The sequence below is a fragment of the Leucoraja erinacea genome, chromosome 14, assembly GCF_028641065.1.
Source record: "Leucoraja erinacea ecotype New England chromosome 14, Leri_hhj_1, whole genome shotgun sequence".
NCBI classification, from domain to species: Eukaryota; Metazoa; Chordata; class Chondrichthyes; order Rajiformes; family Rajidae; genus Leucoraja; species Leucoraja erinaceus.
The window spans coordinates 23,623,166-23,767,344 of record NC_073390.1 but is presented as its reverse complement, the minus strand read 5'-3'; the positions used below and the strand labels follow the sequence as shown (position 1 = coordinate 23,767,344).

Genomic DNA, 144,179 nt, shown 5'->3' with positions numbered 1-144,179 from the left:
AATGTACAAACTCCATACAGATAGCACAGATGGTCAGGATCGAACTCTGGTCTCTGGCAAAGTTGCAAAGCTGTAGCTCCACTGCTGCACCACCAAGCCGCTCAGTGTGGTTGTCTCTTGCTGTCTTCTCAATTCAAGAACAATTGGAGATGACATTAAACTTAGGCGTGGTCAGAGGTGTCGACATAAATAAAATCAAAGGTAATGGGGGTTCTACAAAAAAATGGGGAGCAGGTTCAGATCAACTGTGTGACTTATTTTACTATTATTGAGTGGTTGAAGGGGTTGGGAGACAGAGTACTCTTGTCCTTCAGTAGACACAACATTTTGGAGTAACTCAGCGGGTCAGGCAGCATCTCTGGCGAAATGGAAGAGGTGATGTTTCATGATGGGAGCCTTCTTTAGACTGAATGTAGAGGTGAGGGGGAGGGGGGAGGGGGCGGGGCGGGGGGTCTAGAAAAGAAAAGGTCAGAACATTTACCGGCCAGCAACAGATGACCTCAGGAAGGGTGGAGCCCATCATGGTCCATTGTTGGCTGGGGAAGGTGCGATAACAAGAGGAACACAAGGATGTGAACAGTGGAACTGACTAGGGGGGGGGGGGGAGGGGGGGGGGGGAGGGGGGAAGGAGAGAGATGCAAGGGTTACTTGAATTAGCAAATTCAATGTTCATACCATAGGGTTGTAAGTTGCCCAAGCAAAATATGAGGTGCTGTTCCTCCACTTTGTGCCTGACCTCACTCTGACAGTGGGGGAGGCCCAGGCCAGGAAGCCAGTATGGGAATGGGAAGGGGAGTTAAAATATTTGGCAACTGGGAGATCGCGTAGGCCAAGCGGACTGAGCGTAAGTGTTCAGCGAGACGATCGGCAAGTGTCTGCTTGGTCTTCCTGATATATATGAATTTCCTTGTTCTTTTGCTGCTGTAGTGTTGGTCAGAAGCGCTCCTTGGCCATAACGACTCACATGCTTTGATCATATTGATCAAGGCTTTGGTATAGTTCGGTACAGCATGGAAACCGGCCCTTCCACCAGGTCCACGTCGACCAGCGATCACCCGCTCACACTAGTTCTATGTTATTCCACTCTCCACACACCAGGTGCAATTTACAGAAACCAATCAACCTGCAAACCCGCCCGTTTTTGGGATGTGGCAGCCTCACCAACAGTCTGTGTGTCCTTTCTGCTGTTTTTATTATTTTAGTATGTTCTAAAAGTGACCTCGACGGAGATGCGATTTTCTCCGTGTCGCATCTCCCCCCCCCAAACCCCCTTTGCGGCCTAACAACGTGAAGTAGTGCGGTGAGACCGTCGGTTGCGGCGCGGACTTACCATCGCTGATCCTTTGCCGATTATTTTAAGTATGTTCTGACCGCGGGGCCTGTGGACCTTCACACCATGAAGCCACCGGTCTCCGGTAAGAAGTGGCCGACTCGGGAGCTCCATGCCGCAGAGTGTTCCAATACGTCCCGAGTTTCGATCATCCCGACGAGAGGGCTTGAACATCGGACCATCGGCAGCGGCAAGTGCGGAGGGTTCAAGGCCCCGCCCGTGGATGAACAAAGAGGAAGATTACTGAACTTTATTGCCTTCCATCACAGTGAGGAATGTTGATTCCACTGTGGTGGATGTTTATGTTAAACTTTATTTTATTGTGTCTTTTCACTTAGTGTGGCTCTATGGCAACTCAAATTTCACTGTACCTTAGTTGGATAAGTGATAAAAAACGCGGACTCGAACTTGAACTTGAAACACAGACAGCACCATAGTCCACACACAGACAGCACCCGAGGCCAGGATCGAACCCCGGGTCTGTGATGCTGTGAGGTAGCAGCACCACCTGCTGCATCAGTGTAAGTGACAGAGGAATTGTCATTTCAGTTGGGCAGAACATGTTGTGTGGCACTCTCTGAATACCAGCTGCCAAGTTCTCTGTGGAGTCCTTCATCTATGTCCATGGCCACTGACTAACAGCCCTTCGATCTCAGAGATTGTGGCATCTTAATTTAGTTTATTGTCACGTGTACTGAGGTACAGTGAAAAGCTTTCTTGTTGCGTGCTATCCAGTCAGTGGAAAGACAATGATTACAACCAAGTCGTCCACAGAGTACAGATACAGGATAAAGGAAATAATATAGTGCAAGATAAAGTCCGATTAAAGATAGGCCGATTGCTTCCAATGAGGTAGATGGAAGGTCAGGACCGCTCTCTAGTTGGTGATAGGATGATTCAGATGCCTGATAACAGCCGGGAAGAAACTATCCGTGAATCTTTGTGCATATTGATTGCCGCGTTTCACAGTAACACACTTCAGCATTACTTCCCTTTCCTTCCTTCAGGGAAACGGCTACTGAAGTGAATAGTGACAGGGTGTGATTGATGACTGATGAAATGGGTGCAATATTGATTGCCGTCCATTTCAAGGCTTTGATTGTGGAACTCCAGGAGTTCAGTCGTCACGTCGAACCGGCTACTGATTTAATTTCTCCCTCTGCTAACGGTGTGCGACCTGAACAGCCTTCCCTCCTTTGCAAACATTGCACAAACGGAGGCGCTTCAGCAAATGCTTCCCATTTGGTATTTAACCATCACCCCTCCTGAAGGTTCCTAGTGAATCTGGCTTCCAGTTGCCATTCCTACTCTGCACTCTAGTTGGCAGCAGCTTGCTGTACAGTGATCTTGATCCCATCTCTGGTTACTGACTGTAGACACAAGAAACGGCAGATGCAGGAACCTTGAACAAAACACGAAGATAATGAGTAGCAAACTCATGACAACTACCCTTCCCATTCCCACATTGACCTTTCTGTCCTGGGCCTCCTCCGTTGCTGGAGTGAGGACACATGTAAACTGGAGGAACAGCACCTCATATTCCGTTTGGGTAGCTTCCAACCCAACGGTATGAACATTGAATTTGCCAACTGCAGGTGATACCCCGCACGCCAATGCACATCACCTCATCACCCTAATTCCTTTCCCTCCTCCATCTCTCCCTTTCATCTCCCACTTTGTCCCTGTCCCCTTCCATCCCCCCCCCCCCCCCCCCCCCCCCCCCCCCCCCCCCGGCTTTTTACATTTCGTTCCTCTTCTCTCCTTATCTGACACCCTTTTGTCTCCTTTTCACCTCCAGCCTTTGTCACTAACTCCACCCATCTTCCAATCCCCCCCCCCTCCCCTTTCCTGTATCCACCTATCACTTGCTGCTCCCCACTACTACAATCGGTCTGAAGAAGCTCCCGACCCGATATGTCATCTGTCCATTTTTCTCCACAGATGCTGCCTGACCCGCTGAGTTACTCCAGCACTTTGTGTTTTGTTCTGGACACTAACTCTCTAAGTTATAAACATTACTTGGAGCTATGCAGATCAGTGTCGTGTTGCTCTCGGTAGCCCAGGTCCTCCTGTGCCATTGCAGCATGATCCAGCATGGAAACAGGCCTTACAGCCCACTGATTCCACACCAACCATTGATCACCCATTCACACTACTTCTACCACCCCCCCCCCCCCCCCCCCCCACCCCCCACCTCCCCCCCACACACACACACACATTAGGGGCCAATTAATCCACAAACCCACGTGCCTTTGGGATGTGGGAGGTGTAAACCAGCATCTGCAGTTCCTTCCTAAACCCACTCGGTCACTGGGAGAATGTGCAAACTCCACACAGACCCGACCCGAAATCTCACCCATTCCTTCTCTCCAGAGATGCTGCCCGTCCCGCTGAGTTACTCCAGCATTTTGTGTCTATCCTCACAGACAGTACCCAAAGTCAGGATCGAACCTGGGGTCTCTGATGCCGTGAGGCAGGGGCTCTACCCACTGTGCCAATTGATCCTGCCAGCATTTTCTCACCAATCCTGCAATCTTTCATCCAGTAGTTGCACTGTAAAGACATTCATTTTGTTAAAGTTTTTAAAGTCATTTTAACACAAAAATGCGCACTACAGCTTAATGTTCTCCTTTAGATTAATCACCATATGGAAAACGCATCTCTAATATTTTATTGAATCAGCATGTTGCTTCATTGTTTCTCTGTAATTTTCTAATTGCCTGACTCTGAGTTGGTTGTATTGAGTCAGGTCATCTGCCAATCCAAGTGCCTATCCTTGTCTTGGATGGAGGTCAAGGGGCAGTTTCACGTCGGAAGGGTGTGATATCCCGTCCAACACATCAGTCCTGTTGAGCTTAAACGTATAGTATATCTAATCTGTTTTGGAATAGATAGGGTAAATGCACAGCCTTTTACCCAGGGTAGTGGAAGCCAGAACCATGGGACATTGGTTTAAGGTGAGAGTGGGAATCAGTCGGAAGAAGGGTTCTGACCTAAACGTCATCTACCCATGTTCTGCAGAGATGCTGCCTGACCTACTGAGTTACTCCAGCACTTTTGTCACATAAAACATGCTGGGTTTTCATCCACTTGTGTAACGTACCCACGTCCAGTTACTCCAGTGCTTTGTGTTCCACGCAAATGTGTACAAGATCATGAGAGGAATAGATAGGGTAAATGCACGGCCTTTTACCCAGAGTGGGGGAATCAAGAACCAGAGGGCATCGCTTTAAGGTGAGGGGGGGGCAAGATTTAATAGGAACCTGAGGGGCAACTTTTTTAAACAGAGGGTGGTAGGTGTATGGAACGAGCTCCCAGAGGAGGCCTGCCAGAGGTAGGCATGGTGGCACAGCAGTAGAGCTGCTTCCTTACAGCGCCAGAGACCCAGGTTCGATCCTGATCATGGTTTAGGACCAAAGTATATCACTGACATGCTTCCACTATATAAGCCTTCTAGACCGCTAAGATCTTCTGAAACCAATCTGTTAGTGATTCCCAGAGTAAATACAAAACATGGGAAAGCAGGATTTAGTTACTATGCAACAAATAGCTGGAATAAACTTCCTGAAGATTTAAGACTTGCCTCAACTTTGACCACTTTTAAAACAAGACTGAAAACTTTTATGTTTACTTTCAGCTAAATCTTAACTACATTGCACTTTTAACTTTTGCACTTTTTATAATGCATTTTTAATTTTGCTTTTCTTTTCTTTTAATTCTTCTATTTTATTTCATTTTATTATTTCATTTTATTGTATGACATGTTTTTATGTGAAGCACTTTGAGTCTGCCTCGTGTATGAAATGTGCTATATAAATAAAGTTGCCTTGCCTTGCCTTGCCTTTGTCTGCACGGAGTTTGTACGTTCTCCCCGTGAGCTGCGTGGGTTTTCTCTGAGATCTTTGGTTTCCTCCCACACTCCAAACTTGTAGTTTAATTGGCTTGTTATCAATGTAAAATTGTCCCTAGTGTGTGCAGTAGGGTAGTGTGAATGTGTGGGGGTCGCTGCTCGTGGTGGACTTAGTGGGACGAAGGGCCTGTTTCCGCGCTGTATCTCTAAAGTAGGTAATTGAGGTGTGTTCTATCGCAATGTTTAAGAAACATTAAGACAGATACATGGATAGGACAGGCTTAGAGGGAACCTGTAGGAACGGCTGGTTTATACTGAAGTTAGCTGGCGTAACAACCGGGCAGGCACCATCTCTGGAGAAAAGGAATAGGTGATGCTTCGGGTGGTTGGGTTCTGACCCTAAACATCACTTTTAGGTTAGTTTAGAGATGCAGTGGGGAAACGTGCCCTTCGGCCCATCGAGTCAGGGCTGACCAGCGATCCCTGACCACTTACATCATCCAACACACACGAGGGACAATGTATAATTATATCAAGCCAATTAACTTCAAAACTTGTACGGCTTTGGGGTGGGGTGGGACGTACAAACTCCGTGTAGACAAGCACCTGTACATGGATAGAACAGGTTTAGAGGAATATGGGTCACACCTAGGCAGGATGGGGCATGTTGGTCGGCATGAACTGAAGGGCTCGTTTTTCCGCTCTGTGAGTCTGTGACAAGCTGGCCCAATGGTGGAACATTTGCTGAGGTTGGGCTTGACGCCAAAATTAGCAAAGTCTTTATTCATTTTGTATTTCCAAATGGCTTCTGGATCTCTGCAGGACTCGTGTCGTGATATTGTGGCGCTGGTTGACTGAAAACATTCCCTCAGCCTGTTTTCAAAAGTTGCACATCAGCAAACTCCTTGCTGAACACCTGCGAGGTGTGACAGATGCAGCAAGCTCGGCAAAACTCCCCTGTTCAATTTAATCAGCAATCCGAATGAATTTCTGTACTCGTGACTGATTAACTGAAAAAAATCAAATGTTTGCTTTATTTTCGACTTTAGAGATATAGCGTGGAAACAGGTGCTTTGGCCCGCCGTGTCCATGCCGACCAGCGATAGTCCCGTACACTCACACTATCCTACACACTAGGGTCAATTTACAATTTTACCTAAGCCAATTAACCTACAAACCTGCACGTCTTTGGAGTGTTGGAGGAAACCGGAGCACCTGGAGAAAACCCACTTGGTCACAGAGAGAATGTCCAAACTCCGCACAGACAGCACCCGTAGTCAGGATCGAACCGGGGTCTCTGGCGCTGTGAGGTAGCAACTCCACTGCTGCGCCACTGTGCCGCCCCCACATGCAGCTCACAGCCAAGCTGAACACTGGCCTTCTGCACTAGCTATTGCCCCGACCTGAAACTTATGGTTAAAATATGATGTGCATTTGATGGTTCTGGGCCTGCACTCACTGGAGTTTAGAGAGAGGAGGGGGACCTCATTGAAACTTACAGAATAGTGAAAGGCCTTGATAGTGTGGATGTGGAGAGGATATTTCCACTGGTGGGAGAACCTAAGTCCAGAGGGCACAGCCTCATAAGAAAAAGATGTACCTTTAGAATGGCGATAAGGTGGTGGAGGCCAAGTCATAGGGTATTTTTAAAGTGGAGATTGATAGACTCTTAATTAATAATAATAATAATAATAATAATAATAATAATAATCTTTATTACAGACTTGAGGTCCACACAAGGGGCAACATTAAATTAAAAAAATACATTGCATATTAAATATCATAAAGTACATATGAAATCTTAGTATATCACTTATAAAAGCATCATAAATTATATATATTTAAAAACACAATGCATAAGTTAAAAATCCAGATTAAAAGAATGATCAATGTTCTACAATGAGACAACGATACCAGTGTCTCCACAGCTGGGATTCGTAGCGTGTAGTGCTAACCCTTATGTTTGACAAGGCCACAATAATTACATTATTCGAGTCATTTATCCTGCAAATGAATTTATACATGTGATGTCTTAGGATAGCTTCTAAAGTACTGACTCCTGCAGCCACAAACATATTACTGGCACTACACCGTCTAGGTTTCCTTAGCAGTGTTCTTATCGCATAGTTATATGCCACCTTTAGCCTCTGCAAACTTGTCTTTCCATAGTTCGACCAGAGGTGCGCAGTGTAGAGTGGTGTGCAGTATGCTCCAAATAGCGACATCTTCACCACATCTGCACACGCACCAAATTTACGCAAGAGAATATTCGCCTGTACATACAGCAGGCGTCGTTGCCTATAAATATCCTCATCATCTGTCATTTGTTCTGTAATAATATGCCCTAGATATTTTACCTTATTACATACACTAAGATTATTGTCAGACAATTTAAAATCAGGACATTTTAGACATTTATCCTCTTTGGTTCTACAGATCATAACAGCACTCTTACTAGCATTATATTTACTGGCATGTTCCACACCATACACAGAACATATAGTAAGGAGCTGCTGGAGACCAGCGCTAGATGGACTAAAGACTACAAGATCATCTGTATACATAATATGGTTCACTAAAATATTACCAATCACGCACCCAGTGTTACAGAGGCTTTCATTTGTTTATACAGATCATCAATATATAGATTAAAAAGGACTGGGGCCAAAATTCCCCCTTGTCTAACATCATTGCTAACCCCAAATGGGGCTGAGACCCTATTGCCCCATTTTATTTGCATAGTCTGGTGGGCATACCAGGAGGCCAAAATTCTAACAATGTATTTAGGCACCCCTCTTTGACTCATTTTACCAAACAGCTTTCTGGGATTAACACGGTCAAAGGCTTTGGAAACATCAATAAAGCACACAAGGATTGAAGAGTTTTTGCCTCTATATTTGTTTACAATCTCCTTTAGTAAAGGTGTCAATGGTTACGGGGAGAATGCAGGTGAATGGGGTTGAGAGGGAAAAAATAGATCAGCCATGATCGAATGGCGGAGTAGGCTCGAATGCCCAAATAGCCTAATTCTGCTCCTATGAATAATTAACATGAAACCTCACCTATCCATGTTCTTCAGGGATACTGCCTGACCCGGTGAGTTACTCCAGCACTTTGTTATTTTTTTCATAAACCAGCATCTGCAGTTCCTTGTGTCTAGGTATTACCCTCTGATGGTTTAGGTTTATTATTATCATATATACCGAGGTACAATGAAAAACTTTGTTTCACATGCTATCAGATTAGACAATACTATACATAAATACCATCAAGTCAAACTCAAGGTAGACCAAAGGGGAAGATACAGAGTGCAGAATAAAATTCTCAGCATTATCAGAGGAACATGGAATGTAGAACATCATAAGACCAGGCCCTTTGGCCCACAATGTCTATGCCAAACATGATGCCTAAACCAACTTTTATCTGTAACTAGACCAAGTGGCCCCTCTAATCACCCCCCTTGATATTAATGCATGGAAGACGGCAGGCACACAGACCCATCGTGACTTCATCAGCAAACAGACAGTTTTGTCCGATTTTTGAACATTTTCATTAATAACTCGAGAAATACAGCATGAAATTTTCAGACAAGGCAATTTCGGACTCCACAGGAAAAATCTCTACCAGAATATGTAAAAATCTTACCGTTAGCGCATTGTTTTTTCGAGAAGATGTGATTATACACAAACAAACACACACACACACACACACACACACATCCACATACAAGATCAGACTTTTTTAAGTATAACAAGGTTTATAATAGAGATGGACACAAAGTGTTGGAGTAACCGTGGGTCAGGCAGCATCCCTGGAGTAATTGGATAGGTGATGTTTCGGGTCGGCATTCTTTTTCACACTCATATCCATTTTCTCCAGAGATGCTGCCTGATGTGGTTTCACCACCATTTTGTGTCTATATCTGCAGGTAATCCTTATCCCTCCATTCCCTACATATCCATTTGCCTATCCAAAAATCTCTTATCTGCCTCCACCACAACCTGTGGCAGCTTGTTCCAGGCACCCGCCATCCTATGTGTGGTAAATTTCCAAAACACAAACAACAACTAGCCCCGCTCATTTCCTTTAAACTTTGCCCCTCTCACCTTAAAGCTATGTCCACGAGCCTTTGATTTCAGTATTCAGTATTTACTTTAATGTCATTTTAACTGAGTACTTACATACACAGATGAAACGAAAAAATTGTTTCTCAATCAGTTCCCGTCAGTGCAGTTAATAAAAAACAGAATAAATACATATAGCTTTAAAAATTAAAATTACCATATCTAAAAAATTGAAATAAAAACAGACATTCAGACCGAACAGCGGCTTTGCTTTGACAGGTGCCGAGCTGTCAAAGTATGGGCGAGGTGAGATGCGTTGGTGTATGATATATGGGGAGGGGACCAGTCTTATTGCCTGTGGGAAGAAGCTGTGTAGCATCCTGCTGGTTTTGCAGCTGATGCTCCTGTACCTCTTCCCAGATGGCTGAATGGAGAAGATGTGGTGTGATGGATGATAGGGGTCCTTGATAATGGAGATGGCTCTGCTGATGCTCCGCTTCTGATAGATCTCCAACAGGAAAGGGAGTGGGGCACCAATGATCCTACTGGCTGTCTTCACTATCCTGTTAAGTTGGTTTTGCTCATAAGCCTTGCAGCTCCCAAACCAGGAAGTGATGCCGTAGGTCAATGTGCTCTCCATGGTGCCCCTGTAGAAGGTACTTAGATGAACAGTAGGGGGACCTGCTTTTCTTAGTCTCCAGAGGGGGTGGAGCCGCTGCTGTGCTCTTTTGATGACTGCTGTGGTGTTGGTCGTAGAGGTCAGGTCGTCCGTCAGGTGAAGTCCCAAGAACTTCACACTGCTGACCCTCTCCACAGCAGCACCATCAATATGCAGCGGTGTGTGATGGTGTTTTCCAGCCCACCTGAAATCGATCACCATTTCCTTTGTCTTTTCCACATTGAGGGTGAGATGTCCACCATGGGCAATATGGTTCTGACAGTCTACCCTATATATGCCGATAGGTGCAGAGCTTCAAAATATTAGGTTTCTCTGTCCCCCTGTGGCTCCGGTTAAAATGATTTGGTTTTGAGTTCCCCTGCTGTCAGGGCACTGCACATTTCTCTGCTGGGATGTGGTGCCCCATTAAAGTGAGGCAGTGTGGACAGTCTCTGCACAGATCCCAGACGAGCTGAGAGAACAGCATCAATGCAACAGCTCACGAATTACAGCAGGGGTGTGTGGGAACTGGCACTCCAGGTGAAACACTCTTCCTGCTGCGTTTGTCCACTTGCAGCATCAAAAATCACAGCTCCAGAGGCATTTTCATGCTTTGCCACATCCCATAGAGTCACACAGCATGTCCATGTTGACCAAGATGCTCATTCTACTCTAGTGCCACCTGCCTGCATTTGGGCCACATCCCTCTAAACCTTTCCTATCCATGTACCTGTCCAAATACCTTTTGAATGTTGTTATAGAACCTGCCTCAACTACCTATGCGGAAAAAGTTGCCCCTCGGGTTCCGATTAAGTTTTTCCTCTCTCACCTTCAACCTATTTCCTCTGGCTTTTGATTCCACTACTCTGAGTAAAAAAACTCTGCATATTCACCCTATCTATTCCCCTCATGATTTTATACACCACTACAAGATCACCCTTCAGCCTCCTGCGCTCCAAGTGATACAGTCCCAGCCGGCCCAAACTCACTATATAGCTCAGGCCCTCGAGTCCTGGCAACATCCTTATACACACCTTCCTGAATAACTTCAGGTGTCTGTGCCTGACAGAAATAATTAGCTGCTCACACTTCACATTGTGTCGATGTTGAGAACATATGGGCTCTGAGACACAAGAACATAAGACCAAGGAGCAAAATTAGGCCATTCGGTACGGAGTTTGTATGTTCACCCAGTGACCACTTGTTTTTTTCTCCAGGTGCTCCGGTTTCTTGCCACACTCCAAAGGTGTTCGGGTTTGTAGGTCAATTGGCTTATCCAAATTGTAAATTGTCCCTGGTGTGTAGGGTAGTGCTAGTGTACGGGGTGATCGCTGGTCAGAGCGGACTTGGTGGGCTGAAGGGCATGTTTCCGCGCTGTATCTCTAAAGTAGAATAAAAGTGAAGAAGACCGGAGCACTTGGATGAAGCCCACACGGTCACATGGAGATTGTGCAAACTCCACAGAGACAGCATGCAAGGTCATGGTTGAACCTGGGTCTCTGGCGCTGTGAGGCAGTGACTCTACCATCTGTGCCACAATGCTACCCTGGCTACCTGTAGTACCACAGCAAATGCTCTTCAGAGGTTCTTCATTGGTTGTGAACTTCTTTAGGCTGTACAACAGGTAGTGCAAAGGGAATAATGACCAGATTATAAAACACCTCGTTATGGCCATTGCATCTTAAGGTTAGGTTTATTATTATCGTGCGTACCTAGGTATAGTAAAAAGCTTTCCATTACATGTTATCTAATCAAATGATATAATACTATACGTAAATACAATTGAACTAAACACGGGTACAAAAGTTAGAGCAAAGGGGAAGATACAGAGTGCAGAATATACTTCTCAGCATTGTAGCACATCAGTTCCATAGAGAAAATCCAATGTCCGCAATGGGGTCAAGGTGAATCGGACAGTACCCTAGCTTATGGAAAGACCGTTCAGAAGGTTGATAACAGAGGAGAATAAGCTGTTCCTCGTGCATGCTTTCATGCTTCTGTACCTCCTACCGGTTGGGAGTAGGGAGAAGAAGGAACAACCAGCATGGGGCATCTTTGAGTATGTTGGCTGCATTTCAGAAGCAGTGTGAAGTGTAGATGCACTTTCTCTGGAGCTGCAATACTATATTCTGCACTCTTTCCTTTCTTTTTTGCACTTCCTGATGCTCTTGTATGTGGTATGACTTGACTGAGGCGTGTGTCAGTACGTGTACATGTGCATATGTCTGTGTGCGTGTACGTGTGTGTGTGTACATGTATGTGTATGTGTGTATGTATGTGTGTGTGTGTATGTATGTGTGTGTGTATGCATACATGTGTGTGTGTATGTGTGTGTTCAATAGTTCAATATTCTTTTATGTCACATGCACCATTTAAGGTACAGTGATATTTGATTTACCATACAGTCATACCAGCAAAAAAGCAACAAGCCACACAACTACATTAAAGTCAACATAAACATCCACCACAGTGACTCCCCCTGATTCCTCACTGTGATGGAAGGCAATAAAGTCTTATCTTCTTTCCTCCTTATTCTCCCGCAGATGGGGCAGTCGAACCATCCGCAGTCGGAGAGATTGAAGCTCCCGCAGCCGGCGGTTGAAGCTTCCCGCGATCGGGGCGGTCGAAACTCCTGCGGTTGGAGCTCCCAAAGTCGGCCCGTAACCATGGGACCACGAGTTCCATGACCGCAGGCGCCTGCGGTTGGAGCTGTCTAAGTCGATCACCAGCAAGAGGCCGCCAGCTCCTCAATGTTAGGTCGCAGCGCGGACGGAGATACGATACGGGAAAAAATCGTAACTCCATCGAGGAAAGAGATTTTAAAAAGTTTCCTCCAATCCCCCCACCTGTCCACCGCCCACATAATACAAAGCTAAAGATTCACTAAAACACACATTTAACAACAGACTAAAAACAACAAAGAAAAAAAAGGATGAGACACATGTACAGTGGGTGTACGGCACCACCCAGTGTACATGTGTATGTGTCTCTGTGTGTGTACATATGTCTGTGAATGTGTACATGTGTACGTGTCTATGTGTGTACGTGACTGTATACATGTATACGTCTGTGTATATACATGTGTGTGAACGTGTGTGTGTGTACATGTATGTGCCTGTGTGTGTACATGTGTGTGTGTGTCTGTGTGTGTGTACATGTGTACGTATCTGTGTGTAGGTACGTGTGTGTGAGTGTGTATATGTGTACGTGTCTGTGTGTGTACATGTGTACGTGCCTATGTGTGTGTGTATACGTGTGTGTGTACATGTGTATGTGCCTATGTTTTTGTGTGTACCTGTATACATCTCTGTGTGTGCGTACGTGTGTATACATGTGTACGTGTCTGTGTGTATACATGTGTACGTGTCTGTGTGTGTACACGTGTCTGTGTCTCTGTGTGTGTAGGTGTGTGTGTACACGTGTGTGCATGTGTACATACGTCTATGGGTGTGTATGTGTGTGTGCATGTGTGTGTGTGTATGTGTGTGTGCATGTGTGTGTGTGTGTGTGTGTCTGTGTGTGTGTGTACGTGTGTGTGTGTATGTGTGTGTGTATGTACGTGTGTGTGTGTGTGTGTGTGTGTGTGTGTGTGTAAATGTGATTAAGTGTGTGCGGAGATGTGTGCCGTTGGTATCTCTATGTGTATGTGTGTTCCACAGCCCAGGATTGTGGGTGTATGCAGAACGTGTCTATGTGTGTGTGTGTGCGAAGCGTGTGAGTGTGTATGGGAGGGTACGGGGCTAGAGTGTGTGTAAATGTGATAAAGCCTGGCGGAGATGTGGCCGTTGGTATCTCATTGGTGTCCCACAGCCCAGGATTGGACTTCTGCAGAACAGGTGGTGGGGTGTGGGGCAGAAACGAGAGGAGTGTATGGGAGGGTGCGGGGCAGCAGGAGTTGTGGGGGAGTGGATGCTCTGTCCTCACACTGTTATCACAGGGAGAGAGAGGGAGCCGGGAACTCTGCAATCTGAACATCACGTTATTGCCATTGATGCAATAAAAAACCCTTGCAAAGTGACGGGTCCTTCAGCAGAAGAAGACACATCAGGCAGAACTTGGATAGGTGTCGTTTTGGGTTGAGCCCTTTCTTCAGACTCCAGACTTCCAGTCCAAACCCGAAACTTTACCAATTCCTTTTCTCCAGAGATACTGCCTGACCCGCTGACTTACTGCAGAACTTTGTCATTTGTTGGTAAATCAGCATCTACATTGCCTGTGTCTCTAATCCTTTAGAACATAGAACAGTGCAGCACAATTGGCCCTTTGGCCCACAATAACTGTGCCGAACATGATGCCAAAACCCTCTTATCTACCTGCATATGATGCATATCCCTCCATTCCCTGCATGTCCATGAACCAGAGGAACCAATCTATGTCTGTCCAGCCTCTCCCTGTAGCTAGTGTCCTCTAATCCAGGCATCATACTGGTGAGCCCACTGGCATTGTCTGGCCTCAGATATAAATGTCCAGTAGCTCTCCCGTTACACTCAGCTCCTGGTACTCAGGAGATTGTGAAAGACATTAATCTCTGGAACAAGCTTTCAGCAAGGATAAGTGCATTGTAACCTGATGCTCACAGCACATTTACACACTGCAGTGTACAGGCTGCCCACTGCCAGGCTCCCTGCCATGAGGCAACAGGGAGATTCAAACAGAAACAGCACGTCTCATCTCAATGGTTCAATGGTATTTTATTCATCATGTATGCAACAGACACAGTGAAATTCTTTTTGCATTTCAATTGATTGATCGATGACACTTTATTGACACGTGTATCGGCTGTAGTGAAATTATTTGTTTTGCGTACAATGCACAAGTATGCAAAGTGTCGCCACATAAAGGACGCCAACAAAGTTACTAAAATATTCAATATAGTCCCTCTTCCTTCTCCCGCCACCAACCCCCTCTCCTCCCCACTTCCCCCCAATGCTGGGTCCCTCTCCGTTCTAGGCGGCGGGTCCTAGATCGGTTGACCCCTGGCACTCCCCCAGGTGATGGTTCTCCGATGACCCTCCACTCTGTCTGACGATCCTCCTCTCTCTGAGACGGCCCTCTTCGCCGGTGGCTGAGTGCTTCAGTAGGGCTGTGTGGTGCTTGCCTATGTGCTACACATATACTACATGCTCGCCTATGTTACACATGCAAGCGCCGCCATATTTTGGCGCCATTGCTAAATTCCAAACTCTAGTCGGCCTGTGAGCAGGTGAAGTACTGGAGCAGTTCCTGCGAACCGACATCCCTCTCCTCTCCTCGCCCAGTCATCTTTGTGCCCTGGTGCTCAGGGCGTCTCATGCAGATGACCATGGAGGCTGGAGGCATTACCCTGGGTCGCCCTCCTACCGACATCTCCAGCTCTCTCCCAGTTACACCGTCAAATCCACCATCGGGTGGGTACCCAGTCCCGCCGACCCATGTTCCTATTCAAAGTAGACGTCCCTATTCATGTACCTGTTCCAAATGTCTTCGAGACATAATTGTACCCATAAGAACATGACATTGGATCAGAATTACGCCAGGCAGCCCATCAAGTCCACTACACCATTCAATCACAGCTGATACCTTTCCCTCTCAACCCTATTCTTCCTGTAACTTTTGACACCCTTTCTAATCGAATACCTGGCAATCTCCGCTTTAACTTGATCTTCACAGCCGTCTGTGGCAATGAATTCCACAGGTTCACCCCACCCTCCGGCTGAAGAAATTCCTCCTCATCTCCATTCCAAAGGAACTTCATTTTATTCTGAAGCTGTGGCCTCTGGTCTTAGACTCACTCACTAGTGGAAACATTCTCCCCACGTCTACTCTATCTATAAACTCAATTGTACAAAACTGCGTTGCTGCTACGAGTAAGAATTTCCTTGTTCCATTTCGAGACACATGCCAAATAATCTCTCTTGTCTCTTCTCTCTCTCTCCCACTTGCCTTGTGAATGCATTTTCAGCACCTTTGCTGTTGTATTTGCAATTCTGCAGTGATGTTCGTCTGTACACTGTGGATGGCTAGATTGTAATCATGTATAGACTTCCCCTTGACTGGTTAGCTTGCCATACAAATAACTGTTCAATAATACACTAATTGTGACAACATATGACAATAATAAACACATGACAATAATAAACTAAACTAAAAATTGTACAGATAAAAATGAAAATGTTATAGGAGCTTCGGGTCTCCAGTACTTGGTGTTTTGCTCAAAATTCCAGCATCTGCAGTTCCTTGCAAAGATTATAGAGGAGCGGTTCCTTGTGTCTGCATGTAACAGACACACTACAACCTTAGCTCCATGCTGCCCCTCACAGGTTGGTATGTTCATGACAAGAGGTGAGAGAAATGGGGAATTATCACCACCTGCTGGCAAGGCTGTGCAAGTGTTGGCCATTCGCAGCTGGGTTATTCACGAGCAAGAAACAAGGAACTGCATAAACTGCTGGTTTATACCAAAGTGCTCGAGTAACACAGTGGGTCAGGCAGCATCTCTGGGTAGCAGGAATGGGTGACGTTTTGGGTCGAGAACCTTCTTCCGACTGGTCATTCATTTCTTCTATCCAGAGATGCTGCCTGTCCTGCTGAGTCACCCTTCTGCAGACTGACGTTTTGGGTCACCCATCACCCATCCTTTTTCTCCAGAAATGCTGCCTGCTAAGCTATAAGCCAGGATGTAGTCCAGATCTTCCAACCTACCTTTTTTGGGACATTGGACTTTTTCTCTGTAACTGTCATGTCATGCTATATCACTATACTCTGCTCTCTGGTATCTTTCTCTTTGTGCTACCTCTTGTACTTATAGATGGCGCGATTGTACTAATGTATAGTGTGATTTGACTGGATAACACACAAACCAATGCTTCTCACTTCTCTCTGCTCATATAACAATAATATACCAATACCAAATGATTAATATAGTCATGGAGTGATACAGCATGGAAGCAAGCCCTTCGGCCCTACTTGCCCATGCTGAGCAACATGCCCCATCTACATTAGTCCCACCTGCCTGCTTTTAGCCCCTATCCATCTAAACCTATCCTATCCATGTCCATGTCTAAATGTTTCTTAAACATTGTGATAATACCTGCCTCAAGTACCTCCTCTGACAGCTCATCCCATTCATCCACCACCCTTCGTATTAAAAAAGTTTCTATTAAATCTTTACCCCCTCCCCCTCACCTTAAACCTATGTCCTCTGCTTCCGATTCCCCTACTCAGGGTAAAAGACTGTGCATTTTCCTTATCTATTCTTCTCTTGATCTTGTACACCTCCATAAACTCAACCCTCATCCTCTTATGCTCCAAGGAATGAAGTCTTAGTCTGAGTCCTGGTCTCCATATAAATGCCCAAATCACAATAAAAACACAATTAACTCCGTAAATTAATAAAACCCAAGGGTCTTGTTAGCTTTCTCAATCATTTGTTCGTTGTTTTCAGTTTTCTCACTTTTCCGCCTTATTCCCAAGGACCCCATTTTAATTGGGTCTCCAAGGATTAAGCATGAAGCAGAGTTCTCTCACCTGGCCCCTGCACAGGTAAAGGACTCAGGTGTGTATCCCGGGTGTATTGCCTCAGAGCAGGGAGCTGGTGCCCGCGACTCCCCCAGTTCTGAAGCTGCATCTTATCCACAACTTCTTCATCCACAATCCATCCCAGATTCAGGGACAGTTTCTTCCCAGCTGTTATCAGGCAAGTGAACCATCTTTCCACCAGCTAGAGAGCGGTCCTGACCTCCCATCTATCTCATTGGAAACCCATGGACCATTCTTAATCAGACTTTACCTTGCATTAAACGTTATTCCCTTTATGCTGTATCTGTATATTATGGATGGCTTGATTGTAATCACATATAGTCTTTTCACTGACTGCAAAACATGCCATAAAATGTTTTCACTATATCACTAAACTGAACTAAACTAGGGTTCCACAGAAAAGCTCTACCAAATGCACAATCAGAAGAGCGATGGGAGCGAAGGAAATATAAGCGTCTTTCGGTCATAAAGTGATACTAATTCAGACACTACTGCCCAAGCTGACCAACACGCCCCCATTTCCTTCGCTCCATAGATGCTGCCCCACCTGCTGAGTTTCTGGCCAGCTTTCCTTCTGTAACCTTCCGATTCTCCAGCATCTGCAATTCCCTGTTAAACACTTAAATGTTGCGACTAGTACCTGCTTACCAAATGCACCATCTCGAAGAGCAGCTCGTTCTGTACATCCTTGGAGTCCTTTGTGATACTAAAAAAGTTACCCCTCAGCTGTTCCTAACACGCACCATCCCCCCCCCCCCCCCCCCCCCCCCCCCCTCACCTTAATCCTATTTCCTTCTGGTTCTTCATCCCCTACTCTGGCAAAAGACTCTGCATAACCTGATCTATTCCTCGCATGATTTTGTACACCTGTATGAGATCACCCCTCATCCGCTTGCACTCTTTTGTTACTGGTTTATTAGTTCATGGGATCTGGATGAGTAATTTTCCATTCCTATCTGCCTCCTTAACTTTGTATGTAACATTCTGTACCTCAGGTATCCCCACCTGCCTTTGAATTTCCTGTTGACAATCCAGTTATGGTGAATGTCCTGTGGGTATTCACTCTAAGCCTCTGAATTTCCTGTTGACAATCCAGTTATGGTGAATGTCCTGTGGGTATTCACTCTAAGGTCCCTTTTTCTCCTCACAGCCTTCAGTAACCTTTCAATTGTTTATTCCCCAAACTAGCATAATTTCCACAGCCAGAGAGTCATACAGTGTGGAAACAGGCCCTTCGGCCCGACTTTCCCAAGCCAACCAACATGCCCCATCTACATTAGTGCCACCTGTCTGCATTTGGCCCGCATACCACTAAACCTTTCCTATCCATCTACCTATCTAAATGCTTCCTAAATATTACGATAGTGCTGCTATAGTCAGATGTGGCCACAAATCTGTGGGCACACATTGAAAGTAATTTGGTGCAGGATCGTTTAGGTTTGTTTAGAAATGCAGCCTAGAAACAGGCCCTTCGGCCCACCGAGACCTCACTGACTATCGATCACACCATTCACACTAGTTCTATGTTTTCCCATGTTCTCATCCCTCTCCCTATACACCAGGGAAATATTACAGGTGGACAATTCATCCACAGACCCGCACATTCTTGGCTTGTGGGGAGAATCCAGAGCACCCAGACGAAACACACGTGGTCACAGGGAGAATGTGCAAACTAAACACAGACAGAACCCGAGATCAGGATTGAACCTGGATCTCTGGCGCTGTGAGGCAACCATTCTACCTGCTGCACCAACATCTCCATACTGACCAAGATGCCCATCCACGATAATCCCATTTGCCGACATTTGCCCCATAAACCTTCCCTGTCCAGTGGAGGGTTAGAAGGATCTATTCCACACAGAGAGTTGAAGGAGTCTGTATCTGACTGCCTGCAAGGGGGGGGGGAGAAGATAAGCCCCCCGCTCTCCATTTAAATAGTACTTGGCTGTATAGTTTAATAACCGTGAGCTTCAGGGCAACAAACCCAGAGACTTTAGAGATACAGCGCAGAAACAGGCCCTTCAGCCCACCGAGTCCACGCCGACCAGCGATCACCCCATAACACTCTCCTGCACATAAGGACAATTTACTGAAGCCAATTAACCTACAAACCAATATGTCCTTGGAGCGTGGGAGGCAACTGGAGCATTTAGAGAAAACCCATGTGGTCACAGGGAGTATATATAAACACCATACACACAGCACCCGTAGTCAGGATTAAACCTGGGACACTGGCTCGGTGAGGCAGCAACTCAACCCCTGCACTGCTGTGCCGCCCAAATGGTGGGATTAGGCTGGAGAACTCTTTCTCAGAGAACATGTTAGACCCTTGCTGTATTATAAATCTCATCCTATTTGTTTCCCTGACTATGTTGATTGAATGTAGAAGCCATTGTCTGGGGTCCTTTCGAGTTATATTATGGAAGCAGGCTCTTCGGCCCAATTTCTCCATACTGACCCATCTGTGTTAATCCCATTAGACTGCCTTTAGTTTAGTTTATTGTTACATGTACCGAGGTATAATGACGGGTTTGTTTTGGGTGCTATCCAGTCAGCAGAAAGACTAAACATCATTGCAATTTGTCCCATGTCCCACTAAACCCTTCCTATCTAAATGTCTTTCAAATACTGTTATTGTACCTGCCTCTAACACTTACTCTGGCAGCTCGTTCCACTTACCCACCACCCTCTGGGTAGTAAATCTGCCCCTATGCTTCCCTTTCAAATCTTTCCCCTCTCACCTTAAACCTTAGACTACTCTGAAAAGGTGACTATCGGTTCTGTCTACACCTTTTGTATTTATGTTATGCTGGTCGGCATGGACTAGGTGGGCTGAAGGGCCTGTTTTTGTGCTGTATCCCTAAAGTCTAAAGACATTGAGATTGGCCGTGGATAACAATGGAGCAAGAGAGATACAGTGAATGGATACATTGGAACAGCGAATGGATACAGTGAGTGAAGGGACAAGGGATTGCAGATGTCTGAAGGGCTGAAGGCCTTTTCCTGGGCTACAGGAATACTGTAGGAATACAAGGTACAGGATACTGAGTTGGATGATCAGCCATGATCATATTGAATGGCGGTGCAGGCTCGAAGGGCCGAATGGACTACTCCTGCACCTATTTTCTATGTTTCTATGTTTCTATACTGTATTGTTCCAGATTCAGAGACAGTTTCTTTCCAGCTGTCATCAGGCAACTGATCCATCCTCTCACCAACTAGAGAGCAGTGCTGATCTCCCATCTACCTCATTGGAGACCCTTGAACTATTTTCAATCAGACTTTACTGGACATTATCTTGCACTAAATTTCATTCCCTTTATCCTGTATCTGTACACAGTGGACGGCTCGATTGTAGTCTTTTCACTGACTGGATAGCAAGCAAAAAAAGCTTTCCCCTGTACCTCAGTGCATTGACAATAATAAACTAAGCAAAACTAAGCCAGTCTGAAGGAGGGTCCTGACCCGAAATGTCACCCATCCTTTATCCTCGGATGCCCAGGAATGAAGAAGATTGCAAAAAGTGGTGAACACTGCCCGGTCCATCACGGGTACTGGCCTCCCACCATCAAGGGAATCCACAGGAGTTGCTGCCTCAAAAAGGCAGTCACACACTCATTTCACTCCCTTGGGGAAGAAGGTACAGGAAACTGAAAACCGTGACCTCCAGGTTCAGGAACAGTTTCTTCCCAGCAACCATCAGGCTATTAAACACTGCAACCTCCAAATAGGTTCTGAATTACATAAACTTATATATGTGTGTGTATATATATATATATATATATATATATGTATGTGTATGTGTGTATATATATACACACACATATATATATATATGTATATACACACATACTGTATTCATAATATATATATATATATATATATATATATATATATATATATATACTGAATTTTTTTTTGGTGCTATTTAGTATAGGTTTTTACAGATTACTATGTTTACATATTCTGATGTGCTGTTGCAAGTAAGAATTTCATTGGTCCATTTCAGGGCATCTATCTATCTTCTATACATAACTAAAGCTCTGATCTTGTGCTCTCCGGTTTGCGTGGTTTTTCTATTTGTACAAAAACGGTACATAATCGCGTTGTGATTTTTCGCCAGCTCACTCGCCGTTCTGCTGTGCTGCAAGTGCACCAAGTTTCGTTCTGATCGGTGGCATGTTGTAAAAGTTAGCGAGGTTTAAAGATCGTAAAAACCGCGCATGCGCAGATCGATCTCCTCTCCTGCCAGTCAGCGCCATGCGGATTAGTCTCTTTTGTCACTCCGCTGGATGGTCCGCCCCTTCCTGCACCATCGCGTCTTTACTGGAGCTGAGGGAGGCCGGCGGAGGTCTCCAACCGGACACAATTTTCAGAGGGGCTGGAAGTGGCTCCAAATGTCGCCAAACGGAAAGTGGCAGATCTGATCCTGGTGGAGGAGAGCGTCCAGCGCCCGCTGTGAGTCCCAAATGCACCGCAATGCCTCACAGCCCCAGCCCCTTCCCCTCTGGTCCCCCTGATGGCTCCCCCCCTCCCCCATGGCTGGCTCTTCTCCATCTTTTCTCCGAGCTCTCCCCCCACCCCCACACACCCCCCACAATCCCCCCCGCCCGCACTCCAGTGTGGTTGTAGCTGCTGGTGCTTCCGGGCCAATCCGAGGCATGGATCTGGGGGCACCGATGGCTGATGCACGTCTGGGGCATGCAAGAAGGGAGCGGAGTGGCAACCTCGAGATCCTGGGGAGAGATAGAGGGGGAGGAGAGGGGTTAGAGGGAGAGGAGGGGAGTAGGGAGGGGATTTAGGGATGGAGGGAGTGACTGAGGGTAGGGGAAAGGATAGATAAGGGAGGGATTGGGAGAGGGTAGGAGGAGAGGGAAATCAAGAGAGAGGAGGTGAGGAGGGAGAGTGGGAGGATGGGGCAGGGCTGAGGAGAGGGGGAGGTGGGGGATAAAGGGATAGGAGTGGGGTACGAAGGGGAGAGGAGTTATGGAGGGAGTGACTGAGGGTAGGGGAAAGGAGGGAGATAGGTGAGGGGGAATTGGGGAGGGGAAAGAAGAGAGAGGGTGAAGAGGAGGGGGATAGACTGCTTGGGATGGGAGGAAATTAGGTGCGCTTGTGCAGTTGGGGGCTATGGGTGAGTGGTGGAATATTGCGTTGGGGGACCAAGCCCCCCCGTGTAACAGGGACCCAACGGGTCCCACTTCGTCTAGTATGACAATAAAACACTCGTGCCTCTTGATCTCCAGAAATGCTGCCTGACCTGCTGAGTTACTCTAGCACTTTGCGTCGAAACTAATAGGAAGTGAACTGTCCTAGGTTCTGTGTCTGAAAATAAGACGTGTGGGAAGGAAAAGTTTCAGCTGGTGGTCTATTCTGGAGTCTGGGCTCCTGATGACGGGTGGCCTGCCCCTTTAAGAGGCAGCGAGGATACCCTCCTGAGGTCGGTGCCGAGCGCCTCCGAGCGGAGCCGAGCTGAACTCAGCGCGCCCGGGCGGGAGCGGGAGCGGGACGGACTGATGGCTGGCAGCCCGGCTCCACGTTCGCCTCTCAAAGTGATCTTCCTGTATGCCGGCATCTCCCTCCGTCCCCTTTAAACCTCGCCGCCCATCCTCCCGCGCCCACCCCACTGCAAACCGAATCAAATGTGGATTGTGAGGAGTTTAATCCTGAGGAAGGGAGCGCTTATGCTGCAGTGTCTCTGTGGCAAGACGCGGAAGACGAGCACCCGTCGCAGCGGTGAGTGAGGGGGTGAGGGAGCGCGCCACGGGGGTGAGGGAGCGCCGGCTCCATGGAGCAACCACTCGCTGTCACAATTTAGCCACTCACTGTATCCACTCATTGTCACAATGTATCGGCACGCTGTCACAATTGAGTTACAAACTGTATCCATCACTGTATCCACTCGATGTATCCACACGCTGTTACAATGTATCCACACACTTACAATGTATCCACGCACTGTTGCAATTGATTTACTCTCTGTATTCACTCACGGTCATAATTTATCTATGCACTGCATGGACTAGCTTTTATAATGTGTCTCCACACACTGTATCCACTCACCGTATCCATTTACTGATAGAATATATTGACTAACTATATCGAAATTACTGGAGCAACTCAGCACAATAACAAAGTTATTTTCCCCACAGGATATAAAACTAGTCTTTTTAAAATACTTTGAAGTTTAGTTTTGTTGCTGCAAACTCAAAGTGCAAAGGCTGTATGTGTTTGGACAAGTGTCAATAGAAGTGACTGCTCGTCAATTTCAATGACCACCCACGGTGGAACTAACGGACTGTGTCAATGGTGTTAGATTACTGCAGGGAGGTTACATGGAAACCTAGACTGTTTATTCACAAGACAGCTTTTTTCCTGCTTGTCATTTTCCAAATTTCAATTAGGTTTTTAGTTCCTAATCAAAATCATGTTCTAACTACTTGAAGGCAGCAGCAGTGGATGAGGTTTCTAAGAAAGCATACAGGTAGTTTGGCTCTAAGCGATAGGTGTATTTCTAAGAAAGCTTGCATTATAAGAAGCCTCATTATAACAAATAATCGCATTCGTGGTGAAAAGGGGCCAGATTTCAGATCATGAGATTTTCAAAAATAAATGCCTTTCCAATAGAAATGTTTATTTTGTTAAGGTAAACTAAATAGAATATATTTGCATGTGTCAAGAGAAGTGGGCACAATGTGCTGGAGTTATTAGGCAGGCCTGGCTGTATCTCTGGAGAATGTGGATAGGGAACATGCCTATCCATGTTCTCCAGAGATGTTGCTTGACCCACTAAGTTACTCCAGCACTTTTGTGCTTTTTTAATTGTAAACCAACATCTGCAGTTCCTTGTGCCCACTACTGTCATTAGAAGTGATCAATTGTCAATTTCTATGGTGACCTGCAATGAATCAGTTGGATTGTGTTGGAGAGGCAATGCTGCCTGATTACCGCGGGGAGAAACTGAGACTTTTATTTATAAGACAGCTTTTTTCTGCTTGTCAATTTTCAACTTTAAACTAGTTCTCCAGTTCCCAGTTCTGCTATGATGGGAGTCCTGCAATACCCTCGCTCACTGCTCCCCCTCTGTGATACCTGCTGTACCCCAACTTTATGACCATGTTTTACCCCCTGACTCGCTATCACAGCCACATGCATTTCCTGACCGTTTGCCTGTACCTCCATCTTGTGCTTTGTGGCTTCCATCTCTCGTTTCAGACCTCCCAGTTTGGACACAACCCATATTACAGGTACTGACCGTCATTCCACCACTTTTTAGTTTAGTTTAGCGATGCAGCATAGAAACAGGCCCTTTGGCCCACCGTCCAGGCTGAACAGCAATCCCCGCATATTAACACTATCCTATACACAGTAGGGACAATTTTTACATTTACCAAGCCAATTTATCTGTATTCCTATATATCTTTGGAGTGTGGGAGGAAACTGAAGCTCTCGGAGAAAACCCACACAGTCGGGGGGAGAACATACAAACTTCGTACAGACAGCATCAGTAGTCGGGATTGAACCCAGGTCTGCGGCGCTGCAAGCGCTGTAAGGCAGCAACTCTACTGCTGCGCCACCATGCTGCTTCTTGCAGAAGTTCCCCTTTTGCTACCTGTGTACCACACTGGCCGTCATGCGCCGGCAACAGCAGGCCCTCATTCTGACTCTCCCACAGCTCCAGGCCTTGCTCACCCAGACCTGCAAAGCCTCCCAACTTTACCTCATTCTAAAGCAGATCCACTCCTTCAATAGACACTTCCTTGCTTGTAGCTCCAGAGATGCTGCCTGACCCATGGAGTTACTCCAGCACTTTGTATCTATCTTGATGTTATGACCCATTTGCTTTCTACCCAATTCATAGTGTGGAAACGTGAAAGCAGAATTCTCTGCATGGAATAAGCCAGTGGATCTTGCTCCAACTGGAGTGATCCCAGTAATGTGCGGTACTTAAAGGATTCGGGATGACTCTGTGTACAAGATTTGCAGAGTAAACCTGGCTGTAGTAAGCAATAAGGAAGACAAATGATATGTTCCCATTCTTTCTCAAAGGTTGGATCCTAATGTGGTTTTGCCAAAAATTACCCCATGATTACTGTATAACCTCAGTAACATATCTCTTGATCAATCCTCTGCCTATCAGAAAGGTTATAAACTAATTTAGTTTAGTTTAGAGATACAACATGGAAACAGGCCCTTTGGTCCACTGAGGCCATGCCAACCAGTGATCACCAGTTCACACACAGTTCTACATCGGTGAGACCAAGCATACGCTTGGCGATCGCTTCGCCCAACACCTCCACTCAGTTCACAATAACCAACCTGATCTCCCGGTGGCTCAGCACTTCAACTCCCCCTCCCATTCCAAATCTGACCTTTCTGTCCTGGGCCTCCTCCATGGCCAGAGTGAAGCCCACCGTAAATTGGAGGAGCAGCAGCTCATATTTCGCTTGGGTAGTTTACACCCCAGCGGTATGAACATTGACTTCTCCAATTTTAGGTAGTCCCTGCTTTCTCCTTCTTTTCCCTCCCCTTCCCAGCCCTCCCACAGCCCTCTGTCTCCGTCTCTTTCTTTCTTCTTCCTGCCCCTCCACCCCTACCCCCACATCAGTCTGAAGAAGGGTCTTGACCAGAAACATCGCCTATTTCCTTCACCCCATAGATGCTGCCTCACCCGTTGAGTTTCTCCAGCATTTTTGTCTACCTTCGATTTTCCAGCATATGCTGTTCCTTCTTAAACATTTTGTCTCCCAGTTCACACTAGTTCTATCCAACACACTGGGGACAATTTATAGAAGCCAATTAACCAACAAGCCTGCACGACTTTGGGATGTGGAAACTCAAGCAGGGAGAAAACGCACACGGTCACAGGGAGATTATATAAACCATACAGACAGCACCCATGGTCAGGATCGAACCTGGGTCTCCGGCGCTGTCAGGCAGCAACTCTACCACTGTGCCGCCCTTGTCTCACTATTGTTTCTGTTTCTTACCCTCTCTTACCTTCGATCAACTGGGCAGAAATAATTTGGAATAATAGAACATAGAACATAGCACTGGCCCTTAGCCCACAATTTCTGTGCTGAATATGATGCCAAGTTTAAATAATCTCCTCCACCTGCAAGTGATCCATATCCCTCCCTGCATATCCATGTGCCTATCTAAAAGCATCTTAAGTGCCACTGTCGGACCTGCCTCCACTACCACCCCTGGCATCACGTTCAAGGCACCCATCCCCTCCTGTGTAAAATAAACTTGCCCATACAACTTTTATACTTTGCCCCTTTCATTTTTTCCACCCTGGAAAAAAAGCTTCTGTCTGCCGACCCTATCTACACCTCTCATGTAGTAGATAGGGTCCCATCAACCTCCACTCCAGAAAAACCAATCCAAGTCTGGTCAAGTTCTGCTTATAGCAAATACCCTCTAATCCAGCAGCATTCTGGTAAATCTCTTCTGCACCTTCAAGATTCTTCAGGATAGGAATTACTCGTATTTGGAAGAAAACGGGTGAATTAGGGACAGTCAGCACGTCTTTGTCTGGGCTGGTCATGTCTTACACATTTGACTGTTTGTTGGGGAGGTGATGAAGGTGAGCGTAGGGTTGTAGGTGGTGTCTACATGGATGATAGTAATTGAACCCTAACATTCAAGTTTAGACCTTTGTTAGGTAAGAAAACAAGATTAATTAACAATCTAATGGTGAGAAAGGCTGTCATATTGCAGAAAGAGTGCATGTTTGTGATAGTAAATTTGCAGATGATGCTAAAGTGGGTGGTATCGCAGACAGCGGAGAGGGTTATCAAAAAATACAATAGTATCTTGGTGGGCTGGGCAAGTGGGCTGAGGAATGGCTAATGGAGTTTAATACAGATAAGTGCAAGACGTATCATTTTGGGACAGGACTTCTACAGTGAATATTAGGGTTCCGGGGAGTTTTGTGGAGCAGAGGGGAAAGCTTTAATAGGAACCTGAAGGGCAATGTTTTCACTCAGTGGGTCATGGCAATATGGAATGATCTGCCAGAGGAGGTAGTTGAGGTACTGTAACAACATTTAAAAGACATTTGGACAGGTTCATGGATAGGAAGAGAATTTAGAGGGATATTGGCCAAATGCGGCCAAATAGGACTAGTGTAGTTGGAACACCTTGGATGGTGTGGATGTTGGGCTGTATGACTAGTGTGGAATTTTACTCCAAGCTCACAGTTATATATTTCAGTATAAATTGTTCTTAAATTGAAAGTTTGGAATAATGGGTGGATTTGTGGAAATAGATTGGGGTGGCAGGGTGGCAGAGTGGCACAGAGGTTGCGTTGCTGCCTTACAGCGCCAGAGACCCAGATTTGATCCTGACTATGGGTGCCGTCTGTATAGAGTTTGTACGTTCTCCCTGTGACCGCATGGGTTTTCTTTTCTCCGGGTGCTCCATTTTCCTCCCACACTCCGAGGACAGACAGATTTGTAGGCTAATTGGCTTAGCTAAAATTGTAAATTGTCCCGAGTGTGTAGGATACTGCTAGTGTATGGGGTGATCATTGGTCGGCATGGATTCGATGGGCCGAAGGGCCAGTTTCTGCACTGTATCTCTAAAGTCTAAAAATTGGGAGATCAGATTGAAAAATATGATGGTAGATGAGAGCTGGTAAACATATTGGGTGGGAATCCCATTATACAAGGGGCTTGGATGGGGTGGAATTTCTTAAGCACGTGCAGGAGAGTTTATTCTTATGCATTGTATTCTTATTTTTATATATTGATGCCCCAACTACTGACACTGGACCTCCTGTTGGGGAATCAGGTACAGTAAGTAACTGAAGTAGGGGAGCACTTTGGGGCTAGTGACCATGTTTCTATTGGTTTTAAAGTAGTTATAGACAAAGACAGGACTTGCAAGAAATAAAAAGCAAAGTGTTGGAAGAACTCAGCAGGTCATGCAGCATCTGTGTAGGGAAATCACAGCGCTAGAGATCCCGGTTCGATCCTGACTACAGATGCAGTCTGTGTGGAGTTTGCATGTTCTCCCTGTGACCTCATGGGTTTTTCTCTGGGTGCTCTGGTTTCCTCACACATCCCAAAGACGTGCGGGTTTGTAGGTTAATTGGCCTCAGTAAATTGCCCCTAAAGTGTAGGAAGTGGAGGCAAATGTGGGATAACATAGAACTAGTGTGAACGGGTGATCAATGGTTGGCGTGGGCCGATGGGCTCGTTTCAATGCTGCACCTCTAAACAACACTCTAACCAAGCTTTTTGTTTAAAATTGAAATTTTGGATAACAAGATGTGAAGCGCATTATTTAGTTAAAGATGTTGTGGTATTTGGTTACTTAATATTATAGTGTTGAAAAGTAGCCTGAGTAAACCATGTGGTAAATACACTGTGGAACTAAATGGAAAAAACTTGGGACCCTGTTTATGTTGACAACACAGTATGGGCAGCTGCGTTGAACTATTTATACACGGTTAAAAAGAAAGTGTGAATGTATAACTGCCGTAGACAATCACACAAATAAATTAAGATGCTGGAAATCAAACGAGAAATGGAAAGTGCTCATAGAAAGAACAGCTCATGTTTCAGATCATCGATTTTTTAAATTAAAACTGGGGAAAGAGAATCATAAGATAACAAAACATAGCAGCAGAATTAAGCCATTTGGCCCATCACGTCTGCTCCACCATTGGATCAGGGCTGATCTATCTTTCCATCTCAACCCCATTCTCCTCATAACCCTTGATTCCCATCCTAATCCGAAACCTATCAATCTCCGCTTTATAAATTCCCAAAGTCCGATTCCAATAGGACAACGGGAATATAAAACTTGGCATTATCAAACCGTGCTCGGGCTGCGCCTGGAGTATGGTGTGCAGTTCTGCTCACCCCATTGCAGGAAGGCTTCGGAGAGGGTGCAGAGGAGCTTTATCAGAACGCTGCCTGGATTAGAGGATATTAGCTTCAGGCAGAGGTTGGATAGTTTTCTCTGGAGCATCAGAGGTTGAAGGGAAACCTGATAGAAGTATCCAACATTATGTGAGGAATAGATTGGGTAGACAGAACCTTTTTTTTCCTATGATAGACTGGAGGGCATAGTTTTATGGCCAGAGAGGGGAAGTTTAAAGGAAATGTGTGGGGCAAGTTGATTTGTACAGAAAGAATTGGGTGACTGAAACGTACTGCCATGGGTGGTGGTGGAGGCAGATATGATACAAATCTGGCACAGTGGCGCAGTGGTAGAGACCCTGCTGTCTGCACAAATTTGTACATTCTCCTTGTGACCGCATGGGTTTTCTCCAGGTGCCCCGGTTTCCACCCACACTCCAAAGACGTGCAGGTTTGCAGGTTAATTGGCTTCGGTAAAATTGTAAATTGTCCCTAGTGTGAAGGATAGTGCTAGTGTATGGGGTGATCGCTGGTTAGTGCGGAGTTGGTGAGCCCAAGGGCCTGTTTCCGTGATGTATAGTGAAAGTCTAAAGTCTACTGAGTTACACGTGACAATAAAGTTCCATTGTTTAGTTTAGAGATACTGCGTGAAACAGGCCACGCTGATGAAACTCTACCACTGCGCCACAATGCCGCACTACCCAGCACAATAAAGCACATCTGAAGCTTTGTTTCATGTTCCCCATTACAAATGTGGGCTCTTAATTTTGCATTTATTAAGTTACCTTAATTTGAATTCCCCCAGCGGCCAGGGTGAGATTTGAAGGTATATTTTCAGACCATCAGTGCCAGATCTACGAGTTACTGCTCGGGTAATATACTCCTCTGCTGTTGTACCCTCAGCCCTGCACTGAATTGTGATGTCACGGTGTTGGGTTTTGCTTTATAATGGCATTAATTGTAATTGGATGAATTGCAAAGAGCCTCGGGATATTTTTACTGTGTGAAAGGCTCAATCTATATCATTAGAGGTTGTGTGTGAAGGTAGTAAATTGCCCTCATGACAGCAGGGAGGAGTAATATCTGTGCTATAATTGGCATTTGTTCTCAGTGGAAATATGATGTGGTGATCAACAGGGTGTGAAATATTCTCGCTGCACTCGACTAAAACGCTTCACTGAAAACCTTGTAAACAATGCGATTTCCCCTGCCCCTGGGAACTGAGGCTAATGTAGAGCGCCTACCCTGCTGACAATTCAAGGAGTGTGTGTGACCAGCCTTCTGTTTCCGCGAACATTCGGGGGATAAAAAACCCTCAAACATAAACAAAAGTGTTTTCTTAAATTCTCTGGACGAGGACAGGAGGAACTGCAGATGCTGGAATCTTGAGCAAAGGACCAAGTGCTGGAGGAACTCTCTCCATAGATGCTGCCTGGGCAAAACGCCCTTTAGCCCAGCGATCCCATGCTGACCAAGGTGCCCCACGAATACTAGTCCCACCAGCCCGCCTTTTACCATATCCTGCTACACCTTTCCTATCTGTATACCTATCCAAATGGCTTTGAACATATGTCAGGTAACATCTTTGAAGAACATGGATAGGTGACGTTACAGGTCAGGGTCCCTTTTTGAGACTGATTGTAGAGTCGGAAAAACTTCTCTGGGGGGAATGGACAGGCGATGATTCAGGTTGGGACCCTTCTTCAGTCTGATGGATTAGGTGGGAGCAAGTTGGAAAAGAGACGCGGGGCAGGACAAAGCCTGGCAAGTGATGGGTGGAAGAAGGAACTGCAGGTGCTGATATACACTGAAGATTGACAAAAACGTCTGGAGTAAGGCAGCATCTCTGGAGGAAAGGAATAGGTGACGTTTTGGGTTGAGAACCTCCTTGAGAAGTGATAGGTGGATACAGGTAGGAGGATTTAGATTGGCACACATCCTATTCTTTCCTGATCTGCGACCATTTTCTCTAAGTTACTTCTTGAGCCTTTGTTATTTTCTCCACTCATCTGCTAAACAATCCCACCCTCACCTCATTCAAACCATCATCGTGCCTCTTCTCTCCTTATCCCACAATTTGTCTTTTCATCACTAGCTTTGTCCAACCATCTGTGAATAAACCCCCCCCCCCCCCCCCCTCCCCTCACCTGTATCCACCTATCACCTGCCAGGGTTTGTATCGCCCCTACTACACTTCCAGCTTTCTTAACCCCCCCCCCCCCCCCCCCCCCCAGCCCGACTACAATCAGTCTGAAGAAGGATCCAGTCCCAAAACATCATCTATCCATGTCCTTCAATTATGCTGCTTGACCTGTTGAGATACTCCATCACTTGGTGTTTTTTTTTGTAAACTGGCATCTGCAGTTCCTCACATCCACCTATCATTCAGGTGACACAGTGGAGCAGCGGTAGAGTTAGTGCCTCACAGTGCGAGTGACTCGGGTGCGATCCTGACCGGGTGCTGTCTGTACGGAGTTTTACATTCTTTCTGTTACCATGTAGGTTTTCTCCGGGTGCTCCGGTTTCCTCTCACATGCCAAAGACGTGTGCGTTTGTGGGTTAATTGGCCTCTGCAAATTGAAAATTATCCCTAGTGTGTAGGATAGTACTAGCGTATGGGGTGATTGCTGGTCGGTGCGGACTCGGTGGGCCAAAGATCCTGTTTCTGCGCTGTATCTCTAAAGTCCACTGAAAAGCAAACATTAGCAACATTTCCCTGCACATTTCCATCTGTAAAGTAAAGACTTGTCAGGTTTTGCCTCACGCCTTTATCTCTCTTCCAACTTTCTTTCATTCCCTACTCCGTCAGTCCAAAGGGTCCGATGTGAAACGTCGCCTGTCCATTCCCTCCACAGATACTGCCTGACCCTCTTAGTTCCTCCAGCACTTTGTGTTTGTTTGTTTATTCACTGATGGCATCTGAGCTTTGTAAGCAAGGCCTCAAGGCCTCAAGGCCTGCATTCACTAGCCATCCCCAAACAGCCCTGAGGCGTTGTGGGCCTCTGACTTGTTTTACTGCAGAAACAAAGAATTGCAGATACTGGTTTAGAACTACAAAGTGCTGGAGTATATCAGCAGGTGAAGCAGCATCTCTGGAGAAAAAGGATGGGTGATGTTTCGGGTTGCGACCCTTCTTCATTCTGGGCCATCAGCATTTAAAAATAAAAAGGGAAATTGGCCAAAATGGGGAGTTGCCTCAACACAACTCTCTCATGATGGTGGATGTCAGAGCCAATGGATGATAGTCATTAAGGCACTCTGCTCCACCTGGACTCACACCTATTCCTCTCCTCCCCTCCCACCCACATTCCTTGTTCTAGCTTCACAATTCACAACTCTTTAATCCTTATGTCTCACACCTTCTGCCTTTTCATCCCTGGCCTTTGTCCAACCATCTACCTATCAAAACCTCCCTCACCTGTATCCACTACAGGCCTTGTCCTGCTCCCACCTCACTTCCATCTTCCTCTGCCCCGACTTCACAGTCAGTCTGAAGAAGGGTTCTGACCCAAAACGCCTCCTACCTGTGTTCTCCAGAGATGTTACCTGGCCTGTGTTAAAAGACATTTGGACAGGTACACAGATAGGAAGGGTGTAGAAGGACATGGGCCAACCGCGGACAGGTGGGACCAGCATGCGTGGGCACCTTGGTCAGCAAGGACAAGCTGGGCCGAAGGGCCTGTTTCCATGCTATATGACTCCATGACCCAATGACGCACAGAGTTACTCCAGCGCTTTGTGTCGTTCTTTTCTAACCCCAGCTCCCCAGCCCAGATGATCTGGTCTTGTTTATCAACCTCCTGCATGGGATTTTGTCAAAAGCCTGATGCAAATCCAAACATACCACATCCGCCAATTCCTCCCAGATTTATTTTGCTCGTCACATCCGAGAAAAATCCCTGCAGATTAATCAAACGAAATGTTCTTTTCTAAACTGATACCAACTCTGCTCAAACTCCTATTCTTTTTCTGTCTTTCTATTCTGTTTTTTTTTTTATAAACCAGCATCTGCAGTTCCTTGTTTCTATACCTGACCTTAGTTGTTGCTTTGATACCATGTTACTTGGCTCTCTAGGTACTATTGTTATGTCCTGTCTCATCGAAAGAAGCTATTCAACTGTAATCCATACTGGCAGCTGGAGTCTGTAGGAAAGTAGAAACAAAGACACAAAGTTTAGTTTAGTTTAGAGATACACCGCAGAAACAGGTCTTTCTGACCACTGAGCGTGCCACCCAGCAGTCACCCCGTACACTAGCACTATCCGACACGCTAGGAACAATTTACAGAGACCTAATAACTGACAAACCTGGATGGTGGGAGGAAGTCACTGGTCCGTGCAGTCTCTGTGGGCTGAAGGGCCTGTTTCCATGCTAAACTAGGATGCAGATTGCAAAGCCAGAGGGAGGAAATTGGCAAGGAACTGCCGATTGCCGGTTTACACAAAAAGACACAGAGTGCTGGAGTAACTCAGCAGGACAGGCAGTATCTCTGGAGGACAAAGATAGTCATTATGTGTCCTTCAGCCTGAAGAAGAGTTCTGACCCGAAAAGTCACAAATCCATGTTCTCTCGAGTCAGTCAGTTGGTGGACTGGGTAGGTTAGGAGGCTGTAGTAGTCCACAGCTGGCCAGCAGAGGTGGACATCATTGTTCCATCCCATCAGGACATCATTGTTCCATCCCATCAGCCAAATTCAGGAGCTGATTTAACCCAGCATAGTTTAGTTTATCTACTGGGTTAGATTGTGGATTCAGAATGAAAGCGGGGCCTGGGAGATTTTCCAGAATGTTCTTGCCTCGACCCTCGAGGACAGATTCACAGCAAACACATGACGTGTGGAGTGTGCACTAATTAATTCACTGGGGATGGACAAGGCATGGCGTGTAGCAACAGGGTTGTGCATTTGTATTTGCATTTTCATATACTAACCTTGCAGAGATTTGTAACTGTAATCCAGCCCAACACACAGACTAGACTCCCCACTCCATCTTTACTTCACGCTGCCTCGGAAAAGCAGCTGGCATAATGCAGGATGTCCCACCCTGGTCGTTCCTCCTTCTCCCTGCTCCCATCAGGCAGAAAGTACAGAAGCTTGAAAGCGCGCACCACCAGACTGAGGAACAGCTTCTTTCCTTCCATTATCAGACTTCTGAATGCTCCTTCCATAAGCTTGGGAACTGTCCGATTCCCCTCTACCCCATTGCGGACTTTAGACTTTGTCTCTGGAACCGATGCGCTACAATGCTGAGAACTATATTCTGCACTCTGTATCTTCCCCTTTGCTCTCTATCTATTGTACATGAGTTTGAACTGATTGTATCTACGTATGGAATATCTGATCTTTTTGGATAACAAGCAAATCAAAGCTTTTCACTGTACCTCAGTACACGGGACAATAATAAACCTGAACCTGATTAAAAGTTGATGGATGGTAAATTACTGAGTTGTTTGCAGAGGAGATGTTAACCCCTCCTCCAAGTATCACCATACCTTCAGTTACCAAACCCTCAAGATCTGTAATTCCCATCTTGGTATTGGTTTGTTATTGTCCCACATACTGATATCCAATGAAAACATTTGTGTGGTATCCAGTGAATCCATACTGTACTTGATGTACTACACATCTTGAACTTCTCTTACGCACTCTCTCAATCTCACTCTTCCTGTGTGGAATGAGCTTCCAGTGGAAGTGGTGGAGGCAGGTTCGATTTTATCATTTAAAAATAAATTGGATAGGTATATGGACGGGAAAGGAATGGAGGGTTATGGTCTGAGTGCAGGTAGATGGGACTAGGTGAGAGTAAGTGTTCGGCATGGACTAGAAGGGCCGAGATGGCCTGTTTCTGTGCTGTAATTGTTATATGGTTACATAAGGAGACCAGCTTCATAACACTGGTTTCCTTTCGCTAAGTTATTGGACATCTATCCAAGGTTAGATCCTAGTGTGTCCTGGCCTGATTGTTGTCTGAGAATTCTCTTGCAACAGTGTAAATTGTACATTTTGATAAGTGTGCAGGATAGTGCTCGTGCAGGTGATCGATGGTGGGTTGAAAGGCCCGTTTCCACGCTGTATCTCTTGTCTAAAGTAAAGTCTAAGCATTTCATAAGGCCATAAAGTTCATTTATTGTCAAATACACCAATTGGTGCAGTGAAATTTCACTAGCCAGGTCAGTCATACAATTTAAAAAAGCAACAGAATCAAAAAACACATTTTAACATAAACATCCATCACAGTGACTCCTAACATTCCTCACTGAACCACCCTACCAAGGGATTGGACACACTAGATGCAGGAAAAATGTTCCCGATATTCGGAGAGTCGGGACCAGGGGCCACAGTTTAAGAATAAGTGGTAAGCCATTTAGATCTGAGATGAGGGACAAACCTTTTCACACAGAGAGTTGTGAATTTGTGGAGTTCTCTGCCTCAGAAGGCAATGGATGCCGATTCACTGGATGCATTCAAAAGAGAGTTAGATAGAGCTTTTAAGGCTAGAGGAATCAAGGGGGGAGAAGGCAGGAAGGCGGTACTGATTGGGGATGATCAGCCATGATCACATCGAATGGTGGTGCTGGCTTGTAGAGCCGAATGGCCTACTCCTGCACCTATGTCTATGTGCCTTTGTAACGAGAGAGCAGTTCTGAGCTACCATCTACCTCATGGGAGACCCTCAGATGGCAGGAGAATGGGGCTGAGATAGGAAAATAGATCAGCCATGATTGAATGGTGGAGTAGACTTGATGGGCTGAATGACCTAATTCTGCTCCAATAACATGAATTCATGAACTAATTGGCTTCGGGAAAAAAGGGGTCAATTGTCCCTAGTGTGTAGGACAGTGGCAGTGTACGTGGTGATGGCTGGTCAGCGCGGACTTGTTGGGCAGAAGGGCCTGTTACCGCGCTGTATCTGTAAAGTCTAAAGGCTGAACCCTGCGGAGTATTTCCAACATTTTGAGATTTAAGCATTCAAAGATTCAAGGAACCGCAGATGCTGGTCTACAGAAAATAAGGACACAAAGTTCTGGAGTAATTCAACGGGTCAGGCAGCATCTGTGGAAGGAATCGACAGACGACATTTTAGATCTTCAATCTGATGGGGGGGGGGGGGGGGTAAAGATGGTAGGGAGTGCCTGTCGCTCCATTTTACAACTAGATCAAGATGTGGTCCACTGGGAAACATCTCTTCACTGGAACAACACCACAGAGGCCACAGTCTCTCTCTCTCTCTCTCTCTCTCGAGCACAATCCCGAGTGTCAGTGAGCGGAGAGATGGGCTGCTCAGCTCTCCCTGCCTGCGCCGCAGGTGCATGTGAGGCTGCAGGTTTGGGTTGCTGATCAACACGGGTGGAAGACAGCCGTGCAGGTTGCGTTGGAGTGAAGCAGGGTGCTGTCTTTGTGGCAGTGGGATTACGCCACATCCCCCACCCCCTCTGGTACACGGCACCCACCAAACTCGGCCACTCTGCACGGGTTTTAGAACAGGGTTACCCTCCATCAACTGAGCCTGGAGCCGGCGTTAGCGATGCAGCTACCTGTCCCAGGTGAGTCCGTCTTGTTTTGTCTTGCTGTAGAAGTAGAGGTGTTTCCATCCAGTGTTATACAGCAACAGAAACTGTCCCCACCAGTACTGTACCCCAGTGTTATACAGCGACAGACCCATCCCCACCAGTACTGTATCCCAGTGCAAAACAATGTGGAAGCAGGCCCATCGGCCCACCGAGTCTACGGCACCCAGTGATCACCTATCATTGCAGTTCCTTTCCACACAACGATCACCGATACACCAGTTAAAACTATACGCACTATGGGACAATTTAAAACTAAACTAAACACAGAGGGCAGGATGATTGCATCAATGTTACACCAAAGCTACTTTATCAACTTGGAAAGATGATTTGGGCTGAATTCAATCTGTTGTTCCTCAAGTGGACACAAGAGGGTAGCAGAGGTTTAGTTTTGGGTCCTGCTACTTCTTCTTCTTGCGTATGGCGTGCACAGCCTAAAGTTGTAGGACAACTTGTCCTATTTGATCTAATTTGATTGTGTGCACCGGGTTGATTGCATTTGTCGAAACAGGGCGGACCACGTGAAGGTTGCAATCTCCCACCCCCGTTTTGGGTTCAACAGATGGTGATAACATGGCATGACTATAAATAGGGAGACACAAGGAACTGCAAGGATGCTGCTTTACCAGAAAAAGACACAACGTGCTGGAGTAATTCAGAGGGTCAGGCAGCACCTTTGGAGAACATGGGTAGGGCGTTTTGGGTCGGGATCATTTTTCCAACTGATGGGGAGAGTCTAGAACTAGAGGTCATAAACTCAGAATTAAAAGACGTTCTTTTAGGAAGGAGATGAGGAGAGACTTCTTTAGTCAGAGGGTGGTGAATCTGTGGAATTATTTGCCGCAGAAGGCCATGGAGACCATGTCAGTGGATATTTTTAAGGCAGAGGTAGGTAGACTCTTGATTAGTATGGGTCAGAGGTTATGGGGAGAAGGCAGGAGAATGGGGTTACGAGAGAGAGAGAGATAGATCAGCCATGATTGAATGACGGAGTAGACATGATGGGCCGAATGGCCAAATTCTACTATTCCTTGTGACATAACCTTGTGAGAGAGGAGAGGGAAAGGGTAGGGCAAGATTTGGCATGTGATAGGTGAAAAAGGAAAAAAACAACAACGAACTGCAGATACTGGTTTACAAAAAAAAGACACAAAGTGCTGGATTAACTCAGCGGGTCAAGCAGCATCTCTGGAGAACATGGATAGGTGATGTTTCAGTTCAGGACTTGTCTTCAGACGTACTGGAAACCTATCCATGTTCTCCAGTGATGCTGCCTGACCTGCTGAGTTACTACTTTAGGCCTTTTTATGATTTAAGAGGGCAGAAAGGAGCTTGTCCAATGTCATACAGAGTGGAAACAAGCCCTTTGGTGCAACTTGCCCACACCAGCCAACATGTCCCACTACACTAGTCCCACCTACCTGTGTTTGGCCCATATCCCTCCAAACCTGTCCTATCCATGTCCCTGTCCAAATGTTTCTTAAACATTGCTATAGTGGCTGCCTCAACTTCCTCCTATGGGAGCTTGTTCCATACACTTGCCATCCTCTGTGTGAAAAACACAAATCATGCATAAATGTGCATAAATCATAATAAATTGCAATATAATTTACATAAATCACACAACTTCTGCAAGACAATAAAAAGAAAAGACGAGTGTAAGAATGAGCAAGACATTAGTGCAAAACACAAGGTGAAAACAAGTGCAAGAGCAGATCTGTAGTGTTCCGTTGCCGAGATATGATTAGGGTCGTGCGGGTCGGCGCAAGAACCCGATGGTTGTAGTAAAGTAACTGTCCCTGATCCTGGTGGTGTGGGACTTCAGGCTTCTGACATCTTCAGCGCATATGATGAGAGTGAACGATTAGAACATAGAACAGTGCAGCACAGGAACAGGCCCTTCGGCCCACAATGTCTGTTCCAAACATGATGCCCAGTTATACTGGTCACATTTGCCTGTACATGATGCATATCCTTCTATTCACTACACTGCCATGTGCCTATCTGAAAGCCCCTTAAACACCCCTATCGTATCTGCCTCCACCACCACCACCACCAATGTGTTCCAGGCTCCCGTCACTCTCAGTGTAAAAAATCTTGTCCGGCACATCTCCATTAAACCTCCCCCCTCTCACCTTATAGCTATACCCTCTCGTGTTGGACATTTCCACCCTGGGAGAAAGGTTCTGACCGTCTATCCTCGTGAGTTTAGTTTAGTTTAGAGACGCAGCGTGGAAACAGACCAGACAGCCCACCAAGTCCACAAAAACCAACAATCATAGAAACATAGAACATAGAAACATAGAAATTAGGTGCAGTAGGCCATTCGGCCCTTCCAGCCTGCACCGCCATTCAATATGATCATTGCTGATCATCCAACTCAGTATCCCGTACCTGCCTTCTCTCCATACCCCCTGATCCCCTTAGCCACAAGGGCCACATCTAACTCCCTCTTAAATATAGCCAATGAACTGGCCTCAACTACCCTCTGTGGCAGAGAGTTCCAGAGATTCACCACTCTCTGTGTGAAAAAAGTTTTTCTCATCTCGGTTTTAAAGGATTTCCCCCTTATCCTTAAGCTGTGACCCCTTGTCCTGGACTTCCCTAACATCGGGAACAATCACTGCTACTCTCGTTCTATCCTACACATTATCTATGGTATCCCACTTTCACATCCACTCCCTACACACTAGGGACAGTTTACAATGTGCAGACGGCCAATTAACCTGCAAACCTGCGCATCTTTGGGATGTGGGAGGAAACCGGAGCACTCGAGGATAACCCATGTGGCACAGAGAGAACATGCAAACTCCACAAAGGCAACACCCGTGGTCAGGATCGAACCTGGGCCTCTGGCCCTGTGTGGCAGCAACTCTACCACTGCGCCACTGTGCCGATCTGATTCATCCCAATAGACAATAGGTGCAGGAGTAGGCCATTTGGCCCTTCGAGCCAGCACCGCCATTCAATGTGATCATGGCTGATTGGTCCGATTAGTTCTGTACAATCTTACCTCAGCAACAAAACACTGTGTATGACCTCTTGCACTACAATAGATTTGTTTTCAAATGCAATTTGTTTCTACCAGCACTATCTTTTTAACTGTGGTGTGATTTATGCAAATTATATTATAATATATTATAATATATGCAAGTTTATAATTTATGTAGAATTTATGCTTTTGTGTGTTGTCTGGGTCTACTTGCGTTTGATGCTGCTGCAAACAAGTGTTTCATTGTACCTGTGCCAGATGTGATCTTGCATTGTATAATTGGCAATGAATTGATTTGGATTTCCACCTAATATGAATGAATGAGGAGTGAGTTACTGCATGAGCTTTTATAAACAGAAGGAATGCATGGGAATGGATTTGATGTTTCAAAGGGGTTACAACTTATGTTTCTCTTGGTTAGACACAAGTGCTGGAGTAACTCAGCAGGTCAGGCAGCATCTCTGGGGGAAAAAAAACGAAATGTCACCCATCCTATTTTTTTCCAGCGATGCTGCCTGACCCACTGAGATACACCAGCATTTAATGCCCATCTTCAGTATAAACCAGCATCTGTAGTTCCATTCTGCACATGTTTCTCTTAGAGTTTTGCACTGCCCACTAAAGCACTCTGCCACATGACAACAGGCCCTTTGGCCTAACTCATCCTTGACATTGAAGGTATCTACCAGAGCTAGTCTCATTTGCCTGAACTTGGCCCGCATCCTTCTAAACCTTTTCGAATCTTAAAGGGCAGCAGAGAAGCAGAGCTGTTGGAGCTGCTGCCTCAAAAAGCCAGAGACCTGGGTTCAATCCTGACCTTGGACGTTGTCCGTGTGGAGTTTGAATGTTCTCCCCGTGACCGCGAGGGTTTCCTCTGGGTGTTCTGGTTTCCTCCAATATCCTAAAGACGTGTGGGTATGAAGGTTAACTGGCCTCTGTAAATCTCCTTTAATGTGTAGGGCAGTTGATGCAAATGTGGGAAAGTGATGGGTTATCGTTGATTGGCATGGACACGATGGGCTGAAGGGCCTTGTTTCCATGCTGTATCTCTGAACTAAACTAAAAACAGCAGCAGATTTAAACGACTTGGCTGATCCATGTGATCTCAGTATTCCCGTAATTGGTGGCAAGATAGCAAGCACAGCCACCCACACACAATGTTCCTGAGCTACCAAAATGAATTTTAATTATTGGAAAAAACAGCCTGAAAATCGGGTGCTAGTTTGTGCCTGGCTTTGTATGGAGAGTATTGTGGCCTTTAATTACCTAAGCATCAGACAACATTTCACGCGAATGAAGGGGGTCCTGCGGGGGGTGAGGGGGGGGGGACGCAGAGAAAGAGGGGGGAAGCGGGCGAGGGGATCAATCTGGGACCCAGTGGGTTGGGTGTGGTGGCTCGATGGGGCGAATGGCCTACTCCTGCACCTATTGTCTATTTAATAGGAATCTGAGGGGAGACTTTTCCCACACAAAGCGGGTGGGTATATGGGGCGAGTTACCAGAGGAGGTAGTTGAGGCAGATACTATAACAGCATTTAAAAGACATGGATAGGAAAGGTTTAGAGAGATATGGGCCAAATGCAGGCGCGTGGGAGTAGTGTAGATGGTGCTTGGGTAGGTTGGCTTGAAGAGCCTGTTTCGTTGCTGTATGATTCTGTGACTCCAATCACTTGTTTTAAAGCAGGAACAGGCTCATCAGAGAGCAGGAGGTGTGACTAATTTATTAGTTTCAAGCAAGGGCATTCAGCCGATAAAAGTGATCAATGAGAGCCAGAGGAAGGAGTTTTGGGTCCTGTTTTGGGTGTCTGGTTCTCTGTATCCTACAGTCCCCACCTGTCAGAAAACGGTGGTATTTTTGCCAATTAATATCTGGTCTTGGCTGCAGTAGATCCACATATAGTGGAATCACTGTCATTTATACCACTACACCGCTGCTGGTGGAGCTGCTGCCTCACGTGAGCTGGGTTCAGGCCTCATCTCTCGGGTGCAGTCTGAGTGTGAGGAAGCTGTACATTCTCCCTGTGACCTCGTGGCTTTCCTCCCACACCAAAACAGCAACAGGTTTAATTGGCTGCTGTGCATTGCCTCGAGTGCGTAGGCGAGTGGTGGAATCTAGGTGGTGTAATGGAAGGTGGGTGGATAATGGGTAAAGGGAAGATCAGTAGTGAATGGAATCTGGCAGTTTGCTGGCATCGAATCTCTGGTCTGAAATGACTTGTCATGTCATGAGAAAAATATGGACATTTTGAGTGAGAAGCATTGATTAATTGATTTAACATTATTTTTCATACAATTTTGACTTCATTACATTTTATATCTTCTGAGATGTTGACTGCACCAATAGGATTATATCCTCTAGCTGCATAGGAGGTTATGATTCTGTATGGAAAGGCGGCATAACCTCCTGGCAGGTAGATCTGCTGCCTCACGGTGCCAGAGACCCGGGTTCAATCCTGACCTCGGATGCTGTCTGTGGGTGGAGTTTGCACATTCTCCCCCCTGTGACCGCGTGGGTTTCCTGCGGGTGTTCCGGTTTGCACCCACATTCCAAAGACGTGCAAGTGTGTAGGTTAGTAAATTGGCTCTCTGTAAATTGCCCCTAGTGTGTCGGGAGTGAATGAAACAGTGGGATAACATAAAAGTACATCACAGCTTTTGCTTTAGAACTCCATTCAAGACCGTAGAGAGTTGTGGACACAGCCCAGCCATCCACAGTCACAAGTCACAGGCCAACCTTCACACAGCCGTGGCAAGGCCACCAACATAATCAAGGACGAGTCTCAGCCTGGACACTCCCTCTTCTCCCCTCTCTCCAATTAGGCAGGAGGTACAGAAGTGTGAAACATTTTTTGTGGAAATGAAAATGTCAGATGGAATTTTCGCACTGTGTAAACATTGTATATATTTATTACTTGGACAGGGGCCACAGAGTGGCACGGGTGGGGGACTGTTTGGTGAAATTGACAAATGTAAAAAAAATTGTACTGGAAAAACTTGTATAGTCTCCGAAAATGTCGGATGAATTTTGTTTGTTTGAATGGTTCAGGAATTGTAAATATTTATCAATTGAATAAAGTCTATTTTGAAATTTAAAAAAAAATAATAATAATAAAAAGAAGTGTGAAAACGCACACCTCCAGATTCAGGGACAGTTTCTTTTCAGGCAACTGAACCAAATCTCTCACCGACTGGAGAGCAGACCTGACCTCTCACCTGTGCCCCTGTCCCACTTAGGAAACCTGAACGGAAACCCTGAGGCGCAAAGTCTCCAGAGGTTTCCGTTCAGGTTTCCTAAGTGGGACAGCGGGAATAACTCTTTAGAAAACTTGAACCATGTTTAATCAGACTTTTATGGACTTTATCTTGCACTAAACGTTATTCCCTTTATCACGTATCAGTACACTGTGGACGTCTCGATTGTAATCACGCATAGTCTTTCCACTGGTGCACAAAAATGCTGTAGAAACTCAGCGGGTGCAGCAGCATCTATGGAGCGAAGGAAATAGGTAACGTTTCGGGCCGAAACCCTTCTTCAGACTGAGTGTTTCCACTGACTGGATAGCACGCAACAAAAGGCTTTTCGCCATATCGCGGTACAGGTGACAATAATAAACCAAAGGAAACTAACCAAGTGTGAACGGGTGGTCGGCGTGGGCTCAAGGGCCTGTCTCCACGCTGTGTATTTCAATCAATCAATCAATAAGATTGAAGGAAGATAGACACAAAAAGCTGGAGTAACTAAAAAAAGCGGAACTCGACCCCGAAGACCCGAAACGCCTCGACGCGAAACTCCAGAGATGCTGCCTATTCCGTTGAGTTAGTTACTCCAGCTATCTTCGGTTTAAACAAGCGTCAGCAGTTCCTTCTTACACAGATTTACAGACGTGTTACGACTGCGTGCCTCGTCAGGATCAGCAGTTTGTGCTTGTTGTCCTCCGGACTTTGTGAAAAGTGTGAAGATGCCCCGGTCACACGACAAAGCAAAGAGTGGTGCCGGAGTCTGGTCCGTGATGTGCATCTCAATTGAGATTGTCTAGACAGTGTTGGAATGTCCTCTCCGTCGTGCTGATCACATTAGGAATAGGGGAATCGAGAACCAGAGGACATAGGTTTAAGGAGAGAGGGGGGGAGGGGGGGAGGAGGTTTGATAGGAATCTGAGAGACAACCTTTTCACACAAAGGGTGGTTGGTGTATGGAACGAGCTGCCAGAGGAGGCAGGTGCTATGGCAACGTTTAAGTAACATTTCGACAGGTACATGGATAGGGCAGGTTTGGAGGGAAATGTACCAAACGCAGGCAGATGGGTCTAGTCATGGTCTAGTGTAGATGGGGCATGTTGGGCGGCGTGGGCAAGTTGGGCCGAAGGACCTAGTTCCGTGCTGTGAGACTCTGTGACAAGTCCACAGGCACCGGCCTTCCCCGTCGCACCATTGCAGTGGTACCCATTCATACAACACCTTCACACTGGCCACTTGTCACATTCTGGCCTGCTACAGACCCCTGGTACATTCAAGTATCGTCTTCCTTTCAGCAGCCCCTGGCACTGAGGTCCATTTGCTCCCCCTCCAGTCCTTAGGTGTGAATTCACTCGGGTTAGAGTCATACAGCACTAATGGGCGGCACAATGGTGCAGTTACTGCCTCGCCGAGACCTGGGTTTGATCCCGGTGCTGTCTATGGATTTGTACATTCTCCCTGTTTCCATGTGGGTTTTCTCCGGTTTCCTCCCACACCCGTGATTTGTATAAATAATTAGCTTCGGTACAAATTGTAAATGTTGTCTCTAGTGTGTGTGTGTAGGATAGTGATCGTGCACGATGGGCCGAATGGCCGGTTTCCGTGCTGGCTCTCTAAAGTTTAAAGTCTAAAACAAGCCCTTCAGCCCAACTAAACATTTCACCATTTACCCTGCATCTGTACACTGTGGACAACGTCATTGTAAACATGTATAGTCTTGCCGATGACTGGACATCACGCGACAATCATTGTACCTCGCTACACGTGACAATTAAAAAAAACGAACTAACTTTATCCATAGCGACCAAGTTGCCCCATGTAAACAAGTCCCATTTACCCACATTTTGCCAACAGGCGTCTTAACCTTTCCTATTCATGTACCTGTCCAAATGTCTTTTCAATGTTGTTATAGAACCTGCCTCATCTATCTCCTCTGGCAGCTCCTTCAAAGTACCCACCACCCTCTGAGTTAATAAAGTTGCCCCATCAGGTTCCCATTAAATATTTCCCCCTCTCACCCTAAAGCTATGGTGTCTGGTTCTTAAGCTCCTGAGATGCTGACTGACCCGCTGAGTTACTCCAGCACTTTGTGTCTTTCATAGGAACATAGAAAAATGTGCAGGAAGAGGCCCTTAGGCCCTTCGAACCAGCACCGCCATTCATTGTGATCATGGCTGATAGTCCCCAATCAATAACCCGTGCCTGCCTTCTCCCCATATCCCTTGATTCCACTAGTCCCTAGAGTTCTATCTGACTCTCTCCTAGACAGGTGATTTGCAGAGGAAGGGTTGAGAGGGCCGCGGTCCAAATGGGACTTGGCCGGCACGCACAGTCTTTTATCCATTGGGTAATCTTGTCAGGGTAAATCTTCCGTTACTGAGTCGGAATTGTGGGCGACCAGAGCCCACATCCGCCTCCTCCCGTGACCCAGATGTAACTCTCTGATTCACGATTAAAAACTAAACGGTGCTTTCATGCTCGCTGCCTCGGTCCTCTGTCAACCTTGGCACTGAGGGCGGCGGCGCGGTAGAGTTCCTGCCTTACAGCGCCAGAGACCCGTGTTCGATCCCGACTCCAGGTGCTGTTCGTATGGAGTTTGTGCGTTCTCCCTGTGATCGCGTGTTTTTTTTTCTCCGGGTGCAAAGGTTCCTCTCCACATACTCCAAAGACGTACAATTTTGTAGGTTAATCGGCTTCTGTAAATTGTAAATTGTCCCTAGTATATAGCATAGTGCTGGTGTCCGGGGTGATCGCTGGTCGGCGTGGACTCAGTCGGCCCGTTTCTGCGCTGTTTCTCTAAACCAAACAAACAAACCAAAACAATAATTTCCACCCGGTAGATCACAGCAAAATCATCCGATCAGAGTTAAAAGTAAAATATAACTAAATCTCAAAAAGAGTCTGGAGAAATGTCACCTCCCATGTTTGAACCCAGTTCACCCGAGATGCTGCCTGGACCTGCTGCGTTACTCCAGCACCTGGTGACTTCTCGTAAACCACCTTGTGTCTAGGTTTAAGCAATTTTTCAAGTTAGAGACGCGAGGAACTGCAGATGCTAGTTTACAAAAATAAACACACAGTCCTGTAGTGCCTTCAGTCTGAAGAAGGGTGCCGATCCGAAACGTCACCTATCCTCTCCACAGACGCTGCCTGACCCGCTGAGTCACTCCAGAACTTGGTGCCCCTCCCCCCCCCCCCCCCCCCCCGTAAACCAGCATCTGGAGTTACTTGAATCTTTGAATTTTTAAATCTCCAAATGTTGGAAATACCCAGTAGGTTTCGGCCAGTCCTAGTGAGGCGGAGAGAGAGAGTTGACATTTCGGTCCAATGTCCTGTCCGGCGGTGGAGCTGTCTGACTTACTAAAAGCGCTCAGCATCTGCAGTATTTAACTTTGGGGGTTCGTCTTCCAGCGAATTAAACACCCGACGTGTGTATGTATCTCCCTGTGTCGGTCCTTTCCGTCCGCGGACTGTGGTGTAGGATGTGTGGCAGGGTACGTCTATGTGATGGGATCTGTGTGTGTCTGTGTCTGTGTCTGTGTGTGACTCTCCGCGGCTTCTGCGCTAGAAATCTTATACGTGCGCCCTTTCCTCCTCGTCTGGCGTGTGCGTGCCTGGATGGGGAAGGAGGGATGAGAGTGGTGAAGAGAGCGGGGGTGGAGAGGGATCTAAGTAAGGAATTGATTCCAAGATTGGGATGAGAATAGTGATATTTTTTTTTTGCCCGGCGCCGCTGCAGTTCTCCTCTCTGCCTTTTGGCACCTGCCTCTGTCACGGTTGCTTCATCCGAATCTCACTCACGTACAATTGCGTAGCAGCGCCGGGAGAGAGAGAGAGAGCTGCGAAAATAAAAGGGCAAGACGAGACGGGACAGGAGCGGAAAAGCGGCTGTGTCGGCGGGGGCGGCTGCGGCACCCTTTCCTTGCCAAGAACCGTCTTTGATTTGTCCAAGATGCCATGGAGCGGCCCACGGCAAGCCGTTTCTGTAGTCGACTTCTGAAACCGGTCCCCGGATTCAATGCGCTTTTGAGGAGCTCCGATCTCGGGATTACACCTGGGGCTGCCCGCCATCTGGAGGACAAGAAGTTGGGAGATCTCACCAAACCAACTAGGTCCAAAGGAGGTCAACTGAACCCGACCGAGTCCATCCGAGGTCAATTTAACCCAAGCAGGTCCAAGTGAGGTCAGCTGAACTCACATTGGTCCAACCGAGGTTAGCAGAACCCAACCTGGTCCATCGGAGATCATCTCAATTTAACCAGGTCCACCCGAGGTCCGCCTCGCTCCATCCAGGTGCAGCCAAGGTCTGCCACAACCCCAGGAACTATGCGTGATCCGACCTTGCGGAGTTGCCGTGCCCGGATCGGCGCGGAGGATGTCCAGGGATAGCATCGCTCACACCCCCGTGTACACCGCCCCGGACTGCAGCCAGGACCCGCTCTGATGGACGCGGGGTGGGCGCGGACCCTGGGCTAGAGCCGCCGAGGGTTGCAGGAGGACCCGTCGCTGTGACTTTTCTTTCTCTCTCTCTATCTCTCTCCCTCTACCGTTCTCTCCGGTCGTGTCCAGCGAGGTGCTAGCCCATGCCGGGGAGCCCACGGGGCGGCTGAAGGGCGGGGGATGTATGCGCTACTGCCTGCTCCGGCCCCCGCTCGCTGCCGCTGCCGCTTCCCCTGCCCCTGATCCCGCAGCGGCCACTCGAGCCCCCGAGGCCGGGCCATGGCCGCGGCTCTCGCCAGCTCTCTCATCCGGCAGAAGCGGCAGGCGAGGGAGAACAACGCGGACCGAGTGTCGGTCACCAAGCGCCGGAGCAGCCCGAACAAAGCCAAGAAGTCGCTCTGCGAGAGGCACGGTCTCGGCGTCTTCTCCAAAGTCCGCTTCTGTAGCGGCAAGAAAAGGCCGGTCCGTAAAAAAACAGGTGGGTGGGGGTGGGGATGGACAAGGTTTGGGCGACCAGCCCCACGGCTCGGGTAGGGTGGGTGCTGGCCTTGGTGTACAGGTTGCATTGACTTTCCCCAGGCTGGGCACTACCTGAGGTGTGCATAGATATACACACAATAGGTGCAGGATTGGGCCATTCGGCCATTCGAGCCAGCACTGCCATTCAATGTGATGGCTGATCATGTGATCAGTACCCCGTTCCTGCCTTCTCCCCATATCCCTTGATTCCGCTAGCCCTAAGAGCTCTATCTCTATCTAACTATTTTATGAATGTATCCAGTGAATCGTCCTCCACTGCCTTCTGAGGCAGAAAATTCCACAAATTCACAACTCTGTGTGTGAAAAAGATTTTCCTCAACTCGGTTCTAAATGTCCAACCCCTTATTCTTAAACTGTGGCCCTTGGCTCTGGACTCCCCCAACATCGGGAACATGTTTCCTGCATCTAGCGTGTCCTTTCCCTTAATAATGTTATATGTTTCAATAAGATTCCCTCTCATCCGTCTAAATTTCAGTGAGTACAAGCCCAGTCTCTCCATTCTTTCATCATATGTCACAAGTCCCGCCATCCCGGGGATTAACCTCGTGAATCTACGCTGCACTCCCTCAATAGCAAGAATGTCCTTCCTTAAATTAGGAGACCAAAACTACACACAATACTCCAGATGTGTTCTCACCAGGGCCCTTTATAACTGCAGAACTCCAACTGCTCCTATACTCAACTCCTCTCGTTATGAAGGCTAACATGCCATTAGCTTTCTTTACTGCCTGTTGTACATACCTGTATGTTTACTTTCAGTGACAGATGTACTAGGACACCCAGGTCTAATTGTACTTCCCCTTTTCCTAACCTGACACCATTCAGATAATAATCTGCCTTCCCGTTCTTGGCTCCAAAGTGGATAACCTCACATTTATCCACATTATGCTGCATCTGCCATGCATCCGCCCACTCACCCAACCTGTCCAAGTCACTCTGCATCCTCATAACATCTTCTGCACAGTTCACACTGGCACCAGCTTTGTGTCATCAGCAAATTTGCTAATGTTACTTTTAATTCCTTCATATTAAATCATTAATGTATATTGTAAATAGCTGCGGTCCCAGCACCGAGCCTTGCGGCATCCCACTAGTCACTGCCTGCCATTCTGAAAGGAACCCTTTAATCCCTACTCTTTGTTTCCTTCTGCCAACCAATTTTCTATCCATGTCAATACCCTACCTCCAATACCATGTGCTCTAATTTTGCCCACTAATCTCCTGTGTTGGACCTTATCAAAGGCTTTCTGAAAGTCCAGGTACACTACATCCACTGACTCTCCCATGTCCATTTTACTTGTTACATCCTCAAAAAATTCCAGAAGATTTGTCAAGCATGATTTCCCCTTCGTAAATACTGTTGGGCGAGGCTAGTGTTGGCTTGTGTGTGGGCCATATACTAAGGGTGGTCAGCCTGCCCAAGGTGTGTGGCTTGGTTTGTGTCGGGGCTGGTATTAGCTGAGATGTGAGCCCCGCTCTGGGTGTGTGTCGGGGTCAGTGTTGGGATGGATATGCACCCTGTTGCGGTTTTGGTTGGGTCGGTGTTACAATGGATGTGTGCATTGCAGCTGGTGTGTATGCATTGCTTTGCACTACGTCTTGTTCAAAAGATGGGCTAGGGGTGTGCCCCGCACTGAAGGTATTGTGTGCCCCCTCTCCAGGGTGTGTAATTGGGACGGGCAACCTCCCTAGAGTGGTCAAATGGGATGGGCAGCTCTGAGCAAGAGTGGTGGTTGTGCAGGGCAAGGGTGTGATGGACATCGGCATCTGTGCAAGGTCTGCCCAACCTGATCCAATCTGGCACAGTGGCACAGCAGAAGAGTTGCCGCCTTTCAGCTCCAGAGGTCCAGGTTCGATCCTGATTACGGGTGCTGTCTGTACGGAATTTGCCCATTCTCTCTGTGACCGCGTGGGTTTCCCCCAGGTGCTCCGGTTTCCTCCCACACTCCAAAAATGTGCAGGTTTGTAGGTTAATTGGCTTCTGTAATTTGTCCTTGGTGTCTAGAATAGAACTAGTGCAAATGGGTGATCGTGGTCGGCACAGACTCAGTGGGCCGAAGGGCCTGTTTCCACGCTGCGTCTCTAAACTAAAGCTGAGGCAGTGTGTTGGAGTGGGTGATCAGCTGATCCTGGGCTGGAGATAGCTGGACATCCCCTCCTGACACGTGTAGTCCCAGGAGAGGCCAGGGAAGGTCTACCTACCCTCTCAGAGAGAATGGGTGGCTTGGTGGAGCACACTGAGGGGTGAGTGTTGGTCAGCGTGTGAATGGAGGAAGTAATATGAGGAAGCTTTATGGTACGGCACTCACTGCTATCACAATACACAGTGCCTGTTGTGTGGGCAGCACACACAAGTGAACAGGCCACTGCTGTTTGAAGGCAATCATCTCATAGGATCACATTGCACAGAAATAGGCCCTTCAGTCCAACTTACCCACACTGACCAACCTCACCTACACTAACCCCACTTGCCTGCATTTTCCCCATATCCCTCTAAACCCATCGTATCCATGTACCTGTCCAAATGGTTTTAAATATTGTGAGATTCCCTGCCTCAACTACCTCCTCTGGCAGCTGGTTCCATACACCTACTATTTTACACGCATAAAATACCCTTTGCATAAAAAAGAGTTCACCTTAAACCTATTTCCTCTGATTCTTTCGATTCTAAAGATATATATCGCGGAAATAGGCCCTTCGGCCCGCCAGGTCCGTGCTAACCAGTGCACCCGCACCCATGCACGAGTTTTATCCTACACACGAGGGACAATTTATAGAAACCAAGATACAAACCTGCACGTCTTTGGAGTGCAGGAGAAATCCTGAGCAAAGCCACGTGGTACAGACAGCAACCACAGTCAGGATTGAACTCGGGTCTCTGGCACTGTAAGGCAACAACTCTACTGCTGTGCCACTCTGCTGCCCCTCTGGTTCTAAATTCCCCTACTCTGGGGTAAAAACGGAGCATCTAACCTATCTATTCCAACCCTATGTAATACATCTGCACCGTGTGGGATTGATGGCTCCTAGATTCTGGTCTCATCAATGCATTGGCAGTCGCAGGGTTTATCATCATTGGGGTTGTGTTGAGACCAGGAGCAGAATAGTACTTAAGAAGGAACTGCAGATGCTGGAAAATCGAAGGTAGACAAAAGTGCTGGAGAAACTCAGAGGCAACGTTTTGGGCCGAAACCCTTCTTCAGACAAAATAGTACTTGTCCACTTCTATTCTTATCTGTATGTGGCTCAGCATTGCTATCTTTCTGCATTAGTGTTGGCCTTGTTAAATGCGTGGAGACTGGAACCTGACCAGGGTGATAATGTGTGTGGTTTTTGGTTGACTGGTTTATACTGCATTGTTTAAAATGAGAAGGAAGGGAACAAAAGCTGCCTGATGATTGCTCATGTCATCACCAGCATAGGCATGCAGTTGTCAGGCTTGCCATGTTTCTGACCGGAGTTTCTTGTTATTAGTTCTCTGCGGCCAGGTTTAGTTTAGTTTATTGTCACGTGTACTGAGGTACCGTTGTGTGCTATCCATTCAGTGGAAATATTTTGGATGTGTGCTTTGCACGTACCAGTAGTGCAGCGGGTAGTGCTGCTGCCTCTCTGCGCCAGAGACCACAGTTCGATCCTGACCTCGGGTGCTGTCTGTGTGTGGTGTTTCCACGCTTTCCCTGTGACCGAGTGGGTTTCCTCGTACATCCCAAAGACGTGTGGGTTTATGGGTTACTTGGCCCTAGTGTGTAGGGAGTGGATGAGAAAGTGGAACAACATAGAACTGGTATAAACCGGCGATGCCAGAGACCCACGTTCGATTCCGACCTGGGATGCTGACTGAGTGGAGTTTGCACGTTTTTTTCTGTGACCTTGTGGGTTTTCTCCGGGTGCTCCTATTTCCTCAACGTGGATTTTCTAATTTCTCACTTGACAACAGCTGGTAACCTCAGGTAGAGGGTATAGGAATCTGAAAACTGTGACCACCAGGTTCAAGAATAGCTTCATCCTAACATCAGAAAGGCTCTTGAACACTCCACAGCACTAACCTCAACTATGAACTTCCATAGACTGTCTGTGGCTGCATTAAGGACTTTGGGATTTTTTGCACTAGTATTGTGGTTAATAAATGATTGGGGTTTTTTTTAAGATTATCTAGGTGTACTGCATTTACAGTTTATTAAGATGCAGCAAAAATTTAATTTGTAGAAACAAAGAACTGCAGATGTTGGTTTATACCAAAGATAGACACAAAGTACTGGAGTAACTCAGTGTTATGCAGCATCTCTGGAATAAAAGGATGGGCAATGTTCAGTTCTGTATTGCTTATTGTCACGTGTAACGAGGTACAGTGAAAAGCTTTTGTTGCATGCTAACCAGTCAGCAGAAAAACAATACATGATTACGATTGATCAATTAACAGTGTATAGATACATAATAAGCGAATGCCTTTTAGTACAAGGTAAAGCCAGCAAAGTCCGAACAAGGATAGCCCGAGGGCCACCAAAGAGGTAGATAGTAATTCAGCACTGCTCTTTAGTTGTGGTGGGATGATTCAGTGGCCTGATAACAGCTGGGAAGAAACTGTCCCTGAACCTGGCGGTGTGCGTTTTCACACTTCTATACCTGTTGCCTGATGGAAGAGGGGAGAAGAGGGAGTGGCCAAGGTGCGACTCATCCTTGATTATACTGCTGGCCTTGCCACGGCAGCGTGAGGTATAAATGGAGTCCATAGAAAGGAGGTTGGTTTGTGTGATAGTCAGAGCTGCATCCACAATTCGCTGCAATTGCTTGTGGTCTTGGATGGAGCTGTTCCCAAACAAAGCTGTGATGCAACCTGTTTAAAATGTTTTCTGTGGTGCATCTGTAGACGTTGGTGAGAGTTGTAGGGGACATGTCAAACCTCCTAATATTTCTAAGGAGCTAGAGGCGCTGGTGTGCTTTCTCGGTTGTTGCTTCAATATGGGTGGTCCAGGAGAAGTTGTTTGCGATATTGACTCTGAGGAATTTGAAGTTTTCAACCATCTCTACTCCAGCGCCATCAATGCAAACTGGTGTATTTGTACCGCTTCGCTTCCTGAAGTCGATCACTATCTCCTTTGTCTTGCTGATGTTGAGAGAGAGGTTGTTGGCTCGACACCAGGTCACGATGTTCTCAATCTCCTTCCTGTACTCCATCTCATCATTGTTTAATATCCAGCCCACAATGGTGGTGTTGTCTGCGAATTTGAAAATTGAATTGGATTTGTACACGGCTGCATGTTCATGGGTATACAAGGAGTAAAGGAGGTGGCTGAGAACGCAACCTCTGGAGCTCCCGTGTTGAGGATTATTGTGGAGGATGATTTGTCCCTTGTCCTCACTGGTTGGGGGTCTGTTGGCAGGTAGTCGATGTTTCAGGTCGGGACCATTCTTCAGACTCTGAAGAAGGTCTTCAGGATGAAGAATGAGCTGGCCTGAAACGTCACCCATCCTTTTCCTTCTGAGATGTTGCCTGACTCGCTGGGTTGCACCAGCACTTTGTGTCTATCTCAAGAATTTAATTGTCAGTTGTCGGTACATATGGCAATGATTTTGGACATTGAACCGCATAGACCCAGTTCCTATGCTAATGTTCACATAATGACTAATCCTCAGCCCCCCCCCCCCCCTTTGCCTGTTTAAAACTATCCTTCCCTCTGTGGATTGGGAATCACACACAGCAGAGCAATCAGTGATAGCAATGTAGGCTCATGAATCAGGCAGCTGCCAATCCATCTGCAATCCACCTACCAAATCATTACGCCCACATCACCCATAACTCAGAAGCTCAAATTTTATTTTGACATTTCCTCCAGTGAAGAAATGTAGGAGATTTTTTTTACTCTAAGTGTGCTGATTATAGTCATGGAGTCATAGAGTATGGAAACTGTCTCTTCAGCCCAACTTGCCCACACTGACCAACATGCCTCATCTATCTAATTCCACTTGCCAGCATTTAGCCCCTATCCCTGACCTCTCCATGTACCTTTCTAGTTGCTTCCTAAAAGCTGCAATCCTCCCTGACTCAACAACCTCCTATACACCGTTCTACGCACTCACCACCCTTTGAGTGAAAAAGTTACCCTTCAGATTCCTATGAAATCTCTTCTTCAGTCTGAAGAAGGGTCTCGACCCAAAACGTTGCCCGTTCCTTCTCTCCTGAGATCCTGCCTGACCCGCTGAGTTACTCCAGCATTTTGTGGTGTCTGTAGGGAGAGGAAATGGGCCCTTCAGCCCAACGAGTCCACGCCGACCAGCGATCAACCTATACAGGAGCAACCCAGAGTGCCCAGAATGGACAGCCAGGGTGGTGGTGGAGGCAGATACCATATTGGTGTTTGTGTCTCCATTCTGGTCAATGTTGATTTGGAGGAACGGACAAGCTGGGAAAGATAAGGGCCAATTACTTGTCTCCTGCACGACAAGCTCTGGGTGATCAGATGAAAGCTTTGAATGTGATACACCAACTCTCAGATGATCGCACCATTTCCCTGGACGTTCTTGAGTCCATCTGTTCCTGTTTGGTTGCCGTGACCCCAGCTTTAATTGAAGTTGGGAGGAATTTAATTGCCTCGGAGACTGTTTGTGCCTTTGCCAAGAATTGGTGTGAAGTTGTAGTTTAGTTTGACTTGTAGTTTAGTTTTAGTTTGGTGTGATCCCCACACAGTAACACTATCCTACACCCACTAGGGACAATTTACTATTTTACCAAGCCAATTAGCTTACAAACCTGCATGTCTTTGGAGTGTGCAAGGAAACCGGAGCTCCCGGAGAAAACTCACGCAGGTCACAGGGAGAATGTACACACTCTGTACAGATAGCATCCAGAGTCAGGATCAAACCCGGGTTTCTGGCGCTGTAAGGCAGCAACTCTACTGCTGTGCCACCTTGCTGCCCATTGCAATGTTCTAAGTGCAAAATTCATTGTTCTGTTGTCTGTGCATATGTTAATTACGGTAAGCACTCTTGACTTGACTCTTAACGCTTGACTATGCCAATATGGGAAAAATGCTGGAGTCGGTTATTAAAGATGGGATAGCAGCACATTTGTAAAGTGGTGAATTCATTGGACAAAGTCAGCATGGATTTATGAAAGGTAAATAGTAAGATTAAACGAGAACTTACCAGTTCGAAGTTTCATCGTTATTTTATGAGGAGTACGTTGAGAGAATACGTGAAGAACCCCGCCAGGATGCATGCGTGCCATTCTTCAAAGCAGCGGTGTGAAATCACAGATAACTTTAATGACTGAACATAGTAAGATTAGAGAAGAAAATACCAGCTGAGTATATGATCAAGGGTGGGAGCGGAGGGCACGTATTCCCACAACGTACTCCTCATAAAATAACGATCAAACTTCGAAATGGTAAGTTCTCGTTTAATCTTACTATTTTACTTCGGAGTCACGTGAGTGACTACGTGAAGATTTCAAAGCTCTGTGATTTCATGCTGTGGAAACGAGTCCATGCATCACATCTGCCTTAATTGACTGTGGGAGGAATTGTGTTAACATGTTTAGACATGAATCCAACATTGAAATCCATGATAAATTGTTAACAACAAATTATAGCCCCTATTTATGGGGTGAAATTATATTACAGAATTTAAAATTGGCTCTGCAAAGTTCCAGTTTAACTACTGGTTTGTGGTAGAATAGTTGGAACATTTTCCCCTGATCCATCCTGCTGTCTCGAGGATTTGGTTCATTGGTACATCCAACTCCATAGCTGCCGATGTAGTTGCAGCCCTGGTGGAATAAGATTTGAATATGTTAGTATCCACCCCAGCTGTTGTTAAAACCTGTTTCAGCCATCTGGAAATAGTTTGAACCGACACTTTTTTGTGGATTGTTTGTGGCTGATTAGTAGTGCCATCTCATAGCCTCAGATGTTTTTGGTGTTCTCCATATAGAACAATAATTGTCTTATTATACAGACGCTATCTGTAGGGTAATCCCTAAATTCTATTTTGAGGCCTGATGATCCCGGTCTGTTCTGTTTGACTAATTTGTAATATGAAACGTTATATTCCTGTTGAAGAAGTCATATTGTCCAGCCTTAACTTGTGTACAACTGTACCCTTAATGCCGTGACCAAAGCCATCAGCATGACTGTTTTGTGCATCAGTCATTGCAGGGACAGAGCTGTTGCTGGACGTTAGCAACGTTAGGGCAATACTTATATCCCATTTTAGAGGGTACCTGGTTCTTGGGGGATTGATATTAAAAATTCCCCTCATAAGTTTGGTTACCAGGGGTGAGTCCCAACAGAATGACACTGATCCTCGCCATAGATATGTTGAAAGGGCACTTCTGGCGTAGTTAATGGCCTGTAACTGAGCCCCTCGTCATAATGGAGGCCTGCCAGGAATTCCAGAACAGACGTTATGTTCATTGAACTGTAGGTGATGTTGTTTCTGTGACAATATATCTCCCATTTCCTGATGTATACCAGATATAGTTTTTTGGTGAACTGTCTGTGGCCCGCTGAGATAATGTTCAATGTTCGGTCCGCCAGTCCCAGTTGCAGTAGAGGTTCCTTTAGACTCTACAAATTGATAGGTTTGTTGTTTTTGACATGGATGGGTTCCCCTGTTACGGGATGCACCAATAATCTGGTTGTTTCTGATGGTGATGCATGGTTAAAACCCATGTCAAGTATCACAGGGAACCATGGTTAAATAGGCCAATCGGCACTACCAATTAACTGACGCTGAGTCTTGTTGTATTTTTCGTAATACCCGACTGATGATGCAGAAAAGGAGAGAATGCATAGATAAACAATTGCCCCCTCAATGCAGTGAAAAGCATCTGTCCCTGCTGTCCCAGGGTCTGGTTCCCAAGAAACACAGTTTGGTAACAGATTGTCTTATTTTATTGAATTTGTGTGACCTGATGTCTGTCACTGAATTTTGGGTTACCTGGTAGGTAAGTAGTTGATATTCCAATATTTCTCTGGATACACCATTACCAAATTGTATTAGTCAGATTGTCACTCTGTAGTCTAACATGCTGGTGATTTATCCCAGAGCAGTATGACTTTAGGCCATAGAACGCACCCCACATTTATAGGTAGTTTATGCCCAGTGTCTGTGATAATGATGCCTCCTGTGCCTTTCATCTACCTCCACAGATGGAGATGGAAATTGGTAGTACCCCAACCAAGCGCACTGGCATCAGTTTGTAGCTTCACTAAGGGTTTGTTGATAACGATAGGGTTGGAACAATGCCGAATGTTATCCCTCCACCATTTTAATTCCATAAGCTTTGATTGGTGGCTTATTGGTCTGTCGAAATGACCAGTATTAACTTTGAGTGTTTGTATTTTTGCCCTTTGTAGATTTTTGGTAATACAAAGGTCCAAATTGTGTGGCTGGAAAGGCAGACACTATATGCCAATTATACTTGCTACCAATCTGATAGATGGTTCACTGATGTCAGTGGGGTTGTTGCAGGCCTCAGTTAAGACTGTAGCCTTGTCCTTTGGTAAAGTCACTGACATGTGAGCTGTCAATAGTGAACCCCAAATAATCCATAATGTTGGTAGGCGTTAGTTTAGATTTAACTGGATGGATGATAACCCCAGTTTTCACCCAATTGTATGGTGGCTGTTACAGCTAGTTAGGCCAACTCCAAAGTTATGCCCACAATTAGTATGATCATATGATTATGTATTTGGTAGAGCTCTATACAGCCAGAGCTGCCCCATCCAGTTGAATTTTTAAAAATCATGTTTGTGATCAGTCCGTGTAGGCACTGAATAGTAAGCATCTTTTAGGTCGATGCTAGCCATGGAATAGCCTTTGGAAATCAGTCCTTTAGCAGTTACCAGTTCCCATTTTGTACTGAATATATAGTACAATGTATTCAATTTGGTCAATTCGATGATGATGCGACTGTCACCATCTATATTGTTTTGGTAAAGATATAAGACACAAATTCCAGCCAATCATGTTGGGTTTACCCATTACCCCTTTTGCACAATTCAATGGTATATCCCTGGATACTGCTTAGGATATAAGTGTCTGTAGTTGATATACACCATGTATCCAAAAGAGTGTAATCTTCCACCAATGTGTGTATTATCCACTCTTCCTATCATTTGTAAGGGACCCGACCCACCTACCTCCATTGTTACCAGTGGAAGTTTGCTTCTTCTGTGTGGTCTTTGTGGAGGTTGAGGCGCCGGTGTCTGGGTTTGTTTTTGGGTTGGGGGTTTGCGCATCTTCCAGGAAGGCCGGTCTGGGCTATGGTCTAAAAGACCGCTGTCCTGTATGCCCGGCCTTTGAGCTTTCACCAGCTTCTCTTGTTCTGCTGGTGGGTGCATAAGGGTGCTGTCTTTGGCTGTAGGAGATCCTTAATGTTGTCGCCTTTATGAGCCCCAGGGCTTTCCTAAGTCCTGCTCCGACATGTTTCCAGATGCTATTTCCACGACTGGAACATTCAGGGATGCGCAGTTTCCTGGTCCCAAGTATTTTGCAGTGGTGTCCATCGTGGTCTGGCTGTATGTATTTGGACACCATGACCAGTAGATTTTGCCTTCCTCCACCCCCTGCACACTTGCAGTTTTGTTCGTCAAACCCCTCTTCAGGGTCAGCCCAGAATTGACCCCCCAGTACTCCCCTCTGACGAGGGAGATGCACTGTGCAGCCCTACGTAAGGTGCTGTTGTGGGTGTTTTTTATATCCCCACGGTGACTAGACTCCTTCCTGGAGTCTGTCATGTTGGAGCTCGGCTCCATAAGCCGCTCCAACCGGCTCCAGCGCTCACGGTCGCTGGCCGCCCAAAGTCGGACTCATCAGTCCTCGACTCTTTTGGTTTTCTTCTTGCCTTCCCGCCCAGACGCAGTGTTTACTCTGGCCGGTACGGGTGATTCCTGTGCCGCCGGCCGCTGCTGGCGTCCGCAACTCCGCGGTCTTCCCCCGCCAGCTCTGGTCGACTTCTTTGCCTTGTGCATGTTTCCCCCACCTGTAGAACAGTATGGGAACAATAAAGACCGCAGTATCACTTACCTGCAGGTCCAGGCTTAAAACTTGCCGTTAAGGGGGGAACGTCCTTCCACCCTTCCTCCTGCCATTTTGACTTGTCAAAGCCAATGGCTCTGTTCTGTATAGTCTCCCGCCCAGCCATAGTGTTTAATCTGGCCGGTGCGGGAGCGAAGTCGGGCACAGCTGTTCCCTTACGGGTGATTCCTGTGCCGCCTGCCGTTGTTTGCACAGCTCTCCATGTTTCCCCACCTGTGAAACAGTATGGGGAGAATAAAGACCGCAGTTTCACTTACCTGCAGGTCCAGGTTTAAACTGTCGCTACGGGGGAACGTCGTTCCACCCCGCCTCCTGCCGTTTTGACTTGTCAAAGTCGACGGCCCCATTCTGAATAGTCTCCCACCCGGCCGTGGTGTTCTGGCCGGCGCGGGACCAAAAGTCAGCACAGCTGATCCCACTTACGGGGCTTGTGCCTTCAGCTGCTGCTGACTCCCGCAACTTCACGGTCCTCCCCAGCCAGCTTCACTCGCAGCACTTGTGGACACTATTTTGTCCAGCTTCCCCCCCCCCTGTGTAAAAACAGCGCGGGGACAAAAACTACTGCAGAGTAAGTCACTTACCTGCAGGTCGCGGTTTCAAACTTACCGCTGCGAGGGAACGCTCCACCCCGCCTGTCGTTTCACAAGCGTGAAAGCGATATGACACGCATGCGTCCTAGCGGGGTTATAGAATTTTATAGAATTTTTCGAGGATGTAACTAGTAGAGTGGATAAGGGAGAACCAGTGGATGTGTTATATCTGGACTTTCAGAAGGCTTTCGACAAGGTCCCACATAAGAGATTAGTATACAAACTTAAAGCACACGGTATCGGGGGTTCAGTATTGATGTGGATAGAGAACTGGATGGCAGACAGGAAGCAAAGAGTAGGAGTAAACGGGTCCTTTTCAGAATGGCAGGCAGTGACTAGTGGGGTACCGCAAGGCTCAGTGCTGGGACCCCAGCTATTTACAATATATATTAATGATCTGGATGAGGGAATTGAATGCAACGTCTCCAAGTTTGCGGATGGCACAAAGCTGGGGGGCAGTGTTAGCTGTGAGGAGGATGCTAGGAGGCTGCAAGGTGACTTGGATAGGTTGGGTGAGTGGGCAAATGCATGGCAGATGCAGTATAATGTGGATAAATGTGAGGTTATCCACTTTGGTGGCAAAAACAGGAAAGTAGACTATTATCTAAATGGTGGCTGATTAGGAAAAGGGGAGATGCAACGAGACCTGGGTGTCATGGTACACTAGTCATTGAAAGTAGGAATGCAGGTGCAGCAGGCAATGAAAGTATGTTAGCATTCATAGCAAAAGGATTTGAGTATAAGAGCAGGGAGGTTCTACTGCAATTGTACAGGGTCTTGGTGAGACCACACCTGGAGTATTGCGTACAGTTTTGATCTCCCAATCTGAGGAAAGACATTCTTGCCATAGAGGGAGTACCGAGAAGGTTCACCAGACTGATTCCTGGGATGGCAGGACTTTCATATGAAGAAAGACTGGATAGACTCGGCTTGTACACACTAGAATTCAGAAGATTGAGGGGGGATCTTATAGAAACTTACAAAATTCTTAAGGGGTTGGACAGGCTAGATGCAGGAAGATTATTCCCGATGTTGGGGAAGTCCAGAACTAGGGGGTCACAGTTTAAGGATAAGAGGGAAATCTTTTAGGACCGAGATGAGAAAATCATTTTTTACACAGAGAATGGTGAATCTGTGGAATTCTCTGCCACAGAAGGTAGTTGAGGCCAGTTCATTGGCTATTTTTAAGAGGGAGTTAGATGTGGCTCTTGTGGCTAAAGGGATCAGGGGGTATGGAGAGAAGGCAGGGATGGGATACTGAGTTGGATGATCAGCCATGATCATATCGAATGGCGGTGCAGGCTCGAAGGGCTGAATGGCCTACTCCGGCACCGATTTTCTATGTTTCTATGTCTATGTTTCTATGTTTGCAATTCCCCATTTTTCCCCTTTTTACTTTGTATAGTTTGGAGAGAGTGTGACATGCTTTCGGCCCACCGAATCCACATAGAACATTGATCACCAGTTCACACAAGTTCTATATCATCCCGCTTTTGCATCCTACGCTAGGGACATTTCACAGGCGCCAATTAACCTTCAAACCTGTACATCTTTAGGACGCGGAAGGAAACCAGCGAACTTGGAGAAAACCCATGTGGTCACAGGGAGAATGTGCAAACTCCGTACAAACAGCACTTGTAAGTCAGGATCGAACTAGGGTCTCTGGCACTGTAAGACAGCAATTCTACCACTATGCCAATGTGTCACATTATGTTGACATTTCCCCAGGGTGTACATGCCAAAGAATCGAGAGCTTGTTCCATTGCTGCACTGTTTAGTTTAGAGATACAGTGCGGAAACAGGTCCTTCGGCCCACCGAGTCCACACCGACCATTCTGCAACGCTACTGCTGTGCCACTGTGTTACATTGTGCTGACATTTTCCCAGGGTGGAAATGTCATAGACGAGAGGGCCAGTTCCTGTGCTGTGCAGTTCTATGAGAAAGGTCACACATGGAACCGAGGCACCAAATTTGGCTGTACGGGATGTTGTCCGTGCCAGCTGTGTTGATATTTGCCATTGTGTGTTGCTGGAGGTAAGCAGAAAGCCTTTATCTGCGTTTTACTGAATGCACCTTCCAACATGCCACTCTCTTCACTTGCTTGAATTCCATTAAAGCTCTCAGAATAGAGCATCCCTCTAAAGACCCGACACAATTCTCCAGTTATATAAAACAAAATGATTTTAGACAGGATTCACTCAGACATGGAACGCATTGTATAATTCATTTAATAATCCAAATGCTTTCTAGCAGATAGATGACTGTTAATGCACCACCATTCCAATTTGGCTTCAGTGCTTTGATCAGTATCTGGGGTCAAGTACATGGCAGTCTGATGTGCAAAGATTAGTTCTCTGAATGTTTGGTCTTTTTTTTTTGGACAGCTCTCTCAGCATTTTATCCCAGGTTTTTCCAGAGAGCTGTGATGGCCTTTGAACTGCCCCTCCAGATGCAGACCTAGTTTCCCTCTGCCCTGACTCAGTCTGAAGAAAGATCTCGACCCGAAGTGTCACTTATTCCTTTTCTCCAGTGACGCTGCTTGACCCGCTGAATTACTCCAGCACAGTGTCCATCTTCGAAGCCCCTCCAGATAGTTAGCTCTCGAACCATGAAGGTATGAAAACGACATTGAAGAGACATTAGGGTCGGTACATGGATAGGAGAAGGATATGTGTCAATTATGCGTAGGTGGGACTAGTACAGATGGGACATCTTGGTCAACATGGACAAGTTTGGCCAAAAGGCCCGTTTCCATGCTGCATGATTCTATAGCTCGCACGTGGACCCTTGTGTAAGTCGGATGTTAGATAGGCCGGAAACGGAAGTGCTACTGCGCATGTGTATATTCACTATTCGACGGAGAGACCGGGGGGGGGGGAGCTCCGACACGGAGACCACGGGAGGAGCTCCAACATGGAGACCACGTGGATGTCAGTGGGCTTAAAAAATTGCTTACGCAGGTGCGAGTTTACGTTAGTCGCCTATTACCTAAGTAGGGGAGTGCCTATATTCAATCCTGGTTTAGGAAATATGTAGTTCACCATCGATGTGATCAGAGGGAATCTCGAGGTACACTGATGTTTTGGTCAGAATCACAATCTTAGCTGTTGTCAGTAAGCACTGAATCTTGGGGTACCCTGCGCAATGGTCAATACGCACTAAATCTCTGGGTGCACTTGTAGATGAATCCAGGGTACATTGAATCTTGGGGTGCACTGTAGCTGTGATTGTGGTGGACTGAATATTGGGGCTGCGATCAGTTTAGGGATACACTGGTCCATGTACACTGGATTTTAGGGTGCACTGTTGCACTCAGTGTACACTGAATCTTGGGGTGCATTACGTTGTATCTTAGGGTACAATGTTGGTGAGATCAGTGTAAACCGAGTCGGGGTACACTGTTGCATGTTGGGGTGCCCTTACTACAGTCAGTGGATGCAGTATTGTGTAGCCCACTGTTGCTGTGATTAGTGTTGCTATCATCCTTGACTGCGTTGCTCTGTGTGGATTGAACTCTTGGCTTTGTGGGTTCTGTGGTTAATGTGGCCTTAATATGAAGTGACACTGTTGCTGTATTCCATCTACACTGAGCATTAGGGCGTGTAGCATTAACCAGCGTGTATGCATCTCGGGGAGCAGTGACGTGACCAGTGTTTACTGAATTTGGGGGTACATCATTGCAACAGTTTACAGGATTTGGGATTACTCTGAAATTAGTGTTAATCTCCAAGATTGCGGTGGACTGAATATTCGGGCTGTGGTCAGTTTAGAGGTACTCTGGTCAGGGTACACTAAATTTGGGGTGCACTCTTGCGGTCAATGTACACTGAATTTTAGGGTACACTGTACACTCATTGATAATCTCTGAGAAAGTGACATTTAATCATTCATTCAATTGTCCAGCCCTCTGCCAAATGCAGTCTATTTTTCTTGCCTTCTGCTTCAGTACGGTGCAATTTATTTGCAAAATTGGCTCTGATCCCATGGATGTTGTGAATCTGATTTCTGTGCTGGCTCTACGCCAGGTTTGATTGCAAATCCGAAAGGACTTTTTGATTTGTTTTTTCTTCCGCCTTAATTGGCTTAAAGTCTTAAAACGTGTGTTTTTCTGTCTCAGAAGACAGCAAGACTTCGGCTGTGGTTTAGTGCCTGTTTATCACAAAACAAGAGGCATCTCAATGGAAAAGTCTTCTTGACTGTTGTTGTGTGTGTGTGTATTCACTGATGTTCCCCATCTGCTCCAGATCTGCGACAGTGCAGGCAGCAATTCTCATTCACAATTAAGCTTCTTGCTGTGTTTTTAATCCATCAAAGTCATACAGCACGGAAACAGGCCCTTCGGCCCAACTCGTCCTTGCTGACCAAAATGCCCCATCCAAACTAATCCCATTTGCCTGCATTTGACCCATATCCAATTCAACCTTCGCTATCCATGTACCTGTCCAAATATCTTCTAAATGTTGCCTCAAATACTTCATTTGGCAGCTTGTTCCACATAGCCTCCACCTTCCGAGTGCAAAAGCTGCCCCTCGGGTTCCTATCTTTGCCCTTTTGATTTAAACCTCTACCATCTGGTTCTTGCTTTCACAATTTACGAACACCAATTATCCTACAATCCCGCATGGGGGCACGTCTTTGGGGTGTGGGAGGAAACCGAGGCACCCAGAAGAAGCTTTATTCCTATCTATGACCATTAGAGTTTTATACACATCTACAAGATCTCCTCTCATCCTCCTGTGCTCCAAGGAATGAAGTCCTTGCCGGCCCGACCTCTCACAATAGCTCAGGCCCTCATAAATCTTCTTGCACTTTTGCCATGTTATTGCCATCTTTCTTCTAACAGGCTGACTAAAACTGAACACAATACTCCAAGTGTGGCTTCACCAACGTCTTGTACAACTGTAACATGTCATCCCAACTTCTATACGCAATTCCCTGACTTATGAAGGCCAACATGCCGAAAGCTTTCTTCACCTTGTGATGCCACTTTCAGAAAACCATGTACCTGCACTCCTAGATCCCTCTGCAATACAACACTCCCCAGGGTCCTGTCATTCACTGTGAAAGTCCTGCCCTGGTTTGACTTCCCAAATTGCAACACCTCACATCAGGTGAGGATTTTGACGGGGGTGGTTAATAGAGACAGCAAGAAATTGGAGAGAATTGTGGACGCAGCCCAGAACATCACACAAACCAACCTCCCTTCCCTTGACTCCATCTACACTTTGCACTATCTAGGTAAGGCTACCAGGATAATCAAGGACCAGTCTCACCCCGGTCACTCTCTCTTCTCCCCTCTCCCATCAGGCAAGAGGTGCAGAAGTTTGAAAACGCACACCTCCAGATTCAGGGACAGTTTCTTCCCAGCTGCTTATAGGCAACTGAACCGACCTATCACAAACTAGAGAACGGTCCTGACCTCCCATCTAACTCATTGGAGACCTTTGGACTATCTTTGTCGGAATTTGCTGGACTTTATCTTGCACTAAACATTATTCCCTTTATCTTGTATCTATACACTGTGGACAGCTTGATTGTAATCATGTATAATCTTTCCGCTGACTGGATAGCACGCAACAAAAAAGCTTTTCATTGTGCATCGGTACACTTGGCAATAAACTAAACTAAAAGATTGCCTCCAGATAAGGAGTATATGCCTCTGGGTTCTATGTCCCACAACAGAATTATGAACCTCAGGTATTCTCTCTGGTCTAGACTTGGTTAAAATCATGCAAGATTTCAATGGTGACAAGAAAATGTCTTTCTCCGAGCTAGGTGATGCTCTGAAAATGTCGCGGCATTGTAGCGCTGAAATGATTGCTTCCTGGACTTGCTGAATGAAAATGTATCACCATCTGTTGTACTTGATTCTGACAGCTATCTTCTTCATTTCCCTGCAAGGTTTCACACATCATCCGTGTGCACAGTTAGTCACTGTCTGCTGAAAGACCAAGGGTTTGGTGTGAGTTAGCAGCATAGAGCCAGACTTTTATCACTGGGCTTCCCTACGGTGTTCTGGCTGCGTATTCCAGGAACAATTCCACATGTGCATTGCTGTGGCTCACTGTTTATGACTTTCAATGAAAAACAAGAATAGTTTTCACAGATGCTGGAAACCCGAAATAAAAACAAACTCTCAGCAGGTGGGGCAGCGTCTGCGGATGGAGAAACCGCTAAGTTTTCACGTTTCGGTTCCTTTGTCTGAACTGAGAGAGAGAGATAATCGATGTAGAACCAGGGAACTGCAGGTGCTGGTTTACAAAAAAAAGCCACATTGTGCTGGAGTAATTCTGCAGGTAAGGCAGCGTTCCTGGAGAACATGGATAGGTGACGTTTTGGGTTGGGACCCTTCTTCACTCAGCGGGTCAGGCAGCAGAACTGAAACGGCACCCACAGTGCATTCTGGAAATATTCAGACACCTTCACTTTTTCCACATTTTGTTACATTACAGCCTTATTTTAAATTGGATTAAATTCATTTTTTATATCACAATTTTTTTTTTTAATACCCAATACCCCATAATAAAAAAACAAAAACAGGTGTTTAGAAATATTTGCAAAGTAATTAAAAATAAATAACTAAAATATCACATTTACATAAGTTTTCAGACCCTTTACTCAGTACTTTGTTGAGGCACCTTTGGCAGCGATTACAGCCTGAAGTTTTCTTGGGTATGACGCTACAAGCTTGGCCCACCTGTATTTGGGTAATTTCTCCCATTCTTCTCTGCAGATCCTCTCAAGTTCTGTCAGGTTGGATGGGGAGCGTTGATGCACAGCTATTTTCAGGTCCCTCCCGAGATATTTGATTGGGTTCAAGTCCAGGCTCTGGCTGGGCCACTCCAGGTCATTCACAGACTAGTCATGAAGCCTGTGCTGTCCTGCGCTGTCTTGGCTGTGTACTTCGGGTTGTTGTCCTGTTGGAAGGTGAACCTCTGCCCCAGTCTGAGGTCCTTAACGCTCTGGGGCAGGTTTTCATCAAATATCTCTTTGTACTTTGCTCTGTTCCTTTCCCTCAATCCTGACTGGTCTCCTAGTTCCTGCCACTGAAAAATCCCCACAGCATGATGCTGCCACCACCATGCTTCACCGTAGGTATGGTATTGGCATGACACTTGACATTCAGGCCAAGGAGTTCAATCTTGGTTTTATCAGACCAGAGAATCTTGTTTAGGTGCCTTTTGGCAAACTCCAAGCAGGGTGTCATGTGCCTTTTACTTCCGTCGGCCACTCTACCATAAAGACCTGATTGGTGGAGTGCTGCAGATATAGTTGCCCTTCTGGAAGTTTCTCCCATCTCCACAGAGGAACCCTGGTGCTCTGTCAGAGTGACCATCGGGTTCTTGGTCACCTCCCTGACCAAGGTCCATCTCCCGCGATTGCTCAGTTTGGCCGGACGGCCAGCTCTATGAAGAGTCCTGGTAGTTCCAAAGTTCTTCCATTTAAGAATGACTGAGGCCACTGTGCTCTTCGGGACCTGCAATGCTGCAGAAATTGTTTTATCAAGGTGTAGAAACATCTTAAGGATAATCAACGGCAACAGGATGCACCAAAGCTCAATTTTGAGCGTCATAGCAAACGGTCTAAATACTTAAATTAATGTGATATTTCAGTAATTTATTTTTAATTACTTTGCATAAACTTCTAAACACCTTTCATTTTTTTATTATGTATTGTGTGTAGATTGATTTAAAAAAAAAGAGAATTTAATCCATTTTAGAATAAGCCTAATGTAACAAAATGTGGAAAAAGTGGTCTGAATAGTTTCTGAATGCACTGTATCCATGATCTCCAGTGATGCTGCCTGACCCACTGAGTTACTTCAGCACATTGTGTCTTGTTTAGAGAGATAACCAAGTTGGTTTATAGTAGCATTGTGGAAGGATAGTGAAACAAAAGGATCGATAGGGTGAGGCTAAATTTGGTTGTTCTCTATTAACAAGTCATGGCCAGGTGCGCTGAGGAATGGTTGATAGAATTTAACAGCAGATAGAAGATAGGATGGTTAAAAAGGCTTTTGGCACATTGGCCTTCATCAGTTAAGAGTATTTAGTATAGAAGTTGAGAGGTCATGTTTCAGTTGTAGAATATGTTGTTGGTGCCACATTTAGGTAGTGTTCAGTTATGGGCACCATGTTAAAGGAAAGATGTTGTCAGGAATGGGTACAGAAAAGATTTACGAGGATGTTACCAGGACTAAAGGGTCTGAGCTATATGGAGAGGTTGAGTAGGCTGGGACTCTATTCCTTGCAGCACAAGAGGATGAAGGGTGATCTTATAGAGGAATAGATCACGTAGATTCACAGTCTGTTGCCAAGAATAGGTGAACCGGAGACCAGAGGACATCGGTTTAAGGTGAAGGGGAAAATAATTAATAGGAACCTGAGGGGTAAATTTTACACACAAAGGGTGGTAGGTGTATGGAACAAGCTGCCAGAGGAGGTAGTTGGGACTATCCCAACATTTAAGAAACAGTTAGGCAGGTACATGGATCGGACAGGTTTGTAGAGATCAGGACCAAACGTGGGAACGTGGGACTAATGTAGTTAGGACATTTTGGCCAGTGTGGACATGTTGGTACGAAGGGCCTGTTTCCACGTTCTATCACTCTATGGGTCTATGACTCTATTACATAGAGAAAGAAGCACAATGTGCTTGTAATGGCCGCAATTGAACCATTTGTACTTGACCTATCAGAGATATTCCTTTTTGAATGATTGAAAGACACAGTATGGAAATAGGCCCTTCATCCAACCGTCCATGCTGGCTATTGATAATCCCACTTTCATATCCACTCTGCACACGCTACGGGCAATTTATTGAAGGGCCTAATAATCTACAAACCCGCACATCTTTGGGATGTTGGAGGAAACCACAGCACCTGCAGAAAACCCAGTGGTCTCAGGGAGAACGTGTAAACTCCACATAGATAGCACCCGAGGCCAGGATCAAACCTGTCTCTGGCGCGGTGAGGCAGCAGCAGCTGTGCCTTTTCTGCTACCAGTCCTTCTCCACCTTCTTTGCTGCTGTAAATGAACTTGTTTTCCCTTCTTTCCCAGGTCTGCCGAAGGTTTCAGACCTGAAGCATTAACCATTTCCCTCTCACTAGTCCAACATTCATGCTCCAGTCTATCTGACCTTCTGTTGAATCCGTCTTCTAACTCAATCCAATGAATTTATTCTCATCTATCTATTATAGTAAAACTCTCATCTTGTTTCATCGTGTGTGTGTGCGTGTGTGCGTGCGTGTTCTCTCTGATTCGGTGATGTTGTCAAATTATGCCAAAACAGTACACGATAGCGCTACAACTATTGGACCACCTTACAATTGTCATGTGGTGGTTTGTATCAACTTTTGTTCAGATTCATGTTATATTACACGTTATTCACATTTTTTAAATTTCAAAACCCCAATTGAAGAAAAGTGTTCTTCCGTTTGCACTGTCACTTACAGTTATCAATGGGATTGTAGCCCTGCTCGCTACAATGTTGCTATCCCAGGACACTGAGTCCTGCCAGCCCTAGCAAGCAAAGATCCTAGAGGAGCTCTATAATCTTTGCTAGCAAGTGCAATTGCAAGCTACAATTTTGCAATCACTTTTTTTTATATTCCTGCCAGCAAGTAATTTTTTTTAAAAGTTTAATGGGGGAGGGTGAATAAGGGGAAATGAGCCGCCCCTGCGCAGTTGGGGGCTATGGGTTAGTGCTGGAATATTGCATTGGGGGAACGGCTTGCATTGGGGGACAAGGCCTCCCATGTGACAGGGACCCAACGGTATCTATTAACACTGTCACAAAACTTTGGGTGGGCAGCATTTTAACTTTTATGTACAGTTCTGGTCATTCCGTTACAGAAAGGATGTACAGGCTTTGGAGAGGGTGCAGAAGAGGGCTATCAGAAGGCTGCCTGGATTAAAGAGTCTTGGCTATAAAAGAGGGATCAAGATTTTCTTTAAACATTCTCCCTCTGACCTTAAAGCCAAGCCTTCGAGTCTGACATTTCCACCCTGGGGAAAAAAATGGTTCTGACTGTCAATCTGAAGAAGGGTCCTGAACCAGCCTATCCATGTTCTCCAGGGATGCTGCCTGACCCACTGAGTTCCCCCAGCAGTTTGTGATCTGTACAAGATTCTAGCATCTGCAGTTCCTTGTGTCTCTATATACTTTTGACATTCAATGATATTACCATTATTGAGCTCCTACTACCAACATCTTTGTGGTCACAATTGACCATATACTCAACTGGACCAGTTACATGCTGTGACTCCAAGAGCAGCTCAACAGTTCGAGTGATACAGCGTCAGACAGGCTATTCGGCCAACTTGCTCATGTCAACCAGATTTTAGAGCTGGTTTGGAAATTGACAAGAAGAAAAAAAATACTGTGTTGGGACATAAAATAGTCATGGAAAAAAAATATTTCATGTAACCTTCCTGCAGCAATCAGACATCATTGTCTCTGAAGAACAAAGTGTGTCCGTTTCACTGCGGGTGACCATTGAAATCGGTAAACAATTGCTTCTGTTGACACTTGTGGAATGATACTCTATTACACAATGCAACATAAAGCCTTTAGTATTTTTGGCTTGCAATAATGAAAATAAACATTCAGGTGTTAAGCAGAACTTTATGTTTCAAAATTCTGTAGAAAAATAAACTCTGTTCCACTTTATTTCTGTTTCACTCTCCACAGATACTGCCTGACCTGCTGAGTGTTTCCAACATATTTTTGGTTATTGTCTCAGATTTTAAGCATCTGGGTTTAAAAAATGTTTTTCGCTTTATCCATGTACTTATTTTTTTTAATGTAAAATGTGATGTGTTCTAATGCTATGTCTCTCTTTCTCTTTATTGCAAACTGATGTGCTGTCATGACGAGCAGTTTGTACAGGTGAGTAGACTTTCTTTGTCCTGCGCAGTGAATGCCGTGACTTTTTGGCTATATATGACCTGGGTGCGGTGGGGGTAGATGTGAGTGCGACGTGCAAATTTAACCAAACCCTCTGGATCATGGCCCTTACAAGATGAGTTTCATTGCGGCCAGCTTAATACTTTATTGCTGGCATTCACTTGCATGAGGGAGGGAGGGGCAGAACAAGGAGCCTACCATTGTTCACAGAGCCCATCCCAACCTCCAATGGTCACCCTACTCCTTCCCCCTCCATTGTACGCTCATATCTCATCTCCAGATTCCTCCCAATTCCCTGCTATCCACCCTTTTCACCCTTCCCCATGTCTCCCCCTTAGGCTTTGCCTTTCACTCCTCTTCTCTCCATATCTGACATCCCTTTGTGTCAGTTTTGCCTCTGTCCTTTGTCACTTACTCCACCTATCTGCCTACCATTGCCCCCACCCCCCTCCCTCCCCCCTCACCTGTATCCACCTGGAATGTTGTCTGTCCATCCCCTCCACAGATGTTTCTCCAGCACTGTTTTTTTTACTCAAGATTCCAGCACCTGTAGCTCCTTGTGTCTAAACCATTCAAAACAACTGGGCTACTCCCCATCTAAGCTAGTGCCATTTGTCTGTGTTGACCCATAACTCCCTGAACCTTTCCTACCCATGTACAGGTCCACCACCGATTTTCAAGCAACTGGTGGTTTAATCCGGACAAGATTACATTTTCCTTCTTGCTTTCTCTACCCTCTACGCAAGGCCAGACTTGCTTTGTCTTAGTTCATGTGTCTGATCCAATGTCAAGCTTACACCCATTGAATTACAGCACGGAAACGATCCCTTCGGCCCACTTTGCCCATGCCAACTTTAGCCGATATCATCAGTTTGTATCCCTGGAAGCCCTTCCTATCTCCATGCTGTATCTCTGTACGAGGGTCTGAATTGCATTTCAGTTGGTGCGGTCCGTCCGAGATCATAGTTCTCTCTGTTTCTATCTTCCCGCAGACCCAGAGCTAAAAGGTATCGTGACGAGGTTATTCAGCCAACAGGGCTTCTATCTACAAATGCAGCCGGATGGAAGCATCAATGGCACAAAGGATGAAAACAGTAATTACAGTAAGTCACTTGCACCCTCCACTCTCTCACCAGACCAGGTGCCCATACTGACTGGCACAGTAGCACGGCGGTAGAGTTGCTGCCTCACAACGCCAGAGACCCAGGTTTGATCCTGACTACGGGTGCTGTCCGTATGGAGTTTGTACATTCTCCCTGTAACCATGTGGGTATTCTCCAGCTGCTCCGGTTTCCTCCCACATCCCGTGGGTTTTTCACACAGAGGGTGGTGAATGCCTTTGAAGCACTGCCATGGGTAGTGGTGGAGGCAAATACGACGGTTGCGTTTGTGAGACTTGGGGCAGGCACAAGGATATGATGGGAATGGGGGGATATGGATTATGTGCAGGCAGGTAAGAGTTGGTCTTGACATCATGTTCGGCACAGACATTGTAGGCTGACGGACCGGTTCCTGTGCTGTTCTATTCTATGTTTGGTAGGGAGAGGGGTTGGCCAGGGAAAAGATGAAGGGGTTGAGATGATGGGCAGGAAGGGGGCTTTGCCAATGGGAAGAAGAAGCGATTTGAAGGGGTTCGACTGGTTGGAAAGACTTTGCTCGTTGGTAGGGGGCTTGTCTGGTGGGCAGGAGCAGTGAAGGATGGGGAAGGTGCAGGACAGTTTGTTGGGTAATTGGCAGGGGAGGCGTTATCCCTTTGGTACAAATGACGCTGGGCTGTAGATAATATGGTGGATTGCATTTCTCAATGAGGTGGAAGGGCGCTTTGATAGAATCATAGTTATACAGCATGGAAAGAGACCCTTCGGCCCAACTAGCCCACACCGCCAACATGCCCTATCTATACTAGTCCCACCTGCTTGTATTTGGCCCATATCCCTGGAAACCTGCCCTATACATGTACCTGTCTAAATGTTTCTTAAAGGTTGCAATAGTACTTGCCTCAACTACCTCCTCTGGCAGCCCAATCCATACCCTAACCACCCTTTGTGTAAAAAAAAAAAATCACCCCTCAGTTTCCTATTAATTCCCCCCCCCCCCCCCCCTCCCCACCATAAACCTATGTCCTCTGCTTCTCGATTCTCTACTCTGGGCAAGAGACTCTGTGTATTTACCTGATCTATTCCTTGCATGATTTGGTACACCTCTATAACATCACCCCTCATCCTCCTGTACACAAGCTTCTGCTCGTTGGTTGAGGGATGGTTACACTGAGAGGGGGCGTTAAACCAGCAGCCTCGTTTATTGCATCACCAGCGTGTCTTCACTTCCAGAGTGTTTAGTTTGACCGTAAAGCCTTTGGGAAGTCCTGAGGCAGAGTGAGACACCATGAATTGGCTATTAATAGTTTGTTCTTCCCTTCCATTCTCTCCGCAGCGACTCATTAATCAGCCCTGACGCTTGGATTCCTTCCATTGACCTGACAGTTTTCCAGTCTGTTTCACATCTGACTGGGAATACTTACATTTTCACAACTGTTTAAATTTTAAAACCTATTGCCATCAGCGAGAGTTTATCTAGCCAGTGGTAATAGTTAAACTTGTTTCCATGACAATAGGGTTTGGCCAGCCTGCAGTTGTTAAAACTTCATCCTTGAAATGCCTGTCTCACACTAAAGACACACTGGGCGGTAAGGTGGCGCAGCTGGTAGAGCCACTGCCTCCCAGCACCAGCGACCTGGGTTCAATCATGGTCAATTTAAGTTAGAAATTGACACAAAAATAGAGGTACAGGAAGAGGATGGTGCATTATTAGTGCGGGTAGACACAAGTTCAAGTTCAAGTTCGTTCAAGTGAGTTTATTGTCATGTGTCCCTGTATAGGACAATGAAATTCTTGCTTTGCTTCGGCACACAGAACATAGTAGGCATTTACTACAAAACAGATAAGTGTGTCCATATACCATAATATAAATTCAGTTTCCTATTAATTTAATTTATAGCACAAAGTCCTGGAGTAACTCAGTGGGTCAGACATCATTAGGAGAGAATGGAGAGGTGATGTTTTGGGTTGAGACCCTTCTTCTGACACATTTTATCCATTTTCTCCAGAGTTGCCGCATGACGCGCTGAGTGATACCAGGATTTTGTGTCTAACTGTGGTATGAACCAGCATCTGCAGTTCTTTTTTTATTACACTATTAGGGAGGGGCTGATAAAGGCCTGTGGTGAGAGTGAGACAGGGGGATTAATTTTGAACTGAAGCAGGGCTCAGGAGAAGGTAGGACACTGGGATGAGATTGGAATTGATTCGTGCCTGCATGGATGAGAATGGATCCATGGGATTAGATTGGAATTGGTGGAGAGAGTGTGGATGAAGGATGGGACAATGGGATTTGTTTGGAATCCCTTAGAGTGGCACAGTGGTAGAATTGCTGCCTCACAGCACCAGAGACTTGGGGTTGATCCTGACTATGGGTGCTATCTGTATGGAGTTCGTACCTTCTTCCTGGGACTGCGTGGGTTTTCTCCGGGTGCTCTGGTTTCCTCCCACACTCCAAAGCCGTGCAGGTTTATAGGTTAAATGGCCCCTGTAAATTGTAAATTGTTTGTAGCATGTAGGATAATGCTAGTCTACGGGGTGATCGCTGGACGGCGCGCTCTCGTTGGGCCGAAGGGCCTGTTCCCGCGCTATATCTCAAGGGTCCAAGGTAAAGTAATTGATTGAAGTCTGCATGGGTGTGAATGGACCTGTGGTGCCTGACCCACTGAGTTACTCTAGCATTTTGTGTCTATCTTCGGTATAAACCAGCATCTGTAGTTCCTTCCTGCTCAGTGCTTCACAGATGACGCCATTATCTCATCCTTATTTCTGGATCTGAACCCTTGCCACTATTTGTGGAGAGATTTGTTTCTGGCGATGACACATACCAACGGAAGAAGTCTGTCTGTGTGTGAATGACTGTTCACCCGAACCCTGTACCAATATGTTTCAATTTGCCAGCTGAACACATCGGTTGTTACAAAACATTCCTTTCCCCCTTGGCCAATGTAGATTGCACCCAGTGTCATACAGCATAGAAACAGGCCATTCAGCCCACCAAGCTCACACTGATCCACAACCACCCATTTACATCAATCCTACGCTACTAACTATTCTCCCGACATACTCATCAATTCTCCATGGATCCCATCGCTCATAGTCATAATGCACAAAACAGGCCCTTCGGCCCAACTTTTTCATGCCGACCAAGATGTCTCATCTAGGCTAGTCCCATCTGACAGCATTTTGCCCATACACTCTAAATCTTTCATATCCACGTCCCTTTCCGTGTGTCTTTTAAATGTTTTTATATTACCTGCCTCAACTACTTCCTCTGGCAGCTTGTTCCATAAACCCATCACACTTTGTGTAGAAAAGGTTGCCATTCACGTGCTTACTAAATCTTTCCCCCTCCTCGCACCTTAAACCTATCTTCTCTGGTTCTTGATTCCCCTACTCTGGGAAAAAGTGTTTGTGCATCTACCCTATCTATTCCCCACATGATTTTACACACAGCTATAAGATCGCCCCTCAGCCTCATGCACTCCAAGGAATAAACCTACACAACCTTTCCCTATCTATCTACTCAGTTACACCTAAGTGGCTTGTTTATATGGAATATCCTTTTTTGGGGGGTTGGTGGTGGTGATTGTGTGATTTAGAAATGGACTACTCAGCCAACAGTAGGGTTAGCAAGTATTACACTGGGAAAATCTTTATTTGCTGAGGGATACTCTGAAGGATCTCTTGCCCAGAGTACAGGAACCAAGAACTCGAGGACATAGGTTTAAGGTGAGGGGGGAAAAGATTTACTTGGAACCTGAGGGGTAACATTTCACACAGAGGGAGGTGGGTATGATTTGATTTTTTTTTTTGATTTTGACGTTATTAATCCCCTTCTTCAGGGGAAATTCAGATGTCCTTGCAGCACACTAATAAAAATACAACATAGCATTCAAGGAGTTCAACACCGAAACACAAAAACATCCCCCACAGTGGTTCCCACTGTGGAGGAAGGCACAAAGCCCAGTCCCCAACCTCTTGTCCACCCAGAGTCGTGCCTATATATGGAACGAGCTGCCAGAAGAAGTAGTTGGGGCAGGTACTATCGCAATGTTTAAGAAACATTTGGACAGGTACATGGCTAGGACAGGTTTAGAGGTATCTGGGCCAAATGCAGGCAGGTGGGACTATTGTAGATGGGGCATATTTGGCAGCATGGGCATGCTGGGGTAAAGGGCCTGTTTCCTTGCTGTATGACTCTATATAGGGCAAACACAGGCAAATGGGACCAGCTTAGATGGGGGATCTTGGTCGGCATGAACGAGTTGGGCTGTATGGCTCTATTCCATGGTGTACAGCTCTATTTGCATACGTCTACTGGTGCACCCTGCAAATCATACTGTCAGCTTGCACCACAGTTTGGCTTGTGAACAGCTCTACCAAGATTTCAAGAAATTGCAGAGCTGTGGATGTAGCCCAGCCCATCACATAGACCAGTGCTGACTTCATCTCCACTTTAAACTGCCTTGGAAAAACAGCCAACATAATCAAAGACTTGTCCCATCCCAGCCATTCTTTCTCCACCCTGCTCCCGTCCAGCAGAAGGTACAGAAGCTTGAAAGCGTGCACCGCCAGACTCAAGAACAGCTTCTTCCCCTCTGTTATCAGGCTTCTGAATGCTCGTTCCATAAGCTAGGGTACATCGATTCACCTCGACCCCATTGCGGACATTGAACTTTGTCTCTGCAACTGGTGCGCTACAAATCTGAGAACTATATCTTGCACTCTGTATCTTCCCCTTTGCTCTACTTATTGTACTTGAGTTTGACTGGATTGTATTTATGTGTAATATTATCTGATCTGATTATATAGCATCCAAGACAAAGCCTTACACTGTACTTCAGTACATGTGAAAATAATAAACCTAAACCTATGACTCGTAACTCATCGGGTCAGGCAGCATCTCTGGAGAAGATGGTTAAGTGATGTATTGGGTCAAGGCTCTTAATCAGAATGATGGAACCAATAACCTTGATGTGGATTGTGTGAATAGAACCCTGACCATAAACGTTTGACGTGGCACAGCTGTAGAGCTGCTGCCTCACAGCACCAGAGGCTCGGGCTCAAACCTGACCTTGGGCGCTGTCTGTACGTAGTTTTCACGTTCAGTGACCACGTGGGTTTCTTCCAGGTGCTCCGGTTTCCTCCCACATTCCAAAGATGTGCAGGTTTGACGGTTAATTGGCTTGTGTAAAATCGTAAATTTTCCCTAGTGTGTAGGGCAGTGCTAGTGTACGGGGTGATTGTTGGTCGGTATCAACTCGATGGGCCGAAGTAAAGGGCTGTCCCACTGCGGCGACCTAATCTGCCAGTTTAGACAAGTTTGCCCTCGACTCAAGCTCGCAGCATGGTCGACACATGGTCCTATGAGGGCACTGGAACTCTCCTTCATGCTCGAGGGAAGTTCCCGCCTACTCGCGGCCTCAGTTAGGTCGCGGAAAATTTGTCAGCATGTTGAAAAGTTTTCCGCGAGTAAAAATTGGTCGGCATGGTTCTTTTGAACTCGTAGTGCAGCGGAGTGGGGCCGCTATGTAGTTACAGACAGTCGAGGGCAGCCGAAGGCAATCTACCTCGCTGACCGGGCATTTTAATTGGCTCATTGGAGGATTCAGGAACAAGGAAAACCAACCAGTAGGTTAAATGCCCGCTAAACTTTATTATAAATATTTATCTCCACTCCTTCTCTGCCCCCTCCCCCTCCTTCCCCCCCCCCCCCCCCCCCCCCCCCTGCACTCTCTAAAGAACTTACCGTTATTGTGCAGTCGTCTTTCACCTTCCTCTTCATCATGGGTGTGAATTTCAGTCAGTGTTCCCCCACTTTCCCTGGCCCCCGCCTTTGCTGTGTGTGTGTGTGTGTGTGTGTGTGTGTGTGTGTGTGTGTGTGTGTGTGTGTGTGTGTGTGTGTGTGTGTGTGTGTGTGTGTGTGTGTGTGTGTGTGTGTGTGTGTGTGTGTGTGTGTGTGTGTGTGTGTGTGTGTGCGCACACGCGATCGGTCAATCCAGCTCGCGGTTTCATCGCAGACGGTCGATCCAGCTCGAAGTTTTTCAGGCGAGTGCCCTCGAGCTTGTCGATCAAAGACACTCTTCTGAACTCACGGATTAGGTCGCCGCAGTGGGACAGCCCCTGAACTGTTTCCATGCTGTATCACTAAAGTCTAAAATCAGTTGTCCATGTTCTCCACAGATGCTGCCTGACCTTCTGAGTTACTCCAGCACTTTATGTCTTTTTGTGTAAACCAGCATCTGCAGTTCCTTGTTCCTTCCAGTGACTCTATCTCGGACCTGGATGTGTGTTTGGGAACCTTAATGCAGGGGGAGCTGTGATTGCCAGCAAGTTGCTGGTGGTTTTCATATCTGTAAGAAGCAGAGATTTCCCCGAGTTCTGGACAACATTAGCAGCGGCACTTTCTTGGAATCCTTCCCCCAGGAGACTGCAATATGCTTTCACTTCCCTAGTGATGAAGAGTTTCAGCTGGAGTTCAGGCAGCAACACCCACGCATCTTTCACAAAACCATGTTGCTGTCACTCGGCTGTGCTCCAGACACTGCGGCTGAGAACTGGAGCTGCTGAAAGATAGAAGCTTACAGTGCAGGAGAGAAATCCCTGTGCCTTGGTTAGTTTAGTTTAGAGATACAGCACGGAGGAAGGTCCACCGGGTCCACGATCCCATACACTAGCACTATCCTACACACTAGGGACAATTCACAATTCTTACCGAAGCCAATTAACCTACAAACCTGTGTCTTTGGAGTGTGGGAGGAAACCAGAGCACCCGGAGAAAACCCAGTCACAGGGCGAACGTACAAACTCCGTACAGACAGCGCCCGTCGTCAGGATTGAACCCATGTCTCTGGTGCTGTGAGGCAGCCACTCTGCCGCTGTGCCGCCCATGAATATTTAAATTCAACAATTTTGTAACCTTCGGAGGATCAGAATAGTGAGCTGCTGTTTTCAGGAAAGCCAGCTGTGGGGTAACTAACTCAAGATGGAAGCTTTTGTTTAATTGCCTGTGAGTGTTCAAAAGTCACATCGAGACAGTTTAATTGTCATAGGCTCCGCGAGTGGAACAAAGAAATTCTTGCTGCAGCTTTACAGGCACAATGTGAGGATGTTGCCAGGACTCAAGGGCCTGTGCTAGCGGAGAGGCTGTGCGGGCGAGGGCTTCATTTCTTGGAACGCAGGAGGCTGAGGGATGATCTATGAGGGGTAAAATCATGAGGGGAATAGAAAGGATAGATGCACAGAATAATTTGCCCAGAGTAGGGGAATCAAGGTGTAAGCTAATAGGGGCACGATTTAATTTGAACCTGAGGGACAACCTTTTCACACAGAGGATGGTGGGGAAAGGTCAGTACCTATAACCCACTTGATTACATTACAACAATCCACCTACCTGGACCTTTAACATAATCACAGGCTCAGTAAACAAAATTGTGATATGAATTGAGCCATGATGTAAATTAACTGTGATCTAATCGAATGATGGGACATATTTATATTTACAGCCAGGACTTCATTCCTTGGTATGCAGGAGACTGAGGGGTGATCTTATAGGTGTACATAAAATCACTAGGGGAATGGATAGGGTGAATGCACAGAGCCTTTCACTCAGGGAAGGGGAATCTGAACTAGGCGACATAGGTTGAAGGTGAGAGGGGAAAGATTTAGTAGGAACATGAGGGGCAACTTTTCCACTCACAGGGTTGTGGATATATGGAACAAAATGCCAGAGGAGGTAGTTAAGACAAGTACTATAACAGCATTTAAAAGCCACATGGACAGGAACATGGATAGGAAAGGCTGAGAGGGAAGACAAAGTGCTGGAGTAACTCATCAGGTCAAGCAGCATCTCTGGAGAACATGGATCTTTCCCTCTCTTTTATTTATTTATTTATTTATTTATATTTTTTATTAGAAGTACAATAATGTAGCACATAAGTACCTAATGCATTTCGTTGTCTCTGTACTGTACACTGACAATGACAATTAAAATTGAATCTGAATCTAATACATATGAGATATTACAGTTTATGTACAACTTAACATGTTTCAAATTTAACAGAATAGAACAGATCTTTCCCTCTCAACCCCATTCTCTTGTCATCTCCCCATGGCCACTGAGACCCTTACTAATGAAGAACCAGTCAATCTCTGTTTTAAAAATATCCAATGACGGCCTCTACAGTCACAGATTCACCACCAGAGGGGTATGGGCCAAACGCAGGCAAACGGGACCAGCTTAGATGGGGCATCTTGGACGGCATAGATGAGCTGGGCTGAAGGGCCTATTTCCATGCTGTGTGACTGTCTATGATTATATTTGAGGGGTTGATTGGCCATCTCCTGGTCTTGAACATGGTCTTTGCCTCGCCCCCTTACCAATGAGCATTTGGCCATAATAAGATCCAGTTAGTTATCAGTGCCACCAATTCCCATCTCATTAAACGATCAGATTCATGCAGCATACTGCATAATGAGTTAATTTGCAATTTAGCCCAGTGTTGATGCTTCTGACTGTGATGGGTGAGGAGAGAGTGGAGGCAATGATTCGCTTTGTGTAAAAGTGGATGGCTTCTAATTAGATTAACCCTACGAGTGGCCCTGGGTTCTCGTCATTAATCAGGGATGCAATTAAAGAGCTGGGAGGAGGTTCTGTAGCTCTGCTGTCTGTGAGTCTGGCCGGCAATGATAAGATTATGCCGCAACACCACAGATTTACTGCTGCGTATCTTCCTGAACATGCAGTGCAGGCTTGCTTTGAGTGTGCGGGGAACGGAACAACATTTTGCATGCGATAGCCCAAAAAGGTTAGAGGGTAAAGATTTAATATATACCTGAGGGGAAACGTTTACGCATCCCACAAGGGTGGCACAGTGGCGCAGCAGGTAGAGTTGCTGCCTTACAGCACCAGAGACCTGGGTTCGATCCTGGCTACAGGTGTGTCTGTACGGAGTTTGTATGTACTCCTTGTGACTGCGTGGGTTTTCTCCGGGTGCTCTGGTTTCTTCCCACACTCTTCTTCCCACAAAGACGTGCAGGATTTATAGGTTAAATGGCTTCTGTAAATTGTCCCTTGTGTGTAGGATAGTATTAGTGTATGGGGTGATTGCTGATCGGTGCAGAGTCGGTGGGCCGATGGGCCTGTTTCCGTGCTATATCTCTAAAGTCTAAAGGACAGAGAAGGACAGCCTAAATGTAGATTTGCTAGAGATACAACAGGCCCTTTGGCCCATCGAGTCCACACCAACCATCGGTCACCTGTTCACACTTGTTCTATGTTATGCCACTTTCTCATCCACTCCCTACACGTTAGCGGCAATTTGCAGAGGTCAATTAACCTACAAAACCGCACGTCTTTGGTAATGTGGGAGGAAGCTGGAGCATTCGTGGTCACAGGGAGAACGTGCAAACTCTTTCATTCAGTAGGTGGTGGCTGTATGGAACGAGCTGCCAGAGGAGATAATTGAAGCAGTTACTATGACAACATTTAAAAGACCTTTGAATAAGTACATGGTTAGAAAAGGTTTAGAGGGATATGAGCCAAATGCAGGTAAATGGAACTAGCTTAGATGGAGTATATTGGTTGGCATGGTTGAGTTGGGCTATAATGCCTCTTTCTGTGCTGTATGCCTATAAATCTCAGAGGATATTCTTGAGTCTGGCTGTTCCTGCTTGGTTGCTGTGTCCCCAACTTTAGGTAGAGTTGGGATAAGCTTAATTGCCTGGAAGACTGTTCTTTCGGGCAATTAAGATGAACACTCTTAATTGTTCTCCTTAAGATAGATTAGCCTGTGTGTCTTTTGAGTGTGGGAGGAAACCAGAGCACCCAGAAAAAAACTCACGCAGGGAAAACTTGCAAGAAGAGGGATAACATTTCCGACTAGGTTCTAAGTATGAATTTCATTGTTCTGTTGCCGGTGCATATGACAATTAAACACACTTCACTCGACTCTTGACTACAGCAACATGTTTGCAATTAATAGTTTTCCCTTTTCCCAGAGTTGAAATGTCAAAGACTAGTGGGCATAGCTTTAAGGTGAGAGGGGCAAAGTTTAAATGAGATGTGCGGGCAGGTTTTTTCACACAGAGGGTGGCGGGTGCCTGGAACATGTTGCCAGGGATGGTGGTGGAGGCAGAGAGATTTACTTTAGAGATACAGTGCGGAAACAGGCCCTTCGTCTCACCGAGTCCCGCCAACCAGCGATCATCCCGTACACTATCCTACACATTAGGGACAATTTACAATTTTACTGAAGCCAATTAACCTACTAACCTGTATATCTTTTGAGTGTGGGAGGAAACTGGAGCACCCGGAAAAAAAACTCACGCAGGGAAAATGTGCAAACTCAATACAGACAGCAGCCATGGTCAGGATTGAACCCGGGTCTCTGGTGTTGTGAGGCAGCAACTCTACCGCTGTGTCACTGTGCTGCCCTGTTGATACCATGGGTGTTGGGGATGCCACTATCGGTTAGTATCAGGAGTAGGTAACCACCACACTGATGAATGGCTCTGTCCTTTTCCAGCTCTGTTCAACCTGATCCCTGTGGGACTGCGGGTGGTGGCGATACAAGGTGTGAAGTCTGGCCTCTACGTGGCCATGAACGGCGAAGGACTTCTCTACAACTCGGTGAGTGCATCCTCCTCTTTGCCCCTCTGATAGAGTTACTACATGGAAACAGGCCCTTCGGACCACCGTCCGCACCGACCATCGATCACCCCAAGCACTAGCACTATCCTACACCCTAGGGACAATTCACAATTAATCTGCGAACCTGTACGTCTTTGGAATGTGGGAGGAAACTGGAGCACCCGGAGAAAACCCACGCGGTCACGGGGAGAACAAACAAACTCCATCCGTACAGACAGCACCTGTTGTCAGGATCGAACCTGGGTCTCTGGCGCTGTAAAGCAGCTACTCCACCTCTGCGCCACCGTGCTGCCCACTCTTCTTGGTCACGAGCATCGAGACAGTGTTGGGCCTTTCTGGGTATAGTTGGGTGGATGGGATAGACTGACTTGCTCTGTGGAGGTGGCGTGGAAAGAGATGCCCATGAACTATTTGGTGTTGCGTTGAATGTGTCGTGTTTTGCTTGGCTTGGTAACCAGCGAAGTCACGTCCCTCTCCTCGCCCATCCGCCATCGTTCCCTGGGAGCGCAGGGTTGGCAGGGGAAAGGATTTCATCCCAATTGGACTGTCCGCAATGGTAATCACAACATGTCCAGTCTCATTTCATCTCCCCGTGATTAAAATCTACCAGCATGTTCGAGCTTGCCTGATTCTGTCAGCAGTTGTAAACTTGAAGCCTTCAGAAAAGAAAGTGCCTTATTAATTATTAATTCAGAAAGTATTTTCGACCTAGAAATTACTCTTGTTATTGGAGTTGCTCGTGCTTGCTGTGACATTCCACATGAGAAATTTATAGCCAAGGCCTTGACAAATGTCATACATTGTTGTCGGGGGGAGCGGAGAAGCAATTTGATTGCCACCTCTCCGATAATCAAGGACTCTATCTCTAATACACTGCGGGCCTGAGGGGGAGATCTCGCTCAGGTTCTTAAAAGTTATGAAGAGGTTTTTGGATTTTACATTTTAGTTTTAGAGATACAGCGAGGAAACAGGCCCTTCGGCCCACCAAGTCCCCGCCAGCCAGCGATCCCTGTACGCTAGTTCTATCCTCCACACTAGGAACAATTTACAATTTACAAAAGCCAATTAACCTACAAACCCGCACGTCTTTGGAATATGGAAGGAAACCAGAGCACCCGGAGGCTACCCACATAGTCACAGGGAGAATGTGCAAACTCCATAGAGACAGCACCCATAGTCAGGATCAAACCCGGGTCTCTGGTGCTGTAAGGCAGCAACTCCACTGCTGTGCCTCTGTGCCGTCCCAGTGTTGATTCAACACAGAACTTGTCAATTAGAACACAGATGAGCGTGAGCAATGCATAATTCACACAGAACACAAAGTGCTGGAGAAACTCAGCAGGTCAGGCAGCATCTGTCGAGGGAACATCTGAAGAAGGGATCCAACCCAAAACATCGCCTTGTCCATTCCCTCCGCGGATGCTGCTTGACCTGCTGAGTTCCTCCAGCACAGTTTTGCTTAAGGTTCCAGCATCCGCAGTCTATTGTGGCAACGTTCACACATTTTGATCAAAGGCAACACTCCTCATCACTCATCCATATATCCTGCCTTTGATTTTTGCATCTGCACTGTACGTAATTGATGGCACCGTGTAAAGGAGTTTAGCTCTGTAGCAAACCGGTTTCATCTTTTTTTTTTGCTTTGGCCTTTATCCCCAGGCACTCAATGAATGTGGCTTCTATTTCTATTTTAAAATAACTTTACTAAAACATAACAAAACTTAAATGAAAGAAAGTTTAACCGCCTTGTCCAGGACTCATTCCAACGCTGCAGTGCCCACAGATTTTGGAATGTCTCCAGCAGGACACCAGAGACCATCTATACGTTCCCTGTGGACTCTTGAATGTGAATGTTGATTCTTGCTACAACCTGCGACTGTTTGATCAACCTGCGACTGTTTGCTGAGACAGGAATAGATAGGGTAGACCAGAGGTCGGCAACTTTGTTCTGCAAAGGAGCCAGGACTCAAGACCCAAGTTTGTGAGCGGATGGCGGGCCACATCTATCGCCATAGTTAATAAATAATGAATGATCTTTTTTTTTAAATCGCAACAAAAATGTGACAAAAAAACAATTATTCCCACGACAAGCTACAACTAAAGTGCAACACTGTGGCCGGAGCGGAATTCCTCACCGACTCCGCTGATGCTTCGCTTTCCTCCAGCCCGAGGAAGCCACTTCAGCCCGCTTCAGTTTCACACATGCACCGGGGTGGGGAGAGCTTTCACTCCCGATGGTCAGGGGGATGGAAGAGGGGGTTGAATGGTAGGGACAGAGAGAGAGAGAGAGAGAGAGAGCGAGTGAGTCGACAGACGTTGTGATATGGAATTTGCTGTGTGTGTGAGAACTATTCTCGGATAAGTGTTGTGTGGGTTTTGTGTTACCGCTGCGGACCGGATTATTTCAGGTTATGGGCCGGATCCGGCCCGTGGGCCGCAGCTTGCTGACCCCTGGGGTAAACAATCAGAACCTATTTCCCAGGATAGTAAAATCAAATACTAATGTGGATAGCAAAATTTAAAGGAGGTGTGCAGGACAACCTTTTTACACTGAGGGTGGCAAGTGCCTGGAAAAACACTGGTTGAGGCTGATGCATGAGTAGCATTTAGTTTGGATACACAGCATGGGAACAGGTCCGACGGCCCACTGAGTTCACGCTGACCATCAATCACCCGTTCACACTAGTTCTATGTTTTTCCACTTTCACATCTACTCCCTGCACACCAGGGGCAATTTAGGGAGATTAGTTCCCCAAACCCACACGTCTTTGAAAGGTGGGAGGAAACCGGAGCACCTGCAGGAAACACATGAGGTCACAGGAAGGACGTCCTTCAAACTCCACACAGAGAGCACCCAAGGTCAGGATCGAACCCGGTCTCTGGCATGTGAGGCAGTGGTTCTGCCAACTGCGCCACTGTGCCACAACTTGAGAACTGCATGTATTTCTGGTCACCATATTACAGAGGGAGTGACCAGGGTGAGAATGGCCCTTGTTTGTGCTGGCAGCCTTGCCGAGGCAGTGTGAAGAAGTGGACCAACTAACCTCCAAACGTTTTTCAATTATTCCAATGACAATGGCAAATACGCTAAATTAGTTTCAATTTTTAAGGCAGCAATGTCTTTTTTTTTAATTTATAATTACTGTCTTTTTTTCTGGTGACACTCCTGCAGTGACAAGGTTAATTTCCTCGCTGCCTTTTCTCCCCAGAAGATATTCTTTGCAGAGTCAGCACTGGCTGCTTCCTGGAATTTACAAACAGGGATCCTCGTATCTAGTGCTGGCAGCTAAAGACTTCTCTGAACCTTAAATCTTGCTGACAGTCATCTGAGCGCAGATTTTATTAAATGCAAATTACAGATTTTTTTTGTTCGCTGAGGAAAAATTCAGGAACAATACTTTCTTAGCAACCTCGGAGGTTTAAGAAAGGGAATTGGTAAAGTTAATTTGAGAGGTTATGAGAAAAGATTAGCGAGCTGAATCCTAAAATATTTCATCAGTATGTGGTTCAGTTTTGCGCACCTTGCTGTGGGGAAGATACCTTTAAACTGGAAGATTTCCAAGGTTGTTGCCAGGACAATAGACAATAGGTGCAGGAGTAGGCCATTCGGCCCTGCGAGCCAGCACCACCATTCAATGTGATCATGGCTGATCATCCCCAATCAGTACCCCGTTCCTGCCTTCTCGCCATATCCCCTGACTCCGCTATCTCGAAGGCCTGAGCTACAGGGAGAGGTTGGGCAGGCTAGGACTTTATTCCTGGGAGTGCAGGAGCTGAGGGGTGATCATACAGAGGTGCATAAAATCATGAGCGGAATCGACAGTGTGAATGCACAGTTTTTTCTCCCAAGGGTAGGGGGGATGGGTGGTCAAGAACTAAGCATCAAGAACTATAGGCAAGAAGGGAAATAATTACCAGGAACCTGAAGAACATCTTTTTCCCTCAGAAGATGGTGGGTATATGGAACAAGCTGCTAGACGCGGTAGTTGAGGCAAGTACTATAACAGCATTTAAAAGCCACTTGGACAGGTACATGGATAGGAATGGTTGAGAGGGATGTAGGCCAAACGCGGGCATCTTGGTTGGCATGTACTACAGGCAGAAGGGCCTGTTTCTGTGCAGTATGGCTCCATTCTCAGTGATAATGTAGGGGAGAGTTTGAACGTAATCAAGTTTCAAAATAAATTTGTTGTCCAAGGGGTGGACTAAGCTTTGAAAGGAGGACATTGAATTGGTGAACTAAGCTCTGAAATGAGGACAGTGTATTTGTCTTTGTAACATGAATAGATTACTTTAAGACTATTTTAAAAGACAAAGAGGTTATGAATGGAACAGTAATACGCAGAGAATAAGTGTTAAAAATGGACATACGTCCAAATGGAATGAATCTCAAGTTGCCAAAAGGCAGAAATGGGAATAGTATAGGTGTCATGATTAGCACGGACATTGTGGGCTGAAGGGCCTGTTCCTGAGTAAAACTGTTCGATTTTCTGTGCTCTGAACATAGGAAAATAGGATCAGGAGTAGGCCACATGGCCCCTGCCATTAAATATGATCTTTAGAGCTTAGAGCGTGGAAACAGGCCCTTCGGCCCACCGAGTCCACGCCAACCAACCATCACCAATACATTAGTTCTATCCTAGATATTAGGTACAATTTACAGAGACCAATTACCCTACAAACTTGCACGTCTTTGGAGTGTGGGAGAAAACTGGAGCACTCGGAGAAAACCCACATGTGGTCAATGGGGAGACCGTACAAACTCCACACCGACAGGACTCGAGGTGAGGATCGAACCCGTGTCTCCTGCGTTGTAAGGTAACAGTTATACCACTGTGCTACCCTAATCTGCCCCAGGCCTCTTCTTTACCTATTCTTCATAACTTTCTTTAATTGGATTTTAACTTACACTAAATCTTGTACGGTGTATCCTTTATCTGTGCACTGTGGACAGCCCAATTATAATCATGCAGAGCCTTTTCTTTGTCTGGATAGCACGCAGCAAAAAAACTTCTCACTGTACCTCGGTACACGTGACAATAATGAAGTAACCAATTCCTTGCAAAGATCTTGCAAAAATGTGTGGGTCGGAGTTTAGAGCCACTGCCTCACAGCGCCAGACAGAAGCTCCACACAGACAGTGCCCGAGGCCATGATCGAACCTGGATCTCAGGCACTGTGAGGCAGTAGCTCTACCAACTATGCCAGTTGTGGGATGAGTCACCCAGTCCTGCTCCTGTTTCCTTGTGTTCTCAGACACTTCCCACACTGGGGAAATCAGGTGGAGTGAGTTATTGCCTTTTCACAGCATTTCTGCCAGCTTGCTCTACAGTTGTGTGTGTGTGTGTGTGTGTGTCAGCAAGGATTTCCAACTTCACACAGTCCCCGACACTCACTAGTAGTTTCTGTCAGCTGTATCACCAACGTATACACAGTTATACATAGAATCAGGATTTGTTTTAACCTTATATCATCACAAGCTTTTTCCTGGCAAGTCTCTTTGGACTCCCCTGCCGAAACCCCTTGCCACCCCCCTCTCTCCCTCTTTAAGTGGAAACAGGCCCTTCAGCCCAACTCATCCATGCTAACCAAGATGTCCCATCTACAATAGTCCCAGAGAGGGGAGAGTTCTTCAGATGGTGGTGAATCTGTGGAATTTATTGCCACAGATGGCTGCAGAGGCCGTCAATGGATATTTTTAAGGCATAGATTGACAGATTCTTGATTAGTAAGGGTGTCGGGGGGTTATGAGGAGAAGGCTGAAGAATGAGGTTGAGAGAGAAAGATAGATCTGCCATGATTGATTGCCAAATGATCTGCTATGATTAGTCTTGATGGGCCGAAGGGCCTAATTCTACTCCAATAACATGAATTTAGGAACTTTAAAATTATATATAACAACATATAAAAATAAATCACTGTAGATACTGGTTCATACCAAAGATAGACACAGAATCCTGCAGTAACTCTGCAGGTCAGGCAGCAACTGTGGGGGAAAAGGATAGGTGACATATTCAGATGAACATAAAATTTGGTTCACCAAATGGTATTATAACATGGGGCTGATGTAGATGGGGCATCTTGGTCGGCAGGGACGAGTTGGGCTGAAGGGCCTGTTTCTATGCTGTATCACTCTGACTCAAATCCCTCCAACCAACATTTTTTTCCATCTGCCCCAGCATATGGAAAGTTGTTAAATTCAATGAAAATGGTTCTTGCTTGGGACTTTATTATTAGAACAACAGAACTATGTTATTGAAAAGCAAAAGAACTGCAGGTAGGGACGGCACAGTGACGCACCTGGCAGAGCCCCCCCCCCTCTTTCTCCTTCACCTCTCACCGTCTCTCCGCCGGTCCAGTCTCTCCCCTGTCTCCTACTAGCATCTACCCCACTCTCCCGCTACCTGGAACCCCCGTTTGCTTTTTTTACGTGAATGACCTTTGACAAATCCCATAATTCCTTTTGTTTTTCGGAATACTGAACTTGCTTATTATTGAACAGTATTCCCAGGAAGTCATAGACAAAAGGTGCTACTGGTGCTGTTTTGCAAAAAAAATTGCTGGAGTAACTCAGTAGGTCAGGCAGCGTCTCTGGTGAATATGGATAGGCAACGTTTCGGGTCAGGACACTTCTTCAGACTCCACTTCACTCCACTCCACGTCCCACTGCACTGCACACCACTCCACACGACACCCTGACGGCAGTGAGTGAAATAACATCTCAGGGTAAAGAGTCATTCAGCAAATTATTTTTTTACTCCTTTGTTACCAGAAGTACAATTCGTCAACATGTTCATGTTGGAACACATTAAGCCTTTGGCCTTGCAGAAGAAACATTGACGTGCCTTCATGTTGAGAGAGCAAAAGCAAAGATATTTTTCAAAGCTCTGGGACCATATGTTGCTGACAAAAAAGATCTATTGAAATTATTTCTGCATAGTGTAAAGTGGATCCCATCAAAGAAAGAAATGATGTTGATTGCCGAAGGAGAGAGAGACAGAAATAGTTATTGATGTTCATGTTACATGCTCAATGTGCCCTGGTCTTTCAGTCTCTGAAGTACTTTTGAAGTCTAGTTACTATTTTTTTAGTTTAGTTTAGTTTGGTTTTGGTTTGTTTAGTTTGGTTTCACAAGTTGATAAGTTGTTCGAGCAAAATTAGGCCATTCGGCCCATCCACTCTACTCTGCCATTTAATCATTGCCGATCTATCTTTCTCTCTCAACTCCATTCTCCTGCCTTCTCCCTATAACCTCCTGACACCCTACCTAATCAAGTTTGGTTTGGTTTACTTTAGTTTAGAGATGTATAGAAACATAGACATAGAAACATAGAAAATAGGTGCAGGAGGAGACCATTCGGCCCTTCATTGTGATCATGGCTGATAGTCCCCAATCAATAACCCGTGCCTGCCTTCTCTCCATATCCCTTGACTCCACTAGTCCCCAGAGCTCTATCTAACTCCCTCTTAAATCCATCCAGTGACTTGGCCTCCACTGCCCTCTGTGGCAGGGAATTCCATAAATTCACAACTGTCTGGGTGAAAAAAAATGTTCTCACCTCAGTCTTAAATGAACCTCCCCTTTATTCTAAGACAGTGCCCCCTGGTTCTGGACTTGCCCAACATTGGGAACATTTTTCCTCCATCTAGCTTGTCCAGTCCTTTTATAATTTTATATGTTTCTATAAGATCCCCCCTCATCCTTCTAAACTCCAGTGAATACAAGCCTAGTCTTTTCAATCTAGGCTTGGATGCAGCGTGGAAACAGGCCCTTTGGCCCATGGAGTCCATGCCCACCAATGATCACCCGTACATTAGTTCTATCCTACACACAGATCATGAAGAGCATAATTAAAGTAAGAAATATTGCTGCCGGAGTAGTTTTAAAAGAGTGGAGCGATTGTAATGTGTGATTACAGGTCCACATTTGGGACCAGCACACAAAGAGTCACCTGGGGTGGGCACCATCTATGTGACTCAGTACGTCTGTGTTGAAAATTGGTCCTCTGATCGAGAATCATTTATTTCATGTTTTAATCTTACTGTCCATCTCTCCAATTGTACTGGTGACATAAATTAATCTGCAAATGCTCCTTCAATACAGATGCAATCTGTAGCATAGCCTGCATCTGCCAGACCTTGTAGAGTCATGATCTATCATAGTACGCCAAGATTCCTGCGCAACGGTTCTGTTGCAGTCTCTGCTGAACATTTTACAAGCCGTGCTGTTTCTCTCCCTGTAGCCCAGTCCATCAGTCCCCACCATCGATTCCATCTACACTTCACACTGCCCCGGAAAAGCAGCCAACATAAGAAAGGTCCCAACCCAAAAGTTCACCAATCCATTTCCATGGTCCATCCTGCCTGATATGCTGAGTTACTCCAGCGTGTTAAATTGGGTCCATTTCGAACTATTTATTTTTCAAAGACTTGTCACTGGTTGAGCAATGTTTTTTTTTGTTTCCCTGCGAATACTCAGGAAATTCAATAAAGATATTCTTACAATACAATACACCCTTTCGAACCCCCACCCTGGCATTCCTTCTTCCCCCTGCCCCCCCATCTGGCAGAAGGATAGAAGATTGAAACAATGCACCATCAGGCTCATGAACGATCCTTCCATTAGCTAGGTCACTGTCCCATTCACCTCTATCCATTGCAGACATTGGACTTTGTCTGATCCTTGTTATGGAACTGATGTGCTACAATGCAGATACCTTTCCCATGCCGACTAACATGTCCTATCTACACTACTCCCACCTACCTGCATTTGGCCCAAATCCCTCTAAAGTTTTCTTATCCATGTACCTGACCAAATGTCCAGATTACAAAAGAGACAGAAAATGGGTGGGTTAGGCAGCATCTCTGGAGAACATGGATAGGTTACGTTTTGGGTCAGTAGAGTCTGAAGAAAGGTCCCGACCCGAAACATCACTAATCCGTGTTCTCCAGAGATGCTGCCTGACCCGCTGTGGCACTTTGTGGCCGGCTCTATAAAAGTTTCCACCTTTTAGATGAGATATTAAAACAGAGTCCAAGTGTTAGCTTAGCAACTCTGCTCTCTACACTGTGCCTGATTCAGATCCAGAGTTGACACCATCATTTAACCAATCTGGGAAACTGTCACCGTGCACCACTTACCTGTCAACTTCAATCTTCCCGTCAGACAGTGACGCAGCGGTAGAGTTGCTGTCTTGCAGCACCAGAGACCAGGGTTCAATTCTGACTATGGGTGCTGTCGGTACGGAGTTTACAGAGAACTCTGTGAGGCAGCAGCTCTACTGCTGTGCCAATGTGCCACCCTTCTCCCATTCAGAAATCTTGTCCGTGCAACTGTTTAATCGGTATGCAATAAGAAGGAGCTGCAGATGCTGGTTTATACCAAAGATAGACACAAAATGCTGGAGTAGCTCAGCAGGTCAGGCAGCATCTCTGGAGAAAATGGATAGTGAAGTTTCGGGTCGGGACCCTTCTTCAGACTGACTGTATATATTTATTCACATGACTAAGGCTGAAGTTCTGGAGATTTCTCCACACAGTCCTCCTTTCTGGAGCTACCTAATTCTGAAGTTCTAAACAGTCCTGCTTCTCTGAGAGTTTCTTCTCTAAATCTTCCTGCTTTTCTCTTCTCCTTACAATCTGCTATTTTGATCAATAATTATCAGTAATATCTCTTGTGGTTGGAAGCCCATTTCATTTACAAAGATAGACCTTGCGAGGAGTGAATGTGAATGAGATGTTGCCGTGCTGATGAGGGTGGTACAGATGTGAAATGTGGCCACCTTTACATTGGCGAGGCCAAGCATGTACCGGGTGCCCATTTCACAGAACACTTGCGCTTGGTCTGCCAAGGCCTGCTAGATCACCCGGTTGTTAATCATTTTAAATCCCCTTCCCATTCCCACACTGACCTTTCTGTCCAGGGCCTCTTCCATTGCCAGAGTGCACCCACATGCAACCTGGAGGAACAGCACCTCATGTTCCACTTGAGTAGCCTAAAAGTCGCTTTTAAAAAAAAAAAAGCTATAAATGTTGAATTTTCCATTTGCGGTAACTAACCTATAAACACAATCCCTTCCTCCTCCCCCTTTCTAATATAATAATAATAATACATTTTATTGTCATTGTAAATACGAACCACAACATTTCAGGCGCACTACCCGAGCGGAGCTCCAACGTATCAGATAATAATAATGACAATGGAAACGACAAAAACGGCTAGAAAAACGTCGTCAGAATGTGCAATATCCCTCACCTCCCCTCCACAATCAATCTGACGAAATGGGTCTTGATCTAAAACGCTGCCTACCCATGTTCTTTGGCGATGGCGATGTTGAGTTACTCCAACACTATTGTTTCTTTTTCTGTAAACCAGCATCTGCAGCTCCTATTGTCTACAAATGTGAAAGTCGTTTTTGTTGTGTTGCCTTTGATACTGGCACGCTGTGGTGGTGCTTCCTGATATTGGAGGGCACACTGATTGATTGCTGTTGATTGCAACTCTCCACAAGGACATGGCCTGCAATTTTATGCTGCACAGACCATTACACACAATGGCAGCTGGCACTGAAAATGAGAAGCATCTCTTCCCCAATCTGCAAATCACAAGTGACAGATCCATTGTTGAAACGTTCAGTATTCGAACATTAGGGATGGCACATAGTGCAAGGGGGCACAGTGGCGCAGCGGTAGAGTTGCTGCCTCACAGCGCCAGGTTCGATCCTGACGATGGGTGCTGTCTGTAGGGAGTTTGCACGTTATCCCTTTGACCCCGTGGGTCTTTTCCAGGTTTCCCCCCGCACTCCAAAGTCATGCAGGTTTGCAGGTTAATTTCTGTTGCTATTGTAAATTGTCCTGAGTATGTAGGATAGAACGGGTGTACAGGTGATTGCTGGTCGGCAGGGACGCGGTGGGCCGAAGGTCCTGTTTCCACGCTGTATCTCTGTACTAAACACAACTGAGAATAGTACGACACAGGAACAGACCCTTCATCCTGCAATGTCGATGTTAAACATGACGCCAAGTTAAACTAATCTCCTCTGTGTGTCATGTGATCCGTATCCCTCCCAGCCTGCATGCCTAGCTTAAAAGCCCCTTAAACACCACTATCATATCTGCCTCCACCACCACCCCTCACAGCGCTTTCCAGGCACCCATCCCCCTCTGTGTAAAAAAGACCTGCCCCACACATCTCCTTTATATTTTTCCACTCATCTTAAAGCTATGCCCGTTGATCTTTGATATTTCCACCCAGATAGAAAAGTTCTGACTGTCTACCCTATCTATGTCTATGATAATTTTATATAGTTCTGTCAGGACTCCTCTCGGCCTCCGACACCCTGGAGAAATCAATTAATCTGGCCAACCCCTCCTTATAGCTAGAAACAAGCAACTGCAGGTGCTGGTTTACAAAAAAAAGACACAACGTGCTGGAGTAACTCAGCAGGTCTAGCAGCATCTCTGGAGGACAATAACACACAGCAAGCTCCAACAAACCACTCATGAGATGAGAGATTGGATATATTTTTTTAATAACATGCATTCTCTGAGCTGCTCCCAAAGCCACAGAGTCTGAAGAAGGGTCCCAACCCAAAACATTACCTAACCATGTCCTCCAGAGATGCTGCCTGACCCAGCACTTTGTGTCCTCCCCTAAATATCACTCATATTAACATCGCCATTAACCTGAAAAGTGCACCAGCCTCTTAGGTGGCTTTGTGAACTTGGAGACTGCAGGTTATTAAAAGGATTACCCAATCACTTACCTCATGCATGGTTTGTTGGATCTTGCTTTGTGTCGCAGAATTCCTACGTTAGTAATACTCACCCCCTCCCCCACCCCTTCGCACTCTGCAGTTGTTCGTGGCTGCAGGGATAAATTCCATCTGAACTGTTCCATAATTACTGCCGTTTCAATGATGCAGGTTCTAGGGCAACTCTCTCACCTCTCCTGCATTATTCATTCTTGCAATGGCCTTTTAGCAGTTCCTTGCCAATGTGTCTTGTGTAAATCGGAGGAAGGTTGTCATAGTTTAGAGACAGGATGAGCTCGATGTGCCAAATTCACAGTGGCGACAAAATTTAGAGCGCATGCCTCGAATCTGTATCAGCAAGAATTACAGAATTGTTTTAAGTTCTATTAAATTTTAATACGCTCTTTCTCAACGCCATTAAAATTCTAGTCAGAAAGATATGTCATTCGGACAAGTAGCAAAATATCTCTAAAGTTTTTTTTTAAGTTAGAACCTAACTCCCTTTACAATGAAATTGTTGCATTAAAATTGTTTTTTCCCATGTCACTTCTGGTTCTTTTCCCAATAACTTTCCTTCTCAGTCCCCTGGTTCTTGATCCTGTGCCAACGAGGACAATTTTTCTACTGGTGAAGTGCAAAGCGTCTTTCAAATCCCCTCTCAACCTCTTTTCATGTCACAGACTCATGAAGTTACATAGCATGGAAACAGGCCCTTTGGCTCAACTTGTCCATGCTGACCTAAGCCGGTATCATTCGCCTGCGATTGGCCCATATCCCTCCAAATCATTCCTCATCCATCCACCTGTCCAGATGTCTTTGTCCGACCCGAAATGACACCTGTTCCTTTTCTCCAGAAATGTTGCCTGACCCGCTTAATAGATCTGAGTTACTCCAGCATTTTGTGTCTATCTTTGGCATACTGGGCTAATGCCATATACCTGTACTTGGCCCATATCCCTCTCAATCCTTCCTGTCCATATATTTGTCTAGATGTATTTTAAAAGGCATAATTGTATCTGCATCTATAGTAAATACAAAATCCATCCCTTGAGGGCACTCTGTTAAGGAAATATTTAATTATTGTGTACTTAATAGATCTGGAACATTTGACATTTCATCTTATAAGCCTATTGACAGGTTTAGCAGTTTGTAAATTATAATATCAAATGTACAAACTGAACAAAGCTAATTTCGCTAGAATTTAGGGGGGATCATATAGAAACGTACAAAATTTTTAAGGGATTGGACAGGCTAGATGCAGGAAGATTGTTCCCGATGTTGGGGAAGTCCAGAACAAGGGGTCACAGTTTAAGGATAAGTGGGGAAATCTTTTAGGACCGAGATGAGAAAAACATTCTGTGAATCTCTGGAATTCTCTGCCACAGAAGGTAGTTGAGGCCAGTTCATTGGCTATATTTAAGAGGAAGTTAGATGTGGCCCTTGTGGCTAAAGGGATCAGGGGGTATGGAGAGAAGGCAGGTACAGGATACTGAGTTGGATGATCAGCCATGATCATATTGAATGGCGGTGCAGGCTCGAAGGGCCGAATGGCCTACTCCTGCACCTATTTTCTATGTTTCTATGTTATGGAAGGACCATTGTCTGATCACAGAGGGGAAGAAGCAGTTCTTGAGTCTGGTGGTGCGCGCTTTCAAGCTTCTGTACTTTGTGCCAGACGGGAGCAGGGAGAAGAAGGAATGACCAGGGTGGTACAAGTCTTTGATTATGTTAGCTGCTTTCCCGAGGCAGCATGAGGTGTAGATGGAAGCTTGTTGTAATTCATTTACAGGATGTGGACATCACTAGCATTATTGTGAAGCAAATCAATTCTTACAACAAAGTCATAATTTCACAGTGAAATGAACTCGCTTAACTCCAGCTTCATTTAATTAAATGTAATAGATTCATTAGGCTAATTCTAGGATGAGAAGGATGAGCATCACAAACAGCTGAATAAGTTGGAATGGTATTCCGTGGAGTTTAGAAGAATGTGGGTTTACTGAGACGCTATCTGGATAAGGGCAAAATGGTCAACATGAACATGGTGGGCCAAAATGGCCTGGTTCTATTTTGCACAACTGTATCACTCCATCTGTAACCTTATATTGAATAGCGTGGCGTGCTGGTAAAGTCAGGAGTTGCATTCCTGGTCCTCTGTTCCTGAGTTTTTATTAACTTAAATTCCCGAGCTGCCATAGAGAGCAAAAGAGAGAGAGAGAGAGTCATAGAGAATCATACTGTACGGAAATATGCCCTACAGCCCATCTGTCACAACCAAGATGCCACCTCTAAGCTAGTCCCATTTGCCCGCATTTGGCCCATCCTTCGAAACCTTTTCTATCCATGTACCTGTCCAATTGTCTTTTAAATGTTATTGCTGTACTTGCCTCAACTACCTCCTCTGGCATTTCATCCCATTACCTTCTGTGTGAAAAAGATGCCCCTCAGATTCATATTTAATCTTTCCCCTTTGACCATAAACCTATATCTGCTGGTTCTTGATTCCCCTGCCCTGGGTAAAAGAATCAGTATTTTCAACCTATCAATTGATTCATGATTGTATAAGATTACCACTAAGCTTCCTGTGTTCAAAGTAATCAAGCCCTCGCCTGACCTAACCTCTCCCTGTAGTTCAAGCCCTCGGGTCCAGCCAACATCCTCATTAATCTTCTCTGCACTCTTTCCAGCTTAGCAACATCCTTCCTATAGCAAAATGACCAGAACTGAACACAATACTCCAAATGAGGCCTTGGACAACTGTGACAACATCCTTCCTATAGCAAGATGACCAGAACTGAACACAATACCCCCGTCCCCCTCCCCCCCCCCCCCCACACTCTACTATCAGTCCGAAGAAGGGTTCTGACCCGAAAACTCACCTCTTTCTTAGGTGGTGCTGCCTGACCAACTGAGTTACTCCAGCATTTTGTGTACATCTTCAATGTACCAAGACCTTCCTTGACCACACTATCTACCTGTAACACCTTTCAGGGGACCTATGCACCTGCACTCCTACATCCTTCTGCTCTACAACATTCTACAGCACTCCCGGGGCCCTACCATTCACTATGTAGGTCCTGCTACTTCCAAAATGTTTGACTTCCAAAAATGCAATGCCTTATGCTTATCTGCATTGAAATCCATTTGCCATTGCTCAGCCCACTTGCCCAACTGATCAAGATATTGCTGTCATTTTTGATAGCCTTCATTGTCTCGGATGCCACCTATGTTAGTATCATTTGCAAACTTATTCCTGGCTCTATTTTACTGAGTTCTTGTGAAGTTAAGTTCCCCAGCTGAGACTGGGAGATTCAAATTCTAGTCTTTTGATCATTAGTGCCGTGGATTTACAGCCTATTAACAGACTTGCAGAGGTGGCATAACACGCTGTGCCTTGTTCTGTGGCCACCGATTAAGGTGCATCTTAGCTACACCACTGCTCAGCTTATTTACATTCAATAGCAAGCATTTGGTTTTTTTTTGTAACCAGCCTAAAACTGTGAATTTATTTTCCGTCTAATTATGAACCCTGTGGTTAGGGGACATATAAAACGGTGACTAACGAGACTTCAAACTGTGCACATTCAAGCCATAATTAGCATTTATGCAACTCAACGTTTTTAAAGAACACTTTAATAAAGTGACATTGTGCTTGGTTCACAGTGTGGTTCCTTTCACTCTGCCTTCATTTGATCGGTTTAGGTTTATTATTGTCACGTGTACCGAGGTACAGTGCAAAGCTTTATTACAGAGCCATAGAGTCATACAGTGAGGAAACTGGCCCTTCGGCCCAACTATCCCATGCTGACCAACATGCCCCATCTGTCCCACCTTCTTGTATTTGACCGCTAATCCCATCCTATCCATGTACCTGTCTAGACAACACCCAACGTCAGGAACGAACCTGGGTCTGTGGCACGGTGAGGCAGCAGCTCTACCAGCTGTGCCACTGTGCTGCCCTTTTGTCATGGGGACCCCCCCCCCCCCCCCTGAATTGTGGAGACAGGAAACAGGCTACCACAGTGTAGGAAATATTGGTGAACAGACTCCTAACACACGTTCCAACATCTCACTGCCGCGTGACCCAGTTAATTGTCCCTAACCCAATGCTGAGAGTCGGAGAGGAAGATTCATTCGCTCCACAAATCACCGATTTGGAAATTGCCCTTGGGTGATGCAGATCCAGTTTGTGAGTTGCAAGTACTTTGGATTTTTTTTTTTGTTTAAATTACAAGGCTGGCAGAATTAGGTTAAACACTTGGTGGCCTCTCTAAATGCAAGCAGTTTCATTTAACCCTTTGTCGCTCATCTCTCTACAGACCTGGACATCCAAAGGAATTGTAATGGGCCCAGTGTGGTTCCAGGAGACAGTGCAGGTGTAATTCCAGGCTAAGGAAGTGGGATGGGACTCACTTTTGGTCCCAGTCGGTGAACAACTGGCAACAGAGTGGCACAGCTCATAGAGTCGTAAGGTCATACAGCCCCTCAGTCCAACTTGCCCATGCTCACCAAGATGCCCCATTTACGCTAGTCCCACCAGCCTGCATTTGGCCTATATCCTTCTAAACCTTTCCTATCCACCAGCCTGTCTAAATATCTTCCTACTAAATCATTCCATCTCATCTTGAACCTATGTTACCAGGTCCTGGATTCCCCTGACTTGGGTAAAAGACTCTGTGCATGTTGACCATGTTAGCCCATTGCAATAGCGCCATTTACCTGCATTCAAACCATAGCCCTCTAAACATTTCTATCCATATATCCATGTTGGAAAGACACAGTGCTGGAGTAACTCAGCAGGTCAGGCAGTATGTCTGGAGAACATGGATAGGTGATGCTTTGTGTGGAGGCATTCTTTAGACTCACCTTTCCATGTTCTCCGCAGATGTTACCTGACCCTTTGAGGTACTCCAACACTTTGTGTTACCAGCTTGGTAAACCGGCATCTGCAATTCCTTGTTTCCACATATATGACTAAACGTCTTCTAAAAGTCTTAATTGCACCTGTTGCTAGGAGTCTGCTGTGTACTATGTTGTGGCTGGCTGTTTGACTGTTATCCTAAACCAACGTGACTGATATATGAGAGATCAGGGCGGCACGGTGGCGCTGTGGTAGAGTTGCTGCCTTACTGCGTCAGAGACCTGGGTTCAATCCTGACTATGGGTGCTGTCTGTACGAAGTTTGCACGTTCCCCCCATGACTGCGTGAGTTTCCTCTGGGTGCTCCAGTTTCCTCCCGCACTCCAAAGACTAACATGTTAATTGGCTTTGGTAAAAATTGTAAATTGTCCCTAGTGCGTAGGATGGTGTACAGTTGATCGCTGTTCAGCGCAAATTCTGTGAGCCGAAGGGCCTGTTTCCGCGCTGTGTCTCAAAACGAAACTAAAAAGACACCATCAGCGCCATATATCGTGTCACTTTTATGGTTCCTTAACTATCAAGAGGCCACATTTAGTGTCTTCATTAAAAACTGCCGATGCTTTATGTCTTATGTTATGGCTCATCAGGGAGCTGCACTATGAACCCTGCTGCATTACATAGTCATCGTCCTGTCATGTAAAGTGTAGCATTCTCTTCTGCATTAATATCTGGATGGTGTTTGACCTGCTGGATCTCAGCCAGACTTCTGTCCTGCCCATGGACACAATGTGTGGTGTTATTAGAGGACGTCCATTCATGGTAAAGTGAATGGAAAGAAGCTTGGTGAAGGTGTGCTAGTTGTGGGATGCATCTTTCAAGTTTCTTGACAGGATACGGGAAAAATGTTCCCTCTGCCATTGTACGTCAAGTGAGCACGAAAAAGAACCCTACCCTAATAAGTCACCGAGTTTAGTTTTGTTTATTGTCACGTGTACTGAGGTACAGTGAAAAGCTTTTTGGTTGCGTGCTGTCCAGTCAGCAGAAAGACTATACATGATTACCATCAAGTAGTTCACAGTGTACAGATAAAAGGATAAAGGGAATAACGTTTAGTGCAAGGTAAAGTCCTGTAAAGTCCGATTAAAAATAGTCCACTGGTCTCCATTGAGGTAGATGGGAGATCAGGACCACTCTCTAGTTGGTGAGAGGGTGGTTCAATTGCCTGATTACAGCTGGGAAGAAACTGGCCTTGAATCTGGAGTTGTGCTTTTTCACACGTCTGTACCTCTTGCCTGACGGGAGAGGGGAGAAGAGGGAGTGACAAGAGAGGGAAGAGTAGCATAGTCTTTAAGATAACAACACCGTGGAATGGGAGCAAGGATGTGAAATCTGCCTCAGCCAGATAGGACAGTGTATGGAAAGATTGAACATGCGGAGGGTGAAGCCGGTAATCGGTGATAACGCGTGGGCTAAGAGGATTACAGATGAAAGGATGAAAACAATGACTCAGAACTGCTGCAAAGTCATTATATTGTAAGCTTTTGTTCTGCTGGATCTACACAGTTCACAGCAAGGCTGCATTAACCTAACTTTGGTTGCCCTGAGAAGGTGGAGGGATCGCCATTAACCATTGGTGATTTAGTTTAAGAAGGAACTGCAGATGCTGGAAAATCGAAGGAAGACAAAAATGCTGGAGAAACTCAGCAGGTGAGGCAGCATCTATGGAGTGAAAGAAATAGGCAACGTTTCGGGTCTGAAGAAGGGTTTCCCCTTGAAACGTTGCCTATTTCCTTCGCTCCATAGATGCTGCCTCACCCACTGAGTTTCTCCAGCACCGGTGATTTAGTTTAGCTTAGTTTAGAAATACAGCATGGAAACAGGCCATTCGATTTCGACCCAACAAGTCCACGCCGACCATCGATCAGCCGTTCACACTAGTTCTATGTTATCCCATTTTCTCATCTACACTGAGAAGCCCACCTGATGGTGGAGGCAGATAAGAGTGGCATTTAAAAGGCTTTCAGATAGGCGCATGGACATGCAGGGAATGGAGGGATGTGGATCACTTGAGGCAAAGAGGATTAGTACAGTACTCTGAACCTATGAAGATTGCAAGCTGGGGCTGCGGAAATGCTACACTGCCAGAGATGCTGCCTTTCAGATGACACCTTGAAGCCAAGCTCGTAGTAGGGTGTAAAATATGTGAAGTTATTAATTCGGAAAATGTTGATGGTCTCCTAATATCAGATTCAGATTCAGATTCAATTTTAATTGTCATTGTCAGTGTACAGTACAGAGACAACGAAATGCATTTAGCATCTCCCTTGAAGAGCGACATAGCAAACGATTTGAATAAATAATAATAAGTGTCCGGGGGGCGGGGGGGGGGGTGGTGATTGGCAGTCACCGAGGTACGATGGTGACTGCCACATAATATGATGGAGCAGGAATTTCTTTAACCATGGGGAGGTGAATCTGTGGAATTCATTGTCACAGATAGCAGTGGTGGCCATGTCATTGGGTGTTTTTAACGCAGAGATTGGCAGGTTCCTGACCAGTTATGGGGAGAAGGCAGGAGACTGGGGTTGAGAGGGAAAAACAGATCAGCCACGATTGAATGGTGGAGTACACTGGATGGGCTGAATGGCCACATTCTGCTCCTATGACCTTATGATCTTTCACAGCATCACAACATCGAAGTAGCTGGAACGTGGTCATTATCGCATTGCTGTTTGTCGAACCTGGTTGTGTGCAAACTCTTGCGTGTTTAATTTGTTCCTGACGCTTTTGTGGAATGAACAGAACATCAGCGAGGGTGTTAATTATTCCTCTGAGTCATCCTTTTAAAAGTAAAACTGCTTCCCCTTCTGCCATTTGCCCTTCAACGGTTGTAGTGGTTGGGAATTTGCATAAAAGACATGTTTGTTGCATGAGAATTGGCCATTGTTCCTCACCTATCCAAAGTGTACCCGTTAAGAATACAGATGAAAGGTCAGGAGAGATCCATGGAAATAAGACACAATGCACTGGAGCAACACAACGGCTCAGACAGCATCTCTAGAGAAAAGGAATAGGTGATGATTCCGGTCTTCAGATATTTGATGCGCATTTTCAGGGATTTCGCAATGCCTTATCTCAGTCACCTCCAGTGCAAATGTGTGTTGAAACAAGGAACTGCAGATGCTGGTTTTGAAAAAAAGACACAAAGTGCTGGAGTAACTCAGCAGGTCTGGGGAGCATGGATAGGGAAGTCTGCTGAAGAATCATCTTCTTCTTTCGTGTGGCGTGCACAGCCTAAAGTTGTTGGACAACTTGTTCTATTTGACCTTCCGTTTGTGCACGTCGAGTTGATTGCATTAGTCGAAACAGGGCGGACCACGGGAAGGTTGCAATCTTCCACCCCCTGAAGAGTCTGATCGGGAACCATTGGCAAAATTGAAACTATTGGCAGAATCTGAGGAATTGAAGAGTTTTCTTTGTAATCCCCATCTTCTACAATTACTATTGACAATAGACGGAGCAGAAGATAAAGAAAACATCATTAAATCAGCGATGCTTAAGAACCCATTTTTATGGAATTTGCGGATCGGTGTCTACAAACAATTGAACCAACAGAAAAAGATGACATTACTGATTCCCAGTAGAAATGTTAATCTCAGAGCGAATAGCTATGTATTTCATTAAGTAATTAACCTACCCCAGCTTTAACTTCATTTAGCTTAGTTTAGACATACAGTGCAGAAGCAGGCCCTTCAGCCCACCAAGTCTGTGCCGCCCAGCAATCCCTGTACACTAACACTATCCTACACACATTATAGACAATATATATTTATACCAAGCCAATTAACCAACAAACCTGTACGTCTTTGGAATGTGGGAGGAAACCGGAGCACTCGGAGAAAACCCACGCAGGTCACGGGGAATGTACAATCCTCGTGTAATTGCAAAGTGAAAAACTTGACCATCCAGCAGCTATTGAATGTGATGCCAAAGACTGGACAATTTTCCAAAGTTTTATTGACATTTGTAATTAAATTTTAAAGTAACTGAAGAGTAAAATATTTAAGCTGGCAGCAAATAAATGCAATGCATACTTTATTTTAAAAGATGTGCAGGGACGTTTTGGGTCAGGTCTGAAGAACGGTCCCAAGCCTTTGTGTCACCTGTCCATGTTCTCCAGAGATGTTGCCTGACCCGCTGAGTTACTCCAGCACTTTGTGCCCAAATATGTGATGGTTGGTAAAGAATCGAATCAATTGTGTTTAATTGACATATGTACCAGGAATGTAGCATTGAAATTCCATTGGTTGCAGGTATACAGACACATCAACACAATATTTCACAAAATTCCTGAATTTCACCTCTGTCAGATTGTAAATTAGAAGTGGTGGGGGGTGGGGGTAGGGGTGGAGGTTGAGGACATAGGTGTCAGTCCAAGGATGAATCGTTTGATTGAAAGAAAGCAGCATGGAAACATGCCGTTCAACCCACCGAGTGCATGCCGATCATCGATCGCCCTAGTTGCATAAACACTAGTTGTACGTTATCCCACTTTCTTGTCAGCTCGCTACACATGTGGGGCAATTTACAGAGGGCCAATTAACCTGCAAACCCACACAGGCACATCTTTGTTGGAGGAAACCCACGTGGTCACGGGGGGAGAATGTGCAAACTCCACACGCAGACAGACAGCACCCAAGGTCAGGATCGAACCTGGGAGGCAGCACTGCCAGTCTAGCCCAAGGACGCAGCGATTCCCTACACCTCCTGATCGATGAGCTGCCAGCACAGCGAGCCTCCTAAATTTATCTTCCTGTGCTCCAACGCAGCTAATGACAGCTGACTTATTTCTGATCTACTCGTGAAAGGCGGCAAGACACAGCGCTATCGGTGCAACAATTTCCAGTCACGTGTTCGCATGGTCATCCATCTGAAGCGGGGGGGAAAAAGACTCGACACTGATCTTTCGTTCCTTTCACAGATTCAGGCACAGTTTCTTCCCAGGTGTTATCAGGCAACTGAACCATCCTACCACTAACTAGAGGACGGTCCTGCCCTCCCATCTACCCCATTGGAGACCACTCTGACTATTTTTAATCGGACTTTACTGGAGTTTATCTTGCACTAACTGGTATTCCCTTTATCCTGTATCTGTACGCTGTGGACAGCTTGATTGTCATCTTGTATAGTCTTTCAGCTGACTGGATAGCAAGCAACATTGTGGACATTGAACTCTGTCTCTGGAACTGATGCACTACAATGCTGAGAACTATATTCTGCACTCTGTATCTTCCCCTTTAATCTGTCTGTTTATGACTAGTAAAGGTGCCAGGGGTTATGGAATGAAGGCAGGAGAATGGGGTTGAGAGAGAAAGATAGATCAGTGTTTAAGAAGGAACTGCACATGCTGGAAAATCGAAGGTACACAAAAATGCTGGAGAAACTCAGTGGATGCAGCAGCATCTATGGAGATAAGGAAATAGGCAATGTTTCGGGCCAAATCTCATCAGTCATGATTGAATGGCAGAGCAGACAATGGGCTAATTCTGCTCCTATAATTTATGAATTTAGGAACTTCTTCTACCGGAGTTTGGCTTGATGTATTTATGTATAGTGTTATCTGATCTGTTTGGATACCATGCATAACAAAGCTTTTCACTGTACCTCAGTACATGTGACAATAATAAACGTATACCTAAACCATTTAGATAGGTACAGAACTGGGGACTCCCTACTTCTTGTGAGCTCAGTCTATCCTTCGGTACACTGTTACCCGTTCTGCTGTCGTAAGCAATCTATATTTTTCTTTCGGAAGGCAACCAAGCTGATGTATGTATCCGATACATCTAGCCAGACTCAGCAGCCAGCCTTCATGTCAATGACCCACTTTCAGTCTCAAGAGAAGCTGAAAATACTTGGTTTGAAAGCCTAAGGTGTTCCTCCGAAGACCTGGAAGAACACACAGGAAACAGCGTGCATAGGAAGGAACTGCAGATGCTGGTTGACATCGAAGATAGACACAAAATACTGCCTGGCCCGCTGAGTTACTCCAGCATTTTGTGTCTATCTACACAGGTAACATCTCGGGACATACATGTTCAGCTGATATCAGGCAAGTGAACTGTCCTCCCACCAGCTGGACAGCAGTCCTAACCTCTCATCTAATTGTGGATGGCTTGATTGCAATCATGTATAGTCTTAACACTGACTGTATAGAATGCAACAAAAAAATGTTTCACTATCCCTCGGTACACGTGACAATAAAATCAACAAAACAACCACATTGGAGACCTTTGAATTATCTTTAATTATCAATAATAAACTAAACTAAACTCAGGAACATCAAGAGTTGCAACCTGCACTCTCATCCCTAACATGAACACATGCCTGACTGCGGAACTAAAGATGTATTTTGTAAGGATGGTTTATTGACACCCCAATATAATCTTAAACTCGTCAAATTTTACAGTCGAAAGCGATTACAGAGTAATTCCTGCATGTAAGAGCTGTGAAGTTATGCAATGTATCTGCCTTGGAGGATGTAGATCAAAAATCAGGTAGAATCAAATGACCTTCATGGAGTCATGGAGCTGTAGATTTTACACTTCATAGACACAACATGGAAACAGTCCACCGAGCCTGTGCCGACCAGCAAACACCCAGCACACTAGCAATACCTTACAAACTAGGGACAATTTCAATTTTTTTTTTAACCCAAGCCAATTAACTTACAAACCTGTACATCTTTTGAGCTCCTGGAGAAAACCCACATGGTCACAGGGAGAACATACAAACTCCACACAGACAGTACCTGTAGTCAGGATCGAACCTGATATCTGGCACTGTAAGGCAGAACTCTACCTTACGGCCACTGTGCCGCCCAACACTGTTCCAGATGTACAGCACAGAAACAGGCCCTTCAGCCCATTTTTCCCATGCTGGCCAAGTTGGTAAATTGGGCCGGTCCCGTTTGGCCCATAGCCCTCTAAATCTTTCCTGTCCATAAATCTGTCTGATCTGTTTTTAGTTTACTTTAGTTTTGAGGTACAGAGCGGAAACAGGCCCTTCGGCCCACCGAATCCATGCCAACCTGCTATACCCATACTATACACTAGGGACAATATACAATGTTTACCGAATCATATTAACCTATTAACCTATACATCTTTGGAATGTGGGAGGAAACCGGAGCACTTGGAGATAAAACCCATGCTGTCACAGGGAGAACGTACAAACTCCGTACAGACAGCACTCGTAGTCAGGATGGAACTGCAGCAACTCTACCACTGCACCACCGTGCCATCTCGTCCCGAATGTCTTATGAAAATTAAAATTGTATCCACATCTATAGCTTCCTCTGGCAGCTCTTTCCAGATACAGACTACCGTCTGAGTGAAAAACGTGCCCCAGAGGTTCCTCTCAAAGCTCACCCCTCTCACCTTAATCCTGTTTTAGCCCACTAGTTTTAGAATCCTTGCAGCGTGCAGAAGCCATTATTAAGCACAGGAAGATCCCGCTTGATAGTGGCCGGACGATGTGTATCTAATGATGTTGATTGAGCATAATCATCGGCAGCGCAGTGGTGCAGCTGGTAGAGTCGCTGCCTCACAGCACCGGAGACCCTGGTTCAAACCTGACCTCAGGTGCTGCCAGTATGTGGAGTTTGCACGTTCTCCCTGTGACCATGTGGGTTTCCTCCGGGTGCTCCGGTTTCCTACCAGCTCCCAAAGACGTGCGGATTTGTAGGTTAATTGGACCTCTTCAAATTGTCTCGAGTGTGTAGGGAGTTTATGAGAAAGTGGGATAACATGGAACTAGTTATAGAGTCAAACAGCACGGAAACAGGCCCTTTGGCCCATCGTGCACATGCTGACCAACCTGCCCCAACTACACCTCCAACCTGCCCGTGTTTCACCCATATCCTTTTAAATGTTTCCTATCCATGTACCTGTCCAAATGTCCTTTAGGAGCTTCAGCCTCACAACCCCTGTTCACTCAGGGTCTGTCCAAAATGTTAAGCTGGTTGGCATGGACCCGGTGGGCTGAAGGGCCTGTTTCCACCCTGCATCTGCAGACTAATGAACTAAACATCATAGTAAATTCAGCACCTTTCCTCTCTCCATCTACTTTGCCTTTGTTACAAGCCTTTCAGGGCAGCTAAAACTTCTGCAACCTCACTGCCTGTCCTCTGAGCCACTCCAACAGTCTCTCTTGCCTCACAAGTTTATATTCAAGCTGATACCACATTATGGAATGCGGCAGCTGTTTGGGGAGAGTCTGTCAAGTTGCAGGAACATCAAGGGACCATCCAGATGCTCCAAGCGGCCTCCTTTGTCTGAATGCCAGCTGGTCGCTGAATGACTTTCATTCTATTCAATTCTGTTGGCTAATGTAGGTCTCATAGAATCTTTGGGAAACCAGTGCGCAGGGGAGTGGTCAGATCAGATCAGATCAGAGGATGTCCTGGTTGGTTTGCTCCTGGGCCTGGGCAAGCTGGCCATCCATGGGTTACGGCACCAGGCAGACGAGGGCTTTGCCTGAGCCGACTGCCTGTCACTCTTCCGGGCTTAGAGGTGCTCCCTTACAGTGCCAGAGATCCGGGTTCGATCCTGACTACAGGTGCTGTTTGTATGGAGTTTGTATGTTCTTCCTGTGACTGCATGGGTTTTCTCCGGGTGCTCTGGTTTCCTCCCACACTCCAATGACTTCTGTAAATTGTCCCTAGTGTGTAGGATAGTACGAATGTACGGGGTGATCGCTGGTCGGCATGGAATCATTGGGCCGAAGTGGTTGTTTCTGCGCTGTATCTCGAAACTAAACTCAACTGCGAAGCACCGGGGCACCATGGAGGGGTTCCGGGACCATTGGGCACTGCGGGGGATTGGCTGTATCCTGGATTAGGATTGTAATATAGTAATCTGATGTTTACTAGTAAGTTACACTTTGCAATTTTATATTATGCTGGTGGGTGTCTTGTTATAGTTGGTTGTGTAAATACTATTGTAAATAACTGAATCAATTTAATTTTGTTAAAAAAAAAAGAAAAAGGTGTGGCTGCAATTACGCCACAACAGAGGCTTTTAACAGATTCTGCGGCAACCCATCTATGTAGAACTCTGAGAGAGTCATGTCCTGGGGTGTAGGTACAGGTTTAGGTTCATAAATTTTGTTTAATATGGTTTATTTATTTTCACATGTAACAAAGTACAGTGAAAAGCTTTTTGCTGCGTGCTAACGAGTCAGCGAAAAGACTATACATGATTACAATCAAGCTGTCCACAGTGTACAGATACAGGATAAACGGAATAACATTTAGTGCAGGATAAAGTCCAGTAAAGTCCAATCAAAGTTAGTTCAAATGTCTACAATGAAGTATATGGGAGGCCAGGACCACTCTCTAGTTGGTGAGAGGATGGTTCAGTTGCCTGATAACAGCTGGGAAGAAACTGTCCCTGATTCTGGAGGTGTGCGTTTTCAATTTTCTGACCTCTTGCCTAGTGGGAGAGGGGTGAGACTGGTCCTTGATTATGTTGTTGGCCTTGCCGAGGCAGCGTGAAGTGTAGATGGTGTCAATGGAAACCAGGTTATTGCCACGTGTAGCGGGAAGTACAGTGAAAAGCTTTGTTTTGCAAGCTATTCAATCAGATTAGACAATACTATATATCTTAAACTCAAGTACAATAGGTAGAGCAAAGGGGAAGATACAGAGTGCAGAATATAGTTCTCAGCATTGTAGTGCATCGGTTCCATAGACAACGGGTGGCACAGAGCCAGCCCCGGGTTTGATCCTGACCTCAGGAGCTGTCTGTGTGGAGTGTGCACATTCTCCCTGTGACCATGTGGGTTCCCTCCAGTTGCTTCCGTTTCCTCCCACATCCCAAAGACGTGCCGGTTTGTAGATTAATTAGCCGTTGTAAATTGCCCCTAGCTTGGAGGGAGTGGATGAGAAAGTGGGATAACATAGATGGTCGGCATGGACCCAGTGGGCCAAAGGGCTCTTTCAATGCTCTAGACTCAAACTCTAATCATCCTGAGACATTGGATATTTTTATAGCGGACATTGACAGGTACTTGATTAGTAAGGGCATCAAAAATTATGGGAAGAAGGCAGGAGAATGGGGTGAAGAGGGAAATAAATATACATATTTATTATGGAGATGATTTATTAAGGAGTTGATTTATTAAGGAGATGATTGTCGACTTCAGGAGGTCGCAGCCCAAACACACACCCCTCAACATCAGTGGCACCACGGTGGAGAGAGTGGAGAGCATAAAGTTCCTCGGAGTGCAAATAACAGATAGTCTCACCTGGTCCAGGAACATCACTGGGATTGTCAAGCGGGCCCATCAGCGACTGCACTACCTGAGGAAACTCAAACAGGTCTCACTTCCCACCAACATCCTCAGGAATTTTTACAGGGGCACGGTGGAGTCTGTACTCACGTACTGCATGAACACGTGGTACTCCAACTGTAACTGCTCAGACAGGAAGTCTCTGCAGAGGGTAGTGAGGGGAGCAGAGAGGATCATTGGTGTCTCCCTACCCTCGGTACAAGAACTGTTCCAAAGCCGCTGCCTGAATAAAGCACTGAGCATAGCAAAGGACAGATTGCACCCACTCCACACACATCTGGATCTCCTGCCATCAGGAAAGAGATACCGCAGCATCAAAGCCTGGACAACCAGACTGCTAAACAGCTTCCTTCCACAGGCTGTGAGGCTGCTAAACAGTCATTCCACCTGATTCTGCTGCTTTTACACTAACAATTTAATAACTGGCACTGAGTAATAACTCTGGCACTGGGTCGGGCCACTTAAATCAGCTGCCCTGGACATTTTATGACTTTTTTTAAATTGTATTTTAATGTTGCTTTTTTACCTGCACTTTTTTTTTAAACTATTCGTACTGTTTTTTATCAGGAACTGGATTGTTTTTATTTGTGTGTGAAATGTTTAAGTTTTTATGTGCGATGCTCTGGTATTCCCTGAGAAACGTCTTCTCATTTTGCACTGTACAATTTGTTGCTTTGCATGATGACAATAAAAGGATGATGATGATGATATCCACACACAAACACATCAAAACACAAACATTAATAATGCAAAAAGGCAAAACCAATGTCCCCAAGTCTATGTGGTTCAGAGCTTATTTGGAGGTTGTAGTGTTTTGGAGGTTGTAAGAAAAATCAGCCGCACCAGGTGGCGCCCGCAATGGCCGCCTCGCCAACAGTTTGTCTCGTCCTTTCCTTCATGGTTGTTTTATAGTATGTGTTAAATATATGTTTTAGTGTTCTTCAGCTTGTTTTATGTGGGGGGTGAGGGGAGGGGTTTGGGGGATTTTTTTTAAATCTCTTACCTCGACAGAGATGCAATTTTGTTTTCTGTATTGTATCTCCATCGTGGAGCTGGCGGCCTCTTGCTGGAGATCGACGTTGGGAGCTCCAACAGTGGGAGCCTATGGACTTAACATCATGGAGCTCGCGGTCCCCAGTTAGAGATAGATTCGGGAGTTCCAAGCCTCAGAAACTTCGACCGCCCCGATTGCTGGAACTTCCATCGTCCCGACGCGGGGGCTTCGATCACCCCGACCGCGGGATAAAAGCAGGGAAGAAGATTAGACATTATTGCCTTCCATCACTGTGAGGAATGTGGGGAATCTGCAGTGGTGGATATTTTTATTAACCTTTATGTAGTCGTGTGTCTTGTTGCTTTTTTTATTATGGCAGTATGGTAATTCGAATATCACTGTACCTTAATTGGCACACGTGACAGTAAAAGACCTTTGAAACCTTTAATAGCCGGATGGCTGTCGGGAAGAAGCTGTTCCTGAACATGGATGTTCCAGTTTTCAGGCTCCTATTTGTGTAAAATTTAAGTCTCGATCTGCTAGTTTAATAATTCAAGCAGATTGCGCATACATGGATTAATGTCAGTGCAAAGTGGTCGTGTTACTTTGCGACCTGTCACTGTGTTCTGTGTTTGTTGCAACAGGAACTGTTCACAGCAGAGTGCAAGTTCAAAGAGTCCGTCTTTGAGAACTATTACGTGATCTACTCCTCGACATTGTACCGGCAGCAGGAGTCTGGACGAGCCTGGTTCCTGGGGCTCAACAAAGACGGCCAGATCATGAAGGGCAACCACGTCAAGAAAACCAAGCCATCTTCCCATTTTCTACCCAAGCCAATCGAAGGTAGACAATGTCTTTGTCATCTCAAAAAATCGTGCAGATGCTAGAATTTCAAGATAAAGTAAAGGGCTGCACAGAGGCACAATGGAAGAGTTACTGCCTTACAGCGCTAGAGAAAATCCCAAAGATTTTGTAGGTTGTTTGGTCTCTGTAAAACTGTTCCACGTGTTCAGGGAGTGGATAAGAAAGTGAGATAACATAGAACTGCACCATATCCATGTGCCCATCCAAAAGCCTCTTAAACACCACTGTCATATCTGCCTCCACCACCACGTAGCACGTTCCAGGCACCCACCACTTGCCCTGCACTTCTTTAAACTTTGCCCCTCTCACCTAGAGGCTCTGTCCTCCAGTATTTTTTTTTTTTGCCTTTCTGGGAAAAGGTCCTGACTGTCTACCCAGGTGTGCAGTGTAAATTGGCTTCATGGTCATCACAGATATTCTGGGCCGAAGGGCCTGTCTCTGTTCCTTCCAGTCCTAGGTCCCGTGTTCTATTCAAGAATGGAGGTAAAAGACCACAGGCATTCTACCTGAGGAGGGATGTGCTGGCGTTGGAGAGGGTCCAGAGGAGGTTTACAAGAATTATCCCAAGGATGATTGGGTTAGCATATAAGGAGCATTACACAGCTTTGGGCCTGTACTTACTGGAGTTTAGATGTGGGGAAATTTCATTGAAACCTAAGATAGACAAAAAGTGTTGGAGTAACTCAGCAGGTCAGGCAGTGTCTCTGGAGAAAACAGGATTGGTGATGTTTTGGGGGTCGGGCCCTTTCTTCACACTATCATTGAAACCTACTAGATAATTAAAGGCCTAGATAGTGGATGTGGAAAGGGCGGTTTCACTAGTGGGAGAGCCTAGAACCAAAGAGCACAGCCTCAGAATAAAAGGATGTAGCTTTGGAATGAAGATGAGGAGAAATGTCTTTCACCAGAAGGTGGTGAATCCTTGCCACAGATAGCATTGGAGGCAATTATTGGGTGTTATTAAGGCGAAGATTGATAGGTTCTTGATTAGTAAGGGCGTCAGTTGATGGGGTGTAGGTAGGAAATCAGATTGAGAGGGAAAAATTGATCATCACGATTGCAAGACAGAGTGGACTCAATGGGCTGAATGGCCTAATTCTGTTCCTGTGTCTTTTGGTCTTATGGTGAGAACATCCAAGGTATTACTGAGGATTGGGGCAGAAGAACAGATTAATTCGATTGCTAGCTGCGAAATTGCTTATTTAGTAGGAGCGGCTGATTTATGAATTTAATCCCCAGTATTGACGCAGCTGCCTTTCACACTCAAGCTAAACAGATTTTAAAGGCTATTATTTGAAAGAATCTCTTCTGAGAACTCTGGGTGAAATGCTTTCTGTGTAATGGGCTTATTGGACATTATTTACGTCCCTTCAACGAGACAAGTAGAGCCTCTGTGGCTGAATGGTTGGCATAGCTTTTGTCATTGCATATAGTAGTGAGTGACACATTTGTTCAGAGTATTAACAATTACACAACGTATTCCCACAATATACACCTTCACCGTTTTATGCGGGTTGTGTGAATGTGGCCAAATTCTCGGTTCCATAGCTACCAGAGCATTGAACAGTACAGAACAGGAAGAGGCCCTTCAGCCCGCAATGCCTGTGCCCCCTATGATGCCAATTTATGTATATTGATTTCTCTTACTCCAAGTGGCCCTTGCATCCCCTCTCTCTCCGTTCCCCCCCCACCCTAGTCATTGTACTAGTTTCATTATCGTCCTGGTGAATTTCATTGCCTGTACAACTCATTAACACCCAGCCCACAGCCAACAATGGACAGGGTTCCTTGATGATCATTAATTTTTTGCACATCGTTCATTCATTTGCTCCATATTTCTCTATATCACCGTCAATATCTCTCGTTTCCCTTTTCCCCCAACTCTGAATCTTGAAGAAGGTTTCTCGACCCGAAACATCACCTATACCTTTTCTCCAGAGATGCTGCCTGATCCGTTGAGTTACTCCAGCTTTTATGCCAATTTAAACTTCACATCTACCTGCAAGTGGTCTATATCTGTCCATTCAGTTTCTACTCATGTGCCTGTCTAAATACCTCTTAAATGCTGCCATCATAATTGCTTCTACTTCATCTAGAATAGTGCTCCAGGCACCCATCACTCTCTGTATAAAGAAACTGCCTCGTAAATCTCCTTCGAACATTCCCCCTTTTGCCTTAGAGCTATGTTCTCCGGTATTGACATTTCCTCTCTCTCTATCTACCTTATCTATGCCTCTTATAATTTAACATACGTCTATCAGGTCACCCCATAGCCTCCCATGTTGCAGAGAAAACAATTCAAGTTTGCCCAACTTCCCCATATCGCTAATCCTCTCGAATCCAGGCGGCATCCTGGTAAAGCTGCTCTGCACCCTCTCCAAAACCTCCACACCCTTCCTGTAAAGGGGTGACCAAAACTGCACACAGCACTGCAAATGCGGTCTAACCAGGGTTTTATGCAGCTGCAACGTGACTTCACGGTTTTTATACTCAATTCCTGACTAAGTATGAAAAGGGAAATCATATTCAGGGCTAAGGGGAAAGAAAGGGGGAGCGTTGCTAACTGGTTTGCTCTGACATAGGGATAGTTTGGAGTTAATTGGCTGAATGTTCTCATTCCAGTTGTGATCATTCTGTGACCTCTGCTAAACAGCTTACAGAATCAATTCTCCTTCCACAGACGTGAGCAAATCTCTAAACTCCTATTATAGTAGTCAATAAGTGCTGCACTGTGAGAGGTAGTTTCTTTGGATGAGATTTTTTAATGAAGGCACCATTCCATCAGTAGATATGTTTAGTTTAGAGATACAATATGAAAACAGGCCCTTTGGCCCACTGAGCCATCGCCGATAATCGATCCCCTGTTCAAATTAGTTCTATCCTGCACCCTAGTGACAATTTACAGGAACCAATTAACCTACAAACCCGCACGTCTTTGGGATGTGGGAAGAAACCGGAGCACCTGGAGGAAAACCTATGCGGTCACAGGGAGAGCGTACAAACTCCGTACAGACAGCACCCCAAGTCAGGGTCAAATCCAGACCTCTGGCGCTGTGAGGTAACAGCACTACCACTGCGCCACCATGCCGACCACAAATATAAAAGATGCCCGTTTCAAAGGTGGATTCAGCCATTGCCAGTGGTGTATTGGTGTAATGTGTTTTGCTCACCCTGCTAGAGGAAAGATGTTGTCAAGCTGGAAAGAGTTCAGACAAGATTTATGAGCATGTAGCCAGGACTTGGAAGCCTGAGGTACAGGGAGAGGTTGAGCAGGCTAGTACGTTATTCCTTGGAGCACAGGAGGATTAAGGGTGATCCTACAGAGGTGTATAAAATCATGAGGGGAATAGATAAGGTGAATGCACAGAGACTTTTACCCAGGGTTGGGGAATCAAGAACCAGGGGTCATAGGTTCAAGGTGGGAGGAGAAAGATTTAATATGAACCTGAGGGGCTAGTTTTTCGCACAGAGGGTGCTGGGTATATGGAACAAGCTGCCAGTAGAGGTGGTTGAGGCAGGTACTATAACAGCAATTAAAGGATATTTGGACAGCTAACTGGAAAAAAAAATGTTTAGAGGGATATGGGCCAAACATGGGCAGGTAGGACTAGTGTAGATGGGACATCTTGGTCGGCACGAGCAAGTTGGACCGAAGGGCTGTATGACTCTATTGCCCTATGAAATGATTACCTTGCACGAATGGGCAAACAGATGAAAGCACTCTTTAAATATCCTCGTGGTTCTCAAAAAGGGGGCTGCATAAATCCTTTATCATTGAGCAGCAAACAATATTGCAGAGCACTCTGGAGGAGCTCAGTCAAGCAGAAGTTGGCGAGATTTTAGACAGTAAAAGGGAAGCACAAGTTCGCGGAGATAAATAATTGAGGCCAAGCGTCAGCTTGTGGTTCTGGACAGGGAGATGACTAAACCATTGTGTTGGAAAGGAGGGCGCAGAATTCGAGAGGGAAGTTAGAGAACAAGTGTGGGGAATGGTTTAGTTTAGGTTCTAACAGTGGCACAGTGGAAGGGCCTGTGTCTCTCAGTCATGGATAGAATCATAGAGTCATACAGCACGGACAGCGGCCCTTCAGCCCAACTCGTCCATGCCGGCCACGATATCCTATCCTTGCCAGTCCAACGTGCCCCGTGTTTGGCCCATATCCCTTCAAACATTCCTATGCGTGTACCTGTCCAACTGTCTTTTAAATGCTGCTATAGTACCTGCCTCAACCACCTTCTCTGGCAGCTCGTTCCATATACCCTTCACCCTCTGTATGAAAAGACTTCCTGTCAAATCAACCCCTCTCACCTCAACACTACATTTTCTGCTTCTTGATTCCCCAACCATGGGCAAAAGACTGTGTGTTCACCCAATTTATTCTCTCATGAATTAATCAATTTGTGGCACAGTGATAAACCTGCAGTCTTACAGCGGCAGAGACCCTGGTTCAATCCTGACCACGGGTGCTGTATTTACGGAGTATGCACATTCTCCCTGTGGCCGCGTGGATTTTCTTTGGGTGCTCCGGTCTCCTCCTACATTCCAAAGATTTTCCGGCTTGTAGGTGAATTGGCATCTGTAAATTGTCCCCGAGAGTATGATTGATCACCGGTTAGCATGGACTCGGTGGGGTGAAGGGCCTGTTTCCACACTGTATGAAACTTTATTCTGAAGAAAGGTTCCAACCCGAAACGTCATCTATTCATGTTCTCCAGGGAGGCTGCCAGACCCGCTGAGTTACTCCAGCTCTTTGTGTCTCTTTTTTGTAAACCAACATCTGCATTTCCTTGTTTCTAAAGAATTAAACCATTCCCCATAAAGAAAAAGTCTCAATACAGCCAGAGGCGGGAAGGGGGATTTTTGCTAGGCATTGTGTTTTTTGCGTTAATGAGAGATTGACCTGTTAACCCTTTCCCTTGTTGTCCGTCCTCTCTTGCAGTTTGCATGTACAGGGAGCCGTCGATGCACGAAATCGGGGATAAAACCACGCGCTCGCGGAAAAGTTCGGGAACGCCGACCATGAACGGAGGAAAAGTCATGAATCAGGAAGAGTGTACATAGCAGGAGAGCGGGGACTGGGAATCTGAACTCGACCACAGGCACAATTTACAGCACCAAACACAGCAAAGTTGCATATTTAAACTCGAGACGGGAGGATTATTATGAACAAGTGAGTCCTCCACATTAACTGATGAAGCCATGATCTTCGCCTGAAGGAGAATAATTAAATCAGGATTTGATTTTCATTGTTTTATCATGCAGAACTCCACACATTTGTGGTAAACTCAGCTACGAAACGTTAAATAAATTAGCAAATAAAAGAACTTAGCTTTTACCCGAAATTAGAAAAAGAAATGTCCCTCAGAAAGTAGAGGTCTTTCATTCGCTTCTCAACCGGTGAAAACCTTAGACCAGAAGATGGGATTCTATTTGCCAGCCACACCCCCCTCATTGTATTCTCACCTGAGGAACCGGTCCATCGTGGTGGATCCATCCAGCAGAAGCACACTCAGTGGTCCATGGTGTCAGCACACTTGGCCAACCAACTTCCATCCACAACCAGAACATGCCAGACCATCTCACACAACGTAATGGACTCTCAGTCTCAGTCGAACTGAAACCAAAAAGGATTAAGATAGGGTCAAGTGAAGGATGTCCAATACATGCTTGCTTGAGGGGTGACCCTGCTTCTGCCTTGGTGGATAGTTGGCTGGTGGGAAGTAGATGGCATTTCCTTTGACTTCTCCCTCCATTAGGTCGGCACAATAGTAAAGCTGGTAAAGCCGCTGCCTCACAGCACCAGAGACGCGGGTTCGATCCTGACCTCGGGTGCTGTCTATCTGTGTGGATCTCCCAGTGACCCTGTTTTCTCCGGGTGCTCCGGTTTCTGTCCTGACTCCATCTGATCATCACATATTAACCCATCCATTGGACCTCCATTGGCCGTTGAACCCTTGGCCCAAAATGTTCTCATTTACCTACTTGTGAGCAGTTTGCTCTGTTATTTTAGAGATTGGTGACATAACCAAAGAATGGTCTCGGTGGAATCATGATTTTTTTTGCCCACAAGTGTAGGTGCAAAAAAAAAAAGCACAAAGAAAAAAGATTTAAAGAAACAAGGAACTGCAGATGCTGGTTTACAAAAAAAGATGCAAAGTGCTAGAGTAACTCAGTAGTTCAGGCAACATCTCTGGGGAACATGGATATATGTGGTTTCTGGATTGCTGAGTCTCTGAAGAAGGGTCCCGGTCAAACACATTGCCTATCCCTGTTCTCCAGAGATGCTGCCTGACCCGCTGAGTTACTCCAGCACTTTGTGTCTTTTTTTAATAACCGGCATCTGCAGTTCCTTGTTTCTACAGTGTAGCCATGATGTTGCTGAATGTATGGCCTTATCTGTAATTCTTGTAGGGTCCCCTCTCCTTCAATGCCAATGCAAGATGCTTTTCCCTCTTCAATCATCCAGGCATCTGCTGCAATTTGTGGGCAAGGTCTGGGGAAGAGCATGGTGACAATGAAGCCTGTGGTACAGGACCCGGGGTTCAAGTTAGTGTAGTTGATAAGGTTCAGTGAACCTCCAACACCACAAGGATGCTGATTGAAGCATGGATATCAGCCGCTCATCCTGAACTTCCATATGAATCAGCAGCAGAGCGCGGGAGGCTGAAGGGTGATCTTATAGAGGTGTAAAAAACCCTGAGGGGAATAGATAGGGTGATTGCACTGAGTCTTTTACCTAGAGTTAGTCAATCAAGAGCCATGAGGTGTGATCTTCTAGATGGTGAGGGGAATAGATAGGGTAGATGCACAGAGTCTTTTACGCAGGGTATGGGAATCAAGAACTATAGGACTGAAGGGTGATCTTACTGTGGTGCATAAAATCATAAGAGGAATAGTTAGGGTGAATGCACAGAGTCTTTTACCCAGGGTTGGGGAACCAAGAACCAAAGGATATAGCTTTGAGGTGAGAGGGGAATATTTAATAGGAACCTGAGGGGCAACATTTTCACATAGCAAGCTCTGCCGAACAGCAGTGAGATGATAGCCATGTTACCCTAAAGCTCTTTGGGATATGCTGGAGTGATGAGAACGGTTGGCAAACCATGTTATTCCTTGGAGTGTGGGAGGCTAGGATGTTATCTTGTAGAGATATGTAAAATCATGAGGGGGACAGGAAGGGTGAGCGGACAATCTTTTTTCCCCCGGGTAGAGGAATCAAGAACTAGAGGACGTAGGGGTATGGTGTGAGGGGAAAGATTTAATAGGAACCTGAGCGGCAACTTTTTCACTAAAGTGATTTTTGTACAGAAATAAAAACAGTTAGATACGTAGGATTGGGACAGCCTCTCTCCAGTCAAGGTGTTTGAGTTTGGGTGGTCTATACATAGAATAATATATTTATATGAAATAAAATGAAAGGACGTATGTTTAAGGTGAGAGGGGCAACATTTAATAGGAACCTGAGGGGCACTTTTTTCATACAGAGGTGGTGGGTATATGGAACGAGCTGCCAGAGGAGGTGGTTAAGGCAAGTACTGTAACTACATTTAAAAGATATTTGGACAGATACTTGGATAGGAAAGGTTTGGGGGCATTTGGCCCAAACACGGGCCGGTGGACTAGCTTAGATGGAGTATCTATGTTGACATGGCCAGGTTGGGCCGAAGGGCCCTTTTCCCCACTATTTGACTCGATGGCTAATATGTGTGGGTTATTTGCAGTTCGCTAGATACCCAGGTGTATTGAAGGAAGCTCCACATTCAAGCTTTCTGGGTGGGTGGGTTATACTAGGAATAATAGATTTGCAGAATGATTTACTGGGTGGGAATTAAGGGATTTAAGGGTTGGGGTTTGAAAGATTTATAAATGTGAAAGGAATACTGAGTCATGAGACATCTAATTGTGTGGTACAGCTTTTATTTCAAATAAACAACATCCCAAAGTGAGTTATGTACTGGAAAGTAATTGAGGAGTAAAGATGGGTTTTATATATAGAATTCCAAACAACAGTTTATGCAGCGTTTAAGCCATCACATCCCCTCTTGAAGCTTAATATAAGTGGTTATTTAAATAGGGGTTCTGGATCAGGCTGAATAAACAACAAAGGCAGCTGAAATATTTTCAACCTTTTATTAACTATAATGAAATTAAATTTAGCTATAACGGACATATATTAACTATAAAAAAGTATAATAAATATTTTTATTCAACAGAGCAAGAAATTGCTTCAGCCATCATAATGATAGAACAAATGGAAGTAGTAAAATCCTCCATTATTTCTGGATGTTCACTAGTTTCATTAAGGTTGGCATTGGACTAGGCAAGGAGAAGATTGGTTTTGTAGGCTTGTTAGCAATCAGTGTGGAATATAGGGGAGGTTATGAGATGTGTTGAGATTTCAATGGAGGAACCACCATAAAATGTAAGAACTGGAAGAGTAGGCCATTCTGCCCTTCTCACCGGTCCTGCCCTTCGTTGAGGTTGTTGCTGATCATGTATCACGAGTCCACCTTCCAGCTAATCCTCACATGAAAGAAAAAGACACAAAGTGCTGGAGTAACTCAGCGGGTCAGGCTGTGCCTCCGGAGGACATGGATAGGTGATGTTCCGGTGCAGGACCCGTATTCCGACTTTTCCTTACATCCACCAATTCCTTTTGTGTCCAAATAGCAACCATTACAATCATGAATTAATTTGGATAAATGTGAGGTCATCCACTTTGGTAGCAAAAACAGGAAGGCAGATTACTATCTAAATGGCGTCAGGTTGGGAGAAGGGGAAGAACAACAGGATCTGGGGGTCCTTGTACATCAGTCTATAAAAGTGGGCATGCAGGTACAGCAGGCAGTGAAGAAAGCAAAAGTCTTGTTGGCCTTTATAGCAAGAGGAGTCGAGTATAGGAGCAAAGAGGTCCTTCTGCAGTTGTACAAGGTCCTAGTGAGACCACACCTGGAGTATTGTGTGCAGTTTTGGTCCCCGAATTTGAGGAAGGACATTTTAGCTATTGAGGGAATGCAGCATAGGTTAATTCCTGGGATGGCGGGACTGCCATATGATGAGAGAATGGAGCGGCTGGGCTTGTACACTCTGGAGTTTAGAAGGATGAGAGGATATCTTATTGAAACATATAAGATTGTTAAGGGTTTGGACACACTAGAGGCATATTCCTGATGTTGGGGGAGTCCAGAACCAGGGGCCACAGTTTAAGAGTAAGGGATAAGCCATTTAGAACGGAGACGAGGAAACACTTTTTCTCACAGAGAGTTGTGAGTCTGTGAAAATCTCTGCCTGGAGGAGGCCGGTTCTCTGGCTACTTTCAAGAGAGAGCTAGATAGGGCTCTTAAAGATAGCGGAGTCAGGGGATATGGAGAGAAAGCAGGAACGGGGTACTGATTGGGGATGATCAGCCATGATCACATTGAATGGCGGTGCTGGCTCGAAGGGCCGAATGGCCTACTCCTGCACCTATTATCTATTGTCTATTCAATTTACCGAGTGCACCGTTTCTGGGCCAGGTAGATCCAGGTAGAACCTCATTGTGACAAAATTTCCCCATCTCTGACCCTAATGGCCAACTCTTTATCTTGAGTCTAGAATCATGTGACTGAGAAGACAACCCTCTGCCATCCTGCCTATTGACCATTAGTTACAAGGAACTGCAGATGCTGGAATCTTGAGCAACTCAGCGGGTCAGGCGGAATCTGTGGAGGGGATGGACAGCCGACATGTTGGATTGGGACATCCTCTCCTCAGGTGCTGCCTGACCCACTGAGATACTCTAGCACTTTGTGTTTCCTAAAGATTCAAGCATCTACAGTTCTGAAGAAGTGTCTCGACCCAAAACCTCACCCATTCCTTCTATCCCAGAGATGCTGCATGTCCCGCTGATTTACTCCAGCATTTTGTGTCTATCTTTGGTTTAAACCAGCATCTGCAGTTCCTTCCTACTACAGTTCCTTGTCTCTTCAACTCGATGTTGCTGCCTAACGAAGCCCTTTCTTATCAAGAATCCACCTACCCCTGTCTTAAAAAGCATTGCCTTTTGGGCACGAGGTATCGATCCTCTGAAGAAAATTCACCCACCCCTGTAGATGATTCCTTATTGTGAACAATGAAGGCAAGTATCGCAAATGCCTGAATATAACAGATGCCGTCCCATTATGACAAAGAAGATCAAGAGGACTTGCCTCAATGTCCTGTGGCAACATTTATCCTTCAACTAATCTTGATCCAAGCTGACATTTCCCAAATATTCCCTAATACATCTGCAGAAGGGTCCTGACCCGAAACATCGTCTCTCCATGTCCTTCCTGATCTGCTGTGTTACTCCAACACTTTCTGCCCATTTTTTGTAAACCAGCATCTGCAGTTACCTTATGTCTCCGTGACATTGACTTGCAAATTGAAATGGTACACCATTGTAATTTAAATCACTTTGGTTTTTTTTTCCCCCTTCAACTCTCTGCTAAGCTTCCATCCATTTTAATTCCTCCACTTACTCTACTTAGCAAACTCGTTCCTGTCTCAGCAGTCTGTCTGGGCTCACCATCATTTTCTGCCAACACGGACTGTGCACTAAATTGCTTGGTCTACTCGGGATGACATGAATAACAAGGCATCATCCGAGAGGGAGAATTAATATTCATATTGTCAGTTTAATTAGTTGCCTGTCCTGCAGATCTGACTGCGCTGCTTTCTGTACACTCTGAAACTGAGCTCTTTCCAAGATTTAGTGTGACGGACCAGTCTCTATCTCACTCCTGATTTAATTCCCCACACGAGTGACCTCAGCTCTGTTTCAAGGCCGTCTCCACTCTGAGATCATTAGGGAGGTCAAACCGTAACGGCACTGACAGGCACGGTCACACAGCAGGAGAGTTGCGCAAAGACCCGGGTTCGATCCCGATAACCGTGCTATTTGTACAGTATGTTCTCCCCATGACCGTGTGGCCTCTCTCCGGGTGCTCCAGTTTCCTCACACATTCCAAAGACATGAGGCTTGTTGGTTAATCGACCTCTATAAAATTGTAAATTGTCCCTCGTGTGTAGGATAGCGCTAGTGTACGGGGTGGTCACTGGTCGGTGAGGGAACGGCGAGCCAAAGCGCTTCTTTCCGCACTGTATCTCTAAACTAAAAACTAAACTAACGGTCCCGATGCAGCATGAATTTCATCTCTTCTGCAGCGATCGTCCTTATTACTGCCATCTGCACTCAGATGTTCATGTCATAGGAACAGAATTAGGCCATTTGGCCCATCGAGACTGCTCTGCCATTCAATCATGGCAGGTCTATCTTTCCCTCCCAACCCCATTCTCCTGCCTTCTCCCCTGACACTCGTACTAATCAAGAATCTATCAATTTCCACCTTAAAATTATCCAATGACTTTGCCTCCACCGCCATGGGCGGCAATGAATTCCACAGATTCACCACCCTCTGACAAAATAAATTCCTCCTCAACTCCCTTCTAAAGGTACATCCTTTTATTCTGAGGCTGTGCCCACTGGTCCTAGATGCTCCAACTAGTGGAAATATCCTCTCCACATCCACTCTGTCCAGTCCTTTCACTATTTGGTAAGTTTCAATGAGTTCCCACTTATCTTTGTAAACTCCAGCGAGTACAGTCCCAGTACCATCAAATGCTCATCATCACGCTCTGCTTGGTACAATGTAAACCCGCCACTCACAGAGGAAGGAGCTCCCTTTGTTTACTGAATCCTTTGCAACCCACAGCAGTCGACCACCAATGTCTTTATTGAAAGTGACGGCCACATTGTGCACAGCAATGATCTGATGATGGAGACACAAGGAACTGCAGATGCTGTTTAATGAAAAAATATACACAACATTTTGGAGTAACTCAGTGGGTCAGGCAGCATCTCTGCAAAACATGGAAGGTGACGTTTCGGGTTGAGGCTCTTCTTCAGACTGAGATGATCTGATGGGGTTGGGTGAACCATAGGTGCGTACAAGTGGTGTTTCATTGGCAATGGGTGGAATAAGTGACAATCTTACTCACTTCCTCACAGTGTCACTCAGTCCACCCCTCTGCCAATCAAACACCACAAACACCTGTATCCACCTATCACTTGGAGCCTTTCCCCCGCCCCCATACTTTGTGTCCATCTTTCTCCCCTTAATACCATCAGTCTGAAGAAGGATACCAACCCCGAAACACTGCCATGGAGTCATGCAACACGGAAACAGACCCTTCAGCCCAACTTGCCCATGCCGACCAAGCTGCCCTACCTACACTAGTTCCACCAGCCCGCATTTGGCTCATATCCCACCTGTGTACCTGTCCATGTACCTGTCATACCTGTCCCTCCACAGATAGTGCCTGGCCCTCTGGGTTCCTCCAGCACTTGCCTGTGTCTTGCTTAAGGTTTCAGCATCCTGTGTGTCCAGTGACCTGCTTCTTCACTTGATTTACATGGACTGACTTGTAACAACCGTGCCAGTGTGTGCTCTCGACATTGCCCACATCCCAGCCCTCTTTCCTTACCATCTATGAGAATGGCCCTGGATCTATAGAGGAGGATAGACTTTCAGGCTTGGGGTGTGGCTGGGTTGTAGTGTGGGAGGGGCATCAGAGCCAATACATAAAAGCTGGCACCTCCATCTCATCCCTTGGCACCTCAACAGTTAAACACACCAAGGCAGCATCTGTACCCCCGTAGCTGATTCCTGAAGGACTGTATTTCCTGATGCCTGGCACCTGATGCAAACCCTACTCTGGAAACGGCTTCATGCTATTTATATTCCCCTCACTGGCCAATTCTCAAAGGACAGTTGAAGTCTTTTCTTTGCAATAACAATACTTGTCCACACCCTCAGCTCGCTCTCCCCTTGCCCTCTCCCACTCTTCCCATACCTTAGTTCACATGTCATAGGAGGAGAATTAGGCCATTCGGTCCATCAAGCCATTCAATCACGGCAGATCTATCTTTCCCTCACAACCCCTTCTCCTGCCTTCTTCCCCTAAACTTTGATGCCCTTACTAATCAAGAATCTGTCACTCCGCTTTAAAAATACCCAAAGATGGCCTCCACAGCCGTCTGTGGCAATGAATTCCACAGATTCACCGTCCTCTGACATAAAAACTTCCTCCTCATCTCGTTTCTAAATGTATGTCCTTTTATTCTAAGGCTGTCCCCTCTAGTCCCAGACTATCGCACTAGTGGAAACATCCTCTCCACAGTCACTCTGTCCAGGCCTTTCACTGCACCCACTCTCTCACCCCTCCCCACAAATTCCACCTTCTAAACCACCTCACCTGCGCCCCCTCCTGTTACAATTTCTACCTTCCATCTCATGGCCAGTGGAACAAGGGGATAGTAATCTGATGAAAGCCTGCTACCAGAAATGTTCCTGGAGTCATACAGCACAGAAACAGGCCCTTCGGCCCAACTCGTCCATGCCAACCATAATGCCCCATCGAGGCTAGTCCCATGTGCATATGTTTACCCCATATCTCTCCAATATCTTTCCCATCCATAAAAGATTGTGTCAAGAACCGGAGGGTTTAGGTTTAAGGTGAGGGGGGAAAGTTTTAATAGGAACCAGAGGGGTAACTTTTTCACACAGAGGATGGTAGGTACTATCACAAAGTCTTAAAATAATTTAGAAAGGTACATGGATAGCATAGGTTTAGAAGGATATGGGCCAAATGCAGGCAGGTGGGACTAGTATAGATGGGGCATGTTGGTCGGCATCTGCAAATTGGACCGAAGGGACTGTTTTCACGCTGTATGACTCTATTTATTCTCTCTTCTGTACTCTACTCCTCATGATTCTCCCCACACCCCCATCAACTCCCCCCAGATTCTGCCCCCTCAATCACTCACCAGAAGACAATTTACAGCAGCCATTGAACCTACCAACCAACAGGGGTGCGGGGTGCGGGAGGAAACCGGAGCACGGGGAGGAACCCCACGCGGTCACCGGGTGAATGTGCAATCTCCGCACACAGACAGCACCCGAGGTCAGGATTGAACCCATGTCTCTGGTGCTGTGAGGCAGCAGCTCTACCCGCTGCACCACTGTGCCACTCAACATGGCCCTGGTATTTAGAAGCTTATTAAAATGATGCCGACCCATACTGTTTATAACAGACCAGGTCTGACACAGATTCCACAGAGACAACAGACACCACAAGTACTCCTTTAATGTACGAGTGATGTTACAGCCCCAGCCAAAGTGAAAGAGTTAGTTTAAACAGAGAATAGAGCACAGAAAAAGACCACTCAGCCCCTCTCTTGCATGCTGGTGTTTAAGCCTCATATTGAGTCCCATCCCACCCCTCCATCTCTTTCCCCATCACCATCATCTCTTCAGTCAGCTCCCATTATATTCATAGGTAAGAGGGGAAAGATTTAAAGGGGAACTGGGAGAGCAACATTTTCATACGGAGGCACAGATACTGGTAGACGAGGTACAATTAGGACATTTAAAATACTTTTAGATGTGTGCGTGGAGGGATATGGGCCATATGGGACTAGCTCAGATAGACAACTTGCCTGGCATGAACATGTTTGGCTGAAGGGTTTCCTGAAATGCCACCCTTCCTTTTTCTCCAGAGACATTACCCGACCCATTAAATTACTCCAGCACTGCGTCTGTCTATGGCCGAAGGGCCTGATTCCATGCTGTGTAGTTCTATGACTACATATTCACTCTGTTTATCGTGAGTTTAATTTCTCTGTGGGAAGAAAGGTTTTTTTTCTGAACTCCCTCTGCGTTTCCCAGTAACTAATTCTACATCGAGTCTTAATCTTCCCAGTAGAAACACTGGTAACGTCTATCCAGTTTTAGGTGGGCATCAGTCTTCCCTGCAGGAAATAAACCAGCTTCTTGGATTTGGGATCAAGTTTGCAGGTCCTCCTCACCCTTTCAGAAACATGTACAGTGGCTTGCAAAAGTTTTCAAACCCCTTGAACTTTTCCACATTTTGTCACATTACAACCACAAACGTAAATGTATTTTATTGGGATTTTATGTGATAGACCAACACAAAGTGGTGCATAATTGTGAAGTGGAAGGAAAATGATACATGGTTTTCAAATTTTTTTACAAATAAAAAACTGAAAAGTGTGGCGTGCAAAAGTATTCAGCCCCCCTGAGTCAATACTTTGTAGAACCACATTTCTCTGCAATTACAGCTGCAAGTCTTTTGGGGTATGTCTCTACCAGCTTTGCACATCTAGAGATTGAAATTTTTGCCCATTCTTCTTTGCAAAATAGCTCAAGCTCAGTCAGATTGGATGGAGAGTGTCTGAACAGCAGTTTTCAAGTCTTGCCAGAGATTCTCAATTGGATTTAGGTCTGGACTTTAACTGGGCCATTCTAACACATGAATATGCTTTGATCTAAACCATTCCATTGTAGCTCTGGCTGTATGTTTAGGGTCGCTGTCCTGCTGGAAGGTGAACCTCCGCCCCAGTCTCAAGTCTTTTGCAGACTCTAACAGGTTTTCTTCCAAGATTGCCCTGTATTTGGCTCCATCCATCTTCCCATCAACTCTGACCAGCTTCCCTGTCCCTGCTGAAGAAAAGCATCCCCACAGCATGATGCTGCCACCACCATGTTTCACAGTGGGGATGGTGTGTTCAGGGTGATGTGCAGTGTTAGTTTTCCGCCACACATAGCGTTTTGCATTTAGGCCAAAAACTTCAATTTTGGTCTCATCTGACCAGAGCACCTTCCTCCACATGTTTGCTGTGTTCCCCACATGGCTTGTGGCAAACTGCAAACGGGACTTTTTATGGCTTTTTTTCAACAATGGCTTTCTTCTTGCCACTCTTCCATAAAGGCCCGATTTGTGGAGTCCACGACTAATAGTTGTCCTGTGGAGTAACCATGGCTGCTTCTCTGATCAATGCTCTCCTTGCCCTGCCTGTCAGTTTAGGTGGACGACCATGTCTTGGTAGGTTTGCAGTTGTGCCATACTCTGGATTGAACAGTGCTCCATGAGATGTTCAAAGCTTGGGATATTTTTTTATAACCTAACCCTGCTTTAAACTTCTCCACAACTTTATCCCTGACCTGTCTGGTGTGTTCCTTGGGCTTCATGATGCTGTTTGTTCACTATTTGTTCTCTAACAAACCTCTGAGGCCTTCACAGAACAGCTGTATTTATACTAAGATTAGATTACACACAAGGGGACTAATTTACTAATTAGGTGACTTCTGAAGGCAATTGGTTGCACTGGATTTTATTTAGGGGTATCAGAGTAAAGGGGGCTGAATACTTTTGCACGCCACACTTTTCAGTTTTTTATTTGTAAAAAAATTTGAAAACCATGTATCATTTTCCTTCCACTTCACAATTATGTGCCACTTTGTGTTGGTCTATCACATAAAATCCCAATAAAATACATTTACGTTTGTGGTTGTAACGTGACAAAATGTGGAAAAGTTCAAGGGGTATGAATACTTTTGCAAGCCACTGTACATAAGCAAAACCAAGGCTGATGCCAGCAAAAGGAAATGGAATCCACACAGTACTGGACATCCTTCACCCTTGCCTCATCTCCTCCCCTGTAAAAACATCTCAAGACATCACGGGATGTGACCAGGAGACTTGGCAAGGCACCAAGTTACCCGCTTAAGAGCCAAGACCTACGTCCTCTGCCTGTAACAGATGTCGTAGGGTGGAATGAAGAGGGCAAAGTTCGAAGAGGAAATACAACACCCTTGAGGGCCAAAGGAATCTACGATGCACCCACGTCAATCACCATCATTACTGGATGAGAATCGAAAGAAAACAGAAACAACTGGTTTCCCCGGCAATATACTTCGTTTTTATCAGGGAGAGAAAAAAAATGTACATTTAAATTTTAAAACGAAAATAGCCCACCTTCTGTGAATTGTGGTGATCTTCCACTTAAAAGTTTTTTTTTTTTTTAACGGCAATTTAAGTGTAATTCGTACTGAGTGGAACCTTTCACAATGTAAATAACTCAACGTTTTTTGCATGTTGCAACCTTGCTGAAACTGCATGCAATATATTGCTTAAAAAGCGGATGCAATTGGAATGGAACGATGATGGTTCAGGTGAATCTGCAGTGTCTGATGTTGAACGCACATTAGTAAGGTGGTGGGAAAGCTCAGGTGCTACCTCGGAGAAAGTAGCCTGGCTCTGTCAGGGCCTCATAGGAAAGTGTTGCAACACAAAGCAAAACTCCCTCTCATAACGGAAGGGAAGGGAAGAAACTTGGTCGGGAAGCCGCTTGATCTTTTCCGAGATGTCATTGCCATCTCTCCGCAGCCATGTCCCAAGTCTGTGGAGAGGGTGCAAGACATCTTGCAATCTCCTTGACAGTTCCCCAACATGCAGCGACACCACATTCTCACGGTAACATGGAGGCACCAGGAAATGCAGGTGCTGGAATCGTGAGCAAAACACAAAGTGTTGGAGGAACTCAACGGGTCAGGCAGCATCTGTGGAGGGAATGGAAAGGGCAGGACCCTTCTTCAAACTGATTGGAGTGAGGGGAGGGGCGGAAAGGTGGAAAAGAGAGGTAGGGGCAGGACAAAGCCTGGTGAGTGATAGGTGGATACAGGTAAGGGGGTTTTAATAGGCAAATGGGTGGAGTATGTGACAAAGGCTGGAGGTGAAAAGGAGACAAAAAGGTGTCTGATAATGAGAAGAGTGAAATGTAAATCCAGAGGGAAGGATATAGGTGAAAGGGGACGGGGGGAAAGAATGGGGGGAGGGGGGGGGATAAATGGAAGAACAGCCTCAGGAATGAGAGATAAGCATATGGAGTCTCCATCTATCTGAAGAAGGGTCCCGACCCGATATGTCGTATGTACATTCCTTCCACAGATGCTGCCTGACCCGCTGAGTTCCTCCAGCACTTTGTGATTTATTCATGTTTCCAGCATCTGCAGTTCCACGTGCCTCCTTTGACTGCTTGCTGAGAACTGCCAGCTATCTGCAATTCATGGGTGTTTTATGCAAATTCTCTAAATGTCTACTCAATACATGAGCCTAATTGCAAAACATCTGAAGCTACAACTTGAGGCTGTTCCAGAATTTGCACGATTAGCTCTTTTAGTTTCCTGCACCTTAAAAATCCCTTCCCACGCAATATTCAAATCTCGGACAATCTCATTAGCACTGTGACTTTGGAGTACATTTCGTGTGCACATTTCATTATACAATCATTGCCTTCTCTGTTCTTGAATATATATTCACGAGTTTGCACAGTGGCGCAGTGGGAGGCGTTGCAGTCTTACAGCGCCAGAGACCCTGGTTCCATCCTGACCACGGGTACCATATGTGTGGAGTTTGTACGTTTTCCCTGTGACCACCTGGGTTTTCTCCGGGTGCTCCGGTTTCCTCCTACACTCCAAAGACGTGCAGGTTTGTAGGTTAATTGGCCTCAGAATAAAAACATGTAAATTGTCCCTGGAGTGTAGGATAGTGCTAGTGTCCGGGGTGATTGCTAGTCGGCAGGGATTCGGTGGGCTGAAGGGCGTGTTTCTGCACTGTATCTCCAAAGTCTAAAGTAAGGCCTAATGTCAAAAGTTGTCCTTATGATTAACGCCTTGCTGAAACCCTACAGGCACCCTGTGGCATTACTCTTTAGAGGTGAAAATCTCTATAGTTCCCAGGCTGTCTTCAATTAAGTCTTGTGTTTCTTTTGGTTTGGTTTAATCAGAGAACATAGAACAGCGCAGCACAGGAACAGGCCGTTCATCCCACAATGTCTGTGTCAAACATGATGCCAAGATAAGATACTCTCATCACCTGCATGTGATCCATATCTATCCATTCCCAGTATATCCATGTGCCTATCTAAAAGCCTCTTAAAAGCCACTATCGTATCTACCTCCACCACCAACAATGGCAGCGCGTTCCAGGCACTCACCACTCTCTGTGTTAAAAACGTACTCTGCACATCTTCTTTAAACTTTTCCCCAATGCGGAAATTGATAAGTTCTCGATTAGGAAGGGCGATAATATTACGGTGAGAAGGCAGGAGAATGAGGTTGAGAGGGAAAGATACATTAGCCATGATTGAATGGTGGAGTAGACTTGATGGGCCGAATGGCCTAATTCTGCTCCTATCACTTATGAACTTATGAGGGGGGAAAAATAGATCGGCCACGATCGAATGGCGGAGCAGACTCGATGGGCTGAATGGCCTAATCCTGCTCCTATGTTTTATGGTCTTATGGTCTCAGTTTAAAGGTTTCCCCCCTGAGAAAAAAATTCTGACTATCTACCCAAGGTATGCCTCTCATAATTCTATATACTTCTATCAGGTCTCCCCTCAACCTCTGGCGTTCCAGAGAAAACAACTCACGTTTGTTTGGTCCAGTTTGAAGAACATTCTGCTGCTTTGGTACCAGTAAGGAAGGTCTTCTTGTGTTTGCAAAGACCTCCAATAGAGCGTACCTTCCTAATGTGATCAGCATTGCACTATTAACACTCAATATGAATGACAAGTCACGGAAAGCTAAGTAATGAGCCCCTACTTTGCGGGTCAGCCTTTACCAGGGAGCCAGGTTTTTTGGGAGACTCACAAGATAAAGACAAGGTCATCTTAAAACTAAATGCTCTCGGGCTGAGCAATCTCATTGATCCTTAATATTGTAGAAGCAACAAGCTGCAAATGTTGGTTTACAAAAAAAGACACGATGTGCTGGAGTAACTCAGTGGGTCAGGCAGCAGCTCTGGAGAACATGACCATGTTCTTAAAAGGCATTCGGACAGTTACATGGATAGGAAAGGTTTAGAGGGATATGGGCCAAACGCAGGAAGGTGGAACTAGTATAAATGGAGTACGTTGGTCAGCATGGGCAAGCTGGGCCGAAGGGCCTGTTAATCCGTGTTGTATGACTCTATGAGGTGATGTTTTGAAGAAGGATCCCAATTTGACACATCCAGAGATGCTGCCTGATCTCTGAGTTAGTCCGGCAATTTGATCCTTAATATTCTTTTGTAATGTGTCCAATATTGATATAATTGTTAAAATAAACCCTAAGGGAGATGTCCAACTGACTCCATTTAATGTGGGTCGGGCATCTGAATGATACAAAGATTGACCCATTAAAAAAGTGAGTGTCGCTCAATGGGGCAATTCTTCCTCAGAGAGTTAATTCTCATCAGTTTAATTTTCCGGTTTATTGAATTCGGATTTGAATGGTTTGTTCATTATTGGTAGCAATCCAGATCGGTCGTTTATTGCCACTGTTTGAAGATCTGGAAATGAATCAGTGGAATTCTGACTTTGGTTCACTCCCTGCGTATGTGTTGTCCTTCGTCATTTAGAACTGTCCAAGCGAGCAACAAATTGTAAATAGCTTACTCGAGATTTCAGCAAATAGTTAGTCAGACTAAAGAGAAAAACTTGCACTTAACACGGCGCCTCTCATAACCTCAGGGCATCCCCAAAGCACTTTACGGCCAATCGAGTACTTCTTGAAGTGTAGTGATCATTGTAACGTCGCAAGCGTGGCAGCTAATTTGCACACAGCAAGATCCCACAAACAGCAATAAGTGGCAGTCAATGGATGTGGGGGGGGGGATGGATGGAGTAGGTGAAGAGGGATCCAGGGTGGTTTATGTGACGGCTATGTGAGAATTTACAGGGTAGCATAGCGAGCTCATGGGGATTTGTGCTCTGAAGTTTGCGTGCGACAATCTGTTCTCTAGGAGTGTCCCACCAAGGGGTCAGCCATGGCCCAGGAAACTGTATAAACCATATAACCATATAACAATTACAGCACAGAAACAGGCCATCTCGACCTGTCTAGTCCGTGCCGAACACGTATTCTCCCCTAGTCCCATACACCTGCGTTCAGACCATATCCCTCCATACCTTTCCCGTCCATATAACTATCCAATTTATTTTTAAATGATAAAAACGAACCTGTCCCCACCTTCACTGGAAGCTCATTCCACACAGCCACCACTCTCTGAGTAAAGAAGTTCTCCCTCATGTTACCCCTAAACTTCTGTCCCTTAATTCTCAAGTCACAGGGGGGAATCCTCTGCTTTTAGAGTATAACCGGGTCCCCATGTAGCATCTCATGTGAAACATCACCTCTCCTGACTGTGTATCACTTCTCAGTGTGTAGGAAGGAACTGCAGATGCTGGTTTATACCGAATATAGACACAAAAGGCTGAAGTAGCTCGGCGGGTCAGGCAGCATCTCTGGAGAAAATGAATAGGTGATATTTCGGGTGGAGACCCATCTTCAGACCCCCTCAGTACTGCAGGTATTTCGGGTCAAGACCTTTCTTCAGATCCTTCAGTCCTGTAGGGTTTGAAGAAGGGTCTCGAACCTAAATGTCACCTGTCCCTTTTCTCCAGAGATGCTGCCTGACCCGCTGAGTTACCCCAGCATTTTGTAGCAGCTCTGAATGTTCACACTGGGCACGCCACTGTCGGGATAGGGACGGGCCAACGACCTTCGACCTACTTCTCCACCTGATGACCTCTCACCTGCCCGTGATGACAGCTTTAAACTAGTGTATTTCCCGCTTTGAAGCCAGCCCCAACCCTTTCCCCTCCCCTCCCCTCCCCGTGTTTTAAGATGACCAAGGTTGATGGAGATTAGCTTGAGGCAGGGAAGAGGAAACGGTCCAGTCCAACTCCTAAGAAGAATCGGAAGTCAATGCAGTTGCTATCGTAGCGTTTAAGAGATATTTGGACAGGTACATGGATAGGACAGGTCTAGAGGGTTATGGGTCAAACACAGGCAGGTGGGACTATTGTGGATGGGGCATGTTGGTCAGCACGGGCAAGTTGGGCTGAAGGGCCTGTTTCCACTCTCTATGACTATGACCCTGATAGTGAGGAAGCGAGGGGAATGGGGGAGTTGGAACAGTCTAAGCACATTTAGCATCTTCAGGACACACAGGAAAACGTTGTCATGCTTAAGAGGCAAAACTTTTCATTTCACAGCTCGTTCAAAACGTGACTGAGAAATGCCAGGTTTTTAAAGTCATTTCCGTTAACTTGGGACAGCCCAGAACTGGAAAGGAGCGGAAAATGACTAGCCTCCCATTCCTCTTCATGTGTTTGCTTTTGGCTTGTACATGTACATGTTCAGCTGTATTCACAAGGTGAAAAGCCAGGCTTGGGATGAACCAAACACACTGTTATTGATTAAATGGATAAAGAAATCACACCTTTGCTCTGGCTCTTGTTTTTATTTTACTGGCCACATATTTCATTTTGTTTTAGAGATACAGCGCTGAAACAGGTCCTTCTGCCCACTGAATCCACGCTGACCAGCTATCACCTGGACACTAGTTCCATCTTACACACTGGGGACAATTTACAGAAGGAAATTAACGATGTGGTCTTTGGAATGTGGGAGGAAACTGGAAAACCAGGAGGAAATCCACGCATTCACAGGGAGAATGTACAAACTCACTACCGACAACATCCGTGGTCAGGATCAAACCTGGGTCTCTGGAGCTGTGAGGCAGCAACTCTACCGCTGTGCCACAAATTGATTCATTCACGAGAGAATAAATAGGGTGAATGCGCAGAGTCTTTTACCCAAGGTTGGGGAATCAAGGACCAGAGGCCGTAGGTTTAAAGTATGAGGGTAAAGATTTGATAGGAACCTGAGGATCACCTTTATCAGACTGGGAATGGTGGCTAAAGGGAATGAGCTGCCAGAGGAGGTAGTTGAGGCAGGTACTATAACATCATTTAAAAGACACTTGATAGACACAAAGATCTGGAGTAAATCATCGGGTCAGGCAGCATCTTTGGAGAAAAGGATTAAGTGATGTTTTGGGTCGTAACCCTTCTTCAGACTGAAAGGAGAGGGGGCTGGGGGGGGGGGGGGGTAGATCAGAAAAGGACAGAATAAAAAAGAACTAGCAACTGATGGCCAAAGAAAACACTTAATAAGCCACATTAATAACTACACGGATTGGAAAGGTTTGTAGGGATATGGGCAAGGACGGGCAGGTGGGCCTGGTGTAGATGGTGTATCTTGGACGGCTTGGATCAGCAGGACTGAAGTGCTATGATTCTATCTATAATTGAGAGAGACAGGTCCTCCGCCCACCGAGTCCAGGCAGTCTATTGATCACTCATTCACACACTAATGCCATGTTATCTTACTGTCTCATCCACTTCCTACACATGAGGGGCAACATTACAGAGGGCCAATTCACCTACAAACCCACACGTCATTGAAATGTTGGAGGAAACCGAAGCACCCAGAGGAAAACCCACGCGGTCACAAGGAGGACTGACAAACTCCACACAGACAACATCCGAGGTTTCAGTTGCTGTGAAGCAGTAGCTCGGTCAGTATGGTACACTATTACTTGTAATAGTGCTACATGTAAAACTATTACTACTAGTCATCTCATGCAATATGCTACTTTCAAAAGATTTTGATTCTACATAGCGCTTATCGTAATCTACCCACCCGTTTCAGAGCCAATCCGAGCCTTTATTGAGGAGCAATGTCATAATATAAAACATAAAGTGCTGAGGAACTCAGTGTGAAATGAATGGACAGATGACATTTCGAGTCAGGACCCTTCTGTCTGATGGAGCAGAGGAAAGCTGGGAGCGGGACAAAGCCTGGTAATTGGCTAACATCCTACATTGTGGGGGATTTTAATGTAGGAAGCAACAAAGGTATGGAGACCAAGACCTAGGAAGTTGAGCTACTGATGTGTTGAGATACTGATTCATTGACAGAGAAGATGGAAGTCATCAAATGCTAACTCCTACGTTGAACTGTGAGGCATTTCATTAAGTATTTACATCCATCGGGGGACTTCTGGCATTCAAGACTTTTTGATAGGTGCATGGACATACAAGGGATGGAGAGATATGGACTATGTACAGGCAGAGAAGAGTTGGTCTTGGCATCATGTTGGGCACAGACATTCCGGGCCGAAGGGCATATTCCATTAGTTTAGTCTAGAGATACAGCGTGGCAACAGACCCTTTGGCCCGTAAAGTCTACACCGACCATTGATCACCCAATCTCACTAGTTCTATGTCATCCCAGTTTCGCATACTACATACTAGGGGCAATTTACAGAAGCCAATTAACCTACAGACCTGCACGTCTTACGGATGTGGGAAGAAACTGGAGCACCCAAAGAAAATCCACACTGTTGCAGGGAGAACGTGCAAACTCCATACAGACAGCACCCGTAGTCAGGATCGAACCCGAGTCTCTAGCACTGTGAGGCAGCAATTCTACCACTGTGCCACCATGCCACCTTGAAGGCTGATCTGCTGTACTCCACTATGTTCTATGTTCTGTTATTTTGGATTTGAAGCCTCCCCAGTAACTCGTTTTGAATTCAATCATTTAGCTAATTGACTTTCGCTGTGGCTCTCTATCCTGAAGGGACAGGATCTTCCTGCAACAATAGCGATAAAGCACTGAAAATAAATCTTTAGCTTCCCATCAGACTCAAAGATCTGATGGTTATAGAGATGAGTGACTGCAGCTCTCTGAAGTGGCAGCAAGTTAGAGTGGGCTCATAGCGGATTTATCTGCATGTCAAAGCGTCCACTGGTTATAAACAAAAATAAGAGTTATGACATTAATTGCAGATCTCTGGATAATAGCGGATAATTGAAATGAAATATCACTCCATTTAAACCCAACTGTACCACTTTTTGTTTGTTAGTTAGTTTAGTTTATTGTCACGTGTACCAAGGTACAATAAAAAGCTTTTGTTGCATGCTAACCAGTAAGCAAGCAGGTGGACGACTGTAGATGGGACATGTTAGTCGTTGTGGGCAAGTTGGGCTGAAGGGCCTGTTGCCATGCTGTATGACTATAATTCTATGACTATACATGATTACAATCGAGCCGTCCACAATGTAGAGATACGTGATAAAGGGAATAAATAGCTTTTGATGCACGATACAGTCCAGTAAAGTCCGATTAAAGATAATCCGAGGGTCTCCAGTGAGGCAGATCGGGGAGGTCAGGCCGAACCCTCTCCGCTAATTGTTGAGAGGATCCGTTCAGTCCTGGGTGCCTCATGGCAGCTGGAGGAACAGAATTCCGTTTGGGGAGTCTGCACCCGGGGGCATGAACATGAATTCCCCTTGTTAATCTGGAGTCCCCCTGTGTGCCTTCGGGTTTTCACACTTCTTGCTGATAGGAGCCCCCGATCAGTCTGAAGAAGGGAAACGTTGCCTATTTCCTTCGAGAGGCACCCGCTGAGTTTCTCCAGCTTTTTTGTGTGACCAGGGTGGGACTGGTCCTCGATTATGCTGGTGGCCTTGCTCAGGCAGCGTGAAGCGTAGATGGAGTCAATGGTAGGGAGGATGGTTTGACAAACCCCAAGAGACAGCCACAGCTACATTAGATAGGAACCTTCATTATCTTACAGACTCCACATTTTTAGGACCTTTGAAACTTTGAAAGGATGAAAGGTGTCGGTGAAAACGTGGTGACTCTTGTGCACTGCCTCAGTGTAATATACTATTTAATCCACTCTTGTATTTGCCTGTGATTGTGCTTATATCTCGTAAGATTTTACTCAATTGAATGCAAAAAATAATTTCACTGCACCTACATACATGACAATGAAGTATCATTGAACCATTGAAAATGGAACCATGCTGCGGGGAAAAGCTTAGAGGTGGTAGAGCTGCAGCTTTTACAGCGCCAGAGACCCGGGTTCGTTCTTGACTACAGGTGCTATCTGTACGGAGTTTGCAAGTTCTCCCTGTGATCGCGTGGGTTTCCTCCGGGTGCTACGGTTTCCTCCAACATCACAAAGACGTGCAGGTTTGTAGGTTGATTGGCTTCTGCAAATTGTCCCTATAGTGTAGGATAGTGCTAGTATTTGATTACTGGTCAGCGCCCGCGGACTCGATGGGCCGATGGGCCAGTTTCCACACGTTATCTCTAAACAAAACAAACCCACAAGCCCAAAGCCATCAAAAGCTCCTTATACGTTAGTCAACCCAATCATAGAAACATAGAAACATAGAAATTAGGTGCAGGAGTAAGCCATTCGGCCCTTCGAGTCTGCACCGCCATTCAATATGATCATGGCTGATCATCCAACTCAGTATCCCGTACCTGCCTTCTCCCCATAGCCCCTGATCCCCTTAGCCACAAGGGCCACATCTAACTCCCTCTTAAATTTAGCCAATGAACTGGCCTCAACTACCCTCTGTGGCAGAGAGTTCCAGAGATTCACCACTCTCTGTGTGAAAAAAGTTTTCATCTCGGTTTTGAAGGATTTCCCCCTTATCCTTAAGCTGTGACCCCTTGTCCTGGACTTCCCTAACATCGGGAACAATCTTCCTGCATCTAGCCTGTCCAACCCCTTAAGAATTTTGTAAGTTTCTATAAGATCCCCTCTCAATCTCCTAAATTCTAGAGAGTATAAACCAAGTCTAACCAGTCTTTCTTCATCAGATAGTCCTGACATCCCAGGAATCAGTCTGGTGAACCTTCTCTGCACTCCCTCTATGGCAATAATGTCCTTCCTCAGATTTGGAGACCAAAACTGTACGCAATACTCCAGGTGTGGTCTCACCAAGACCCTGTACAACTGCAGTAGAACCTCCCTGCTCCTATACTTAAATCCTTTTGCAATGAAAGCTAACATACCATTTGCTTTCTTTACTGCCTGCTGCACCTGCATGCCTACCTTCAATGACTGGTGTACCATGACACCCAGGTCTCGCTGCATCTCCCCCTTTCCCAATCGGCCACCATTTAGATAATAGTCTGCTTTCCCGTTTTTGCCACCAAAACCGCCATCATTTTTGCCATCATCCCCTGGATCACTCCCAGCCCACTCTATCCAGGCCTTTCCTTATCTGGGATACAGGTCTTCCAGCCGGTGAGTTTGCACGGATGATACCTATCCTGCGATTTTGCTGCCTTCAGATCTCTCAACGTCTTATGCCTGTGATAATGCTTCAAAGCTCCAGCACTGCCCACGATCGCTTGGCGGGGACGGACAAGTTGCATCAATGTGTGTTGGCGGGGGAGCTGATGCTACAAGTACTGGGACTGATTCATCGCTGCTGCTGTTCTCTGATGCAAATAACTTGCTGCAGGATGTTAATCCTGCATCAGAATGTCAGGCTGGCAGCTTGTTGCGTGCATGCTTGGAATCACAGCCACTGCGCGGAGAGCAGACCAATTATGAACCTCGTCAGTCACAACCAGCTCCCTCTGCAATGCTTCCTCTGGGACCCACCGCTGCCAAGATCTGTTCCAACTGCAACCATTAAACCCAAGCACACACAAAAAAAATGAATTATGTCTTTGTTTGGCTGTTAACAAGGAGGAGGAATAATGCAACAAATCATATCAATTATAAAGACACAAACCTGGATAGAGTGGATGTGGAGAGGATGTTTCCACTAGTCTAGGACCAGAGGATCAGAATAAAAGGACGTACCTTTATAAAGGAGATGAGGAGGAATTTATTTAGCCAGAGGGTGGTGAATCTGTGGGGAAGTCATTGCCGCAGACGGCTGTGGAGGCCAAGTCATTCAGTATTTTTAAGGTGTACATTAACAGATTCTTGACTATTAAGGGTGTTAAAGGTTACAGGAGAAGGCAGGAGAATGTGGTTGAGAGGGAACGATAGATCAGCTACGATTAAAAGGTGGAGTCGTGTTGATGGGCCGAATGCTTCCTATTCTGCTCCTGTGACATATGACCTAATGAGAAACACTCAGTCAGACAAGTAATATCTGTGGAAGGCAATGCCTATTTTCCGGGCTAACGACCTTTCACCAGAACAGTGGTGAAGCTGGTAGAGCTGCTGCCTCAAGTGCAAGAGACCTGGGTTTGATCCTGACCTCAGGTGCAGTCTGTGTGGAGTGTTTGCTCCTTGTGACCCCAAGGGTTTCTTCTGGGTGCTCCGGATTTCTCACATCACCCAAAGAGGTGCGAGTTTGAAGGTTAATTGGCCTCTGTAAATTACCCCCATTGTGTAGGGAGCGGATGAGAAAGTGGGATTACATAGAACTAATGTGAACGGGTTGGTGTGGACTCAGTGGGTGTGGACTCGGTGGGCCAAAGAGCCTGTTTCCATGCTATATCTCTAAACTAATAAACCTAGATTTATACTTATCTCTAGATATAATGCTGTACCTCTAGCCTTACATCGTTTCAGCGCCAGAGACCCGGGTTCAATCCTGACTACGGGTGCTGTCTGTACGGAGTTTGTACGTTCTCCCCTTGACCGTGTGGGTTTCCTCCGAGATCTTCTGTTTCCTCCCACACTCCAAAGATGTACAGGTTTGTAGTTTAATTGGCTTTGTATAAATGTAACTTGTACCTAGTGTGCGTAAAATAGTGTTAATATGCGGGGATCGCTGGTCGGTGTGGACTCGGTGGGCCGAAGGGCCTGCTTGACTTTATCTTGCACTATACATTATTCCCTTTATCCTGTATCTATACACTCTGGTCGGCTTGATTGTAATGATCTATAGGCTGTCTGCCTACTGGATAGCATGCAACAAAAAAGCTTTTCATTGTACCTTGATAAACATGACATTAATAATAGATTATACCATTGTACCATCACAGCAGTCAAAACACTCACAAGTAGCTCCCACAAACAGCAGTGTGACACTGATCAGATATTCTGTGCCTCCACTATTGTTGGTTGAGGAGTAGACATTGAATGAATGAATGATACTTTATTGTCACATATACCTAGCACCGACAAAGTTGAAGAATAGTACCTGGCAGTCCAATCTACTGCCTGCCCCTGCAATGACTCCCCCCCCCCCCCCCCCCCCCCCCCTCCTCTCCTCTCCCCCCCTCCCTCCTTTTTCCCCCTTTGTTCTCGGCAGCATCCCAACACTGGGTAAACCCTATTTACCTAGCACTGGGGTGAACCACACTGCATGATTGAATGTAGCTGTGAAGGCTCCCAAATGCGAAGAGCCCAACACACAGTCTCACTGATGATAACTAGATGCTCGAATCAAATTTCAATTCAATCAGCTATTCAAAGAAAGGCTGTAGGTGGCCGGACGAGGAGAGGGACGACGGTTTGCTGGACAATCCGGATGGAGGCGACGACTGCAACGGGCCTTTGTGGCCGGCTGTAGCTGGGATGTTGGAAATGTTGCCAAAAGCTGGCGAGTGTTGTACATGGACTCAGTGGGCTGTTTCTATGCTTTCGGTATTTAATCAGGGATTGTAGTCATGTATTGCAGTAATCGCACTGATCTGTATGCAAATAAAGAATCTCACTGTACCTTGGTACTCATGATAATAAAGAAGCATTGAAGCATTGGTGCTATATCTCAGAGAACTAACTGCCAAGCAGATCAGTGGCGGAGAAAACCTCCACAGATTGCCTCCCCGTTTCCATGCATAATTGAGCATCTTTTCATGTCTGATGTCTATCTATGTCGGTCACACAACCCCTCTCCAGCTCTGCCCAGCCCCCTATTACTCAACATGATCTGTGGGAATCAATATAGCCATGGCCTGAATTATGAACTTTAGTGGAGCACTCCTCTGCATTTATTACAACAGCATTTATTACATTGGCTCTGACCTCCCTACCATCGAGGGGATCTATCGCAGTCGCTGCCTCAAAAAGGCTGGCAGCATCTTCAAGGACCCACACCATCCTGGCCACACACTCAACCCCCCGCTACCTTCAGTTAGAAGGTACAGGAGCCTGAAGACTACAACGTCCAGGTTCAGAAATAGCTACTTCACCACAGCTATACAGACAATAGACAAATGAAACAAATCTCTGAACACTAATAGACCATGATCTGATATTTGCACTTTATCTGCTTATTTATTGATGTGTGTATATATTTATATAATTGTGTATGGACACACTGATATGAAATGTTCTGTATTCGTGCCTACTATATTCCGTTGTGCTGATGCAAGGCAAGGATTTCATTGTCCTATCTGGGACAGATGACAATAAACTCTCTTGACTTGACTTGACTTGAAATATGTGGTAGGTGGTTTCGATTCAAGGGATACAACTTTAAACATGTGCTCCAGAGAACAGGAGTATTTTCAAGGAAATTATGATCTTTCAGTTAGGAAAGAGAAATGCCTAGCTCAGTCTGTTTTGCTTAATTTATTTTTATTGAAGTATCGATCTCCATCTTTGCACATTTTAACCAGGGCCTGCAGGCTCACTTCAGAACCAGGCTGCTTTCCTTGTTCAGAGCTGCTCAACGCACCAAAGTCCTGGAACCCTCTTCAGGGTCATAGGAACATAGGGTCATAGGGTCATAGGGTCATAGTCATAGGGCAACAGGCCCTTTGGCCCAACATATCGTATCTACACTCGTCCCACCTGCCTGCGTTTAGTCCATACCCTTCCAAACCTGCCCTATCCATGTCCTTGTCTAAATGTTCCTTAAACGTTGCACTAGTACCTACCTCAACTACTTCCTCCGGCAGCTCATTCCATACAACCACCACACTTGGCGTGAAAAAGTTACCCCTCAAGTTCCCATTAAATCTTTCTTTGCCCCCTCACCTTAAAAACATATTTTAGGCACATAGGACATAGGTGCAGGAGTACAATAGGTGCAGGAGTAGGCCATTCAATGTGATCATGGCTGATCACCCCCGATCAGTACCCCGTTCCTGCCTTCTCCCCATATCCCCTGACGCCGCTATCTTTCAGAGCCCTATCTAGCTCTCCCTTGAAAGTATCCAGAGAATCGGCCTCCACCGCACTGAGGCAGAGAATTCCACAGACTTACAACTCTCTATGAGAAAAAGTGTTTGCTCGTCTCCGTTCTAAATGGCTTAACCCTTATTCTTAAACTATGGCCCCTTGTTCTGGACTCCCCCAACATCGGGAACAAGGTTCCTGCCTCGAGCGTGTCCAAACCTTAATAATCTTATATGTTTCAATAAGATCCTCTCTCATCCTTCTAAACTCCAAAGTGTACAAGCCCAGCCGCTCCATTCTCTCAGCATATGACAGTCCCGCCATCCCGGGAATTAACCTTGTAAACCTGCACTGCACTCCCTCAATAGCAAGAATGTCCTTCCTCAAATTAGGGGACAAAAACTGCACACAATACTCCAGGTGTGGTCTCACTAGTGCCCTATACAACAAGCAGAAGGACCTCTTTGCTCCTATACTCAACTCCTCTTGTTATAAAGGCCAACATGCCATTTGCTTTCTTCACTGCCTGCTGTGCCTGCATGCTTACTTTCATTGACTGATGAACAAGGACCCCCAGATCCCGTTGTACTTCCCCTTTTCCCAACTTGACACCATTAGATAGTAATCTGCCTTCCTGTTTTTGCGACCAAAGTGGACAACCTCACATTTATTCACATTGATCCACATCTGCCATGCATCTGTCCACTCACCCAACCTGTCCAATTCATCCTGCATTCTCATAGCATCCTCCTCACAGTTCACACTGCCACCCAGCTTTGTGTCATCTGCCCCTTCACCTTGAAAAAAGCCCTGCAGATTAAATTAATTTTGTAGATTTTGTAGAATGCATTTCATAGTCATGGAGTGGAAACAGGCGGTTTGACCTAACAAGCTCAGTCTGATCATCCACCATCCATTCCCCCTCATCCTACATTAATCCCCTTTGAATCTCTCTTCATTCCATCAATACCCTGCCAGGATATGTCCGCTCACCCACACACTGGGGGCAACTTACAACAACTGCGTAGCCTTTTTTTGGAATGTGGGAGGAAACCGGAGCACCCTGTGGAAACGCACGAGGTCACAGGGAGAAAGGGTAAATGCCAAACACAGACAGCACCCGAGGTCAGGATTGACCTAGGGCTCTAGAGCCGTGAGGAAGTGTAACAGGAGTGGCGTGGCCATGGTGGCATACTGGTAGAGTCGCTGCCTTACAGCGCTAGAGACCCGGGTTTGATCCTGACTATGGATGCTGTTTGTATGGAGTTTGTACGTTCTCCCCGTGTCCTGTATGGGTTTTCTCCGGGTGCTCCAGTTTCCTCCCAAACTCCAAAGGCGTACAGGTTTGTAGGTTTATTGGCATTGGTAAAATTGTAAATAGTCGCTAGTGTGTCTAGGATAATGTTAGTGTGCAGGAATTGTTGGACGGTGCAGATTCTATCTCAAAAATCGAAACTAAACTAAACTAAACTGGCTCTGCCGGCAGCACTGAGCTGCCCCAAATCATCTGAATCTGTTTGAGATTTTATTGCACTGCACTGTTCTTTTAGTTGGTGCCAAGTGATCGGACCACCAAGCAAGTGAGCATAATGTAATCGATGCAACCTCCGCCTCAAATCAAAGTAGTCAAATCTCCTTCCAATTTACTGTTTCCCTGTGCAAAAAACTATAAATACCACAGACATTTCTGAACCAAGCTTCCACATCTATTCCTTCTCTTTGCAATGTGCTTATAACCTTCCCTGGCTTTGCCAAGTCCGTTTAGTTTAGTTTAGGGATACAACATTGGAACAGGCCCTTAGGCCCATCGTGTCCACATTGACCATCAATCACCCATTGACACTAGTCCCATGTTATTCCAACTTTCTCATCCTCTCCCTACAAACAGATCCTCACACACCCAGTGGACACTCCCAAGACAGTCTCAGATGTCCTCCACTCCCTACACACTTGGGGCAATATATGTGGACATATTAATCTACAAACCTGCACGGCTTTGCGATGTGGGAACAAAGCGGACTTATTTGAAGCACAATGTTCAGTTTTGGTCACCCTGCTGTAGGAAGAATGTCATTAAGCTGGAAAGAGTAGGAAATGAGATGTACGAGGATGTATGACTCTCTGACTCTAGGACCTGGTGGAACCCGCACAGTCACAGAGAGAACACAGGGGGCAGCACAGAGCCACAGCAGTAGAGTTCCAGGTTGGATCCTGACTATAGGGACTGTCTGTACAGAGTTAGTACATTCTCCCTGTGGCCACATGGGTTTTATCTGGGTGCTCTGGTTTCCTCCCAAATCCCAAAGACGTGCAGGCTTGTAGGTTAATTTTGCTTCGGTAAGATTGTAAAACTTGTCCCCTAGGTTGTGGGATAGTGCTAG

At 45.9% G+C, this 144,179-nt stretch overlaps 1 protein-coding gene across 1 annotated transcript; it reads left to right on the top strand.

Moving 5' to 3' along the window:
* Positions 1–46,902: 46,902 nt before the first annotated feature.
* fgf12a (fibroblast growth factor 12a) lies at positions 46,903–119,129 on the top strand. The gene is made up of 6 exons (XM_055645807.1): positions 46,903–48,006; positions 70,581–70,589; positions 71,600–71,710; positions 82,234–82,337; positions 110,963–111,161; positions 116,123–119,129. The coding sequence occupies exons 1-6, from the start codon at positions 47,808–47,810 to the stop codon at positions 116,242–116,244; spliced, it is 744 nt and encodes a 247-aa protein (XP_055501782.1). The 5' UTR covers positions 46,903–47,807; the 3' UTR covers positions 116,245–119,129.
* The last annotated feature ends 25,050 nt before the right edge of the window (positions 119,130–144,179 follow it).

Bases quoted from the DNA above. Each gene is read 5' to 3' on its own strand.
- fgf12a (XM_055645807.1), top strand. From the start codon at position 47,808: ATGGCCGCGGCTCTCGCCAGCTCTCTCATCCGGCAGAAGCGGCAGGCG. The intron at 71,711-82,233 runs GTAAGTCACTTG...GTCCTTTTCCAG, and splicing joins GGATGAAAACAGTAATTACA to CTCTGTTCAACCTGATCCCT. The intron at 111,162-116,122 runs GTAGACAATGTC...CCTCTCTTGCAG, and splicing joins TCTACCCAAGCCAATCGAAG to TTTGCATGTACAGGGAGCCG.